The 121896-nt window shown below is 39.9% G+C and overlaps 1 protein-coding gene across 2 annotated transcripts; it reads right to left on the bottom strand.

Annotated features, from left to right (window-relative positions):
* Window positions 1–287: 287 nt before the first annotated feature.
* SYTL5 (synaptotagmin like 5) lies at window positions 288–95024 on the bottom strand. Of its 2 annotated transcripts, XM_061178709.1 has the most exons (17): window positions 94906–95024; window positions 67024–67233; window positions 48502–48617; window positions 46968–47076; window positions 43905–44039; window positions 32523–32664; window positions 26475–26604; window positions 24702–24808; window positions 21958–22050; window positions 21281–21346; window positions 17394–17572; window positions 15211–15310; window positions 13548–13709; window positions 5801–5909; window positions 4351–4486; window positions 1373–1581; window positions 288–444 (listed from the first exon to the last, which is right to left on the bottom strand). In XM_061178709.1, the coding sequence occupies exons 1-17, from the start codon at window positions 95022–95024 to the stop codon at window positions 302–304; spliced, it is 2265 nt and encodes a 754-aa protein (XP_061034692.1). In that variant the 3' UTR covers window positions 288–301. The 2 variants fall into 2 exon arrangements, with proteins under 2 accessions (XP_061034692.1, XP_061034693.1); XM_061178710.1 differs by lacking the exon at window positions 21281–21346.
* Window positions 95025–121896: the final 26872 nt, after the last annotated feature.

Raw genomic sequence — 121896 nt, 5'->3', positions numbered from 1 at the left:
ATTTCCCCTACGGTATAAAGCCTATGAATCATTGCACAATTTGCTTGTTGACACGACAGCGTGGTATACTTTCTATCATCCAATCAAAAAAGCCCTGGCCCATGGACATAGAGAGGTACATGCTTTTTCAGACACCTGGCAAGACCCTAGGCGTTCATAACACTGACATCTCTTCCTCTCAGGTCCCAATACCCTCCGGTGAGAAATGGCAGGGAAGCAGACTCCAGGTCCCAAGCCTGCTACTGGTAGGAAATAACCACCAGACCGTCCCAAGAGGCCTCATTTTGGAGAACTGGTACCTTCAGAGCTTACTCTTGCCCATGCTGGCACGCAGCATGAGTACGCCCTCTACCGGAGTCCCAGGATTGTCCGCCATCTTCTGCCAGAGGCGTTGCTCTTCCCCCTGAGAGTCCATCCAACCCACGGTCTGCCCATGGCTCACACCTGAAGAAGGGAAAGGGGAGCATTACACTTTACAAATGGAATGTTTTGATCTTCTGGAAGACACCTATCAACCTCTGAGGGGGATCTGCTGACCAGAGAGCCCTTCAGTGGCTTGTTCTCACCGTATCTAGTGAGTAGAGTTAGCATGGACTTCATCCTTTGTAGCCTGCATTCCTCTCCTCTGCCTAGATGATGGGGAACAAATCAGGATGGCCCTAGGGGCTCATTTCTTCCTCACTTTGGTAGTTTAAGTAGAAAGCTGGCTCATCTAGACTGAGTTAACACAACAGAAGAACAGGCTGAACTGGGAGTTTTTGTTTTAGTGGCAGAGATAGTCTTGGCTCTCCCTAATCTATACACGTGCTCTGCTGCTGTAATTCCCCCCACCCCCCAATTCGCCCTGTTACAGTTGTGTCTTGTGGAATCAGTGGTGTGTTTCCATGACCTGTTTGAACAACATGAGACATTTTTTTTTTAGGGAAAAAATGGATTTCCTTTCGATTCAAGCAGTGTAATGGCTGCAAGCATGGAAAGAACTGAGAAGAGGCTGAAGTCAAGTTGGTCTTGGAAGTCCTTCTCTCCCCGGTCAGAAGCATGTGCTGTCTTGGTGATCCTCTCCCGAGCAAATCCTGAAGTAAGTTCCCAGACTAGTTGAAATTCACTTAGACTAAAGTGTAAATGGTATTTTATGAAAGGACTGAATATAAGCATTATATACCCCAAACTTCTAGCTGAAGGATACAAAGTTACACAGTAGTAATTTTAACAATGAACCAATCCTTGGCTAAAGTAATGGAGCATCTGTGGAAATTTCGAGAGTCGGCTAAGAGGAAACTACATATACACTTAGGACACATCAAACCTGCAGGAACCACTCCCCTGCCCCACGCCAAGTCACAGACTATCTCAGGGTTACCAAGTCCCTCACCGCTTCCAGAATTCAAACGAACTCCTCCCAGAAAGATGTTGCTGGAAAAGGCCTCCTTGTCCCAGACGGTAAGTTCTAGGCAAACATTCTTTAAATCCTGGGGATGCAGGCCAGTGAACATGAAGGTATGATTCCACTGAGGGTTAACACTCTTTTTTATTACCAGAGTTTTGTGCTTGGTGGCTTTGCTATCATCAGGGAGCAGGTAGCTGCAGGAGAAAACACAATCAAGCCATCAGTGAGACAGTAAAGCAGAAAAAGGCACCCTTGCGTAGTCATGTCAATTTCCCATAATTCCTCGTGTGTGTGTGTGTGTGTGTGTGTGTGTGTTTATCTGTGTGTGTCTATTTGATTTTCTTTCCCAGCATCATATATGCTTAAATCTGGGTTTATTTAGTGGAATGGTTTATTATTTCTTTTAAGTGGGGCAATAGTAAAATGCCCACACTCTCCTTTCTTTTTTTAAAAATATTTATTTATTTGGTTGCACTGGGTCTTAGTTGTGGCACGTGGGCTCCTTAGTTGCGGCAGGCGGGCTCCTTAGTTGCGGCATGCATGTGGGATCTAGTTCTCTGACCAGGGATGGAACCCGGGACCCCTGCATTGGGAGCACAGTCTTATCCACTGTGCCACCAGGGAAGTCCCCCGTCCTCTCCTTTCTAATCCTGTATTGGTCCTTCCCTCCTACTGAAATGAAAATACCTCCTGTGGGAGACACTATGTAATAATGTTCTGCCTCCTATCACCTTTGGCCCACCTCTGAGGTGACATGAAGCCACGATGAGCACTTCCTGGCATGTGGACAGCTTCCCACTTCAAGCGTCTGTGTCTCTTTGCTTCTCCAATTAAGGACTTTGGTGCTCTGTGAGCTGATTCAGCTTCTGTGCAGGAAACCCTGGGATTACTGGGAATTTAATGTCCCCAGGAGCAACCCTCAACCAATGAGTTTTAGAAATTGGTGGATGAGTCTCCCAGCTTCCCTGTCCCTTGAAGGGATGATCCTAAGGTACATTCCACAGAGTTCCTTGATGCTTCCTTAGTGGAACTGAGCCCAGTTGCTCACAGTGGTAACCTGCCTAGTAACATATTTTTATCAACTTCCCTCCCTTCCCTGTCTCACTTTCTCTACTCCGTTTTTGATCATAGTACCTGATGAGTCAGGGAGCAGACTTTACGGAAGGAGACTTATGGGTATGAAATTAGTACATCAAACATGAAAAATACCACAAATGACCTTACAATAAAGAAGATACATTATGACACTTGAGAATTCATTTCATGTACCAAACAGAGACTGCTTACCTCCCAATATTCATTCTCTCGCTATTTTTCTCAAAAAAAAACCCCCCAAATCCTCATTTTTTTAAAGTTAGGCACAAGATTGTCCAGAATAAAGACTACATTCCCCAGCCTCCCTTGTAGCTCATATAGCCATGTGACTAAGTTCTGGCCAATGGGATACCTTACCTTTAGTCTTTGTTTATACACGAGAGAAAAAACTTTTGTCTTGTTTAAGCCACTGTTATGTTGGCTCACGGACAGACCTAATACTTACTGATATATTTTATAATATTAAATTTTACACAAAGGTCTATTCTTGCTCTCTCATGCTCTTTTTCAAAAAATCTGAGGTCCCTTTAAAATCAGCTCAATGTTTAAGTGTAACCAGGGAGAGAATTTACTAGAAAGTTACTGGCCTTTAAAAAGGAAAAAAAAAAAAAAAAATATATATATATATATAAAACAAAGATACTGTCCTTTATTATCTCTGCTTCATAAATGTTCAACATGATAAAGTAAAAACTATTCCAGAAGATGTTAAGTCATCCGTGCAAGGCCACAGTGAGTTCATGGGCGAGAAGCCATACCCTTATCCCACCAGTGAGCAGGAAGAGGCCAGAACTAGATGGTAGGGCTGGGGAGGCAAATTTCAACGGCAGGATCCACAGAAAGCATTTCTTCTGTGCTTAAACCTCCTGGGAGAAAGAGTCAAGGACAGATGGACCAGGATTCAGGCACACACACTCACCAGTGGGGAAGCCCCAGACATCTGCTTCTCCTTATTATCGCCCTTACCAAAGTTAGACTGTGTGAGCATAAAGGTTTGACTCATTTCCTTGTAGGGAAAATTACACTTTTCCAAGAAGGACTGAGGAGAGGAATGATACTGTCATCTGACTCAAAGAATTAACCTCACGGCTGGCATCACGGGACTTTGTTTTACCTTATGCATTTTGTGGTGCTCTGTGAGACCAGGGACCATGTCTTATTTTTGGAACTGCAGGACTTAGTGCTTGGAACGTGTGCATGTATGTGTTTGTTGCAATGAATGAAAAATATCCCGCTGGTTCTAGTTCTTCTAATTATAGGAGAAAAATCTCAAATAGAAATCAGGAGGGATTTGTTGTTTGGGTTGCCTTGAATGGGTAAGAATGTCCATTAAAAGGGCTGCATTCCCTCAAGAAACTGCCCCGGGCTCCACGAAGTGGGCACAAATGCCCAAGAGGCAGTCTTGGAGTTTCCCCAAGGCACTCTCCAGTGGATATCTCTAGGGATGATGCTCTGACATCTCCACTTTTTACAAGTTCCCCCAAGAGAGCAAAATACCAAGGATCCAATATTTTTGTTGACGTTGCATATAGTCAGTACCAAATGATAACAAAGCACAAGTATATTACATGTAGAAAATCATACTTTCTCCTGCTGTGAGAAACGAATCTCAAAGGAAAATTTGCCAGTCTTGAGGGCGAGAGTCACGGGACATCCTGAAATATGCTAGAAGCAGGCTGAGAGCTAGAATAAGCAGATCTCTCTTGCATTGTTTTCAATGTAAGCGCCAGCATTGAAGGGGAGTTCTTTCCTAGCACACATTTAGAATAAGAACAACACAGAAGCCTCACAGCCACCACTGTCTCATGGATCACAGACCTTTTCATCTCCCATTAAGTATCATCGAAAATGAGCTCAAACAAAATTACCCCTTCACAAAACTATCAGAAGTGCCTCCTGATTTCACCGCTGTCAAATTCTTTGCCTCTTTGATGAACACTTCTAGGATTCCTCCAGGGATGACAGGAGAATCCTTCTTCTTTCCTCGTTTAAAGGTCTTCTTTCCTGCATCAGCCATCAGAGAAAAAGCGAAAAAGAGAGAAAGAGAGCCAGAGAGAGAGAGAATGAGGGAAGGAGGGAGGAAGAGAGAATGAAAGAGAAAGAGAGAATGAGAATGGGGGGGAGGGGAAGAGAAAGAGAAAAGAAGGGAAGGGAAGAGAGATAGATCATGGGTTCCATTTCAAAATTTACAAATAAAATCCACAAAGATTTATTTCATTTTCAGAGTGAATGAGATCTTTACATTATTATATACTTTTCCATGTAATCACTTAAATGTTTTTTACTCCACTGCATTCCTTCTGGATATATCTTTCATTTTCGTTGAAAAAAAATGAGCAAATAAATTTTAAAAAAATTAAATACTCCCCTATAACATATAAAGGGATAAAACAGAAAAGACCCTGAGAGCTGCCTGGGCCACATCCCTGCTCTCTGTGAGGAACAGCTACAATGAAAGCCACACACATGTGCCAAGACCCCCAAAGAGAAAATTCCTAACTCCCGTCTTGGATATTTTAGTCTCGTACATTGTCAACTCCATGCCGGGCCAGCTCTAAAGGCTATAGCTCAGACACAATTACATTTGGGGGTGAGAGGAAACTCTTCCCACATCACATTTTTATTCTGATGACGTACGCTCAACATGAATAACGACCGCCTCCACCACCACCTTTATTTAACACTGTTCTAAGTGCTTTGTATGAATGAACCTATTTAATTCTTGCAATATCCCTAAGAAGTGAGGCAACTGAGGCTGAGAGATAGTCATTTAGTTGCACAGGGTCACAATGACAAGGGTGATAGGAAAAGAAAGATAAAGGAAGCTGCCTGTAGGAGTTGAAGAAAGAAGAAGGGCAAAAGGGATTTAAAAGTTGACTCCGTCTGGATTTTTCCTTTGTATTCTGTGTTCCAGGTTAATTTCTTTCTCAAGATGCCCTGAGCAGCTGTGAATGTCATAAATCCAGACAGCAGCTTTCTACACCTCCCCTCTCAGCAGGCCATCCCCCATCTCCCCCTACCCCCCACTCTACCCGGCAGGGGGGGAAGATCCTATATGTCCTGGACTTCCAGGAAACAAATCTCAACATTAAGGTTGGTCTCTAAGTATGAACTCTGTCCTTTCCTTGTAAGAATCTGACATCCTTCCCCATACACAGTATATACTTTTCGACTCTCCTTAAACGACAGTGACACCTAACCCTTTCCATTTCATCTGTGTAATGTAAAAGTAACAGAGCCCACCAACCCCTGATCCCTATTTCCACACTTCTAGAAACGGAATGTCCCCGATCAAAGTCATTGATTAGTTTTCTCTACCTTGAAGCTGTCCTAGTGGAAGTGTCAGGTTCTCCTCTGGGGGTATGTAACGTAAAATGACTGTCAGCTCTCCTTTGTACTGAAGGCCAATATCAGCAGCAAATTCCACCTGGCCAAGAGGAGACAGGCGAAAAGAAAAGGTGAGAATGCTTGGTTTGTAATTTTGTAGCCCATATTTGAATGTACAATATTCACTTGGTAGCGTAAATGTGACAATTTATTCCCATTCAACTATGTTGGCACTTATTGGTTCAAGAGATGCCTCAGGCATGAGAAAAGAGAGGCTGGAAAACTCTATGAAGGTATTTGAGTATAACATTTAACGCTAAAGTAAAAGGAATTTGAGAGGAGATATATAACACACATTCGGTGAATCAATGGACACTGAGTGCCTGTGATGCTTTGAGAACTGGACCCATCATCGAACATACCCAAATAATTTGGGGTATGAGGCAGGAATAAAGATGTCACTGAAAACAGCCCCAGAAGATACTTCTGTCTATCTGTCCTTGATGTCTCAAGGCCTTCCTAAGTGTCCAAGAAGGGGCAAGTAGGCAGTAATGTCTGATTCATATTGGGCTGCCAGCCACCAACTATGAAAAGCTATACTGGTAATTCACATCATTAAAACTCAATGCGGAAAAACTGGTTCACTCCAACATTGCTGGTGGGACTGTAAAATGGTTCAGCCACTCTGGAAATCACTTTGGCATTTTCTTAAAAGACTAAACATACAACTACCATACACCCTAGCAATTTGCACTCTTGGGCATTTATCCCAGAGAAGTAAAAGACTGTGCACACTGAAAAAAATCTGTACATACATATCTGTATCATCTTTATTTGTAACAGTACAAAACTGGAAACAACCTAGATGTCTTTCAATAGATAACTGGTTGTTAGGGGTTAGGAATGGGCGTGGCAGGGGGGAGGTGGGTGTGGTTATAAAAGAGCACGAAGGATCCTTGTGGGGATGGACCTATTCTGTATCTTGGCTGTAGTGGTGAATATACAAAGCTACACATGTGACAAAACTGCACAGAAATAAATACGGAACTTTGATTTTTCATAAATAGGGTAAGAAAAGTAGTGTACTTTCCTCAGAATTCAGAAACCCCAAAACCTACAAGAAAGCCCAAGGCTGTTCAAGCCTCAGCGAAAAAGACTGATACCATTACAAAAGGAATCCTTGCTTTACTTTCTTTCCTCTTGGTGGTGGTAAAACTTATTAGTAAAGGCGGGGAAGTCATTTGAAGTATTTTATTCAGCTATCTTGCCAGGGGCACAAATGAGATTAGATGGTGAAACAGACTATCCATCTAAAATTTAATTATTTTACATTGAGTGCCTTGTAAGAGGACTTTTCTAATTGTTTTGATGGTTTCAGTAAATTTTAGTTTATGTGAAAGTCACAAATGGAAAATTATAATGGATATTACGACAGATAAAAGAGATCAACTGCTTTTTTGGTACTATGGCTAATGAGAGGTGAGGTATTTGTCCTCTCTGGATCTGAGTGGGCTCTGTGATTGCTCTGACTAGTAGAATATGGCAGAAGTGATAATGTGCCAGTTTCTGGGTCCTGGCCTTAAAATGAACAGCTTCTACTTCTTCTCTTGGAATGAATATTCTTGGGATTCTCCCTCTGGGAACCCATGATGTGAGGTCCAAGCCACATGGAGAAGCCACACGTCGGTGCTCTAGTTGGCAGGCCTAGCTGAGTTCCTACCTAGCTGGCAGCCAACATCAAGTATGAGACAGCCAACTGGAACAACCAGCCCAGTCAAGCCCTCAGATGACTTCAGCCTCAGTCTATCATCTAGCCTCAACCGTATGAGAGACCTTAAATAAGAACCACCTAGCTGAGCCCAGTCACCGCACGGAATCAAGAACAATAGTAATAAATTGTTGTTTTAAGCCACTAAGATTTAAGGTAGTTTTCTATACAACAACAGTTAACCAGTGCAAGCTCTGTTTGCTTTCAGCTGAGATCTTTGGGTAGGAAAATATATTGGCAGGAAAAATTATATGTGCAGGTGTCCCATACTAATGTGTAGTATATTTGTAGAGATCAAAACATGCATTATTGGGATTTATTAATGTTGCATTACTTTCTAGCTGAAATTCAAATATACTGGTGACTTGGTATAAACACAGTCCTTAAATCTTGTGGGAGTAGAAAATAATAAAGGTCAAGTCTTATAGCATTATAATCACACACAACAGAAATCCAAAGGAGGGAGTCATCTTACAGTCTGCACATAGCTAATATCTTGGGGGTATTTTTGGTACACTTGCAAGGAAATTCCAAGGCAACATCCTGTCCTGGCATTCTACCATTTTACATTATTCAACCAACTCCTACTCAGAAAAAGGTTGCAGAATTCAACTCAATTCAATTTATTCAATTCTACAAACACATACGGAATGGCTTCTTGCAGTAATGATTTTAAGGCATTTTGCTAAGTGCTACGGGGACACGGAGAGAGACCCGACTTTCAATGAATTTTCATTCTATCCAGGAGATACATATATTCAATAGAAGCTCTATTCATCTGCCCAAATGCTCTCCATTCCCAGTGAAGAACAGGATCCTCTACAAAGACCGTGCATGCCTGCTCCCATCAGCTGAAGTTCATGCTCATCAAGTCAGCTGCATTAGTCCCCGAAGCTCTTTATGCCAGGCATATTTGTGGCTGTAATTATATAACTGAATGTCACAAATTGAAGAGTCCGAAAAGACAGCTGCTACTAGAAAAATTAGGTTGACCGACTTATCAGAACTAAAGATTTGAAAATAAATTTGCTATTGGATTATATTTGGGCTCCAAGCTGTAAAAGATTAGGAAAAAGATGATGAATATTTAGAAAGGTTTTGCACTTGGTTGACTTTTGAAAGTACTCTTAAGTTTTTGTTTCCACTTTAGAGAAACTCAAACTAGAAACTGTTGATTAGGATACGTTAGGGTCAGAATTTATGCCAGGAGGATATGACAGAATTTCAATCACTGAAACCATACTCAAACAAAACAAAGTGCCCCTATATTAGAAGACCTGAAAATGAATGCACATGTATTTGTTTTAAGTTAAAATACATGATTAAGAAATGCACTGGGGGAGTGGGTACGTGTTTGACTTCTGTGACTTAGGGCATGAACTGACCTACTATTATTGGTCCTGATTGCTGGGAGAAGAGGGCTTCTACCACACAGCAAGCTCAACGTCAGACAAATGATGACAGTTGCTCCCAATACAAGTACAAAGAAACTACTGCGGGAAGAGAGTAATCCAGAATGGGGTGAAGAGGGGGCCCGTGTCTGGTCCTTAAAGGATGGGAGAGATGATGACATATGAAGGGGGGTGGGGGGGGATGATTAGTCTGGGTTAAGAAAGCAGGATGAGCAGCATACAGTGGGGCTCGTGCAGAATGTGTCTAAGGACGGGTAGGGAGTCAGGTGTGATCAGAGGTGTGTGTGCAGGTAAGAAGCAGCAAGGAAGACGCAAACAAGCTGTCTACTCTGGGGTCCTGAGGAGACCTGAAGACACGAATTCCTGTTATCGTGTTTTATGAGGGTGGGTAGTAGGGTAGTGGGACCACAAAGTGAAGAGAGGTTTACCAAGGTTGTGATATCAGGCAAAGTTTCATGGAGAGTAACTTTTGCTCAGTCCCAAAGGGGAGCTCTGAGGATAAGACAGGTCACACCTCAGAGCTGTCCCGATCAGAGGCAAGGGAGTGAGAGGGTTTACACTCCTTCACCCATCAGTTATTGATCAAGGGCTCTGCCCTCAAGCCCCAGAAGCCTTAAATACCTAGGCTATTCTGGCTTTCCATGCCCATATTCCAAGCCCACTCCAGCAGCCTGAGGGCGCCTCTCCTACAAAGATTGGTAGGTGTTGGCTGGCAGGAGGGACAGCCATGGGGAGCCATGTATGCATGAAAATGGGGATATAGGTAAACCACTGACATCCCCCTCTGCTCCAGAAGGCTTTTTGAAGAGAGAGAGATCCACTTTCCACCAGAGTAGGAAGCAGAGTTTCCACTCAGACACTTACAGGTCTAAGGTGGAATCATATATCATGGACACAAGTCTACCCAAACTGCCACATAAGGAGAGAGCCCTTTAGCTAGGCAATCATTTCACGGGACCTTATATTACATTGACTCTGCCTGAAGGTGGGATGGCGAAGATTTCCTTGGAAAACCACTTAGGCTTGCTGTTGACTTTCAAAGGTCCCTTTTATAATCACACCTTCTGGGAACACATGAAAGGCAATTTATACTGACAAACTCTTCTTGTCTAACTACCTAACGTGCCTTCCGGTAAGATAACGAGTTATAGCTAATAAACAGTCCCACGTCATGCAGTAAAATGGGAGTTATACTGTGAAACTACTTTATAGTAAGTACATCTGGCATCTTGAATTCTTTCTCCGTCTGCATCGGCCTCCACGTGGGTTGTAAGACCTAGCAAAAACAAAGGAAGGTGTCCAGGGACTTTTCACCAACACAGAGTCGATAAGCAATAAGGCACTGTGTCTTTCCAGTCTTCCCACTGCCAAAGGATGTCAGCATTTCTGAATGTTTAAGGACTATTAATTCCGATCCTCTATTACTAAGGAAATTGGTCCCTGTAGCTCACACTTCAGTTCCTCAGCTGGATGATCTATAAGAAGCATCAAGTCTCCAAGGCTGCTCATGCTATAGCTGTAGCTGATGAAGTGACTACTGCATTGAAATGACTGAGAGGCAGACGGAGAACGAAATGACACTTCTCAGAGTCGGCTGGTAATCAACCACAGGGAGCCCAGCTCAGCCCGAAGATGAGCCACTCCCGAAGCAGGAGGCGGCGTACAGAGCACGTTTTGGTATCCTGCCTCCCTGGTTTTGGAAGGCATGGTATCTAAGCAAGTCTGAATAATCTGCAGCCTTTCCTCTGTATGTGTCAGAGGGAGCTTGGTGGAAAAAGACGACATGGATTAGAGACACCAATTTAAGTTGCGTTCCCCAGAAGCCGACCCTGAGGTGAGGATTCTTATGCAAGTGACTTATTGAGAAAGTGCTCCCAGGACAGGCCAGTGAAGGGGTTGGGGAAATAGGTTGGGGAAGAGGAGGAAGCCAGGCAAAGGCACAGCCTGATCCAGCAGGAGAGCTCTGGAGTATAAGTAACGCCTCAGAGCTTTTCCCACTCTCAGTAATGGAACTGAGCTTTCAAACTCCCCCATCTATCAGTTACTGGCTAAGGGTTGCCTTGTGGCAGGGGGTATATAAGCTCCCAGGAATTTCTGGCTCTCTGCCTACGTGGGAAAAATTTACAATAGCCTGAGGACAGACTTCTAAAGAGAGCCTCTGGCAGAGGACCAAAGGAGTTCCACTGACATTAAACACCATCAGGATGTTTCCACCTTGAGCAGCCTCAGAGAGATGCTTCTCCCTTATGATAGAAAGTCAAACCACTCAGTGTCAATGTGAAGGTGATTACCATGGAAAGTTGTGGACCCCTAAGCACAGAGGATGCTTGGGAGAGGCCTGGGAGAGCTCTGATATCATCTCAGTGCAAATTCTCCAACCATTTCCAAGAAACTGACTGGAAACCCTCCAAGCTGGTTTCCAAAGAGCCCAGCTCTTTGGAAAGAGCCCAGCCCCCATATAACATGTGCTTTCATGTTGTATTTCTGACAGACAAATTAACTTCATGGACTAAGATGCATGTTACTTGTCCTTCATCAGTGTCACGCATCATATGATATGTTGGACATTTTCTATGATTCTTTGATACTCACCCATTACACAAAAGGAAGCACGTGATAGGAGACTGTTAAGTCAGATTAATTGCTATCCTTTATGTTGAGGCTTTTCATTCAATTCCAAGAAACTTAGTACTGTAATGACCAAATATTTCTCATATTTAATGTCAGAGAAATGTTATGCTATCATGGACTTGTTAACACTGTACTTCCTATCTCTACCACATTTATGTTAGTCATGGGAATGAGGTTATTTTCTGTTTGAGGATTTCTATTTCATTGTCCATTTTACCCTTAGCCCAATTAAACCTCCTAAAGATTTTCCACGAGTTATTTACACCAAGTTTGAGGTCAACACTTATAAAATCCACTAGAATATTGTATTTAACTTCTGAGTCTCAGTCTCCTTATATAAAATGGGGATAACGATGCTAACCCCACACTGATGGTTGTAACCATGAGATGTGAACGATGCTGCTACTGATGATGATCAACAAGTGTTACTGATGATGGTCAACGTTTGTTTTTTGCTGTCTAGCATCCACTCACCATTTTTTTTTTTCAGTACTACTGTACCAGGATTTCTTTTGGGGCAATACCACCTTCAAGACCAGAGTTATGTTCTGATTGACTTAAGCCAATCAATGTATCTCACCTCCCTAGCCAGAATGATTGGCTCAGGATGGGCAAATAATGTAATGAGGATTAGGAACCAGGGCCAGGGCATTGGTTGGACTATTGGAGGAGGAGGAACTCTCTCCTCTCCTGGACAGTGTGAGGCAAGGATGAGAGGTTTGCAGCTGTTGTGGTGTCCAAGAGAAGGAGACCTGGAGCTAGTGAGGGAGGCCCACACTGCATGAAGTCTGCAAGTGAAGCCAACACAGAGAAGAGAGACCAAGAGACTCCAGGGCCTTGCTAAGATCTGAGTATCTGGATCCAGCCATGCTTGATAATCACTGGCCCATAATTTCCTTTTATTTTTTTGAGTAGGATGAGCTGGGGTTTCTGTTCATTGCAATATAAGGACTCCAATGTAACATAAATACTACCTAGCATTTAGTGAGAAGTTTACAGTGTGCCTGACACAATACTGCAAGCATCACATAGCAGGCTTCTTCAAGCCTCACAGCATCCCTATAACTGATGTCCAATTCTTTTATCACCAGTGAGAATACCAAGGCCTGGGAAGTTAAGTAACTTGCCCAAGGTTACACAGAGTCGTGAAGCCAGGAATGAACCCAGGAGGTCTGATCTGCATCCACTATCTTTACCACCATGTTCTTTTTGCCCTTCTCTCTATAAAGAACAATCTTTGGTTACGTAAATGTGACCTTTTTTCCACCTCACTTTTGACTTCAAAAATTACTGTAAACGTAGAGATACCAATTGCATAGAGTGAATCTCAGGTACTGTTGGTTTAGTTTAGAACATACTATAGTAGCATTTAATTTCTAGAACCAGCTTTGAGATTTCTTTTTCTGACTATAACTCAAGACCTGGGTTCTGAATCTCAAAAGTAGGAATGTAGGAAACCAGATACTTTAGCTACTGGTCACTTCCTCATGTGAGCCAAGGCCAGAGCACTCCTGCTCATGTCTGAATTGTGGAGAATGAAGAAGAGAGAGAATGTTCTGAGACTGATCGTGCGCTATGGAGCTGTTTTCGTCTATGTGAAAATGAACGCTTTCTCTTTCTAATAGGATCATATAATGTATTCTTTTGTTCATCCATGGCAACCTTCGAATGATGACTACATTCTTAGTAGGTCAAATTAATAAGATATATGATTATGTGGCTCGCATTTTACAGACAGTCTGTATCGAAGAAGAAGGATTTCCAAAAGAATGGATTTACATTTATTATATCATTCCAAAATGAGCTGCACTAACCTTTTCAGATTATCACTTGGCAACTGGAAGTCTTCAGATTCTTCAGGCCTGTGACGGCAATTTTGCTCATTACTTGTATAACTGTTTGACTCACATCTGGAAGCATTTCCTACCTTGGGCTGAAGCACAAACCACTCATCACTTGGATTTTCAAAGTTCCATGAGTCAAAAGGAATCTCCACCTCCCCAAGGAAGCTGTTCCGTCCAAATCGATCGTAATGCCAGACTGAGAGCTGCAGAGTTCTCGTTTCCAGCTGGCTGTGGCTGATGGTATACTGCAAGATCAGATTTACAACAACACACTCCATAAGGAGGGCTCTGCCCACTTCTGGGACAGGTTGAAATTTACTACCACCAGCTTTCAGATCAAATACGTTAGTAATATGAACAAAACAAACCCAAGAGAAAAAAATCTTCATTTTTCTTCGTTTCTGCTACAACTGAGGTTCTATTCCATAAAATCATTTTGTGTGAGACTCAGCACTGAACCATATATCAACAGACTATTTGGGGCGGGGTGGGGGGGAGTCGATAAACTTCAGATATTGTATAAAAAGTGTCAGGTGATGAAGCTTGTCCCCTTTTCAGTTTTACCTGCTTTTCATTTGCCTAATTATTTTGTCAACAACTACTTTGTAAGCACAATGTTTAATATATCAATTCTCTAATTTCTCTGTCTTATTTTATTTATAACAAGAAGCCCCAAATCCAGGATAGTACTGACAGTGAGAAACTTGCAAATGCCAAACTTCATAAAGTTCAGCCTAAGTGCAGAACATTATCCAGGGCCACAAGCCCATACACGCTCAAAACCTCCTGATTATCCTAAGCAAATGACCACCTGGGACACGCTTCAGACTGACTGACTCCTGATCTTGGATTTGCGTCTACACCCATCCTTGCTGTTCCTGGCATGATTAACCTTGGCTCCCTGCTTCCTGGATCTGCCATGTCACTCTGTTTCTCTCTTCCGCTTGGGCTCATCTTTGCTATCTTGTCATGGCTGCTGGATTCACCCTCTGCCTATATTCATTCATTTTCACTTTGATCTGTTTTGATATTGGTTCCTGCTTTCACATATGACCCCGCTGACACACGCCCCCAACTCACCAACTCCCTCCTGTGGTGGATTCTGACTCCATCATTCTGGGCACAAGATCCATAAATTACTTTGCGACTGGCAATAACGTCTACATCCCCATCTCCCTGGATCTTTCTTACCAGGCTAGATTGGTCCAGGGTGAGAGAAGAGGTTACATGGAAGCCTATAGGGAAAAGTAATTTCTCTAGAATTGGGGCCTGGGTTATAGCTTATCTAGGCCACTGTCTCTGAGAGTTCTGGAATCCAGCCCTGCATCTCCACTGTTCATTAACCACATGTTTAAATTTAGCCAAATTCCAAAACCCTTACGAGAAACAGCACATCTTCACGCTGTGTTAGCAGAAACTGTGACAAACTTCTTTTAGGGGGAACTAGAAAAAACACAGTTTTCCCAAGAGTGAAACATACTTTTTGACAAGATGTATCAGGTCAGATGTAATTTTCCTGGATCGTCTCTACTTAAGGTGCAATTTCAGGACCAACAGAGAAAAACACAGGGTAAGAGTGGTTTACATTTTTTCTTTTCCAGAAACAGAAAGCCAAGGGTATCACACTAATTGATTCAAATTCTACTTGTCTAAAATACATGTAAGCCTTGACATGCAAATCCTCTGTAGTTTCAATGAGGTTGTAAACTGTATCACTAAAGTTACTATGAGAGAATATTTATTTACCTTTAGTGTTTCATTGAATTCTGGATTGGTGCCTGTTCTGATTTTGGTCTTGCGCTTATTATTTCTAGACTTGTCAGGAAGAAGGTATGACTTGACATAACTGTAGATGGTAAAAAAAAAAAAAAAAAAAAAAAAAAGGAAAATAATTCTTGGGAAACATCTACTTTGCAAGAAATGCTCGGGGACATCAGTGAATAAAAGAGGCAAAGGGAATAGGCTAGTGAGTATAAGAGACAGAACCAAAGGGAATGTTGTCTACATAACAGGACACCTTGAAATATAACTCTGGACCTTCAATAAGAGAGAAGCAGTAAAGTCTAGTGGTAAAGGGTGTGGGCTCTGGAGTCAAGCCAGCTGGGTTTGAATCACTCCAGGCCTCACTGGTTTTGGTGAACTCAAGAGCTTACTTATGGCATTGTGAAGATAAAATTAGCTGAGACATACAAGAAGCTGACATATTATACTACTCAATAAATGTAATCTATTATTATGACCAATGGTCTCACAAAATATGGGGTTATTTTCCTCTCCACTCAGATGTCAGGACTTCTGATGAGTGGAGTCAATGGCCATGGATGGATGAAGAAAAATGGGGAAAAGAGGAAATGAAAAATAACAACCTGAAATCACAATAGCAATTCTACCCAATACCTTGCCTTGAGCTGTCCCAGGAGCCTCTTGGAGCGAAGCATCATGGCAGACTCAGAAATGTACAAGATTGAAATGTGAAAGATGCTACCAGAGTCCTGAAGCACATCTTCAGGATGGGCTTTAGATGATCCCTTTCCATGCTAGTCTAAATGATGATATTGGTCCTGAAGCTCTCTGATATTTAGCTGAGGAGGTAAGTGGACCAATCTGTACTCAGAATCCATCTGTTTGTCTAATTTGGAAACAGCTTTGCTGAGTTGTTTACTGAACCTAGGTCATCTTTTATGTAGAAAAAAGGTAAACAGCAGGTCTGAGACTGCTCTCCTTAGAAATGCCTGCTTATAAGTTCGGCTCTTGGCTGGCATGTGGGAACCTGGATTTCAGGAGGATTCTCATCATTCCCAGAACAGATATAAGTGGCTCACTGTGACTAAAATATTTGTGGAAATAATATGGCTTCTGCTGAACCCCTGCTTTCCTTCTGGGAGACTGGGAATTTGTTATGCGCCCAGTTGAGTCTCTCAATGAGCTTCCCTGGTAGACAACACTTCACATGTGTTGTCACAATTCGTTGCTGGAGGACCTAAGCACCTTATGCACATCCCATGTGACTCCACTGGGAAAGGATACTTGGAAGATTAACCCTGGATTCTTTAGAACTTTGCCACATATGCCTTTTCCCTTTGCTGATTATGACTACGTGTGGAGACCTGTGAGTCCTCCTAGTGAATCATCAAACCTGGCAGTGGTCCTGGGAAGGCATGACATATCTTTGTACCTAGCTTCTTTCCAACGTGCTATAGTCATCCCTGCCCTCCCAGGCTCATCCCTGAAATCCTGAGAGCTTCATAATTGCCCTCTCAAGTTGTTCAATTGGGTGAACAGCTTGGTAATTTTCTCTGGAGGGTTTCCCAGAACAAAAATTAACAGGATGCTCTTATACATCCTGGGGTGTGCCAATGTGTCAGCCTTCTATCTCAAAGAGCTGCCTCTGTGTGAACTACAAATCTGTCAGTCCTGAATCACATTGAGTAATAGCTTTTTAAAAATCTGGGTGTTCTCCGGTAGTCTAGCAGTTAGGACTTGGTGCTTTCACTGCCGTGGCCCGGGTTCAATCCCAGGTCGGGGAACTGAGATCCCACAAGCCGTGCAGTGCAGCCATAAAATAGAATAGAATAGAATAGAATAGAATAGAATAGAATACAATACAATAAAATAAAATAAAGTAAAATAGAATAAAATAAAATAGAATAGAATAAAATAAAATAAAATAGCATAGAATAAAATAAAATAAAATAGAATAGAAATAAAATAAAATAAAATAAAAAAGTAAAGATCAGGTAACCATGAATGCAACCATTATACATGCACATCAAAGAATATTTAGAAGTTTGGCACAGGAAGAAAGTGATGATCAACCTTCTGAATCTAGAGGAATGCTAAGACGCTTCTGAAAAAGAAACACACATGCTGACAAACACACATACATATGCACTGACCGAAATAGTCTAAGGAATACGGTATATGCTTACGCATCTGTCCTCTGTTTCTTTTCATCTCCTATGGCCAGGTTTCTGCAATTCTTGACAAAAATGTAGAGCCCGCCAGTTTTGTAGCAGTAGCTGATGTGGAGAAGGATTTCCCCACTGACCTTCACGTTGCCATAGTCTCCTGTTTCACTGTAAACACTCATCATGCTGTTCAGGCTGGTCTGGAATAAACAAGATGAAAAGAGGCATCTAGTGTTATGCTAGTGATCTCTTCACAGAAGTTACCTCCCTTCATTCAATTACAATTCCCATTGTCTATAACGAGCAGGGAAATTTCGGGTGAAAGGAAGAAAGCAAAAATCACTTGTTTTTCTGGTATTGTATAAAATCCAAGCCTGAGAAAGGACAAGAACTAGGACCATTAGTAAGGAAGTCAGGAAACCTGCTGGGAGGGGAAGCATTGTCTTTTCGGGTTAGTGAATACCCTGTGTTTATTCACTGCTTCTAATGAATACAGGGTCATTGAGGCATTTCCCATCATATCTCTTTTCCTCATCCCTGTAGCATTCTCCTTTTTCACTGGTAGACTCAAGGTCAATCTACTTCAAGGTCTAGAATGCATTGATCAGGACAAAGAAAAACTCATTTCATATTTCTGTGCTAGCATAAGCCACAAGTTCCTCTCTCTGACATCTACCTAGAGTATCCCATCAGTCTCTGGGAAGCCAGAACTCTAACCGAGCAGGACCCTATGGGGCCTTCCCAGGACAGACCCGCCCCCATATCCTCTGCTATAGCTCCTCTCTGAAGCACCCAGATAACAGTATCAGATGCACACTTCCTGAGTTGTTTTACAGATGCTAAAACTCCCACCAAATTGGAAGAAATTAACTACTTGATGACCATGAACACGTAGCCCCCAGACCTTCCGGAGCCTAAAGACTGAACACCATCAACCAGTCAGAAAACTGTGCACAAGCTGATCACATACCCTGCAAGCCCCGCCCCTCACCTGGCCTTTAAAAATGCTTTGCTGAAACCCCTTGGGGAGTTCGGGGGTTTATCGAGCACCAACCACCTGTCCCCTCCTTGTATTGGTGCTTTTACAATCTACACTGTACTTTCCTTCACCACAATCTGCTGTCGGTAGATTGCCTTTACTGTGCCCAGGCGAGCAGACCCAAGTTTGGTTCAGTAACAAAACTGCATCTTTAACAAGGGCATGCCAGGAGAACGTCATATGCCCATAGCTGTCGGGCTCCCCCTGAGCAGCTGTACAGCCACATGGGTAGTAATAAGACCATGGCTCTGTACACATCTATAAAATAGCGACCCACAAAACAGAACACTAAAGAAGAAAATAACACACCAACCAATAAATAAAATTAAACCGTAAAAAGAAACTCTATCCAAATGTACCAGAATGAATGAAGTTTCTGATGACACACTAATAACAAGAGACATATTTTAAATTAAATGTAACAAAATTATCCTGTAGTACCAGCAGCACAAACTCTGTGTCTTAGCAACACGACTGTCACAAAAGGCCGCCTGGAAGGCTTTCAGGAGTGACCCGGGAGTGTCAAAAGTCTGTCTGTGAACCACTGGGAAGGACTATGGGTGAGTGCAAAGACAGGTTAGACTTCCTACTTTTTATACTTTTTTGTTTATACATAAAACAAAAGTCATTACCTTCCTCCAATTGCTCAGAGTAGAGACTGATCAAAAAACAGGAAGTGGGTGATGTGGCTAGTATCTATTCCAAGCTTAAGTCAAGGGCAACAGCGAACCAAGGATTCCATAATTATGTGGAAATTAAAACTTAAAGAAAGCCAGTGAGTGACCTAATTCATCTTTTTTATTCATAAAACAAAACATCAAAATTTTCATGATAGCAAGTGTCTTTGAGCAGTGCTTTGCAAACTTCAGTTGCATATAGGTCGGGACTTCCTTGGTGGTCCAGTGGGTAAGACTCCACGCTCCCAATGCAGGGGGCCCGGGTTCGATCCCTGGTCGGGGAACTAGATCCCGCATGCATGCTGCAACTAAGAGTCCGCATGCTGCAGCTAAAGATCCCACTTGCCGCAACTAAGACCCGGTGCAGCCAAAATGAATAAATATATATATTTTTAATTGCATATAGGTCACCTGGGGATCTCGTTAAAATGACGATTCTGATCTATTCAGTCCCAGGGGGTGGTCTGAGATTCTGCTTTTCTAACAAACTCCTAGGTCCACAGTTCCCAAACTGTGTGTTTCGGCATCCCAAAGCAGCAGAGCCAACTCACAGGGGCAAAGCAGGATATTTTAAAATTTCAAGGGAAACACAGCGACAACTACCAGACACCAGGCAAACTACGAACAGTGGTTCACAGTATTAACATTAAATTCCACCTTATTCTTTTCAATGAAGTCCTATCTACGTGAAGCTGAGTTTTGGGCAGTTGCTATGACAAAAAGCAAGTATTGCACAAAAATCAACAGGGAACAGGAAATGAAAATGATGCTGCCCAATCAGATTCCAAGATCTGACAAGTCATGTAGTGCCCATCAGGCACACACATCCCATCAGGGCCTATTTAAGACCGGAATAAAAATATTATTTTTCTTTCAAGTTATGTATATTATTTTTTCAAATGGCTACTAAGTTGTTAGGATCCCAGTGCTTATTAAATTTGTTTTTCAAGCTAACTACGTAATAAATGGGCTAGTCAGGTATTACTTTTGGCCTAGGAGTGCTATGAAATTATCACTGAGACACTAGGGGCTCTGTGAGCTGACAGCGTTTTCCAGTCTCTCCCGGGTGATGCAATACTGCTGGTCCATGGACCATGCATTGAGTTTCAAGGGCTTCAAGAATAAGCCTCAACCCCCTCATGTTACAGATGAGTAAAGTCTGGCTCACAGAAATTGTTGGCAGTGCCAAGACACTGTGACATAAAATTCATATTTTATGGCAAGACAAGAAAAATTTAAACATAAAAAATCTTCTCTGCCCTTTGGCCTCCTCTCTCCCCACACTGTGCATTGTGTATCTGCATTATGCATCGACCAGACCTCCCCCATCGGCAGGAACACCTGCTCAACCATAGAAAGCAACATTCTCCTAGCATCAATAAGAAACTCAGTAAAAGATAACATTCCTTCTTGCTCTTGTAAGGGGACATGATGACACTTAGATCTGAACTGTATAAACTGTCAATAATACATCATTTAATGTACAGCCCTCTGTCTCAAAAAACTTATATAACTGTGCCTTGAGTTCTAATGGGCGGAACAGTTCTTGGAGCTTTTGGAGATGCTGTTTCTGGGTTATAATCTCCAATTTGGCTCCAGTAAAATTTCCCATTTCTTTCTCAGACCGACTGATTAATTTTTTTGTTGACAACATAAAGCCAAGATTTCCAGATTTTTAGTCTGAGGATCTCCCCACCATACCTCACTGCCTCCTTGTATCACTGACTTGTATCTACACCACATTCCTCTGTAGCCACTTCTTCAAAGAGGGTCCTCTGTAAGCATGAGACCCATATATAGAAAAGACAGTTTAAGAACCCACAAGTGCTGAAGCTTGGGAGAAACTGAAGAAGTTGTAGAAATTTTACTACTAACCAAACTTTATGCTCTTAACCAAGCCAATGCTGTGAGTTAAACAGAGATGTTTATTCTAAAGGTGCCTTGTTCGTGGTAAATCATTTTAGACCATGTATCTTTTCACTGCTCCTCAGATTCTAATGTTTAACAAATGTTCTTTCTTTGGAATACCTGGATTCTGATCATGTTATTTACCTTTTAAAAGAGAACCTCTGGTTAACTGTATACAAGTCAGAAAGAGATAAATGCTGGAAAAATTGCCTACCTAATTAGATTCCGTGTACCATGAATTTTGTGAAGTATGTCTGGAAAAAAGGAAAAGCTTGAACACTCACAGTGTCTGAGTCAGCGTCAGGCACACTTAGGTAGGTCCACTTCCTGTCAGAGCCTGCTTGAGAATTCTTTAAGGAAGTCACCCAAAGGTCAAAAGAAAAAAGGGTATTAGAGCAACAGACAGAAATCAGAGAAGGAAAGACAAGACTTGTAGGCATACAGATGGGTATAAGGACACGGGGGCTCCTAAAGCCCTCTCAAAGAAGGGTTCAAACACCAAAGTAAGAAGGGATTTTATTCCGTAGGCAGTGGGAAGCTATGGACTTGATGTGGGAGTAGGAGAGAAACCTACTTGGGTACATGTTTTAGGAAAGTGACTGGCGGTAGAGTGGAGGATGGCTGGGGAGTTGAGAGAATGGTGGCAGGGAAATTTAACAGCTGAGAACGGAGATAATTCATAGGCTCCCGCTGACGAGAGCCTGAACTAGGGAGTGATGAGATTTTAAAACCTGGGTGAGGAGAGGTTTTTAAAGTAGGAGAGGGAAGGAATCAGGAGCCTTAGGAAAAGCCACCACAAAATTCGAGTGAAAACTACTCTGCGGACAAACGGCAAGCAGGAGACTATAATGACTTTCAAATCACTATCACGCGCTTCTGAAGAACATTATTCTCTCCTTTGGAAATGCACAGAAAATCAACGGAGAAAGAATCTTCCAGTGCATGCTAGAAAATTGCTTACGGTTGACAGGCCGCTTGCTAGACTGTGGGTGTTTGCAGAAAACCGAGAGGACGCTAAGTCATCAATGCCTTCTTCCGTCTCTTCCAAGTAGTCCTAAGGAAGGATGGGAAAAAAAAAATCAGTGGTTTGGTTTATTTCTTTCCTAGAAAGTCTTTTCACTTAAAAAAACCACTTTCTTTCTTAAATACTTGAAAAATCAGATACAAATATCTAGAAATCACCCCATTCCTAGGTTTTTCTCTTTTGCCTGCCATTCTGATGGTACCTGAATTGTACCATCAGAGGATTGGGGTCTCCTTCCTAGTGATGCTTGCTTTATGGAAAGAATACAAAATTTGGAATCACACAGACCTGGGTGTTCAATTCCTACCTCCCTGCTCACTAAAGTGATTCACTTTGAGCAACGTACTTAAAGTTATTTTTTAATTTAAAAAATTGGGGCGCATTTGTGTGTGTGTATATGCTCACACACACCTGTGTGTGTATATATACTGTCAAAATGGGGAAATGTATCTTGAAAATCTCTCCAACAGAATAAACTATTTTAGATGCTAGATTCTTGTCCAAAATCCCAGATTCTACTTTTCTTCCCCCACAGTTTTTTTCCTGGTTATTTAAGTAATACATTTTTATAGAAAAAAGTTTAAGCAATGTAGATAAATTTCAAATAATATAAAAAACTTATATCTCCACTAACATATTAATGATCAAACTTCAAAAATTTTTGATGGTATGAATAGGACACACACACACACACACACACACACACACACACACACACACAAATGGATTGTATCATGCATACTCTTTTTTTTTTTTTTTATCATGGACACCTTTCTTTTTTGCTTCTCCTCTCTTCCCTGGCACTCCTCTCACCCTCACGTGTGAAACTAATATTTTGCATCCTGTTGGAATTACATTCTCTTTTTTAAAATAGTTTTCAGTATCTATTGACATAGTTGTTTATTTTCTCCTTCAATATACTGAAATATTAATTATGTAATAGATATTCTTATATATGTTAGTTCTTCCATTCATACCTAGAATAAAACTTACTTATCCTTACTGCAATATTTTTGATTCACTGCTAGGTTTTACTTAATATTATATTTCAAGTTTTGCATATATATTCATAAATTATTGTAGTTTTCATTTTTTAAACTATTTTTAAAATCAAGTTTGAGTATTCAGGTTATATATCAATACAATGGCTTCATAATATGAATTTGAAGATTTTCAGAGTTTTCTAAGATCAGTAATAGTTTAATAACATTGGAATTAGCTGTTCCTTAAAAGCTGAATACCAAGTAAGCTTTGAAACCATTTGACCTCATTGCTGACCCCCCAACCCTGCCCTGTGGTGGATTTTAAAATACTTTGCAGTTTTTTAATACTATAGTGAATAACACTGAGTTTTAGAACTAAGTTTCCTGGTTTGTGTTGGAAAAATTATATTAATGTCATTTAACATTTGTGTTCTCTCTTTCTTCCAAGGAGTTCAAATTGGATTATAGCTATTATAGAAATTGGAATATCAGAACATTAGAACCTTAACAATAATTTAATTCAACCTTCTCATTTTATAAATGAGTTCACCTTAAACATTAATTTTCACATAAGTTGGTCTCAATGGAGAAGGTAGTTTATGGGGGTAACTGGAGATGCAAAAATGTTCATATAAAATATATAGTCAGATAAGTCTAGTAACATTTGATTTAGGAAATGTTGTGGTTCGTTATTTCTTGGGGTTTAGATTTAGTGATGTGCTTTTAACCAGGAAATGAAATCCCCAACAGGTGTTTTCTTAGAGATAATCTTCACTCATTAACCTGATCACCTGTTACCTTTTTTCTTTTCAATTTATTTGAACTAAAAACAAAAAACAAAAACAGGTCACCCCTTTCTCCCGCCACCCCCCCCCCCCGCCTCTAGCAATCACCAGTATATTCTCTGTATCTAAGAGCTTGCTTCTTATTTATTTATTTGACGCTCCATATAAGTGAGGTCACATGGTATTCGTCTTTCTGACTTATTTCACTTAGCGTAACGCCCTAGAGGTTCATCCATGTTGTTGAGAATGGCAGGATTTTATTCTTTTTTGTGGCTGAATAGTATTCCACTGTATACATATACCACAACTTCTTTACTCATTCATCTATTTATTGATGGACACTTAGGTTGTTTCCATGTTTTGCCTATTGTAAATAATACTGCAGTGAACATGGGGGTGCAGATATCTTTACAAATTAGTGTTTTCATTTTCTTCAGATAAATACTCAGAGGTAGAATTTCTGGAGCATATGGTAGTTCAAAATTTTTTAAATGTTTTGAGGAACCTCCATACTGATTTCCATAGTGGCTGCACCAATTTACATTCCCACCAACAGTGCACAGGGGTTCCCTTTTCTCCACATCCACACTAAGACTTGTTACTGCCAATCTTTTTTTTTTTAATTTTATTTATTTTTTTATACAGCAGGTTAATAGTTATCTATTTTACACATATTAGTGTATATATGTCAATCCCAATCTCCCAATTCATCCCACCACCACCAGCACCCCCCTGTTACCTTTTCTAAATCACTTTGGTTGTTTTTATATGTTAGTTGTGAAGACTAATAGGAAGAAATTATTGTATATCCTCACTTCACTCTCAACTCATCCTCACCTCTAAGTGGACAGGTTTGGAACAAGATTGTGCCCTTTCTTCATGATCATTAGACTCTCTTCCACATCCAACTTACCAAGTCTTTGTCTAAAGCCCCAGGGACAGACTTGCTTCTTATGCTTACAGTATCCTCTAAGTCTTCTGTAAATGACCCACTCAAATCTAACTCAGATCGACTCCGGTCTGGAGGAAGGAAAAGGAAAGATGTGAATCATCTTGTTCTGTTAGAAGGGTTCACTTTTCATTGCAAATGTTTCATCATTATTCCAATTCTTTCTCGGCATAGGGCATAGATAGTGTCATGAAAGCAACAGAGGCAGTAACTTCATGCTGTTTATGCTAACATACTTCCATTTTTTAACAGTATTTTGAAATTTCCTTGGACTGACTTACCAACACTGATGTGTTCATTTCTCCTTTGAGCATAGGAGGGCAAATGCTCTACTATAAAATACTAACGTTTTAAGCTGTTTAAGGCTTCTGCTTTGCTCATACACTTTGGAAAACTCTCACAGAATGGGCCCTTAAGCTTAGAAAAAAAATAAAACATTAACCATTCTTTATTTAAATATTTAGAGAATCTACTGTGTTTTCATATTTGACATAAAATGCAATGAAATGATACAGCAAGTTCCTTTCACACAAAAAGGGAGTGGCTGTAGGGAAACTGAGAGGAAGTTCTATTTCTTTAGGCACCAGAACATTCTTTCATGAGCAGAATTTCTTGCTTTTAAAAACATAAAGAACAATGCAAAACTCAGTAATGCTGTGGATAGCTTACCAAGACACAGTTTATTTCCATAAAACAGTTCTACGTCAAAGCCCTGCTGAGATAGAATAGTGGCTTATAAATGAGAAAGATTGAAGACAGCAAGAGAGCAATTAAGTTTGAAATGATAAATGACACAGAACTGCTTAGCATAGCACCTGACACAGAGTATGTACTCAAAACACAGGAGCTATTGAGTAGAAGTAGTAGAAATGCACTCTATGAGGTTGGCTTCTAGGCTAGTTTAGAATTTTTCATTTAACGGGTGAACCGATTTTCTAGTCCTGAACAAAATGCAACAATAAACATGCACATTTAGACAACCCTTCAGAGCTACCTAGCTGGGAGAGGCTCTCCAACTCAGCACAGAGAATCCAGCCTTAGGCTTTAGGCAAATATCATCAAGTAAGTGGCAATTTCTTCCTGTTGAGGATTTTGTCATGATTTCAAATCTACACGTGGGACAGAAACTTCCTATTTATGACATGTTTCTCTAAAGAGTTTCCTTATTCACAGGTAATAAAATCGCAACATAAATAATCTCTGCTTCACAGGGTTGTTGCGATACTGAAGTGAAATGATACTTTTGAAGGTATCATACAAATGAAAAGGGTTATTAATAATCCCTTAACGTTGCTTGCAAAGAACTCTTTATTTAAACCATGGAATAATGATTGATCTGTCAAGATACAGGGCACTTCTGATGACCATATCAATGGAACTACCATTTTCTTGAACTCTGGGCATGTGTCTTTATCTTTTGTATCAAATGAGCCAATTGTATTTCCTGCACTCCTCTACTGACATTTGGTATAGCTCGGAGACTTGGCAGTGATGACTGTATACTGTATACTCTTGCCAAATCCAAGATTCATGGATTTTGCATGGAATGCAAGAGGCTCGAGGCATCACCTGGGTCCACTTTTCAGCAGTTCTTATGGAGTGGGCCTCCCTCCGTGGGTCAAAGAATGGATGATTATTTTCTAAGGCATGAAACATCCATTTAATGCCACACAACGGAGTCAACTCCACCCGATTTAGTCATGTTTACAACAGAGTAGTCATGTGGCAAATACCCACCTGAGGAGAGGGAGGCCCTGGACACTGCTATGGAAGGTGTGCCGGAAGTTCTTCGGTGACGACTCTTCGTGAGATCCTCAGAGGTGCTTTCAATGGCAGCCAAATCCATGGAATTTTCAAAACCATGTTCCTTCTCACAAAGTAGAAATGAAAAAAAAACCCCGTTATATTGACTGTAATTGACTTCCAAATCCTTCCATATAAATATATGCCAGTATAACCACATTTATGTCTATTACTCTTTAGGAGCCAGCTGATATCTGGAGTCCACATAACTCTAAAACTTACTATCAATAATTACTCTCTAAAATATATACTAAGAGGTTTGCTAATTAGCACAAAAGGTGTTTGAAATAATTATTCATTCACAAAATTAGTGAGTGTTCTAACATATGGTTAGCAGGAAAGATGGTATTAACACAAGTACCTCCAAACGTAAATGAACTATGTGTAAGAATCTGGCAAGCTTCATACCCTCAGAGTAGTGTTCAGGGTTAGAACTCTGTTTGGTCCCACATTTGTCCTCACTGTCAACATGCTCTCTCCTCAACCACCCCTTACTTCCAGCACCCCTCACTTAACAGAAGACCATGCCACCTATCCCATCTAGTAGGCTGGATGATCAGAACATGGTTGCTTACGTCATTATTGGAATGAAATTTCATGCAAGGCACTTATTAAAGTTCATAAAGGGATAAAGAATGGGGACTTCCCCAGCTTACAGGAATAGGTGATTTATTTATTTTTTTTGGAACCTGCTTGCTAATACACGCTTGCGCATGTGACAGAATTCAGACACTTACTTTCATTATAAAGGAAAATTCTGTCACAACTTTGCCTGTGCCCATAGGGGCTTGACAACTGCATCATTCCAAATTTGCTTGAGTTTTGAAAAACTAAATTTGGGCTTCTGAGAACTGGGCTGAGGTTAAGTTTCCATGCAAATGACACCACGGTGTGATCATGATCGAACCTAAAAGAGACTCTTTCATTCCCCCTTCCATAAACAATCAAAAAGTGCCTTCAAAAGTCCTACAGAAAGGCATTCCCTTCTTGTTGCCCTATCTTTACCCCATACCTTAGACACTGAGGAGATGTTAATGAACTCATTCGAGAAAGATGGAACTCTCACTTGCTTAGCATGCAAATCAATGCAGCTTCAATACAGACTGGTTTTGATCTTTGAGTATTCTCCAACACATACTACCTGTAGCAGGAGGAATCTGGCTCCTAACTTTTCTAATTGCTATAGACCACTAAGGTTTATCAAAAGACTGTGATGGAGGTCAAAAGGATAGGTCCGTTTTCAACACCTCTTCAAAACGTTGGTCACACATGGATTCTTCCAATGAAGCGAGACCAACTTGCAATTACGTTGACATTAAATTTTCAAACTGGCACCCTGGAGTATCATTAATATTGAGCACTAATGGGCCAATTAATATTGTATAGTCATGAACATGTAACACATACCCTGAAGATTCAGGATGTGAAGCCTAAAATTAATAAGTTACATCACAGCAGAGGACAGGTTAGAGACTTTCATGTTCTAAGAGTTTTCCATTTTAAAAACGTACTTCTCACACGCTAAGGCAGACAAGAACATTGAAACAAAGAGATGCTGAGAAATGGGAGAAATTGAGAAGCTGTGACCTTGATCGTCATCTAATTCTACATAGGTCTTCCCTTCATCATGAAAGAGCAAACCTGTTTCATAAAGTACTGTGCTGTATTAAGTTTATTCAACAGAAAATATTTCTCTTTGTGTCTCTTTTTCTCTTAGATCTAAGACTACCTAGATCAGCTAGAATGCAAGAGTGAGATCAATATAGACACTGCCTATATATATGTATGTATACACAGTTGTAGGGAATTTCTGTTAGGGAAATCTAGGTGTTGTTTAATAAAGTATTCATGTATTTGCAGCAACATGGATGCAACTAGAGATTATCATACTAAGTGAAGTAAGTCAGAAAGATAAATACCATATGATATCACTTATATATGGAATCTAAAATATGACACAAATGAACCTACCTATGAAACAGAAACAGACATAGAGAACAGACTTGTGGTTGCCAAGGGGGAGGGGGTTGGGGAGGGATGGACTAGGAGTTTGGGGTTAGCAGATGTAAGCTCTTACACATAGAATGGATAAACAACAAGGTCCTACTGTACAGCACAGAGAACTATAGTCAGTATCCTACAACAAAGCATAATGGCTATTCAGGGTCTTTTGTGTTTCCATACAAACTGTGAATTTTTTTGTTCTAGTTCTGTGAAAAATGCCATTGGTAGTTTGATAGGGATTGCACTGAATCTGTAGATTGCTTTGGGTAGTATAGTCATTTTCACAATGTTGAATCTTCCAATCCAAGAACATGGTATATCCGTTTTTCTTTCTCAAGATAGCCAAAGCAACCTTGAGAAAGAAAAACGGAGCTGGAGGAATCAGGATCCCTGACTTCAGACTATACTACAAAGCTACAGTAATCAAGACAGTATGGTACTGGCACAAAAACAGAAATATAGATCAATGGAACAGGATAGAAAGCCCAGAGATAAACCCACACACATATGGTCACCTTATTTTTGATAAAGGAGGCAAGAATATACAATGGAGAAAAGACAGTCTCTTCAATAAGTGGTGCTGGGAAAACTGGACAGCTACATGTAAAAGAATGAAATTAGAACACTCCCTAACACCATACACAAAAATAAACTCAAAATGGATTAAAGACCTAAGTGTAAGACTGGATACTATAAAACTCTTAGAGGAAAACATAGGCAGAACACTCTATGACATACATCACAGCAAGATCTTTTAAGACCCACCTCCTAGAGAAATGGAAATAAAAACAAAAATAAACAAATGGGACCTAATGAAACTTCAAAGCTTTTGCACAGCAAAGGAAACTATAAACAAGATGAAAAGACAACCCTCAGAATGGGAGAAAATATTTGCAAACGAATCAATGGACAAAGGATTAATCTCCAAAATATATAAACAGCTCATGCAGCTCAGTATTAAAGAAACAAAGAACCCAATCCAAAAATGGGCAGAAGACCTAAATAGACATTTCTCCAAAGAAGACATACAGATGGCCAGGAAGCACATGAAAAGCTGCTCAACATCACTAATTATTAGAGAAATGCAAATCAAAACTACAATGAAGTATTACCTCACACCTCAGAATGGCCATCATCAAAAAAAAAATCTACAAACAATAAATGCTGGAGAGGGTGTGGAGAAAAGGGAACCCTCTTGCACTGTTGGTGGGAATGTAAATTGATACAGCCACTGTGGAGAACAATATGGAGGTTCCTTAAAAAACTAAAAATAGAACTACCATACGACCCAGCAATCCCACTACTGGGCATATACCCTGAGAAAACCATAACTCCAAAAGAGTCATGTACCACAATGTTCATTGCAGCTCTATTTACAAAATAGCCAGGACATGGAAGCAACCTAAGTGTCCATCGACAGAAGAATGGGCAAAGAAGATGTGGCACATATATACAATGGAAGATTACTCAGCCATAAAAAGAAACACAATTGAGTTATTTGTAGTGAGGTGGATGGACCTAGAGTCTGTCATAGAGAGTGAAGTAAGTCAGAAAGAGAAAAACAAAACCATATTCTAACACATATATATGGAATCTGAAAAAAAAAATGGTCATGAAGAACCTAGGGGTAAGACAGGAGTAAAGACACAGACCTACTAGAGAATGGACTTGAGGACACGGGGAGGGGGAAGGGTAAGCTGGGAGAAAGTGAGAGAGTGGCATGGACATATATACACTACCAAACGTAAAATAGATAGCTAGTGGGAAGCAGCCGCATAGCACAGGGAGATCAGCTCGGTGCTTTGTGACCACCTAGAGGGGTGGGATAGGGAGGATGGGAGGGAGACGCAAGAGGGAGGAGATATGGGGATATATGTATATGTATAGCTGATTCACTTTGTTATACAGCAGAAACTAACACACCACTGTAAAGCAATTATACTCCAATAAAGATGTTAAAAAAAAACCCTATAATGGGAAAGAATTAAAAAAAAGAATATATATATATATATATATATATATATATATATATATATATATACGTGTGTATAACTAAATCACTTTGCTGTCCAACAGAAATTAACACAACATTGTAAATCAACTATACTTCAATAAAATAAAAAAATAAAGAAGTATTCATGTAAAGGCTGTTAGTTTTGAGGGTACTAGCACATGACAAGGGTGATTCCCTCCCACCCCCACCCCACCAATGATGGTACTTAGGAAGGTAAGCCTTGTTTTGAGAACAAACTTGACTAACTTACTAGTTACTGGACTGATAGTCTGCTGCTACCCATTGGTACAGCTGTACCAGCTGTTCAAATTTCTTAAATACTTCTGTATCAGCTACTCCCAGTCCATCTCCCCTTCCCTGTGCTCCCCTCCTCCACAACCCTAGTTCTCCCCACAATCCAGGTTACTGTACGGCATGGATGGGCCCCCAGGATGCTGCCCAACCTTGTGCCAGGGTCTGTTCTGATGGCTCAGTGCCCATGCCATACCAGTTGCTAAATATTTTGAATACCATTCCTTGTTAGGTTGCCAAAGCAGTGAGTGCAATCACCAACTATGCACGCACTTTTCTGGCTATTGAACAGTACTGCTTGCTGAGCTTAGTATAAATATTGATAAAATTTTAAATATGCCTTTTATCAGCAAATTTAATTTAGACTATAAGTATTTAAATACACTTATTAATTATTATTCAATCTGTCTGAGTGCCTTTTGGCTCTTCCCTAAAAATATCTATAGAATCTGGATGCTCACAACCTCCACGTCTATCTCCCTGTTCCAAAGCTCAGTTTCTTGCCTGCAGTAATGCGACGGCCTCCTTCTTAACTGGCCTTCTGGCTTCCACTCTTATTCCCCTACAGCTGCTTCTCAGAAAAGCCCCCAGTTCCTGTATAAACAGAAGCCAGATGATCTCACTAGTCTGCTGAAAACCCTTCAACTGCCCTCATCTTATCCAGAGTAAATGCCGAAGTGCATACAGTGGTCTACAAGACCCTATCTGGCCCTACTACCCCTTTGAACTCATTTCCTAGTACTCCTCCCTTCGTTCACTCACAACAGCCACGCTGGCCTCCTTGTTCGTCCTTGAACACACCAGGTATGCTCTCACCTCAGGATCTTTGCACTGGCTGCTCCTCCAGGGGCATTAAAGATCTTTTAGACACTGGTGAAATAAGGGCACTGACTATGCAAGATGGAGGTCAGCCATAAAGTGACTGGAACAACCTTCCTGTAATGTACTTGCTGAATATCAGTGCTGTCCCAGCATGGATGAAAACCTTGCCCCAGACTCCTGCATGGCGAATTCTTCCACTTCCTTCAAGTCTTTGCTTGACCAGGGCTTGGCATGTAGTAGGCCCTCATTAAATACTGGCTGAATCAAAGAATTGTAGTTTGTATATAAAGATTTCTTAAACATAGATGTCAGCTATATATATGGAGTTTCCTGCTTAATCAAAAAATCTAGTAGATGTTCATTCATTCAAAAGAACAGCTTATACACACACACACACATACACGCACACACACTATGTGATTTAAGTCTCCATTACGTGTTTATTTTAATGGATGTATAGAAAAGAAAACGATAAAAATATTTCAAGGGTCTAGGTTTCCTAATTTAAATTGGTTTCGAAAATTTTTAGAACAGTCAAGATCTTGACAAGCAACATGGAAGATCAAAATCAGAGACTGCTGAACATTATTTAAATTTTATTGAAACCATATAGCCGTTGATACCCCCATCAAACAAATTCCACCTTTGAACCTGCTCTTTCCCTTTCCTTCTCACTTGAGGCCTCCTGCCAGGAGCTAAGGATGCAGGAGGTTCAGTCCTGATAAAGAAGCATCTATGTTAACCAAGATAAACAACATGGTCTCAGGTACAGAGAGCTGAAGCCCAGCCATGCCAGGGTGGTGAGGCTTAGTCCCAGAAGGGGGAGTGTTCCTTCACATCCGTGTACTTACTCGATTGCTGACTGAGGTCACGCTGCGTGTGCTTGGGGCCGGTGACCTCTGAGTGACTGGGGTCACACCATTGCTCTGGATGCTCCTTGGAGTCCCAGGACCAGCTTCCTGCTCGTTGAAATCTGATGAACCAGTGCTTCCCCTAAATGAGAAAGAATATTCTGACTTTAAAATGGAAGCAGAGCAGCGACGAAAGACACAGTCAGGGAAAAGCTTCCAAGAAAACAATGGCAACACGTGAACCCCATGAGGTACACCTTCAGGGGCTCATGGGGTTCAACGTCATTTGTCTGACTCCAGGGTCTTCGTAATTGAACTTACCTCTCCACCTTTTCTTCCCACACTCCCAGCCAGCCCAGGTTCCCTACAATTTTTTCAGCTTACCATGCTTGTGCACATGCTTCCACTTCTAAGGCTTTTGCTCACGTTCTCCCCACATGATACGCCCTATTTGCCATTCTCTGTTTATCCAAATCTTCCCCATCCTTCAAGGGCCAGATGAAGTCCAGCCTCCCCAGTCATGCCTTCCCTGTCTATCACAGGCCTTGTCAACCTCTGCTCTAGTCAATTTCTGGTGATTTACAGTCTTTGCCAAACTATGTAGAAGTTGCCTACACAATGTCTTGTTTGGCTCTTTAACAGATACGTGGGCGTTGGTACCTCTTTCAACTGTGAGCTCCTTGGGGACAGAGTTGATGACATATTTACCATGATATCTCTAGCACCTTCACAATATCTTGGTGCAAAGGAAGCACTCAGTACCTATGTAATCAAAGATTGGCAATTATATTTTCTCAGTATTGTTTTTAGTGACCGACTCATGGCGCACATTTAATGAATGTAGGATAAAAATAATGACATTTTGTAAATGGGTTTGATTCACTTTCATGTTTGCTAAACCTGATTCAATTCCATTCAATAATGATTAATGAAAAAACAGTTCCTGCCTGGAGGTGATCACAATTTTCTTATTAAATGGAGCTTCACAAGTAAATAAGTTTTGACAAATTAGAGTTTAAGAGAAGTGTTTGTTCTTTTATTCTTTGTTCTCAGTGAGTACAAAATATGCTAAATGGGAAAATATAAGCCCTTGTGAATTTCACCCTTTCAGTTACTATTTTAATAAGTTATAAGTGCACCTATAATAATAAACATCTTCTTGTTAAAGCACAATAGTGATGGTTAATAGTGATTAGAGCTCACAGTTGAGCCAATAAGAGGAGAGACTTATAGGAATAAAGGAAGGGCAGTTTTTAAAAAGAATGATGGTGCATGGGTCACTACTAGAAGATAAATCTGGCAGAAGAAAGAATCAGCAATGACCAGTGGAGCTGTCAACCACAGCCTGTAAGTTTGTTCAAGGCTCTGCACCAGAGAAGCCACCAAAACCAAATATGCCCTAATTGATACGAGCAGCCACCAACACCATCGATAATTATGCAAATAGCAGCTGCATTTACTGAGTGTTTTCTAGGTGGTTGACACTCTCCATTCCGCAACATACATGTTAAAAAAAAAAAAGGTATTAACATTCCTATTTTGAAGATAAAGAAACTGAGTCTTGGAGAGGTTAAGCAATTTTTCCATACATGCATGCGTGTGTGTGTGTGTGCATACACGACAGAGTTAGTATATGACAAAGTCAGGATAAAAACAGAATTGTCTGCTTATCCAAAGCCTGCACTCATGCTCATGCTAGTTTCTCACATTGAATATTCATCATTTCACCACGATCAAATTGTCACAGCCAGGCAGGTTCTACATGGATAGAATGTAGAAGAAGAATGCTATCAAGAAGAAGATAATGAAAGGATCAGAGACCTGAGAGTTAGTTTCTTACAATTCGATTAAGAGAGCTAGGAACATTTTCTGGGTAGTAGTCCTTCGATACTACACAGAAACAGACCCTGCTGCTTCTTTCTAGAAGCAGTACTTTGAATAAATTATAATACTATGGACTCTGCTCAGGAGGGGTCTATGACTGTGTCTTTTGAGTCTAACAACAAGAAAATAAAATTTTGTGATTAAATACATTGATACAATTTGAAATTCTAAGTTCCCTGGTGATTTACCTGAGCCCTCCTCTCTCAGGTGCTACAGTTCTACATTTGACAACAGTTAAATATATTCATACCTTTCCCAAGTGATGCTGCTTTATTCTCAGAAGTCCAACTTAGAAGGGTCTTAGAGACCTACCCAGTGATGCTGTCCTGTGTTCATAGGTTCTCTACTCTTATAACAATACTACCACAAAAATCTCTCTCCCTCCTGTTTTCGGTAAAATCTCCTTAAAAAATAAAGGCTAGGACTGAATCTTGCAGAAAGGAGCCCAGACGTTATGATCCAAGGGGATTTATGTGGGTATTTCTGCTTGTGTCTGTGCTGAAGGTCCTCTCAGACCCAGGTGGTTTTGGAAAAGTCCCCATCATGGATTAGCCTTGCTAGAACCCAAAGTCCTACTTATGTGGAAGCTCTGGCAGAAGTTGATTAATTGTGGTGATGACATTCAAGAGGCTATCCTGTAATAAGGAAAAAAGTCTTGTGATCATAAACCAGCTACTGGAAATTACTGTTGCCAGAAGCATTATCTCAAAAATGGCATATACTTTCACATTTATCCCTGACATTTACTGTGAGCGTCTTAAAAATATTTTCCTCTCAGTTGAATGTTGCAGTTGATTAAACTAGAAAAGACTTAGTCTAATGAGGCGGAATATCATAAATATTTGGGTGCCAACTCTTTTAGACATTATGTAAAATCTGACATAAAATACATGAATCTTCGCCTCTTAAATAGAAAGAGGATAAAAGCTTCCTCAAGCCTAAATCAGAGAAATTTAAAGTTCAATTAAGAAAGAGCTATTTTTGATCCTGGTATCTTGTTACTGATATTTAAATTAGAAGTATTAGAAATCAGTGCTACCAAACCTTGAAGCTGAACTTGGCTTAGGGGGAAACCGACAAGAAAAAGATACACTTATCTCGTTCTAATAGGGCCCGAAGTATGCGGAATATGACACTGTCTGGGGAGCTTGGAAATTCTGAGTTACTTGAAAGACACATTTCCTAGGGTAAGAAAGAGTGTCATTTACTTTAGCTCATGAGATGCTTTTTAAAAGCCTTCTGTTGTGTTATCTGTAACTTCATGCTGGCCCAAAACCTTGAAAACGGCTTCCTAGATAAAGAATCCAAGGATAGGGGACAGAGACCCTAATTTAACGAGTTGCCTTTCTGGTTTACACAGCAGTCTCCCAGGAGTTGGAGCCCGGAAGGAATTTCCCAGGATTCAACCTTCCCAGAGCAGGCTGACGAGGTCGAGCCTGTGCCTGCCTGGGTACATGAGTGCTCCCCTAAAGATCAGCCAAAGGCAGCATTAACCTTAGAGATACTACACTCACTGGGGCAATGAGGCTAGGGCATAACATGACACAGAGGCGACACGACATTCGTTCTGCAGTTTACGCGCCTTCCTAACTTCTTTTAGTTATTTCAGATCTGAAATAAGTATGGAAGAGACAGGCAAGGGAGGTTGTAGTTAGAAAGTGACGCGAGCCTGTTAAATGGGAAAGAGGTGTTAAAAAGGAGAAACAAAAGGGAGAAAAGCTGTACGTGGCTCAACCTTCCAGTTTTTGGTGATCCCCAAACGCAACGTCTTTGTCAACACCGTCTTATGCGAGCTGGGTGGCCCTCACCCTTGGTTGCACATCAGAAACATCGGGGGAGGTTTTAAACATCCCCATGCCCAGGCCACACCCAAGACTAACCACATCAGAGCCTCTGGGCACGGGATCTAGGCAGCCACGTGTTTTACCACCGCTCCCGCATCCCCTACCACCAGCCAAAGCTGATAAACACTGGCCTAAACTGTGGATGGGTTTAAATTCATTGATCTCAGGCATCTCTCCAACTGCCTTGTCGTTTCCTCTCATAGCACGATTTTCTTTATTCAGCACGGTGCTCGCATCAAAAGAGCGGAGCTGTCCTCACAGCTTAGATTGCTTCTGTGTCAGTGAGTGAATGTATGGCACCAGGGGTCCGCAAACTATGGCCCCTGTATCGAATCGGCCCACCACCTGTTCTTGTATAGCCCATGAGCTAAGAGTGGTTTTACGTTTTCAAGTGGTTGGGAAAAAAAAAAAAAAAAAACTCAAAAGAAGAATATTTTGTGATGTGAAAATTATGTGAAACTCACATTTCAGTGCCCATAAAGTTTTCTTGTAATGCAGGCACGCACATTCACCTTTTGTTTTGTGTACAGCTGCTTTCACGTGCCTGCCAACTAAAAATTGGCACTTGCCATCTGCCTCTACAAGGATGAAGTCACTAACCACTGCAGCTGCTGATCTTCAACACCCCCTGAAAGGAATTCAAGGTGGAGATCAGGAATGAGGCCCTCTGTGCTCTGGGAAAAACTGGCAGAATAGGCCTTCAGATAGTTAGATATTTTCAGAAGATTTTATGAGCCCAGTTCTTGCCTCTCTTTGTATCTAGAAAAGCACTGGAATCATTAGTGGTGACGTCTGCTCCTCGTGACTAGCAGCCAGCCTCTGCCAACATGTGTGCTTCACTGCACGTCCCCCTTTCACTAAAATCATATATAACACTGACCATCCGCCTGCCTCTCTGGAGCAGTTCCTCAGAGCTCTCTGAAATGCTGTCTCCAAGACTATAGTCCTCATTTTGCCCCCAGGAAAACTTAACTCACAACTCCCATGTTGTGCATTTTTTTTCAGTCGACACTACAACAGCAAAAAATATTAACTATCTGTACCTTTACAGAAAAGTTTGTTGGCCCCTGTGTGTGTGTGTGCCTGACTACACAGGCACACACACACACAGGTATGTGTGTCTCCATTTAAAAACCAGACTCCTTGGAGAGGTCAACACACCCCAAAGGAATGAATTTCTGGTACTGGGTGTGTGTGTGTTATACTTAGGCACAAATGAACCACCCTAAGAGCTCTTGAACTCTGAATTAGAGAAGCAGATAAATATGGAAGTGTTTGATGGTTTTTAAATGTTTAGGGTTTCCTCAAAGAATCTGTTTCCTTTAAAAAGACTCTCTAAAATGGAGCAGACAGTCATCATGAGGGAAGGACTCTGGGTATGAGGAAAAAGAAAATTAAGAACAGGTAGAACTCTCCGTCTGATAATATTTTGGTCGTTTACAATCACAACAAAATTCTGTTCCCACATCTAGTTTCTAAAGAATGGCTGGAAGCCAGTTGGAGGAGAGGCCAGCAGCCATGAAAAACCTTGGGTAGACTAGAAGTCAGAGCAAGAAAACCACCTGCCCTCCCCCGCTAGACAGCGAGGAAAGCAAGTGCTTAGCAGAACTGAGCTTTCAGTAACTAAATGGAACAAGCACTTACTCTGTACTTAGTAGTTCAGATTTGCTAAACTCTTGTTCTACCTGTAATGCTATGTTGCTCATAAGAAAAAAGTTACCAAGGAATCCAAAGCCATCCATATCCTGGTCCAATGAAGCTCTCCATCTCATCTCTTGTAAACCACATTTCAATTTTACACTCTAAAACCCCTGAACTGTTTGTTTTCTAGCACATGCAAAATTGCTTTATGCCTCTTTCCCTTTGCACTTTCTAGTTCCTCTATCTAGAATGTTCTTCTTACCTCTCTTCACCTGGCCAAGTACTCCTCACTCCCTCAAACTGCTTAGGGACCATCTCCAGGAAGCTTCCCTGAATCCTCTGGAAGGTTAAATGCCTATCTCTGGTTTTTCCATAGCACATAGATATCTTTTTAGCATGATACCATACTGTCTTGAAATTATTTGTTTAGTCATCCCAACCTTCCCTGCCAAACTGGAAGTTCACGAACGGGTAGAAAAGTAGCATTAACTAAGATCTTCCACATTTACCACTTGGCATATAGTACTAGGCTAATAATGTTGGCAGAGCTTTGTGTTGAATTCATTTGTATAAATAAAATGCATAGGTGGGAAACAATTGGAGAAATGACAAGATAACAAGGAGGCGGCTTCCGGCTTACAATCATTTGGCCACAACGATGAGCAAGTCAAGAACCCAAGTTGTAGGGGCTTCCCTGGTGGCGCAGTGGTTGAGAATCTGCCTGCCAATGCAGGGGACACGGGTTCGAGCCCTGGTCTGGGAAGATCCCACATGCCGCGGAGCAATTAAGCCCAGTGCGCCACAACTACTGAGCCTGCGCTCTAGAGCCTGTGCTCCGCAACAAGAGAGGCCGCGATAGTGAGAGGCCCGCGCACCGCGATGAAGGGTGGCCCCCGCTTGCCACAACTAGAGAAAGCCCTCGCACAGAAACGAAGACCCAACACAGCCAAAAATAAATAAATAAATAAATAAAGAAAAAAAAAAAAAAAAAAAAAGAACCCAGTTGTAGTTCAACCTAAGTATAGTGTCAAGGGTCTGGCTGAACTCCCGATCTCCATACTGCCTCACATTATTGACGTTATAATAAGGAACGTCACATGTATATAAAGAAAACATAAATCAGGGGCTGAGCAACTGGTGGTCTGACACTCTGCACCTTTGGAGGAGGTCCGAGAGCAGTTAGGGAGGGATGCTGTAGCAGACATCGGTGCCCCCGCCCCTTTCACCTCAGCACTCACCTCTATCCACAGAACTCACCTCCTCTATCCACAGAATCCTGTTTACTAGGAACACCCAGAACTTTACACCTGAGGATTTTTTTGGATCCCAAGAGCATGGAGCTCCTGTGCACAGAACAAGTCAGAAGTGCCGGAGAGTAAGTGCCCCAAAATTAGCCCTCAACCAATGATGAACAGGGAGCTGGTTTATAACGACCCCAGATTCCTGATCTCTTAACTGGATAACTCTGAGAAGTGTTCTAGCCTGTCTCTTACAGGTGTCCACCGAGATTGAATGCTAGTTGCCACAGTGGTAACTGGCTTAATGACACACTCTTTTTGGCTCCCCTCCCTTGCCTGGCTCACTACCTCCACTCCCCTATCTGTGTGTTCCAAGACCACATCCTAAGTAAATTACTTGCTTTGGAATTCTTACATCAGGGTTTTCTTCTGGAGGAATTCCAATCAAGATAGGTATGTATGGTGGGCAAAGGATGTGTTGAAAAGGGATGGTCTTGAGTTGTAAGTTTCTCGCTGAAGAATTATTTGGCAACTCTAGACCTCATGTAACTCCCACTGATATGGTCACAGTTCAAGTAAACTACAGACTCTCATGATTCCACACTCCCTCACCTCTTCTATCACCTATCCATCACTTCATGGAAGTATTGATAAGATTCAATACTGCGGGCTGCTGTGAATAGTGTGGTTCCTGCTTTTGGATCAGAGCCAGCCAAAGCAGCTTGTGAAGCTTCACAGAGACTGTGACAGTCAGTCCTGGGCTTCCTAGAGAGCAATTAAGAACAACTGGAGAAAACTGGAATGTGCTTGGGCAGGGGGTGGGGGTGGGGATATGAGAAACTGGTTGGTTATCAGAAGGTACAGGTTCCCATGGTTAAATGCTTGCCACATCCCCCAATGTCATGATAGAAATGCTGCTGAGAAGCACAGCAGCATCCTTTATCCATTTGTTACTGAACAGAATAAATTTTCAGTTCCAAGTTCCACTTTTCCTTTCTGTTTTTTAGGGGACACTGCTGATGTCCCACCCAGATCCCCTCAGGTCCATTTTACCAGGCTCCACACATGCATCCCTAGCTTCTGGGTGCTTTTCTGCTAATGGCTTGCACCTATGACCTTCAGAGATTTGCCTTTAGCATTGGAGGCCAAGACATGCCTTGAGGTGTGCCTCCCCTGACCCTCAGTTAAATCTGAATTTCAGATAAACAATCAAGAAGTTTTTCGTATAAAAATATACTACTATTTACGTAGTATATGAAAATAAGATTTCATGAAACATGCTTTTTAAAAAGTTCTTTATCTGAAACTAAAATTTACCTGGGCATCCTGTGTCATTATTTGCTCAATATGGAAACCCTGTCTAAGGGAACCTACAGACAATGACTGATTGGGACAGAAGTGCAATGGCCCAGCTGCTCAAAATGGAAAAACCTGGAGACACTTTATGTTCCAGAATCCCTTGCAGGATCAAGCTGAGTTCTCAAACTCAGACCTCACCTGAGATAGCACATTGCTTATCTTCCTCCTTTTCTTTATTCTGTCTTTCTTATTCCCTTACTGGTTCCTCCTGGAATCATTTCAATTAATAAATTCCTCACTTAGGAATCCTTGCCTGAGGGTTCGTTTCTAGGAGAGTATGATTTAAGATAGATATCTCACAAATCACACCATAACGACAAGTCATCACGGCGTGAAAGGAATTAGGAGTCACTGCCTTGAAGAGCATTCTGTTTATCAATTATAGTTCACATTTACATTCTTTTTAAAAAATCTCATCTGCCTCATGTGTCAAGTCCCTAGCAACCAGTGAAGAGCCATTTGCCATGTTCCTCTGAGAGGCTGCTGAGGCTTGACTAAGCCGTTCACACATTTCCCTGCTTTGAAACTACTGAAAAGAAATAAACTCTAACCAGGCGTCTACTAAAACATCATTTCTACTCTGATATGTTATGAGTTTTAAAAAAGGATGCCCAAGCCCAACTGCTTCAGGAAAAGAGCAACAAACTATGAAAACACATGCACTGAGGAAGAGAAAGGGGAATTAATTGCTAAGCTAGGTCAGGTAATAGACCAAAGAGACCAGAATCTTGCAATTCTCTTTTGGGGAAGTTGCTGTTCCATATTAAAAATGATTCATAGGGGAGGCTGCAATTCTGCTTGCAGAACCTAAGGAGAAAAGAGTCTGCCAGTTTTACCACTTGGCTTTGCAGAATTATTGCAGCTCCAAGCAAACAAAAAGGAGTTAACATCTTTACGTGATGCGAGTGAAGAAAAGATGGGCCACCTCCTGCCCCAACTTTTCTAAGGAATAATTTTGGGACAAGGTAATTCATCTTGCTGTGGCAGTCCATTAATGAACCATCACTGTGATAAATACACGTTCTAGGAAAAGGACACGTTGTTCTACTGATTTCCCAAACATCCTGACTCTCTTCCTTCATGCGAAATCATTGTTCTTGGCATGCTTCAGCCAAAGCACCCTGACTGCTATATTCTATCTATAAACCATCTCGGGTATTTACAATTTAAAATATAAAATCTACTTAGGGACGACCTTCCAGTTTACAACAAGAAAACCCCTGGGTCAATACACCAGTCTTTGGTAAAACATGTCCATATGGCTTTATAGCTTTAACTGCATGGGTCCGTTTATACACGGACTTTTCTCCCACAGTAAATACTATAGTACTACACGATACACAGCTGGGTGAAGCCTTGGATACAGAGGAACCGTGGATAGAGAGGGCTGACTGTCAAGTTATACTCGGATTTTTGACTGGGCAAAGTGCGTGTGTTGGGGGGTGGTCGGCGCCCCTAACCCCTGTGTTATTCCAGGGTCAACTGTATTTATACCCAGCAGTAGTTAAGACACAAGGAATAAACCTAGGCAGATAGATTCTGAAAGAACGGCGTAAGCAATGTGATACTGGAGAGCATGCCCCTTACTGTTGTTGAGTAACTGTAAGACAAATTAATTTAAAATGGAATAATTTAATGTTTGTTGGGCCAGGAGACTTTAAGTGTTTTTAACGGGGGACTCCATCTTTCCTCGTTATATATATATATTTTCCCTTTTAAATGCCAGCCTGAAATATGAGCCAAGAGGGCTTCTCCATTGAGTCCCCATGAGGCTGAACAAAAATAGCAACACTAAGCGAGTTGCTTATCATCTCTAAATAATCTTGATCACTGTCTGAGAGTCAGGAATTCAGCAGTCAAAACCAAAAATGAGCTTTTTTCTTTATATAAAGTTTTTGTGGGACACGACAGGGGGCTACCCCAAGGGAAGTCAAAGGAAATGACTTCGAGGACAAACGCAACCAGGGTTTAAAGTATTTTTTTATCATAAAGGAAATAAATCTACATTCTTAAAAATTTGGAAAAGAGTGAATACAGTGATAATCTTTTGATAGTGGATGAGAAGTGATTTATTTTATGCTTATTTTTTTGGGTGCAGTTTTACATAAAGTGACACTAGTTTGCAGGAATGCTTCAGGGCAGGGGTCCGGTAGCAGTCCGCAGCCTGTTAGGAACAGGGCCGCACAGCAGGAGGTGAGCGGCAGGCGAGCGAGCGAAGCTGCATCTGACGCTCCCCATCGCTCGCATTACTGTTGGAACCATCACACCCCCCTCCACCCCACCCCGTGGAAAAATTGTCTTCCACAAAACCGGTCCCTGGTGCCAAAAAGGCTGGGGACCCCTGCTATAGGGGAAAAGGTATCAGTATGAGAGTACCTGTGCTCTTAATGAAACATGAGCGTAGATCTTTTTTCTCATCGTTGCCTTTGATAATACACTGGTCATGAAAATAAGCCTTGACTTATGCCCCAACAGGATAAAGAACATCAAGCCTGATATGAAATGACTACGCTCTTGGCTATCCTTTCTCTCTTTACTTTTCTTGACAAGGTGATAGCTCTATGCATAGGAGATCTGAGGAGCTGGCCCACTGACAACAAGTTAGAGGTGGTGGAACTAGAAAGAAGTGGAATTTATGGAAATTCTCTGAGGCGATTCAAATGAAATTATTTTTAATTTTTTAAAAGCTGCAGGGGACTTCCCTGGTGGCGCAGTGGTTAAGAATCCACCTGCCAATGCAGAGGACAGGGGTTCGAGCCCTGGTCTGGGAAGATCCCACATGCTGCAGAGCACCTAAGCCCGTGCGCCACAACTACTGAGCCTGCACTCTAGAGCCCGCAAGCCACAACTACTGAGCCCGTGTGCCACAACTACTGAAGCCCACCGCATCTAGAGCCTGTGCTCAGCAACAAGAGAAGCCACTGCACTGAGAAGCCCATGCACCGCAACGAAGAGTAGCCCCTGCTCGCCACAACTAGAGAAAGCCCGCACGCAGCATCAAAGACCCAACACAGCCAAAAATAAATAAATAAATAAATTTATATTTTTTTTAAAAAAAAAAGCTGCAAGGAATGTATATGACACTTAGAGGTTTCTTTTTCAGAAGCTTAAACAGAAAAATATCAAGAAATCAATGAAAATAATTTATTTTCCTGGATCTCTCCATCTGAACTGCAGCCCTGAGTCCCAAAACATCAAGTCTCAGCCGTGCAGGTAACACAGATGATTTCAATAGCTGTAATTCCAGAAGTGTAAGTGCTTTCCATTTCAACTGAAAAATATCCTCCTGGCTTTTCACATTATGTGTTAGATCTCCGAGAGGGAATACTTGACAGGTACCTAGAAGCACTGTTTGGATGGAAATACATCAACCTTATCCTCAGGCTATTCCATTGGCCAATCTGTATGTGTCTTACCTGTCTGAACCAGGGGCTGACTTTAAACTCCGAAAATTTTGGCTGTCTAAGTCCAAGCTGTAGCTCCGCCCGCTTTCAGTTTTTGAAGTTACAATTTCTCCTCTGGTTGCTGATCTGAACTTGCTAAGAAGAAATCTGAAATTATACATATATATATATTATATATATATATATATAATATATATATATATTTAAAAGCAAGACAAGAAAGCATTTAAACATATCATTTCAAGAATACCATTTCTTGTACTTTCAACAGTAAATAATTCTTTTTTCAAGCAGACTTGGGGCTGAGAAATTCTGGGGAGTCCCCAGGGCTTCTGCAGTAGAGTGTCAAAGGTTCTGATAGAGGAGGTTAGGACATTCTCCCAAGGCTGTACCAGTTGCTGGTAAGCCAGGCCTCTGTCCCTTTTAAGAAGAAGACCATTGACTTTGGGGACTCGCCACTGTCACCTGAGAATGGAGAAGCATCGCCTGGGCAGAGCCTGTTTACAGGATGCTGAGAAAAGGGAGCTTGAACTCACCTTGCTCAGAGAGGAGAGCTAGGATGATCCTCTGAGACCAAATGAGGTAGCAACTTATTAGACTGCAGCTCCCTGAGAGCAGCAACTCTGTTCTTCTTGTTCCCTGCTAGGTCCCCTGAATTTAGAGAGATGCCTGGTACGTACTAGAACCCAGCCAATTCTTGTGGAATAAGTGACGGCACCCATGTCCCTGGGGTAATAAGTTTGAACAATGGAATGGCTCATACCAGATGAAATTTGATTGCATTTCCATTTCACTAAATTACTAGGAACTTAAAAAGAGCTTTTCAAAAACCAAGATTCAAGTCACAATCCAGGCTACCAAAGGCCTCAAACATGGACCTTTCCAAATGCACTTGGATTAAAAACCAAAGCTATATTCTTTTTGTGATGGTATCTGGAGAGACCAGTTCATTTACTTTACAGGCTCCAGTTTTCTCAGGGGGAAAAAGTATTCCAGAGGTACTGGGACAATGTTAATAGAATCTGCCAAGTTGTTTCTGTTTCAAAGACCACTAGAAGAATGTCTTGTCAAAGTGTCAGAAGCTTCAATCTAACTGGAAAATTACATTTTTGGTGAGAATAGCAGTTAATATAATGTCAATTTATGCTGCTCTGAGAACCACCTTGTACATGTCCTTACCTCTGCAGTGCTGCTTATGGTGTCTCCTCCACCTGGAACCCCTGTTCCTCCTCTTTTGTTATCCTGGCCCCATCCATCTTTCAAAATCCTCATCAAGTCCCACTTAGAATTTCACGTCTTTCCCGATGGCCCCTGTGCCCTCCCGACATCAATGATCTAAGCCACTTATTTAATATTTAATTATTGGGACTTCCCTGGTGGTCTAGTGGTTAAGAATCTGCCTTCCAATGCAGGGGACGTGGGTTCGATCCCTGGTCAGGGAACTAAGATCCCACATGCTGTGGGGCAACTAAGCCAGCACGCTGCAACTACTGAACATGTGAGCCACAACTAGAGAGCCTGTGTGCCGCAACTACAGAGCCAGACCCAATGCAGCCAATAAATAAGTAAATAAAAAATTTAAAGAATTTAATTATTTATTTCCATATTCTATCTCTTGTAGTTAACTCCTTGTCTTGTTGTTTTAGAAAGGCTTTCAGGCAGCTGATGTTGTCATCTTATGTTTTTCTAAAATCCTTCTGTACAAATTAACTTTTCAGGTGTGGACCTTTGAACCTTTTCCTCCCGACTAGGTGTTATATTCCTTGAAGACAGAAGCATCAGATGCCAGTTTTGAGTTCTAGCAGGGCTCACTGTTGTCTCCTAGCTCCAAGCCCACCATTCTGTAACCCACACAGTGATGCCTGGCCTGGGGTCTGCGCACTACAGCTCCTAGAATGGGCCAGCACTAAAGGTGCCTACAATTAAAGGGGGGTGGTATTCAGTGAGACCAGTTCATTTACTTTACATTCTTGTGTAAGGAGGGGCTTGGTGTCAGAGCGCACCAAGTAACGAGTGACGCACGGGCACAAGGCACTGTGGGAGCCCCGAGGAGCGACAAATGGGTTTAACGTGGTAGGAAGACTCAACACATGGGATGTATGGTCCCTCTAGGCTATCTTTCCCATTCATCTCTGCTAATTAACAAAGACATGGTTAGTCATGAGTCTTTGAGTCAAATGACATTTAGGTTTCCTGCCTACGCACAGTTCAAGATTCTTTAAAAAACAAAACAAAACAGAACAAAATGGACTTTCTGTAGAGACAGATGAAGGCTCAGGCACTGGCAATCCCTCACATTGGCTTCTGCTGAGAACGAAGCCACACTACCCAGAAAGAACCATAAAGCCACTTGGTGTAGATTAGGATTCTCACTCCCTCGGCCACAAAACTGGCCACCAGTTGCCTGAGAAATGGAGACTGCAACAGGCAGGGCTGTGAGGCAACAGTTTGCCTTTGGGTCCTTATGACCTGCACTTTGGGGGCCACTTGACTCTCCCTGATGGAACCTTCTCACTCCGAGTTTACCAGCGCCTCCCTGAATCTTGCTTCCGTGTGTGCCTCCCACTCCTATTCTCAGCACTTGACACATATTTGCTTTCTGAATGAAGTTAGTGAGGTGGCCAATTGATTTCTTCCTTAAGGAGGCCCGCATTTCAAACAGGGGAGATGATGTTTTAAGCCCTATTAATAAATCTCTGATTTGGCTGTTCCAGTTTGCATCAGCACTCAGGTTGGGTGCGGGGGAGGTGTGTTGACCCTACAACAAAGGCAGTTGTCACCTCCTTACAGACAAGACTGGCCCTAGCATGAAGCCTTCTACCCAGAAGTAAAGGACCAGATATGTCAAGTGAAAGAAAAACTCTTACAGGTTCAGGTCAGAAGGGACCTTTATCTAAAACTGAAAGTAATTAAAACTGCATTTCCTGAGGAGAATGATAGGAGAATGTTACCTCGGATGAGTCTCTGACCTTCTCTGGGTCACTTAAGTGACATTAGACTTGAAAAACTAAGGCATCTATTTCACAGGTGACTGGAACAAAGATCAAAGATTCCCTTGAAGAGGCTGGGTCTTACCCCTTTTTCCTGGGCCCATCGTGGCTGGCCTTCCGCCCAGCAGAAAGCGAAGTGTCTGACTTTTCTGCGTTCTGGTGGGTTTGTTCTTGGCTTTGTATTTCTTCAGCTCCTCATTAAAAACAATCAGAAGACAAATTTACATATGAAATGGCCAGAAATGAGAGCAATTTTCTATTCTTCATTCACTTTCCTACATTAGCACAGGACATAGAAGTCTAAAAAATTGGCAATGATGTTCCCATCCATGTTTCCCGGTCACACACTTATTTCTAATCTGTTGAGTGTTCCACAGTTAAATGAGGACTAAGATTGGGACTCATCTGTGGGAGTTTTGCTGAGATCAGCTTTCTAGGGATGACTGCAATGGAGCAACTATACATGATCCCTCTGCAAATATTTTTAGGGAAGGAGCCTGGTTCATGAGAACTCCAAATCCCTAGAGACTGAATTCTAGCATGGGATTCTAGAAACGATACCCTGATTTTTGAGCACACAAGCCAGACTTCCTGGGAGGGCCAACACCTGTGTACACACCTCGCGACTTGAGAGACAGTCTACACTCTGGAAGGTGCTGAGGTTTGAGTGGAGGAAGCAGCCAGAGCTAACTGCTTACTTCTAACTCCACTCTGTCCCTCTGTGGCATCAGACCTGATGTTACCCACCTGGGAAAGCCCTTCCTTGCTACTGTGACACCCAGAAGTGGCACTGGAATCAGGTCCAAGCCTCCCAGCCCTACCCGCCAGACTTAAAAATAAGGGCATTTGTCTCCAGTGTGTGAAAGGGGAGATACCCTAGGAACAGACCAAAAGACACCTGCTCCACCTTTACTACAGCATACCTGAGAAACATGATCCTAAACACAGGTTTGCTCAATATTTAACCAATTAAATTGTAGTCTGAATGCACAGAGTAACGTTCTCAAGGTGGGGTGTTATTTGCATTTGGTGACAGTATAATTCTTCATTGAGTGACACCGTCTTGTGCAATTTCAGGCCATTTAGCATCTCTAAATGCCACTAATTCCCCCATCGTCATTGGGACAACCAAAAATGCCCCCTTGCATATCTCAACACTCCCCTAGCTTGATGGAGGGGGGCACAGTACAAAATATCAGACCTTGGTTGAGAATCACTGGATGAGAAAAAGTAACATTTAAATGAAATCTGAAATACATCCTGTTGAAAAACCAAGGATTGCTTTCACAATGTGAATCATGTAATTCATCTGTTTTATGTTACTTTCTTAAATATTTAGTAAAATATTGGAAGTGCATTCAGGAAAAGACCCATCTGTGATGAAGAAAAATGCCTCCCCTGAAAATCTCAGTGTGCCACATATATGAAAAATCACTGTGGATTTTATTTTCTACCGACTTCCTCTTCCCTTGTATGAATTGCAGATTTAGATTTCATGCCACTGAGTTTTGAAATGACCCAAGGGATTCAGGAAATTCAACTGTTCTCATTTGCTACATAATATAGGGAAGTTATTTAGCCTGCCAAAATGAAGATTAAAACAGTTTTGTTTTAGTTACCTGGACTTCTTCTTAAGATGGACTGTCGGACAACATCAGTGCCCAGAACACTGACGTGCTTGAAACGCTTTGCCTTTTCTTCAAAAAACCATTCACCAGTTACAATCCTTAGCTGTCTACTCAAAAGAAAAGAGGAGAGCATTGAAATTCAATTCTTTAGCCAAATAAACTCTCAAAAATCCTTAATTAAGTAAAAAATAGCCAGTTATTTATAGAGTCCATCTCAAGCTTTGGAGTATTTTATGGTGATTATAATGGCCACTATTAGTTGCATACGTACTATGTACCAGGTACCTGCTAATTGCTCTTCATACTCAATATACTTTTATCCACATAACAACCCTCTGTAAACATTATTATCCCCATTTTATAGATGAGGAAACTGAGACTTAGAGCAATAAAATGATGTGTCTCACACGTAAAGCCAGGATCCCATCCCAAGCAGTCTGGCCTATAACTCAAGTTCTTTTTTGGTTTTTTTTACATTTATTTTATCCAAGTATAGTTGATTTATAATGTTGTGTTAATTTCTGCTATACAGTAAAGTGATTCAGTTATACATATATATATACATTCTTTCTCATATTCTTTTCCATTGTGGCTTATCACAGGGTATTGAATATAGTTCCCTGTGCTACACAGTAGGACCTTGTTGTTTATCCATTCTATTTATAACAGTTTGCATCTGCTACTCCCAAACTCCCAACCCGTCCCTCCCCCCTCCCTTGGCAACCACAAGTCTGTTCTCTATGTCCGTGAGTCTGTTTCTGTTTTGTAAATAAGTTCATTTGTGTCATATTTTAGATTCCACATATAAGTGATATCATATGATATTTGTCTCTTTCTGACTTACTTCACTTAGTATGATAATCTCTAGATCCATCCATGTTGCTGCAAATGGCACTATTTCATTCTTTTTTATGCTATAGCTCAAATTCTTAACCACTGCATCAGTGGGTAAATAATCTTTAATGACAACAGTGGGCAACAAATGAAGGTTTTGAATTATAAAGGGGCCATGATCAGACTCTGTTTTCTTTCTTTCTTTCTTTCTTTCTTTTTAATTTTTTGGCCATGATGCACGGCATGCAGGATCTTAGTTCCCTGACCAGGGATAGAACCTGTGCCCCCTGCAGTGGAAGCACGGAGTCTTAACCACTGGACCACTAAGGATGTCCCAATCAGACTCTGTTTTAGCACGATACCTTGATGTAATATAATGACTGAGCTAGAGTAAAGAGAGAATGGGACAAAGAGACAGGTTGGCCATGGCAACAGTCCAGGAGAGAGATGGCAAAACCCGAGCTAGGGCAATGGCAAGACTAATAGAGAGGAGGAGACAAATTAAAAATGTAGGTGGTAGAAGGACCTGTCTGGGTTTCACAATCAATTGAACGTTGAATGTGGAAAAGAAGGACCTTTGAATAATCACACCCACCTGCAATGGTTACACAAACCCTTTACCCCAGTTACACAGACCTATTTACCATTCTCAGAACATGGCCCATGTTCATTTACTACTTGTCCCAACACCTCTATGGAGGACTGTAATGGAAAATGATGAGGTTGAAAGGTAGGATTGGGTCACATAATGGGAATCTCTGAATGTCAAGCTAAGGAGTTGGAATGCCATTTTGGAGGCACTAGGGAACTCTGGCAGTTTTTCTAAATTTCAGGTTGAATCACAGAATCTCTGGAGCATTGTAAGGGGGAGAAACCAGAAGCAGGAAGGCCAATGAAGAAGTTATTGCAACAGATAGGATAGGAAATGATGAAGATGTGAATCAGGGTATCATGGGGGCAAGAAGTGAAAAGAAAGATAAAGATACTTGGGCCACTATGAAGCAGATAGTTTAGGGGGTCCCTGGAGAAAGAGAACCAGGAATGGCTTTCTTGACATAGAACCCATTTTGGCCTAAGCCATTTTGTGATCTGAGCCTGGCTAAAATACTTGCCCTGGAACAGGTCTCAGTAATTAATGATCTTAAGGGAGGGAATGCAGAAACTAGGGAGGAGCAGTCAAGAAACAATAGTGCAGCCTTGGGGCAGGGTCCTGGTTCCTCAAGGCATATACATAATATCTTTGAGTTCTGCAGGAACTAAGGCCCCCACCCAGGTGGAGGATGGAATGATAATGTTGACCCTCCTGACTTCAATCAACTGAAGCTTGGACTCTGTCAACTTGCTCCAATTCTATGCTGAAGCCCCCTCATGAATATGCATGTACCCTTAGCTTAAAGTTTCCCCAGTTTTGCTGTTGGGGAGACACTGTTTTGAGAACGATCCCTGGTGTTCTCCTTACTTGCTGCAAGTAATAATAAATACTTCCTTCTTCTCCCGATCTTTGGCTTGGCTGTGTCTATTGGCTCAACACCCACCAAGAGGCAAACCCAGTTTTCAGGTAACAACTGAGGATGAAAATCAGCAAGATCGGTGACAAGTCTGACATGGTGGCTGAAGCAAAGCAGCTAGGAGTCAAATAGAGATTTCTAGCCCTAGAGTATTATATCCATGAGATTCAGTACCTGGTTAGACTTAGAAATTAACAATTGGATCTTAAATATAAAAAAAAAATCACTCCAGAAAAATATGTCAATTTGTTCTCCACAGCAATTATCCTGAAATACTACTGAATGTAGGAAACAAAGGTAAGTTATCTATGAAACCCAGTTCTACTACTGGGAAAAAAGTGAAAATGTCATCCTTGGAGCAAATTATTCATTGAATGACCATAGCATGTACATCTCAAATTTCCTCTCAAGTGGCTAGATCATCTATTGAGAAGCAAGGATTATTGGATTAGCTCCAAAACTGTATAAAATACACCCAAACTGAATACTCGAATGGGTTAAATTATTTCTGGATACATCTTAAGTGATCTAGACCTATACATCAGTACTTACGTTGGAAATCTATGTGGTAATTGTTCAATTCTAAATTCTAAAGATGTTGCCTCTAGATTCCTGTCCCTTAATTATTCAATCAAATGCTAATCTAGGTACTGCTGTGATTGAACTTTGCAGAGGGAACTGAAGTTACCTATCAGCTGACCTTAAAATAGGGAGCTTGTCCTGGATTATCTGGGTGGGCCCACTGTAATCACTGAGCCCTTAAAAACAGAGGAAGAAGAAGAGGAAGTTGGATACTGAGATGCTGCAGAATGGGAAGTCAGACAGATTCCAAACGTGAGAAGAGGGCTCTGAGATGCAGAAGTCCATATGCAAGGATCAGAGAGAGAGGCCTCTCGGAGCAAAGGCTGGCTCTTAGCTAACAGCCAGTGGGGAAACAGGAGCCTCGTTCCTACAGCCACAAGGAATCAGAATCTGCCCACCAAAATGAGCTTGGAAGTGGAATCTTCCCAGAGCCTTCTGATAGGAGCTCAGCCAGCGGACACCTTGATTTCAGCCTAGTGAACCGAGAGTAGAGAAACAAGCCAAGCCAAACTAGACTTCTGATCTACAGAACTGTGAGACTGAAACCGAGCAGGACCCTGTGGGGCTCCTGGGCATGGAAGCCTTTCTGTCGTTTCTTATTTGTAGGGAACAGACTCCAGCCTCTGTGACCTTCCCTGAGTTCCAAAGGGCAGATTCGAACAGTTGCTAATCAGAGGAGGGAGGGGATGCAGAGACAAGCAAGGAGCAGCCAAGAAACAACAGTGCAGCCTTGGGGCAGGGTCCTGGTGCCCCCTCAAGGGATACACATAACAGTATCTTTGAGCTCTTTACAGAACTAAAACCCCCAACAAATGGAAGATGTCAGCATTGTTCATTCCAGAGAAGACCACCTGAGGCCAGATTAAAGGAACCAGAGAAGCTCATCAAGAGACTACCTGAGGCCAGATTAAAGGAATGCAGGCCCTGCACACACCCTAATCTTACCAGGAACCCTGCCCTTGAACCACTGCTATAAAACTCCTCACCAAATCCTCTCAGGTTGGGACAACAGTTCTTCAGGGGCATGAGCCTGCTGTGTCCCCCTTTTCCTGGTAAAGCAATAAAGCTATCCTTTTCTACTTCACCCAAAACTCTGTCTCCAAGATTCAATTCGGCACTGGTGCACAGAGGCCGAGTTTTCGGCATCAAGATCATATATTTACATTGTTCTAAGCTGCTAAATTGTGGCAATTTGTGATGGTGGCCACAGAAAACTAATAGAATCATTAAACACAAAAACCCATTTGTTTTAGTATTCAACTCAGGAAATGATTTGCACAGGTTCTAAGAAGATACCTATGAAAAATTCAGAGGAACAATAGGGCAGAGGTAGGCAAACTATGGCTTGTGGGCCAAATTCACTTCACTACCTGTTTTGTGCAGCCTACGAGCTAGAGATGGTTTTTACAATTTAAATGGTTGGGGAAAATCAAAAGCAGAATATTTCATGACATGTGAAAATTAATATGAATTATACTCAAAATTCAGTGTCTATTAATAAAGTTTTATTGGAACACAGCCATGCTCATTTGTTTATGTATTGTCTCTGGCTGCTTTTCTGCTACAACTGCAAACTTGAGTAGTTACAGCAGAGACCACAGTGCCCACAAAGTCTAAAATACTTACTGTCTGGCATTTTATTTTTTAAAAAGTTTGCCAACCTCTGCAATAGAACAAAGAATTGACACAAAAAGAAACAAGAGCAAGGGGAATAATACAGATCAGCGATAGAGAACCACCTAAGAGAGGCATGCCAAAGCCTCAGCTCGTATTTTTTGTTTGTTTTAGTTGGGTTTTTTGTCTTTGTTTTTTGGTATGTTCTTGAGATATAGGGTGAGGTCGATGGCACATCGATGGCCGTCTCATGTGTGACAGGGGAAAGTGGGCCACACCAGGTCTACATGCCCCAGGAAATGGGCCTCCATATCATCTTTACCATATATGCCTAGAGCTGCCAACACCTAACACAAATAAGATCTTCCCAGAATTGTTAGTCATTACCTCTTGCTATCCTTATAAGAACAATAACTATAATCCTTATATTTGCTCGACTCAGATATGGACTTGAGTCATTTGTCATTTCAGAACTCTGCAACATCAGAACAATCTCTTGGGATTATGCCTTTGCCACCTTCTCAAGTCCTGGAGGTAGATGGAAGGCTTAGCTGAAGAACAGGGAACTAATACTGAGTCAGTGTGTACCATGCACCAAGTCGTGCGTTAGCCACTTTATACATGACACCTAGAACCCTCACTATAAGCCATAAAGTAGCTATGTTATTCTCAATTTGCAGATGAGGAAATCAAAGCTCACAGAGGTTAAATAACTTGTCCAAAGTTATACAGTATTATGACAAAAACAGGATTTATACCGAAAGCGCTTTATATTTGGCAAAATTGTCAGTAAAGAACTTGTAGCTGTCAGGTATGACAAGGCTTTGAGTAAGGGTGAAAACGTACAGAAGCCAAGGAATAACATGTAGCATTTCATATGATGGCCTATGGTTGTGTGCGTGTGTGCATGTACATGCGCCTGCAAGTGTGTCTCTGTGGTGGGGGCAGAGTGATAGGAATAAAGGAGGGGTAAAAGAGGAAAGAAAATAAACATGACACCCACTATAAAAGTTATATTCTTCTCTGCCACATCAATCTAATATTTCAGAAATACAAGGCTCAGAATAGACGATGTGTTTCCTATAGGTCATACTCTAAAGATTGAGTTTGACTGAAATTGAGTTATACTCATTATTTGTGATTAATGATTTTGGAGTATTCAGAATTTGCTAGGCCCTAATTTTAACATTAAACTCTTGGGACTTCAAACTTTCGCTTGGAAGCTTATTTAAATGTAAAGTCAAGTTAAGTTGTCCTTAGATTTACAGGGGAAAAATAGGTAATCTTATCCTAAAAAAGAAGAACAGTGACCAAAAGATTCATTTTCTTCCTTTATCTTCTACTAGTGACCGGAGACATCTGAGATAAGACATGCCTATTAGATATGCTGAAATAAGATGAGTTTCCTTCTTATTATTCATAAGGAAACTAGAATTATTTATAAATTTATTCATTACACATCAAATATTTATTGCATTCCTACATGTGTTAAGCCCTGTGCTAAGGCTAAGAGTACAGATGTGAAAAAGACAAACAAGGACCCTGGCCTTATGGAGATGATGGTATATATTTATTCCTTTCTTCCCTTTCAATAGGAAAAGTTAAAAGAAACCCCTAGGCATATTATGGTGAAACTGTAGAACACTACAGATAAAGAGAACATCTTAAAAGTAGCTAGAGAGGGGGAAAAAAACAGATTACATACAGAGGAATGATGATTAGGATGACAGTTGACTTTCAGTAGAAATACTGAAATCCAGAAGCCAGTGAAATGATATCTAAAAAGTTCTGAGAGAAAATAACTATCAATCTAGAATTGTATATCCAGAGAAAACACTATTTACGAATAAGAGTAAAACAAAAAAATTTTCAGTAAAATAAAATGTGAGATAATTTACCATCAACAGAGTTTCACTAAAGGAACTTCTAAAGACTGTACTTCAAGAAGAGTTAAAGTAGATCTGAGATATAAAAAGGGATGGTGAAAAATGAAATTGGTAAAACACATGGATAAATCTAAACAAATGTTGATGTAAAACAAAAATGATAATATCTAAATTGTTGAACTGAAAATAAGGTATGTCTAAAATATAGGACAAAAAGTATATACAAGCCAGGCTGATGATATTTGGAGTTTAAGAATATCAAGTTCCTTTTACTGATTAGAAGAAGGCTATAACTAATGATTTATAAAATTAAATATGAATGTTGTGATTTCCAGGGTAACCACTAAAAATAAAAATTCATATAATATCTACACTAGTAGAGAGGATAAAATGGAATGAGAAAAATATAGTACTTCCATCAATCTATAGATAATATAAATAAAAGCAAATAGTACAGTAATCGCAATACAAACAAATGCAAATATTGCAGTAATTACAATGAATATAAGTAGACTAAACTCTATAGTTTAAGAAAAAATATTGTCAAATTAAACTTTAACAATTATATATCATATATGCATAGCATGTATATGTATATATAGCACATTATATATATAGCATATATGTATAGCAAATATTTAAATACATATAACATATAATTTAAAATAGCAGATACGCTATATAGAGTCTCATCTTAAGCATATGGACACAGATAGGTTGAAAGGCAAATGGTAAAAAAACATACACCATGTAAATATTAACCAAAAGAAACTTGATATCGTTGTATGAATAGCAGACAAAATAGACCTTAAGGCAAAAGCATTTCTAGAGACGAAGGGGGTCATAAAAAAACACCTTCAAATCAGTAAAGACTAACAGCCTAATAGAAAATTTGGCAATATATAAATAGTCATATCACAGAAGAGGAACCCAAAATAGCCAATAAACCTATGAAAAGATGCTCAACCTCATTAGTAATCAGAAAAATTCAAATTAAAATCATAATAAGATATCCATTTATATCTACCAGTTGGACAACAATTAAAATTTTTCATGATGCCAAGTGTTGGTAAGACTGTAAAGGAAACTTTTATACAATGTTCATGGAATTTAAATTGGTACAACGATTATAAAAAACAACTTATCATCTTATAAGGCTGAAAATGCTCATACCATTTGCCCTTCAGTTTCATTCCTAGGTGCACTCCTTACAGGAGTCTTCTCAAACATTTTTGGCAGAGGTCACAGTAAGAAACACAGCTGGCTGCCAGAGGGGAGGGGGGCGAGGGGATGAGTGAAATAGGTGAGGGAGATTTAGAGGGTACAAACTTTCAACTACAAAATAAATGAGTCAAGGGGATGAAATGTACAGCATGGGGAATATAGCCAATAATAATGTAATATCTTCATATGATGACAGATGTAAACTAGACTTATGTTGTGCACCAGGAACTAACATAGTGTTGGAGGTCAATTATACTTCAAAAAAACCCCAAACACATAGAAAAAGAGAACAGATTTGTGGTTATCGGAGGCGGGGGATGGGGGAAAGGGGAATTGGAAAGAAAAAAGTATGTTTTATATCACAATCCAGAAAATAACTACACACACACACACACACACAAGTATATATATACTTACATACATATAATTTTATGTATACTGACATTTTCTATGTCCTTTTTTTCTTAAATGCTGGTCATGACCCACCAATAGGTCATAACTCAGTTTTAAAAACCTTACCCAAGGAAACTCTTGTACATGTTTGTTAGGCCATATGTACAAGAATGTCATAGCAGCATTTTTTTGTAACATTATAAACTAAAACAACAAAAAACTCCATCAACAAGAAAACAGATACATTATAGAATGATACAACAGTGAAGATGAACGGAATGGTATTCACATAAACATGGATAGATTTCACAAAAAAATGTTGAGCTAAAAGAGTCACAAAGAATACACACAGTATGATTTCCATTTCTATAGAATTCAAAAATGAAAAATTAGAAAATATATTACTTAGGGATATATCCAAGTAGATAGTAAAACCATAAAGTAAAGCAAGGGAATAAAAAATGCAAAACAAGAATGCTCTCATTCTTAAACTGGGTGCTGAATACACAGATACTCTTTTTATTATTGTCTAAACAGCACATGTAGAGTGTCCTGATATGTGTGACACTTCCATATTAAAAAAAAAATCCCTCTAGTTTATGTAGGTATTAAGATACTAAACCACACTGAACAGAGCATTCTTTTTTTTGTTTGTTTGTTTTTTGTTTTTGTTTTTGTTTTGTTTTTGTTTTATTTTTAACATCTTTATTGGAGTATAATTGCTTTACAATAGTGTGTTAGTTTCTGCTTTATAACAAAGTGAATCAGTTATACATACACATATGTTCCCATATCTCTTCCCTCTTGCGTCTCCCTCCCTCCCACCCTCCCTATCCCACCCCTCTAGGTGGTCACAAACCACCGAGCTGATCTCCCTGTGCTATGCGGCTGCTTCCCACTAGCTATCTATTTTACGTTTGGTAGTGTATATATGTCCATGCCACTCTGAACAGAGCATTCTAAAAAAAGGGGAGGGCTCTTGTATATGATTAATAAGTGACTGAAAATAGCATGCCAAGGCGCTCAAAACAGCTTCTTACCACCCCCAAAATCTGTGGGTCAGTGTGGGATTACTCTGATGTGAATCTTTCCCTTGTAACTAGATTATAGAAATTTGTTAAACTAGGATTGATTTTGAAATGACTATGTGGCAACTGCCAATACCCATGAGACCAAAAGATCGCCAAGAACAAGTTGGACAAGTTGAGATTTTTGTTCATTGCAATGAAGGAAAACACATGCCATGAAGAACCACAGGAAGTCTCAGTAAGAGGGCGTTTGAAAGGATTTCATATAGAATTTTGGGTTATGTTAGGTAATTATGGGGAGAGTTCAAGGCAACAGGGATTTTCTCTAGATTAGGTGATGTCAGGAAGCGGGGACAACTCTGTGATTGGTATCTTAAGTTTTATCAAGAAGATGGGCCAACTAGAAGAAGGCTAAAGCTGTAATTGGTAAGGAGGTAGCAGGAAATTCACATTAGCCAAGAGAGGGGGATGTCTGATACTTTGTGGCTTGACCAGTCACCTTGTTTTGGTCTATGCTTAGATAAGATTATGAAGTATTCTTATTTTCTCTCACTTCATCCTGGTTGCAGAGTGATCGTGTGGGAGGCTGGTGCTCTGAGGTCATTTATGTCCACCAGGAGAACACCACAGCTTGCCTGTGAGTGCCAGATCAGCTCCTAACAACATCAAGGCCCACATGTAAATGTCAGATCAGTTTCCAGATGTCAGGAGCTGTATTTCTCTTCCTCATAACACAGCACTATATATTCCCTCCTGCACTCTCTGTGTGTATGTTCCAACCACTGGTACTATCGTCTTTTAAGTTACTGACAGAGACTAATATTTCATCTATTTCAGTTATATTTCATCTATTTGCAGTAATCACTACCAATTCATCAAAAACACAACCACCAGGTTCCTCCTTTAAAATTACAAAGACTTTCACAAGGACATACAGCAGCATGAAATGTCACCACATGGCATGAATATAAATAAGATCAGCTCATCAACATCATATTAGAACTATTTCATTTTTGGGCTCTCTGTCATGTCACTTTTATCTTAGGGGTCTTTCTGAGTTCAACTGAGGTGCTAATTAGGAAAAATGATCATTATGACTGTCTTTGTGTTGCATGGCAACTGCCTCAGCTAACATAATCATGTGGAATTTTGTAGGTCTCATTAAGATAGCAACATGAACTAACTGGCTGTGTCGGGGTCCCTTTCATTCTGTTTCTATAGAGTTACTTTTAAAACTAGACCAACAGCAACCAACTTGTTAAAACCAGAAGGGGCTGGAGAAAATGTCATGGGTTGCTCAGCCCATTATAAGAGGGAGCCTCCCTCTATCAGTCCTTGCTGTAATCGTTTTCAGTGCTACAGCAATAAAATCTCTTTACTTTTATCCAATCCAAGGTAAATGACAATAAAGGTTGTGTTTCCAACTGATTAGAGAATGAGTCACTTTCTGACTCATTTCATCTCTTAGAGGTCAGGGTGGGAATTTCAATTTTATGGTCTATTGAACATGGAGACAGCCCACTGGCGCTGCAGCATTCTCTCACAACAAATAAAGGAGGTTCACTGCCAATAAAATATCATTCACACTTCCTTTTTGAAAACCACTCCATGAATAGCAAACAAGATACTTCCAACACTGACAGATACTCTCTGAGATCAGATAGACTCATAGCTGGAATATTGAAGAAATAATGGTCTCTGTTTTCAGCTTTAAAAATGAGGAGGGATTTTGTTTATATCAAGTTAAACACTCATCATGTAAATTTCCAGCTGTCACAGATGCTACAACTATAAATTGTTGTCGTCAAAGAGGTGTAAGAACCAGACAATGAGAGCTCTGTTTCTTCCTCTACTTTGAGACAATAATGGAATGAAGTCATCTTCCTCCTTAGACTATGAAACCACTGAGGGTAGTCCATGTTTTATTCATCTTTGTATCCTTATCCCCTAGTATACCAACAGGTTATCAATAAATGTTGTAGGAAGGATGGATGGATGGGTCAAAGGATAGATCAATTGGATAAGTGGATAGTTGGGTTTATTAAGTTATTGTTATACCAATAAAAGAAGTACAAGTGATTCAGAAGTTCTGTATTGATGCATTAACATCTCCTAAGGAGGACACAGAACCTTCAATTTGTTATTATTTATTCTTACACCCTTCTGACAACAACTTGTCTTATATCTTTCAGTGACAGCTGGAAATTTACTCTGTTCAGAGGGCAAATGTATTTGGCACGTCTCTCGTGTGTGTGTGTGTGTGTGTGTGTGTATTTTAATTCCATGCTCCTGACAGAAGAAAACCACATTTGTTCCATAACTTGCTTAAGCCTGACATGCTTTAAGTGGGACCCTGTCATTTATTCATTCATTCATTTATCCATTCATTTGCTTATTAATCCATCCATCTAATCATTTAACAAATATTCATTGAGTACCTGCTATAGGGATTCTTTTAGGCACTAGAACTACTTCATTGAACATTATAGATAAAAAACCCTGCCCTCATGGTTATGAAGCTTATATTCTAGTGGAGGAAGAAAGATAATAAACAAGATAAGTAAAGTATATAGCATATAAATATTAAGGGGAAAAAACACAGGAAGGGGTTATGTTAGTTTGGGTAGGTTAACTTCCATAACGAACAACTTGCAAATTCCATTGACTTAACACATTAAAAGTTTCTCTCTATATACATAACCTAATGGTGATCTGATGAGATTTAGGGGAAATTTTGTGTGAATTAGACCCGCAGTTACCATCCATACTGACTAGCAGATGAGTTGATGGCAAAACTTTCAATTAGCAATGCATGAATACACAAGCCCCTTGGGTCTTGCATTGAAAAGAATGTTTCAGTAATGACAACTGGCATTTAGAAATTAAAGACAAAATTACTCTCCCCATACAGAAGCTTGAGGCAACTCCTGATTGATTGAAAGGCCCATGAGCCACAGTCCCTAGTTACTGTTGTCTGAGCAAATGAGGGTCCAGGGTGTAGGGAAGAGGTAAACAGTAATGGAATAAAAAATGGAAATGATTAAATACTAGGGATCAAATAAAATAGTACTGTATAAGAATTGAAGAAATAGTTATTGAGAAATTCCTTAAGTCCTCAGACCCTGCAATGGGAAGGTCAGTCATTTGTTAAAATCCCATTTCCTTTCTTCACTGCCCTGAAATGGCAAACCTCACCTTGGCAGAGTCTGGTGGGAAAAGAGCTGGGTGGGAAAACAAACAGACAAACTTTGATACTTATTCAATCCAACTCTACTAACACACATGCTAACCTCTTAGTGTTCTTATTTCCACTATTTATAATATATAAAATCAATCGCCTCTCTTATCTAATAGGTATATTTTGAGACCTTGTAGGACTCTTCCCTAGGAATAAATGTGATCCAAAAACAGATCCGCTCTCTCAGGGACTAAGGCTCCAAGATGGATAAATACAAAGAAAATCACACCTAGGTATGGTATAGGAACTGTTAAAAATCCAATGGAAAAGGGGAAAATATTAAAAGTAATTGAAGAAAAATATCATTACCTTCAAAGGAGCAACAGTATACTGACATCTGATTTTTTAACAGAAACACTGGAAACCAGAAGCCAACGGAATAATATCTTCAAATTACTGAAACTTAACAACTTCTAACCAAGAATTGAATAAGCTGGCAAAAACATGTTTGGAACTGAGTGAAATAAAGCCACGCTAAGAAAAACAAAACTTGAGAGTATTTATCACTAGGAGAACTTACACTAAAGGAAATGCTAAAGGTTACCCTTTAGGCAGAAGGAAAATTATTCCAGATAGAAACACAGAGATGTAGTAATAAAGAATATAGAGCAACAAGAAGGGTAACTATGTAGTAAATTTAAGTGAATATTGACTACAAAATAATAATATCTTGTGGGATTAAGTATGTTATAGACTGAATGTATCCCCCCCACAATTCATATGTTGAAACATAACTCCCAATGTGATGGTATTTGGACGTGGAGCCTTTGGGAGGTGATTGCTCCCCTTATAAATGAGACCCCAGAGAGCTCCCTTGCCCTTTCTGCCATGTGAGGACACAGTGAGACTATAGCTATGAATCAGAAAGCAGACCCTCACCAGACAACAAATCTTCAAGAACCCTGATCTGAGACTTCCCAGTCTCCAGGACTACGAAAAATAAATGGCTGCTGTTTAAAAGCCACCCAGTCTATGGTGTTCTGTTACAGCTGCCTGAATGGACTAGGACAAGCTATATATATATCTATAAGTATAAATACATATGTGTGTATATGTGTGTGCATAGATATAGATAGACATACAGATATTTAAAATATACAATAGCACTAGGAGGGGAGTAAAGGGAATTAAAGAGTCTTAAGGTCCTGGTATTGTCTTGGAAGTACCAAAAGTACTAATTAATACTAGATTTTAACAAGTCAAGAATGTATGTTGTAATCTCTAGAGTAATCTTTAGATGAATGATAAAAAATGTATAGATATTAGAAGAGATAACTAGAAAAATACTTAGACAACCTAAATGAAGGCAAATAAGTAGAGATAAAAGAACAGAATAGATGGGACAAAGAGAGAATGAGTAAATGGGAGGCAGATTTTAAGTAAAATATGTGAGTTATTTCATTACTACACATGGAACATACATACTAATTAAATGACAACAATTGTCAGACTAGATTTAAAACATGTGCATGCAATTATATGCTGCTTACAAGAGACACACCTTAAACATAAGGAAACAGAGAGGTTGAAAGTAAAGAATAAAGAGGGTTTACCAAACATACACTAACCAAAGAAAGCTTTTGCAGCCATACTAATTGCAAAGTAAACTTCAAGGAAAAAAATCATAACTAGAGATAAGGAAAGATTTTTCATAATTATAAAGGTTTCTGTACATGTGTAAAATCTCATTATTCTAAATATTTAAGCACTCAAGACTCTAACTTCAACATATATAAAGCAAATATTATCAAACTAAAAGGAAAAATAGAAAATCCACAATGATTATTGAGAGAGGTTAGTATATATTTCTCTCAATATCAGACAGAATATGTAGATGAAAAAATCAGTAGGGATATGGAAGATCTGGACAACACAATTAACAAACATCATTAAAAGACATAACTAGGATACTCAAATCAATCCTGCAGAATTCATTTTCTTTCAAGGAAATAGGAAATATTTAACAAAACTGACCATATTCTGGGCCAAATTTCAAATACTGAAACCACACAGAGTGTGTTCTCTGACCACAGTAGAATTAAGCTAGAATTCAGTATCAAAAAGGGATACAGAAAATCTCTAGGAAATTATAAATTAAGCAAGACAATCATAAATAATTCATAGTTAAAGAAAAAGATGATGATGGAAATTAGCAAATAGAAAGAATGAAATGAATATCATAAAAATAACTGATATATGTGGGATGCAGCTAAAGCAGTGAAAACAGGGAAATTCATATCATTAAATGTATATGCCATAAAAGAACAAAGGCTGGAAAATCAAGTATCTAAATATCTGAATCAAAAAACTGTTAATCAAAAATAAATTAAATTCAAAGAAAGTAAAAGAAAAGAAAGAGCAAGGAAGAAACCAATAAAATTGAAAATATACAATATGGCAAGAAAAAAGATATAAGTATTAGAAAAGATAGTACAATTGTGCAGAAATAAAATCTGAAAGGCACCACAGAAACTGTTATAATTAAGAAGTGAATTTAACAAGATTTCTGGATACAGATTAGACTACCCAAATCAATTTGTATTTCTACATATCAACAACAATTAGAAAATAAAAATTTTAAAAGCATACTATTTACAATAACATAAAAATCAAATACTTGGAATAAATATAATAATGTATAACACCAGGAAAACTATAAAATATTATTGAGAGAAATTAAAGGCAAATAAATGAAGGGGGACATACTGTTTGTTGATTGAGAGACTAAATACTGAAAGATATCAATTCTCTCCAAAAGTATCTACTGATGTAATGCAGTCCTTATAAAAATGCCAGTAGGACTTGTTTTCTGGAAAGCTGATTCTAAAACATATTTGAAAATACCAGAGGCCAATAATACCCAGGGCGTTTTGAACAAAAACAAAAAAGTAGGAAGTCTACTGGATATAAAATTTTATTATAAAGCTACAATAATGAAAATAATGTGTCATCGGCACAATGTTAGGCATAATAGAGTGTTCAGAAATGATACTTGATTTGTGAAGGTTAACACTGTAGAGCAGTGAAAAAATAATCTTCAGTGAATGGTGCTGGGTCAAGTAGATACCCATATTAAAATATGAAAATGAATCGCTAACTAACAGCATATACAAAAATCAGTTCCAAGTAGATTGTAAGTGTAAAGATAAAAGCTAAAACAATAACAATTACAGAAGATCACATGGGAGAATATTTTCATCATTTGGGAGTTAGAAAAAGTTTTGTTTTGTTTTTTTTTTTAACAGAACACAGAAAAAAAATCCCACTAATCTCATATAGGAAAAGGTGAACAAATTGAGTTACGAAAACTTAGAGATTTCTGTTAATCAATGGCACCAGTAAGAGAACAAAAAGGCAAATCAGAAGTTGGGGAAAAAAATATCTCCAACACAAGGAACCAACACTGTTTGTATGCAGGATATATAAAGAACTCCTTCACACTAGTCAATAAAAAACTGACAATCTAATAGAAAAAAAGAGACCTGAACTAGTACTTCACAAAAAAGGATGTTCAAATGGTCAATAAACATATGAAAATATCTTCATTCTCAATAGTAATAAAGAAAAATGCAAAGTAATCTACTACACACCCAACAAAATTATGAAAATAGAAAAACAAAAAACAGGGTTGGTAAAAATATAATCAACTTCCAGGCACTGCTAGTGAGAGGATAACCTGGCACAACCTGTAAGTTATAAAACAGTGAAAATAAGTAGACAACTGCCAAATGCAACAAAAATGGATGTCTCACAAACATACTGCTGACCAAAAGTACTTAGAAACAAACAAACACACCCTGTATGAGTCAATTTATATAAAATATAAAAAAGTCAAAGTTAATCTATGGTGTTAGCAGGATAGTATTTATACCTGGGGAATAAGAAGGGACTAGTGATTGGGAGGAGGAGGAAGAAAGGCTTCTGGGCTGTTAGTAATGTTCTATTTCTTCACCTGAATGATAGTTACACAGAAATTGTGATAATTTGCAAAGCTGTACACCACTGCTTCTCAACCCCAAGTGACTTTTGCTCTTCAGGGGACATTTGGCAATGTCTGGAGGAACTTTTCATTGTTACCACTGGAAAAGGGCGGAGTGCTACTGGCGTCTAGCGGGTAGAGGCCAGGGATGCTGCTACACATCTTAGAGTACACAGGACAGCCCCTCCCTCCTCCACAAAGAATCATATTGCCCAAAATATCAGTGATGTTGAAACTGAGAAATCCTGTTGTACACTTGTCCTTTGTGCCCTTTTGTGTTAGTTAACTCTAGTTTTTAAAAAAAGCCATGTGCATGTTTTTTATTCATAAACAGAAAGGATGCTAGCCTCTTTCCAAGTTTTCCTCTTTCTATTCATTTGCTTCTTGTTAATTTGATTTGTTGTCCTCTAGTGGTCGCTAAGGGCAGAGAGGGACAAATGCTCCTGCAAAATTGTATACAAGCAAAACTATAATTGAGGAAATGCTGTCCATTAATTATTTCCTCTATAACTCATTATTTGACTATACTGGAAGAACCTTTATATCCAACTCTGACATGCCAAGTAAAGGGAAGCAGAATTGGAGAAAGCATTATCCCACACAGAAACAAATTTTCTAGGAAGAGTCCAGGGTCTAAAAGAGCAACTTTTGCATTACTTACATGAGTCACAGATGTATCATGTCTCTTTTAAGTAGAAAGCAAAGTGCATTATTGATACTTTCCTGTATATGTATATGGAGAAATATCCAAAGTAAATACTTTGATTTCATGGGAAAAACAGGAAGGTACCCAGGATTACTTTTGCATCTTGATTTGCAGATGACTAAACTCAGTTTAGAAAAAGAATACCAATATCAACAAAAGCTACGTTGCAACACATATGTCAATGATTCCATCAGTGCTCATTCCCCCAGATCTGGTAAATGATGTTTGCCAGTGACTAAGAGGTCAGTATGAAGAGGAATTTATGTGAGACAAAGAACTGAAGATGGTTGCTTAGGTAAATCAAAGTAATGTATCCAAAGAAAGTAATGAGATAACTTAAATGGTTCATTTCTTTAGAGCTGTTTATCTCAATGTAGTGTGGAAACATAGTATGAACTGCTCAATTGATGATCAATTTTATGAAAAAGTACAGGAGAAATAACATTGGTTAAATAATGCAATCAGTGAACACAGGAGACCGCAAAAGAACACAGTCGTCCTCGTTCAGAGAAATTGGAAATGAAGGTCACTCACTCTTACTACTAAACTATTCACTTTTCCTCCTAAGATAGCCTCTTAACTCCTATAAGAGAATGAGTTAGTGAGGATAAAAGATAAACCAAACCCAACCAAACCAGGTAAACCTGATGTGATGTCAGCATCCCTGACCTCAACCACAGGAAAGAGAGGTCAACATGGAGTTGCCTTGAGATGAGATTATTAGGTACCATCCAGAGCAGAAGAGATGAAGGGACCTTGGGAGGGAGAAAACATACCAGTTGATCCAGGGTCAGATTTCTTAAAAGGATGGAGTTTGGCATGCCCAAGGAGTAGTAGAGACCTTATCGTGCTTGGACTCCAGTTTAACTGAACTTAGAAAACAATGACTCTTGATTTGCACCCTGGCTGGCAGAGTGAAACCCACAGCCATGACACTCCCGCAGGCTAAACATGGAGGCGAATGATAAAGCTGTCTCCCTTCACCCTTTCTCAAGAACTAGGTTGGGAGGAAATTCAGGGGCTACTTCAGCTGATGTGAAGAGCAGGCTGGATATTTCATACTCATCTTGCCAGTCACCCCAAACGTCTAAGAATGTCTCAACAGCAATTGTCTGTGCCTTCTGAGAAGCCATGTGGAGCCAAGTGTGGCTCTAAGAAAGCCAGAGGGTGGTTTTCAGATGCAGCAAGAGACCATGTTCTGTGAGGCTTCCAGTTGTACTGTGTTTTATAGTTTTAAAAAATATACATATTGTTCCGTTTTTGTCTGTTTGTCCCTCTCTCTCTCTCTCTCTCTCCCCCCCTCTCCCACACACACACACACACACACACACACACACACACACACACACACACACACACCCCCCACACCCTTCCAAGGCAGTGCTGAGCCTGTGGCTGGGCTACACTTTTAATTCTACTCTCTATCCCTACCTTTTAAATACTCTTCTTCCTTCTTGCTTTCCCCACTCCAAACCCATCAGTCATCAAAACTGACTTTCCACACAAAGGCAAGAAACTCACGCGACTTTGGCACAGACGGTGCACCGCCAGCTGCCATCAAGGCCTGAGACCCGGCACTGGCCGCATACTCTGAGTGAGCAGGCCTGGCACGGGTCTCCGCGGTCGAATATCAAGCCCAGGTTTCGCTGACAGTGAGCACAGACCCTGCTGGTCTCTTGCTGAGTCTTCCCACTTCTACGTTTTGCTTCCAAGAGTTCATTTTTCAGCTTCCTGGAAGAAGAGAAAAAAAAAATCACTTAAAAAAAAACCCAAAAACAAACCAGAGGAGCAGAGCTATCTTCATTTAAGGGATGTTTTCATTTGGAAGAATATTTGAAAGAATCAAGGAGTTAGAGTCAAATGACTCAAAAAACACAATTTCTCCCTCCAGAATCAATAATCCTTTGATCTCAGTAGTAGAAAAACATAATGTTTCTGTTTTACTTTTGACATCTTCCACTAGCACTACTATTTTGCTATTAGTATTTATTTACATTCTACTCTATCTTCTCCAGGGTATCCTTGATACCATAACATGGGAACACAACCCCAGTCTACAGGCATGAACAATACCATGTTCTCTCCTTGCCTAGATATATTACATGAGGCAAGAGTGTGAAATCAAGCTTGGCAACATGGGTACTTTCCTTAAGTGAGCCAATGAAGAGTTTGCTACAAAGACATTGTCCATCATTTCAGGTCAAAATGCTTCTGCTTAGCATATGAGGGTTTCCAACAATCTCCACTGACCTGGGGGCTCTGCTATCAGATATATCTCTCTTTGAATACAGGTTCCATCAGGAATTAGTTGTTCAACCTTAAACAATGATTTACCCACTCAACTTCAGTCTCTTCAGTTCTAAACTGGGAGTATTAACATTCTACTGGGACTGTTTTTAAGATTAAATGAGAAGATGCTGGACTAGGAGGATGTGGAATTTGCATCTCCGCACAACTAGGGCACCTCGCAGGCACCAGTGGGGGACCACGGACACCTAAGGGGATGGGAGTACAAAAGATCACAAGAGACTACTACAAGCAGCTATATGCCAATAAAATGGACAACCTGGAAGAAATGGACAAATTCTTGGAAAAGTACAACCTTCCAAGATTGAACCAGGAAGAATTAGAAAATATAAACAGACCAACCACAGGTAGTGAAATTGAAACTGTAATTAAAAATCTTCCAACAAACAAAAGTCCAGGACCAGATGGCTTCACAGGCGAATTCTATCAAACATTTAGAGAAAAGGTAACACCTATCCTTCTCAAACTCTTCCAAAAAATTGCAGAGGGAAGAACACTCCCAAACTCATTCTATGAGGACACCATCACCTGGATACCAAAACCAGACAAAGGTATTACAAAAAAAGAAAATTATAGACCAATATCATTGAAGAACATAAACACAAAAATCCTCAACAAAGTACTAGCAAACAGAATCCAACAACACATTAAAAGGATCATATACCATGATCAAGTGGGATTTATCCCAGGGATGCAAGGATTCTTCATTATATGCAGAACAATCAATGTGATACACCATATTAACAAATTAAAGAATAAAAACCATATGATCATCTCAATAGATGCAGAAAAAGCTTTTGACAAAATTCAACACACATTTATAATAAAAACTCTCCAGAAAGGAGGTATAGAGGGAACCTACCTCAACATAATAAAAGCCATATATGACAAATCCACAGCAAACATCATTCTCAATGGTAAAAAACTGAAAGCATTTCCTCTAAGATCATGAACAAGACAAGGATGTCCACTCTCATCAGTATTATTCAACATAGTATTGGAAGTCCTAGCCACAGCAGTCAGAGAAGAAAAAGAAATAAAAGGAAAACAAATTGGAAAAGAAGAAGTAAAACTGTCACTGTTTGCCGATGACATGATACTATACACAGAAAATCCTAAAGATGCCACCAGAAAACTACTAGAACTAATCAATGAATTTGGTAACGGTGCAGGATACAAAATTAATACACAGAAATCTCTTGCACTCCAATACACTAACAATGAAAGATCAGAATGAGAAATCAAGGAAACAATCCCATTTACCATCGCAACAAAAAGATTAAAATACCTAGGAATAAACCTACCTAAGGAGGCAAAAGACCTGTACTCAGAAAACTGTAAAACACCAATGAAAGAAATCAAAGATAACATAAACAGATGGAGAGATATACAGTGCTCCTGGATTAGAGAATCAATATTGTGAAAATGACTATACTACCCAAAGCAATCTACAGGTTCAATGCAATCCATATCAAATTACCAATGGCATTTTTCACAGAACAAGAACAAGAAATTTTACAATTTGTATGGAAACACAAAAGACCCTGAATAGCCAAAGCAATCTTGAGAAAGAAAAACGGAGCTGGAGGAATCAGGCTCCATGACTTCAGACTATACCACAAAGCTACAGTAATCAAGACAGTATGGTACTGGAACAAAAACAGAAATATAGATCAATGGAACAGGATAGAAAGCCCAGAGATAAACCCACGCACATATGGTCACCTTATCTATGATAAAGGAGGCAAGAATATACAATGGAGAAAAGACAGCCTCTTCAGTAAGTGGTGCTGGGTAAAATGGATAGATACATGTAAAAGAATGAAATTAGAATACTCCATAACACCATACACAAAAATAAACTCAAAATGGATTAAAGACCTAAGTGTAAGGCCAGACACTATCAAACTCTTAGAGGAAAACATAGGCAGAACACTCTATGACATAAATCACAGCAAGATCCTTTTTGACCCACCTCCTAGAGTAAGGGAAATAAAAACAAAAATAAACAAATAGGACCTAATGAAACTTAAAAGCTTTTGCACAGCAAAGGAAACCATAAACAAGATGAAAAGACAACCCTCAGAATGGGAAAAAATATTTGCAAACGAAGCAACTGACAAAGGATTAATCTCCAAAATATACAAGCAGCTCATGAGGCTCAATATCACAAAAACAAACAACCCAATCCAAAAATGGGAAGAAGACCTAAATGGACATTTCTCCAAAGAAGACATACAGATGGCCAACAAATACATGAAAAGATGCTCAACACCACTAATCATTAGAGAAATGCAAATCAAAACTACAATGAGGTATCACCTCACACCAGTCAGAATGGCCATCACCAAAAAATCTAGAAACAATAAATGCTGGAGAGGGTGTGGAGAAAAGGAAACCCTCCTGCACTGTCGGTGGGAGTGTAAATTGATACAGCCACTATGGAGAACAGTATGGAGGTTCCGTAAGAAACTAACAATAGAACTAACTAACTAACTAACAAAGAACAATAGAACTACCATATGACCCAGCAATCCCACTACTGGGCATATACCCTGAGAAAACCATAATTCAAAAAGAGACATGTACAATGTTCATTGCAGCACTATTTACAATAGCCAGAACATGGAAGGAACCTAAATGTCCATCAACAGATGAATGGATAAAGAAGATGTGGCACATATATACAATGGAATATTACTCAGCCATAAAAAGGAACAAAATTGACTTATTTGTAGTGAGGTAGATGGACCTAGAATCTGTCATACAGACTGAAGTAAGTCAGAAGGAGAAAAACAAATACCGTATGCTAAAATGTATAAAAAGCGGTACTGATGAACCTAGTGGCAGGGCAGGAACAAAGACGCAGACGTAGAGAACGGACTTGAGGGCAAGGGGAAGCTGGGATGAAGTGAGAGAGTAGCACTGGCATATATACACTACCAAATGTATAATGCATGGCTAGTGGGAAGCAGCTGCATAGCACAAGGAGATCAACTCGATGCTCTGTGATGACCTAGAGGGATGGGATATGGAGGGCAGGAGGGAGGCTCAAGAGGGAGAGGATATGGGGATATATGTATACGTATAGCTGATTCACTTTGTTATACAGCAGAAACTAACAGAACATTGTAAAGCAATTATACTCCAATAAAGATGTGGGAAAAAAAGATTAAATGAGGTAATACACGTAAAGATACCAGCATGATTCCTGGCACACAGGTACTAAATAAATGCTGCTTCCATGTCCCTTCTTTTGCTACCTGAAGTGTGATCTATTTATATACGCTTTAGAAAATAGCTATTCAATGTGTGGTCCTTGTTTAAGGAGCATCAGCATCATCTCAGAGCCTGTTAGGAAGGCAGAAACTCAGGCTCCACCGTGCGCCGACTGGATCAGATTCTGCATTTTCACAAAATCTCCAGGTGATTAGAGTCTGAGGAGCACAGCTTTGGAACATTTATCCTCAAATTTGACTAAACACTGGAATCACCTGGGAAGATTTTTTTAAAAATACTGATTCCCAGAATGAAATTGAGTTATTTGTAGCGAGGTAGATGGACCTAGAGTCTGTCATACAGAGTGAAGTAAGTCAGAAAGAGAAAAACAAATATCATATGCTAACGCATATATATGGAATCTAGAAAACTGGTACTGATGAACCTGCTGGCAGGGCAGGAATAAAGACGCAGATGTAGGGAAGAGAACGGACTTGAGGACACAGCAGGGGAAGTGAGGCTGGGACGAAGAGAGAGAGTAGCATGGACATATATACACTACCAAATGTAAAATAGATAGCTAGTGGGAAGCAACCGCATAGCACAGGGAGATCAGCTCCGTGCTTTGTGACCACCTAGAGGGGTGGGATAGGGAGGGTGGGAGAGAGACGCAAGAGGGAGGGGATATGGAGACATATGTATACATATAGCTGATGCACTTTGTTATACAGCAGAAACTAACACAACAATATAAAGCAAATATACTCCAATAAAGATGTCTTTTAAAAAAAGTACTGATTCCCAACTCTCATCCCCACAGATTCTGATATAATTGGTTTGAGATGTGGCCCATGCAATGATTTTTTTAAAGCTTCCCTATGTATTCTAATATACTGCCAGATTTGGAAAACACTCCTCCAGAAGATAGGTTCACTCCCACTTAAATGCTTCACAGACATGCCATTCCTTTGTCATCCAGATCCATTCCCTCCTTCAATACATTTCCAGAAAAAAACAAAAACAAACAAACAAAAATACCCCCAGATATCCCAGGATCATCGCACACATCTCATACCACCTCCTTCTACACTTGTGGTTCTCTGCTTTGTTATACCCAACTAGATTAGCATCTCCCCAAAGGCAGGAACGATGGCTTTAGTTTCTTATATATACTGCTCAGGACTCAATTCTGTGCTATATCATAAGATACTTAAATGTTTAAAACTATTACCTCTTTTGGGCCTTCAAAATAGTTTATGAGATATTATGAGCCTCATGTTAAAGACAGTAAGCAGAAGAGATAAAATCAGAAACCAAGTCTTTTAATTCCTAGCCTAATGAGAGATTCATAAATGGGGAATTTTAAAAGCGAGGAGTAAGGTTTCCAAAAACCTATGGTTCTTTGTCTCATTCATTCATCCAGTGAGCATTTACTGAGTGCTTATTGTGTGCTAGGCATTCTGGACTTCAGATACGAAAATGAGTCAAAACAGGACACCTACTAAGGACTCCCCAGTATCCTTGATGTCAGTCAAGAAGAGGACAAATGATGCAAGATGATTCATCTGCTGCAACAGGCAGCCATACAGGGCACTCTTAAATCCTCACTCTAGGATAAACAACAAGGTCCTACTGTATAGCACAGGGAACTATATTCCACATCCTGTGATAAACCATAATGGAAAAGACTATAAAAAAGAATATATATATATATGTATAACTTAATCACTTTGCTGCACAGCAGAAACTAACACAACACTGTAAATCAGCTGTACTTCAATTTAAGAAAAAACTAAAAATATAGTGGCCATATGATCCAGCATTCCCATTCCTGGGCATATATCTGGAAAAGATGAAAACTCTAATTTGAAAAGATACATGCACCCCAATGTCCATAGCAGCACTATTTACAATAGGCAAGACATGGAAGCAACCTAAATATCCCTTGACAGACTAATGGATAAAGAAGATGCGATACACACACACATACACACACACACACACACACACACACACACACACACACACACACAATGGAATACTACTCAGCCATAAAAAAGAGTAATGTCATTGGCAGCAACATGGATGGACCTAGAGATTATCATATTGAGTGAAGTAAGTCAGAAAGACAAATACCATATGATATCACTTATACATGGAATCTAAAATATGACACAAATGAACTTAGTTATGAAACAGAAACAGACTCACAAACATAGAAAACAAACTTATGGTCACCAGAAGGAAAAGAGCGTGGGGGAGGGATAAATTAGGAGTTCGATGTTAGCAGATAGAAACTATTGTACTATATATAAAATAGATAAATAATAAGGTCCTACTGTACAGCACAGGGAACTATATTCAATATCCTGTAATAAACCACAATAGAAAAGAACAAAAGAGTCCTCACTCTCTTGTCCAACTGAACACAAATGACCAGAACCCACAACACATGCTTTTCTAATCCCTTATTTAGAGCTTACAAAGCATCTTTATGTCCTTTTTTCATGAGCAACTGGCTCCTGAAATTGAGTGTAAGGAAAGCTCCACACAATTTATTTTTGAAAACTTGTAAAGGCTACAAGTTTTAAAATAACAGGATGAGTTCTCATTTGAAGATTGCAATTGTATTATTTGGAAGAGCATAACAGACCTTTGAACACCTCAGGACACAGGAGAAATAAAACACTGCCTAGTCAAAATCTGTAACAATTCATGCAACAATGATAAAGAAACACCGTGATCAAAATGAGTAAAACAAAGAACAATCCTAGACTGAGTCCTATCCCAGTAGGCTGGTGGGCCAAAGAATAAGAAACTGAGAACAGGGGGTATTGCAGGATACTCCAAGAGACTAATTCTCTTCCGGAAATAAATTCTATGATCAGGTGCCTGAAGTTTAACCACTTAGCAGCTCCTTAACTACTGTGGGCGAGACCACTTGGAGAAATTATGGCCATAAAGTCAAACATTTATATTGCATCTTTCTTTGTGTTCTATTCACAGGACTTTATTTAGCAATTGGGTTTCACTGAGCTCCCAGTTCTAGAGTCTGAAAAGACTTGGGACTCTGTATAAATCAGGCCACAGGGAAGCAAGAACTTCAAGGTCCAAACACCCCAGTTGGGAATTCCTAAGGCAATTGGTGTTAATTGTCCCACATATCCTGAGAGCTATCTCTGAGACTATGGAAAAAGCTGGGGAGAATTCCATAGGCCGGCATCAAATATTAAGCACATCGACTGAAGAAAACGCATAACCTAAAAGTTGAGAATTGTTTTATCTGGCAGACTTTCTGAGGATTTAAGCCCAGGATGCAGCCTCTCAGATAGCTCTGAGGGGCTGCTCAGAAGAGGGAAGGGAGGACTCAGGAAATATAGAAGTTTTGCAAAAAACAAAAAAACAAACACACAAACAAAAAACAGGTAGTCGGAACATCAAAAGATTACCGTTAAGTAAAGAAAACCAACCAAACATCTCAAGTTACTGAATTTAGCAGTTTTCTATGTATGGGAAGATGCAAGAGTCTGGGCTCGTTGAAATCATTCCTTTGATGTGCACCTTAGCTATCTAGGGCCAGTATCCAGTTCTTTCCCATCCTGAGTCCCCTCAGGGTGCACCATTGGGGTGGCTGTAGTGACTTGATGGCTGCAACATCCTTCGTTTGTTGATATGGCAGGCACAATTTTTCATTCACAAGCAGATTACTGGTTTTACAAATCTCTGAGAAACTGACCTAATTCAATCATATCTAGGATAATTTCACCTTAAATGGACACAACGATTTTCAGACGCTCGAGAAGAAGATAAAGGATAATGGGAGGGTAACTGCAGCCAGGAAAAGAAAGTGTGCAATTGGAGAATAAGTACCAAGGAGAAAGGGAAGTACAGGGAGCTAGGAGAGAGGAACAGGATGGAAGATGTCTCTTTCCTCTGCTTTACTAGCCCCCACTCACAAAGCAAGGTGGACCTCATTCGGTTCCTGCATTGCTGGTCCAGTCTCAGGAAGGTATCTGAGAAAGGTGAGTTTCTGGGCTCTAAGTATTAGAGGAAACACTGACTGAAACTGCCCACCCTGGCCAGGCACCACAGTAACCATCTGCATGAGTTATTTTACAACAGGAGATCCTGGTAAGGAACACAGAACTAACAAGCCACCACCAACCGGAAGAATTCGGGAAAGGTCAAAAGGAGATGAAAGGAGACGCCAGTCCATATGTCCTACCAACCTCCCAGAATCCTCCTCGCTGGAATTCATCTTGGCTGAGGGATGTGTGCGCCACCAGCAAGGACCCTGAGTCAGCATGATTGGCCAAAGACAACCCGGAAACTAACCCCATCACTGTAAAACCCGAGACTGCGAGCCATATGGCAGAGCAGTTCTCCTGGGTTCCCTTACCCTCCTGCTCTCAGTCAAGGCGCCCCTTCCCAATAAAGTCTCTTGCTTTGTCAGCACGTGTGTCTCCTCGGACAATTCTTTTCCGAGTGTTAGACAAGAGCCTACTCTCGGGCCCTGGAAGGGGTCCCCCTTCCTGCAACATAAGCACAGTATCTGTTCATCTCTCTCATCCGCATAAGCTAGAAATGCTTCTGGTTCCAAGTAACAGGCTTAAAAAATTGATTTCATTTCTTCCCCCGACATACAAGAAATCCAGAATTAGGCAGTTGCCTGTATTAGCTCAGCTGCAAAATCAGGTCATTAAGGATTCATTTCATCCTGATGGTCCCCTATCTTCAAGGTATGGCTCATCGTTCTTATGTAAAATGGCCAGGCATCTTCAGCAGAGCATCCAAGTTTAAGGCAGGAAGAATAGGGAGGGGGTGTCAGTTACACCTGTATCTTAACAGAAAAGCAAAAATTGATTCGGAATTCCTTCCATCAAGAAGGACTTCCCTAATGAAGTCCTCCTTAGGTTCTCTTGACCAGACACTGTCACAGCATCACCATTAGCTGCAAGGGAGGCTGGGAAAGTGGAACAACTTGGGACTGCAGATCCCTGCCCTCTTGACATTGGATGTGGTAACATGACTCACACTGGTCCATGAAATGTGATATGTGACTCCAGGTAAAAGCTTTAAGAGCAAGTGCATGGTTTATCACAAACCCTCTTCTTTGCATGAAGAATGGCAATGTCCCAAATAGTGTGTGCCCTGTAAGTTTGAGTCCTGGTCTGAGGATGCCGTGAAATAGAGTCCCTAGCCATCTTGTTATGGACATGTAGCATGAGAGACAAATAAAGCTTCATTGTTATAAGGCACTAAGAATTTGGGGCTGTTCTTACAGCATCGTTTAGCGTGCCCTGACTGATAAACGTATAGCCTAGTTCTTCATCTAGCTGGCTTCCATATGTTCTTTTATTTCAGCTTTACTGCTGTTCCCCCAGAGTGGCTTTCTCTGATTACCAAATCTGCCACAGATTCCCATCTTATTCTAACTCAGAGAACTGTGTTCTTTTTCTTCACAGCACTTACCATAATTTTTAATTGTACATTTATTTGGCTGTTTTTACTGGTTTAATGTCTGGCCAACTCCTCTGTAATCTCCACGAGGGCAAGACTGTATCTGTTTTGTTCAGTTTTGCATTTATAGCACATAAGCAGTGCTGGGAACATAATAGCTATCATTTAATTGAGTGAATAAAAGAGAGCAAAAGCAAAAGCTGGTGAGTGACAGAGAAGGAGAAAGGAGGAGGGAAGAAGGGAGAAAGAAAGGGAGTGGGTGGGGGGAGGAAAACTCAGCCATACTAGGTATCACTGGGCATTCCAGTTAATCTCTCTGGGTCTCAGTACTTCAACTTCAAAATGAAGATGGTAATTCCTTTCCTATCTTCCTCCGAGGGTGTTTGTGAGAGCCAGAGGCAATTAAGCATGCTAGTGTGCTTCATGGATTATAGAGCCCTTTACAATATGAAGCCATTATTATTAAAAAAGAGAATGAGAAGAGAAAAATGTACAATGTTAGATCTGCTAAGAATAAAGTCAAATTAAAATTGGCTAAAACTGAGATCAAACACACTTCGAAAAAGTAATACGAGCCTGAGAAAACTACAGAATGTTCTTAATTACTTGGTAAGGATTTCCAGAACTTTTCCCATCTTCCTTAACCTCATTCCTACACTTTTGTTGAGAAAGCGAAACTATTTTGATTCTTGAAAACGTTCAAAGTCTAACCATTTCCTCTCTTTGTTCTTACCTGAAAAGAAACAAAGAATACTGGAGATGGATGAAAACGTGTAGTAGAGGTAAATATGGCCCCAAATCAACTGTTAAAAAGTAATGAAGGGGCTTCCCTGGTGGCGCAGTGGTTGAGAATCTGCCTGCCAATGCAGGGGACACGGGTTCGAGCCCTGGTCTGGGAAGATCCCACATGCTGCGGGGCAACTGGGCCCATGAGCCACAACTGCTGAGCCTGCGCGTCTGGAGCCTGTGCTCCGCAACAAGAGAGGCCGCGATAGTGAGAGGCCTGCGCACCGCGATGAAGAGTGGCCCCCGCTCAGCCGCAACTAGAGAAAGCCCTCGCACAGAAACGAAGACCCAACACAGCCAAAAAAAAAAAAAAAAAAAAGTAATGAAGAATACAAAGAGAAAGAATATTATGAAAAAGATATTACTCAGTCATAAAAAAGAATGAAATAATGCCATTTGCAGCAATATGGATGGACCTAGAGATGATCATACTAAGTGAAGTAAGTCAGACAGAGAAAGACAAATACCATATGATATCACTTATATGTGGAATCTTAAAAAATGATACCAATAAACTTATTTACAAAACAGAAATAAACTGACCGACATAGAAAACAAACTTATGGCTACCAAAGGGGAAAGGGGGGTAGGGATAAATTAGGAGTTTGGGATTAACAGATACACACTATTATATATAAAATACACAACAAGGATGTACTGTATAGCACAGGAAACTATATTCATATCTTGTAATAACCTATACTGGAAAAGAATCTGAAAAAGAATAGATACACATATACATGTATAACTGAAGCACTCTGCTGTTAATAAATGGAATATTGCCTGCCGTATCAGTAAACAAAGGATGTCACAGTCATCAGCTATTGCAGCCATCAGCCAACGGTGAGCTGTACACTGTACACCCGAAACTAACACATTATAAATCAACTATACTTCAATTTAAAAAAGAATACAAAGAAAAAGAAAAAGGAAAAAAGTTGTTGAAGACATTTAATTCCAGCTAACACCAATTCTTTATTTGAGATAAACTCAGGATGCCCTTGTATTTTAAAATATCAGTTTATTCTTTATGTTTCCTTGTTGCTACACAGATACATGTGTATTAACATGCGAACTGATGACCTATATGGAGTTGAAATCCTAAAGATTGAAGAGATGAACAATCTCAACTGTAGTTGAATGACAGAATATTTTCATTTCTATATTCCAGTGATATACTGAATTCATTTTTTTTCTATCCCATCATCAAAAATGTTCAATGCATTACAAAGACTGCTTGCATTATCACTGCACAGACACATTCCTTTCAAATCAGGAATTGCTTTCATTAAAATTCCTGTCACTTGTGTGGGGCGTTATTTTTCTTTTGTTACCCTGTCTAGACCCAATTATCCTGAACACTATTTTGCATCAAATAAGCTAGGAATTTTAGAAGAGAAGAAATTAGCTGCCTGGAAGAGGAAGCCACAGAAGCTTCACAAAGCTTCTTTGATTCCTTGACGTCTTTACACAATCCTCAATCTCATCTAGCAGAGCACATCAAGGCTCAAGAGAAATAATGAGCAAGCGAGGACTATACAGCGGTCCAGAGCATAAGGCTCTGAAGTCAGACTCCCTGGGTTCAAATCCTGGCCTTGCCCCTTATTTCCTTGGAGACTTTAAGAAAATTACTTAGCCTCTCTGTCTCAAGACTTAAAGAGACTTAACCTGTCTGTGTCTCGAAATATTCCCTGTGTAAAAAAAAAAAAAAAAATTATAGTAGTTACAACCTCATAGGGTTCTTGTGACCATTAAGTAAGATGATGCTGCCGTGAGCATATGTAAAGTGTGAAGCACAGCTTGGCACACAGTAGTTGTGGAATAGGCCATTCTAGTATGCGTCTCCAAATCTGTGTTCTCCATTTCTCTATTAGTGGAATGTTTAGCTAGGCTCATGGCCACTCAGAGTCAAGACTATATTTCCCAGCATGACCTGCAGTTAGTTTTGCCATGAGACTAAATGTTGGCCAATGTGATGTGATCAGAAACGATACAGGCAACCTCTAGGTCATGCCCCTAATGGAAAAGCGTTATCCCTGTCCCTTGAACCCTTCTTCCTTCCCAGAGGCTGGGATGAGAACATAGGGGTGAGCCATCTTGGATGAAGAGCCAAACTCTCAAGATGGTAGAACTACAAAAGACAAGGCACCCAGACCCATGCTATAATGGAGCCACCACTGACGACATCACAAAGCTGCCAAACAACCCAGACTTTTCCATTAGAGAGCAATGTATTATATTTCCATCTTGTTTAAGCCTTAATTAAAATGTGTCTCTGTCACCCACAGCCAAACTTATTTCCCAAACAAATACAGTAAGAACTCTGTAAATATTAGCTCTTTTTATTATTGTCCACTTGCAGAGATGTTGCTATCAGGTTTTGCTTCAGCCTCTGCTGCGGTGCCTGCCAGCTAAATCCTTGTCTAAAGCTAGAGTTTCATATTCCTTTAAGAGAGCAAAACCATGGTGACTAACGAAAAATATTGCCCGAACCAGAAACCATGAGACAAAAAGCACTTGAAATAATATATGCGGGCAGAATAATGTCACAGCAGCCTGATGCCAATGGCTGCATGCCTCCTATCACTCCTGTCTTTTGTTCACATCCAGAGGCAATGCCATCAACACTGGGGCTATTTCATATTTGCCTAAGGAAAATCCAGATGTGACCAGACCTCCTTTCTGTACTCTGAATATACAAATGTGACTTTTTCATTTTGATTGTAGATTCTGTGTGTAGAACCTATTATTAAAAGCTAACCATCATAACACTTAGCCACAATAATGACGGGCACTCTGTTTTAAGTGTCATACTCTTAAACGTTGACAGTAACCCATGAGAAAGACATAATGATTCTGATTTTATAGATAAGAAAGTGGAATCTCAGAAAGGAAACTTCACAGGGCTATTAAGTGGTGCAGTCAAGATTCAGATCCAGAGTTTTATTTTCCCAGATCTGTTCTTTTCCCTATACCAGGCTCCCCTCATTGCCTCTCAATGTATTAAAATATTGTTGCTCAGAAAGAACACTGTATTTATATTAAGGACCGCTATTGCTTTCCTAGTTGTGCAAAGCCAGGATGAACACACTCAAAGTTCAGCCTCAGTAAACATGAAGGGTTTCTTCTGCCTGCCCTGCTTCTCCCACCAAATGGCACCTGCCCAAGTCGCCTCTTATCACAAAGTCTTTCATGACAAATAATCCCCAACAGAACTGTTCCTCAACAAACACCACTATAAACTTTATAAAGCTTTTGATTAGTTTTCAAGTCAAAGGCTATTAAAAACAATCAAGACCATCCAAGAATTGGGGAAAAGTTTCACTCAGATAGAAAGCTACTTCACAGAACGTAAATAAGGAACAGAATTGAAAGAACGCTTGACTACATAAAGAAATCTTCGGACTTCCCTGGTGGTTCAGTGGTAAAGAATCCGCCTTACAATGTAGGGGATGCAGGTTCGATCCCTGGTTGGGAAACTAAGATCCCACATGCCTCGGGGCAACTAAGCCCGCACGCCACAACTACTAAGCTCGCGTGCCTCAACTAGAGAGCCTGCGTGCTGCAAACTACAGAGCCCACGCGCCCTGGAGCCTGTGCGCCACAACTAGAGAACAGAAAACCTGCACGCCACAACTAGAGTAGCCTGCGTGCCGCAACAAAGAGCCCACATGCTGCAACGAAAGATCCCACATGCCTCAATGAAGATCCTGCATGCCACAACTAAGACCCGACATAGCCAAATAATAAAAATTAAATAAATAAATAATAAATAAATAAATCTTTTAAAAAAATAAAGAAAGAAAGAAAACTTGCGATTTGTGTTGATTTAATGTGTTTAGAAATTGTCTCGGGAATTCCCTGGTGGTCCAGTGGTTAAGACTCTGCGCTTTCACTGCCCTCGGCCCGGGTTCAATCCCTAGCCAAGCAACTAAGTTCCCGCAAGCTGCACAGTGTGGCCAAAAAAAGAAAAAAGAAAAGAAATTGTCTCAAGGAAAGGGGGCACTGTGAAATATTCATGTCTGCAGATGATACCAAGCACTTTCTGGTAGTAAAACACTTGGCTCATAGGAACATACCGGGAGATCTCACAAAGCCATGTGAACAGACAGGCAACTGTTTATTATCTATAGTCTTAAAATCATAGCAGAAATTGATCTCATATGTAACTATCAAACCAAGTCTTCCACCTGGGAACACCTTGAAATAAATATCATCTCAGTTTCCTGGCCTGACAAGGAACAAGGACGTATTCTACTAATCTGAAACCCAAAGGATACCTTTCTTGAGTATCAAAAACAGTAGAAAGATGCTCATCATCGCTAATTATTAGAGAAATGCAAATCCAAACTGCAATGAGGTACTAACTCGCACCAGTCAGAAGGACCATCATTAAAAAGTCTACAAATAATAAATGCTGGAGAGGGTATGGAGAAAGGGGACCCTCTTACACTGTTGGTGGGAATGTAAGTTGGTGCAGCCACTATGGAAAACTGTATGGAGGTTCCTCAAGAAACTAAAAATAGAGTTGCCATATGATGGAGCAATCCCACTCCTAGGCATATATCCAGACAAAACTATAATTCAAAAAGATACATGCATCCCGATGTTCATAGCAGCACTATTTACAATAGCCAAGACATGGAAACAACCTAAATGTCCATCGACAGATGAATGGATAAAGAAGATGTGGTACATATATACAATGGAATATTACTCAGCCATTAAAAAGAACAAAAGAATGCCATTTGCAGCAACATGGATGGACCTAGAGACTATCATACTGAGCAAAGTAAGCCAGAAAGAGAAAGACAAATATCATTCGACATCACTTATATGTGGAATCTAAAATATGACACAAATGAACATATCTATGAAACAAAAACAGACTCACAAATGTAGAGAGCAGACTTGTGGTTGCCAAGGGGGAGGAGGATGGGAGAGGGAAGGATGGGGAGTTTGGGATTAGCAGATGCAAACTATTATATATAGATGGATAAATAACAAGGTCCTACTGTATAGCATAGGGAACCATATACAATATCCTGTGATAAACCATAATGGAAAATATGAAAAAGAATATATATACATGTAGAATTGAGTCACTTTGCTGCACAGTGGAAATTAAACACAACACTGTAAATCAACTATACTCCAATAAAATTTTTTTAAAAACCAGGAGAAAGTCCTGTTATCCACATGGTAAATTACTCAGAGAGAGAGGACGTGGAGATAGAATCAGTACAATAAGAAGTAGGAAACCTGCATTTGTTTTAAAAAACAAAAAAAAAGGATAAAATACTGGGCTTTTAAAGATTATTCCTATGACAATGAAAGGATAGAATTGACTTGATGGGAGGGAATTGGGCATTCATACACAAAAAAGATAATTTAAAGAGAACATGTTGCCCTTGAAAAATTCTTTAAAACTACTTCTGCTGCTGAATACAGGTACATACTAGTTTTAATTTTTATAAAGAGATAGCTGAAGTTTACTTCTAAACTGTCTCTAAATTGAATTTGTGTAAACTAAATAATTTTTTTTAAATTTATTTTTATTTATTTATTTTTGGCTGCATTGGGTCCTCGTTGCTGTGCGCGGGCTCTTCTCTAGTTGTGGGGAGCGGGGGTTGCTCAGCAGTTGTGGCGCAGGGGCCCAGCCGCCCCGCAGCACGTGGGATCCTCCCGGGCCAGGGCTCGAACCCGCGTCCCCCGCACTGGCAGGCAGATTCTCAACCACTGTGCCACCAGGGAAGTCCCACTAAATAATTTTAAATGCAGCAAAAAAGGAGTTACATGCACAGCAAAGGCAGTTATCAGTACTTAATTTTTCCCATTTACCTCTTTAGGTGATTCTTATGGGGACTTATATTTCCATAGATAAAGATTATTTCAAAAAACACTTTCAGCAGTTTTCCTAGTTATCAGTATATGGTACAAGAAATGTCAAATCACCATTTCTTTGAAATTCACTGAGGATGAATATAAATGTTGTTTTATGTGCTATGATTTTTTTCTTAGATGCTTCATTGAAAATCACCACTGACATTTAATTGCTTTCAGAGTCCATAAAAAGGAAGATGAGATTTGTGCTGAGGAATAAACGAATCTGATCCATAAGATGCATGATCTTAATTGCTGCACCCATTTTCTCAAATTGCTGGTTGTCTCCCAACATTCCTTTTACCCTTTTAGAGCCATAAAACTTCCAAAAGTGAGTTGTTCACATGGCCACGCAGAGTAAAAACTACATTTCCCAGTTAAATATGCAAGCTCCCTTGCAGCTAAGTATGGCCATGTGACTATACTCTGGCCAACAGGATGTAAGCAAGGTCATCTGTGAAACTTCTCAGAAATGTCCTTAAGGAAAGGGAAACTGTCTTTTTTTCTGCTCTTGTCCCTTCTCCCTGCTGACTGGAATTAGGGCAGTATGATGGGAGCTGGAGCAGCCATCTTGGACCATGAGGTGTGACTCAGACTCTTCCCTTGACCAAACTTTAGACAGGCTCCTCTGAGGTCTCTTTTTGACTAGACCTCGTCCTTGGGCCCTGTCTTCAACCTGCAGAGCCCAGATTCAGTAAGAGTCCTGCTAAATCAGTTTAGCGAGAATCCCGTGCCCCCCGCCCCCTTGATATCTGACATCACTCTGGCCTGCCTTCAGCAAGAATTCTGTTAAGTCAATTTAGTAAGAATCCCCTTACCATCAATGTCTCCTCTTAAGTAATTTTCCATTAATTGACCCCCTCACTCTACTTACTGGCTATATGTCCCCAACTGCTTTTGCTCTATTTGGAGTTGAACCTGATCTCCCTCTCCTACTACCATAGTCTTTGTTTTTACTTTTATTTTTTCATGATAGTCTTCAAATCTATGGCAATAGTCCTGAATAGAGTCTTCCTTACCATTTTAATAAGTGTCAGAATAATTTTTTACTTTAACAGGTGTTAGCCCATGTTGAAGAGGGCAGAACAGCCAATTAGAAGGACCCTGGGCCTCTGATGAGCATGAAGCCACCATTACCAGCCCTGGGTTGCTTTCCTCATGACTTCATCAAGGTAAAAAAAGAAAAAAACCTTCTCTCTTACTTAAGCCACTGTTATTTTGATTTTCTGACGCTCAGAGCTGAACTTACCCTAATTTCCATACCAATAAATAGCATGTATACTGTTACAGAAGTAGAGAAGAATGCAAATCCTGCCTTTAAAATACAAATTGTAGAGAGTCTGGCAAAGATGTAGGTTATTTGTATTTTAAATCAAATTGACATATTCTTTGTGTAAGTTATTGTGAAAGTGGAGACTTTGCACAATCCAATAAAATATAACTTTGCTTCTGTTAAATTAGAAATTAATTCATCTCCATCTCCTATGCCTTGCACATAATAAGTACTCAATGAATTTTTGCTGAATCTTGGAAATTATTTCCCAAATATACGACAAAAATAATTCATACAAATAAATGTTAAAACAACACTAACATCCAATAATAATAGACAATGCGAATAAAAAATCCACTTAAGAGGGAATACAAATGGCTAACAATCACATAAATGCAAATTAACATAGGACACTACTTTATCAAATTAGTAAAGATTTATAACAATAATTCTGATGTTGGCAGTGATATTATGTGATAGTCTAGTGAAGAGGAAATGGACACATTTCTGGAAAACAATTTTTCAATTTAAAGGAAATATAAATCCAAATATGAATCATAATATAATAAAAAATTAAGACAGAAGATTTAAGAATAAGGATGTTCATGTAAATTAGAATAGTTAAAATATTGCACATCCATGTTATGAAATCTTATCCAACTAATAAAAATGATGCTTCAAAAGAATTTTGAATGACATCAAAAATGTTCATTAAATAACGTTAAGCAAAGATAGAGGATACAAAGTTACATATATAATGTGGTTCCAATTATGTGAAAATTACATGTATACAAAGAAAAGCAACAGAAAGCAAATTCAACAAAAGTGGAAAATATCTCTGGGAAGAGGGATCTCATGTGAGTTTATAAAGTTCATATTATATGTATTTTCTAATTTTCTATAATAAACATAACTACTTCCATAATGAAAAATGTATCAGAAGATATTAAATATTTCTTTAATTGTGAATTAAGAATTTACAATACAAAAATATTGTAGATATTGATGCCCTTTATAGATCCTAGTGCATTATTGAGTTTAAAAACTTAAAAACTCTCTTGCTGTTAGAAGTTTTATCAATTTTAGATATTTGCATGAAATGCTTACCAGTTATGCTTAATTACTCTGCAATGAAATAATGATTAGAAAAATTATTAAATGCATGTCAGCCTAATCTTATTACATAGTTAAATCAATTAAACCCTAACTCCTACTACTATAGGAACCTTCAGATAAACTGTTGATATAAAATGGTCATATTCCTGAATCTAAAATGTTAGAGGTAACTATCTATCTATTTATTTATTTATGGCTGCGTTGGGTCTTCGTTGCTGCGCGCGGGCTTTCTCTAGTTGCGGCGAGCGGGGGCTACTCTTCGTTGCTGTGCGCGGGCTTCTCACTGCGGTGTCTTCTCTTGCTGCAGAGCACGGGCTCAAGGCACTCGGGCTTCAGTAGCTGTGGCTCGAAGGCTCTAGAGCGCAGGCTCAGTAGTTGTGGCGCACGGGCTTAGTTGCTCCGCGGCCTGTCGGATCTTCCCGGACCAGGGCTCGAACCCGTGTCTCCTGCATTGGCAGGCGGATTCTTAACCACTGCACCACTAGGGAAGCCCGAGGTAACATTTTTGTTAGTGAAGATTTCACTTATATTTCCTTAGAAATAAAATGCCCATTTCCCCAGGGATACAGTTGGTATTAGCTTAGTTAGATCTTCCCTTATGAACTGACCTAACTTTGGGAGATGAGTCTTCATTCACTCTCTCAGCCCTGACATCCTACCCTACAGACATTCAGCCATGCTGTAGATTACATGGGCTTTACAGTTGTGTTTCTTCAATTTACAGTAAAAGGGAATGGTAGTTTCCTGAATGTGAGTGCAAATGAATCCCTGCTGCCTAGGGGTGATGTCCTCTACACCAATTCTGGCTAGAGACGGTACACAAGGAAAGAAAAGGATAATGAACGGGGAATTCGGAGAATCAAAGAGATATATACAGCTGATTCTTGAACAACACGGGTTTGAACTGCATGGGTCCACTTATATGTGGATTTTTTTCAATAGTAAATACTACAATATTACGTGATCTGCAGTTAGTTGAATCCTTGGATACAGAACCATGGATACAGAGGGCCAACTGTAAGTTATACTCTGATTTTTGACTGCACAAAGGGTGAGTGCCCCTAACCCGTGCATTGTTCAAGGGTCAACTGTGTGTGTGTATACACACACACACACACACACACACACACATTACATATATACACACACAAACTCTACATAGGTAACAATTTTGCTCATGACTATGATGACCATATTATTTTGAACAAAAAAAAAAACAGTCTGGCAAGTATAAGTTTAATTATTTAGACAATCTAGGGTTTAAAATGTCACCAAATATCAGGTATTTGTGACCCTGTGCCTATGATAAGACTTAACAATAAGAATTACTTGAAGGAAAATCCTGAAATCAAATTTTAAGTTAGTTTCCCTATATGTGTGTATATATTGAAATTAGTAAGGTCTTTAGTGGGAAAACCCCTAAGGTTTTAAATTTGTTTAAGGCAGAGCCAGATTTTTTTTTCCAGATCTCTGTGACTCATTAAGAGTTTGGGTTCCATTTGAGAACAACGATGTTCATGCTGGGAGATTCTGTTAATCCATTAAGAAGCTTTGTGGCAATTCTATTAGGATTAAAACAAGATGTTTACCAAACTAGAAATCCACTCCAATAGTTCTCCTGGTGTTTTATGGGGACAGTCTGTCTATGCTCTTGAGAAGGTCAAACCAATTCTGTTCTTGGTGGCAGTGATAAGATTTGAAAAAACAGCCCCACAGATCAAACATTTGTAGGGTATTAAGATATTGTTTTTGGCACTTGTTGGTCGCCCTTACTTCCCGGGTGAATGGATAATTCTTGAAATCGCTTCAAATCCATTTGAACCAAATATTTAGCTTATCTGCAGGATTCCAAACAGCCAATTTAAATGCACTTTCCCCTTTTGTTTCTCCCTCCTTCTCTTTCTTCCCCCATCCTGCTGTGAAATGATGGAATCAAATCCAAAGACAAAGCCATAAGGTGGATGGCAGTTCCCAGGCTGATCTCTGTGGTCTCTTGATGATACTAACCTCTGGTTTGCTTGGTGGCCCGTCTCAGCTGGGCTAGCTGTGTGGAACAAATCATTATACGCTTGCACTTTGGTTCTCAGTCAGCATAAAGGGTAGAACAACATAAGGAACTCTTGTCAGTTTTTATTGTGTGAGAGAAACGCTTCAATAAAAGTCATAGTAACTTTGGATAATGTTATACAGCTTATAGGTCAGAGCTTTCAGTAAATACCAGGCTAAAGAAATGTTTTCTGTTTTGTTCCATTTCTCTGACAGCTATTAGTAAAGCTGTGGGCTTTCAACAGGGTCGGAATAGGTGCAGTTACCGCATAAGCATCCCAGCACAGAGGAAAAGGAAGCAATATGGAATGAGAGAATCTCGGCTCTGATCTTTATCAGTTGGGCAAATTATTTAATCTAAGGTTCAGCTGCCACAGCTATACTACATTATAATAGTACATACACCTCAGGGATGACATGAGGATTAAATGAGTATCCATTTGTGAATTGAGTAATCCATTCTCCTGCGTGAGGGAGGCACTGGAGAGTTTGACACCTCTTTTATTCTAGCCCCCCTGAGAGGTCAGATATATCACTCAGAAGTTAAAAGTGACCTAAGAGTGGAGTGTGAGCTCTGGGGCCAGACTGTGGGGAATGCAAATCACAGTTCTGCTACTTACTTACTAGCTGTGCGATCTCGGATGAGTTATTTAACTTTGCACTTCAGTTCCCCCACCTATAAATAGGGAAATTAATACTTCTTACCTCATTGGGAAAATGGAGTTGTAATCTGTCCCTTGCAATTGTGCAGAACCTCCTGCTATTTCTTGCTATTTTCTATACCTCCAGATTCATTTTGTTGTTCTTCTACAGAGGCAATGAAACACACTGAAGCTGTCCAGCACATGAGCCACTACACATTGGGTGAGGCATCAAAATCTCCTAGAGATGGAAGGACCCTGTGAAATCATCTTACCTCCCAGACAGACGCCCATGTTCTACCTCTGATAGCTGACGGCTTCTAGTCAAACTCCATCTTCTCTCTTAGGCTATAAATGTCCTGCTTCTCCCCAAGATGGCTTATCAAGCTTTCAGGTGTATGCAGCTATTCCCAAGGCTAGAACTTACCAAGGTGCTGTTTTCAACACCAAAGGTCAGCAAACTACAGCCCTTGGGCCAAATCCAGCCCACTGCCTGTTTTTATAAATAAAGCTTTATTGGAACACAGCCACATCCATTGGTTTACATATTGTCTATTGCTTCTTTCACCTTGCAATGGCCGAGTGAAATAGTCACAACAGAGAGCATATGCCCTGTAGAGCATGAAACATTCTCTATCTGGCCCTTTACAGAAAGTTTGCTGACCCTTGGTTTAGACCATAGATAAAGCCTGATCCATGACTGCAAACTGTTTTATGTTTATGGACCCAACAAGCATTAAGACTGTGTCTCTGCTCACCTCCATTATTCTAACAATGAATACAGAGTGCTTGGCTCATAGAACATGCTCAACAAATGTTGATTACTCCTGAGTTCTGGGGATTGTAGGATGCTTTTGGCTGCACGTAACAGAAAATCTGATCCAAACTGCTATAAATAACACTGAAATATATTATATTGCTTAAAGAATAAGGCCAGAAGTGTGGCAGGTTCTAGTATATCAGGATGCTGACAACAATTCTCTGCCAATCTTTTGGCTCCGCTTCATCATTGTGCTGGCTTTTATACTCAGCAGCAACCAGGATGACATGGGTCACTGAACCCATCCAGTGAGAAAGAGAACCTTCCATAAATTCAGGCTATATATGTCTGAGTGGGTCATCTTTGGTCTCATGTCCACCACCAGACCAATAATAATTGGCAGAGGAATCCCAGTCAAGGGATGACTGTCCTAAAAAATCCACTGCTGGAGCTGAGCAAAACTGAGTTTTGGGGTAGGGATGAAGAAAAGAGAAATGTACGCAGTAAGACAACCAATAGAGTTCACCACTGAGACAAGTCCAAGAATAGGTGCCAAACAGAACATAAGGCCAGATATGTTTTCCTGCATTGTGGCTAAATGGAAATGACAGCCTCTAGGTGACAATATAGCCCACAAATGAACTGCTGAAATGAAGCTGTAACAGGGAAGAACAAAATCTGACTCTGCTGGATCTGTTTTCTTCTACTTTAACCTTTGCTCTCTGTTGCTTTTTGTTACTATAATCACCAAAAGGATGTTGCCTATAGCTATTAGCATACATAATGGCCTCCCTTGGGGAACCCTGCCCCTCTGCCTGAATGTTAAACTGAAGTGCCTTTGTTCAGCTCACAGGGAAACATTCTGACCCTGCCCACCTGTGAATGGCTGCAAGAAAGAAGAAATAAACACATCCCCCAGGGGCTTCCCTGGTGGCGCAGTGGTTGAGAATCTGCCTGCTAATGCAGGGGACACGGGTTCGAGCCCTGGTCTGGGAAGATCCCACATGCCACGGAGCAACTAGGCCCGTGAGCCACAACTACTGAGCCTGCGCGTCTGGAGCCTGTGCTCCGCAACGAGAGGCCGCGATAGTGTGAGGCCCGCGCATCGCGATGAACCCCCGCTTGCCACAACTAGAGAAAGCCCTCGCACAGAAACGAAGATCCAACAAACACAGCCAAAAATAAATAAATAAATAAATAAATAAATAAATAAATCGAACACACGCAAAAAAAACACATCCCCTCCCTGAGGCTGGCCAAATCAGGAGATGTTTTGCAAGACTTATGGCCTTTTTACATTACTTCCTCACCTCCTCCCCCTCTCTGTTCTATAAAAGAAACTGGCATCCAGACCCGGATAAGATGATACTCTGGGACATTAGTCCACCATCTTCTCGGATGCCCAGCTTTCCGAATAAAGTCGTCTTCCTTGCCTCAACACCTCGTCTCCCGATTTATTGGCCTGTTGTGTGGCGAGCAGAGTGAGCTTGGACTCGGTAACACAGTCACTTATAAGTTGACAATTTCTTATATATAGGCCAATACCACAAAGTAGACATTGAACAGTATTTGTTTTTAGGTGTGAAAGATCAAGTAGGGTAAGAATTTTTTAATGAGGTTTTTTCTGGAGTAGATACTATGCAGCATGTATTCATATTTGTTAGGCTGAATTCTTCCAAAGTTAGAAAAACCTAAGGAGCAAAATGATCAATAAAGATTTTTATTTTGTGGTTCCAAGTGGTCAGTATTTTTTTCCATTTGCAATTACTGTTGATAGCTCAATTTTCTTTGCATCAGTTCTTCCCTCTTTCTTCATTGCATTAAAGCCATCAATACATCTAAGTGATTTGTTCTTCATGGAGAATATTTTAAAAACTTACTTTCTAATAGTTGAAACCTGTGTCTAGACATCTCCTACTTCTTCTTCCTTCTTAGTCAGAAGGAGAAGAATAAATATATTTGAGCCTCTTGGATCAACCTAGAATGCTCTGGTAGTTGGCAAATGTCTCTTCCCACCCTACAATTCATGCCTGGAGGTAATTATCAGACTTTTCATGTGCCTTTGGGTGCAGAGCACCTTTAGAAGCACCTAGAAGTCAGTCCCACTGAAACCGAGCAGGACCCTGTGGGGCTCCTGGGCACGGAAAGCCTTTCAAACAGTTGCTAATCAGGGAAGGGAGGGGGATGCAGAGACAAGGGAGGAGCAGCCAAGAAACAGTAGTGCAGCCTTGGGGCAGGGTCCTGGTGCCCCAACAAGGGATACACATAACAATATCTTTGAGCTCTTCTGCAGAACTAAAAACCCCACCAAATGGAAGATGTTAACTACTTGATGAAGCACTCTTCATTCCAGAGAAGGTCACAGTTCACCCATCATCACCTGACTACAGATGATCTCTGGATTGAAGGAATGCAGGCCCTGCACGCACCCTGCTCCTTATCAGCAACCCCACCCCCTGATTATAAAACGCCTCAAAAACCCCCTACCCTCACCCCCTGCATTGGGACACACAGTTTTGAGGGCATTAGCCCGTTGTGGCCCCCTTTGCAATAAAGCTATTCTTTTCTACCTCACCCAAAACTCTGTCTCCGCAATTTAATTAGGTGTCGGAGTACAGAGGCCAGATTCGGCTTCACCACCTTAATTAATGCCACACACTTCAGTGGCTATATGGACTGTGGAGCACAGTTGGGCGACGGGCCTAAAATGTTGATTCAATACCATTTTTACACTCTTTCATTGTTCTATTTTTCCTTATCTCTAAGGACAACCTACTCAAGCAAATAAATATACAAACAAACAAGAAATCCACTGCTTCCCAAACTCCAGTGTACTAACTTTCCAGATCAGTTTCTTCTTAGTAATCATCATAATTCTTAAAAGTTTTCTTTGGCTTCCACTTCCTTCTGAAACTTACTAGCGGAATCTGAAGGCAAATTTGTGGGTCATGGTAAACAGCTGAAACACAGTTGATCTATACTTGCCAATGTCAAAATCCTTTTCCCATTTCAAGGCTAAGCTCAAATGTTAGCTCTTCTGTGAAACCATTCCTTCAATTTCTATCTTATCCATAATAACTAACTTATTCCTCCAGACTCCCACAAAATATCAATCTACACCTCTGTAGCATAGTGAAAACAATGGTTGTAATAGCTAGCACGAATGTTTACAGTTGCAGTAAAATCTGCTACACCATAAATTCTTTGTGTTGATGATTTTGGAGGATATCAAGGAAAATAGCCTAAGTTCACTGACTGGTCTGACAAATCTCCTGGTTGGGCTTTTGAGAAGCTAACTCAGAGATGTAGATACCTGTGCAAGTGATTTATGAAGTGCTCTCAGGAGGAATCTGTAAGGGAGTAGGGGAGGCAGGAAAGGGAAGAGAAGGGGGACTAAGGAAGACTGTGATTTTTACCTGAAGGCCAGTCTCAGCATGATCCCATGGGGAGCTCTGAAGCAGAAGTTGCACTGTCGAGTCTGTCTTGCCTTGAGGCAAGGGTTTCTGTACCCATCAGCCACTGGCCCGGTGCGGCCCAGTAGGGACAGAAACTCAAGTTTATCTGGCATTTGTGGCTCTCTACGCCTATGGGCAACTCCAGCCACCCAAAGGTAGTCCTCTAAAGAAGGTAGTAGGTGCCAGTCTTTAGAAGTAAAGCACGTGGAAACTGGGAGATGAGAGCACAGATCCAACAAAGGGGCTCAAAAGGATCGGAGTGGAGCACTGATGGTATTCACAACAACTCATAAATCAAGGGCAACACAAACCAACAATAAGCCTAATGATGTTAGCCAGCGATTATTAAGTGCTTACTGTAGGCCAGCCTTGTTCTAAGCTCTTGGTAATATTAGCTTATTTAATCCTTACAACAGCCTAATGAGGTAGCTAATGTTATTATTTCTGTTTTGTCAAATGAGGAACCTAGATCTATGGAGGCAACTAGTCTAAAGTGACACAAAGACATCATGGTGTAACTAAGATTTGAATCAACAAACATAGATGGGTGATTCAACAGCAATGCACTCTAAACCCATGCCACCCACGTTGGCGTGGCTTCTCAATACAGGAAGCTGTGAAGAGTGGCAGAGCCTTGAGTCATTTGGCCTGGGCTCCTGTCTTGGTAGCTCAGAACAAAACGAGACAACGCATCTAACACAGTGCAGAAAAAAACTGCACGAACTAAATATTAGCCAGTGCTGTTATTAAAGAAGGGAACAAGACATTGCCGCTTTCAAAAAAAATCTATTTTCTATAAAAGTATCTCTTAGATCTGTAAAAAGCCTTTCTTCTGCTATCCTCTAAATGTTTAAAGAGCCAGGAAATCAACAGCTTTATTCTTGATAGCTCTGTTGTATATGACACAATTGTTACCGAGAATAAGGAAAGAAGGCAAGGGAAGATAGAGAAAAAGGAAGAAGGAGTGTAATAGATTATTACTAACAGTTATTGAGAATGACAGGAACAAATATTCTGAACAAAGTCCTGTTCATTGTACTTCAGTCTTTCCTGGGATCTGGTTACTAAATTGTTTTTTCCTAAACAGGGTGATTTTGAATTCCCCCGAGAATGTTATCAATAATTGCTTTGTACCTTGCCCCCCATAAACAATATAACTTTTTGCAGTGCATTCGAAAATTTAGTCACTTTTCATGACTGGACTACCAATGCCAAAAATATTACTGATTTCTTGAAAATCATTAACTGCATTTCATTGCCACCTGAATTCTAAGCACAGAGAAAGTGCAATAATTTTAATCAAAGCCTTTGTTTAAGATTGGCGGAATACCTTGAAATGATGGAAATAAAAATTCTGAGCTCTTCACTATGAAATAAGAATCAATCAAGAATATTTCAATATCTTTCCAATTCTAAGGATCCTAGTTCCTTTAGGCACATTGAATATTTTTGCAACATGTGAAGATAATCTTATGATGAGTTTTCTCCTCAAGTAAAATAAACATAAGCTTCTGATTGCAGTTTTGGTAGACACGTGATGTACAAAAGCTACATGTTGCACAGTAGTAGGCAGTGACTGAGGAGGGAACTCTGTTTATCTTTGCTCCTCTGCTCAGAGGTGAGATGTAATAACCAAATATATTTAACAAGAAGGACAGGACAGGCAGCAACCAAACAGAATGAATGTGGCAACCAATCAGAATGATGCTCCGATCATTCGGAACAGATGATGTAACCATTCAGAATGGATACTGGCTGAAAGACAGATGAGGTCACACCTGGGGATTCAGCTAAATATTAACCCTGCCTACAACTGATGTGAAACTCAACTCTGCCCACATTACTCAACTTTCCTCACACAGAAACTTATTTCAAGAAATTCAGATGATTTCTGGGATACAATGGGAACTTTTCACTTTCCAGATCCCCTTCCTCTCCCAGCTCTGGTCAAGGCAAATTCCCACTAAGAATGACCTAAGAAAGGCATTATAAATAAATAATAGTTAACATTTATTGTGCACTTAAGTACCAGGCACTACACATTATCTTCCTTAATCTTTGCAACAACCCTATGAGTGCTACTATTATCCCTGTTTTATTGATGAGGAAACCAAGGCATGGAGAAGTTGAGTCACTGGTTCAAGGTCACACAACTAGTACATCCCAGAGCTGGTACTCAAACCTGGGCAGTCCTTCCACTTACCTATGAGTTATGATGTCACTGGCAAATTGACATTCTCATCAACATGATATTTACAGCTCAATCCCATCCTTCCTTCTAGATAAATGATAAAGTGCCAAAGATGTTTTCTAATATTTGTGCTACTGCTTGCAATCTATGAAGTCACTGACTAACACTTGTCACCAATGTGGTTGCAGTTGCCCCATTTCTGATCTAAATTGCTTCAAACAAACAGAAAGCAGTCAAGGAAGGCAGACAAGATAAAAGAACATTACCTTATTCTCTTGTCCTCTACTTTTTTCAAATATTCATCTCTCTTTAGGACTCCCAGGATCATCTCCTTCTCATGATCTAATAAAAATGACAGGTTGATGAACTCCGAGTTCTTAGACATGGTATCTCAGCAGTAGCTCTGAGTAGCAGTGGTTGAATCTTCCAGGTGAATTGATATCCACAATTCTTAAGGTCTCCCTGAACAACCCAGAGTCACTCAGTTGCTTGATGTAGAGAGGCTTTTACAAGGTCTCTGAAGAACTGCTGATGGTAGGTAGGGATTCTTCCAGGCAACACAGAAAACAAGCTCCACTGGGATTACATTTCAAGAAAGTCATTATTCTTTTAACTGAAAAGATCTCCAAAGCCTTCGTGGTGGTGTACAGTCCGGTGGCAGCTGAGTTTCCCTAATGATGTTCAACGTTAACCCAGAAAGTTACAGAGCAGAAAACAGATCCGCTGGGACAGAATCCAGAAAACACTGCAAAGGTAGAAAAAACAAAGGAGAGGAAAATTAGGCCATTTTCCTCAGAGCACTTGTAAGAGTGTCTAATTTTTGAAACAGTGATGTACCTAACTCAAAAAACACTTTTTAATCAGTAAACATGCATTTATGAAATACTTATTGTATTTATTACCATCAAAGAGTACTTATATTTAGTTGATTCCAGGTTCTCTATGTCAATTCTGCTTCTTCCATTATAACGAGCTTCCTCTACCAGCCAGATCCCGTTACCACCCTTGATCCATGGGTCACCGCTCTGGGACTCTAAGAGCACAGTCTGGACTGCCCACAACAGGATAGGTCCCTTAAGTGGCTCCATTGTGCCCTCCCTCCCTCCCTCCCTCCCTCCCTCCCCAAAACTAGGACCACCACATAAAAAAGCATTGCCGGCAAAACAAATATGAACCTAAATCTCTCTCACAAACATGTTGAAAGAAAAAACTTAAGTTGCAGAAGAATTCATGCAGGATAATAGCATATGCATGAAGGAAATAATTTTCAAAGACATTACATCTAATTTAGGACCACATACATTTGGAGTATAAATATAAGGAAATTCATGGGGAATTCTGAGAGATGCAATCAGAGAGGAGAACACAGGAACTTCAACTACTGGGTGATGTTTTATTCTCAATATAGGTTTATATCTTACTACGTACATGGTTGTTTATGATTTATTCCAGCTCTGTATTACATACCGCAAAATAGATGTTTTAAAACTATCCCTTTGTCAACATAAGCTCACCAGGCCCTCTCCATCATATTAACTCTTGGGCACATTCTTTCATTGGCTTGCTACCTGGATTCTCTCTGCGCATCCCCTTAAGAACGACGGCTCTTAATGTGACCTACTGGGTATTGTGATTTGGCATCATCCCACGACACTGTCCCTCAGCTTCCCTTCAGGTCTCTGAACTACAATCCATATGCAGGTTACACTTGGTTTGGTTAGTTCTAGCCAGGTTTCTAAGCGTAACTAGGTATTTACTCAAAGGTTGCTTTCGGACCTCCCAGTTTCCATAAGGTCAGGTTGACTCAAATTCTCAGATCTGAAAGGATAGGCTCTAGTCCAGGGCCTCTTTAACTTTCCAAAGTCCCCAAGTGTTTGTTCTCTACATTGTATAACAAAACCAGAACTTTGCTGAAATGACTCAGAACTGAACTGCTTCCTACAGACCAAGAGCTATCCCTCTTGGAGGAAACTGGCTAGGTCTCAGAGAGTGTAGACTCTCTAAATATACTCCAGGCCTTTCCTCCATCTCCAAAGTTCTAGAGGCTACGGGGCCCAGAGGACCCCAAGATTGACATGAAGAGGAAACAACAAGGTTAAGAGTAAAAGGGGCTCTCCAGAAAGGTTTGGGGGTTTTGTTTTGTTTTTCCTTTTTTTTTTAATTGAAGTATAGTTGATTTACAATGTCGTGTTAGGTTCAGGTGTGCAGCACAGTGATGTAGAGTGTGTGTGTGTGTGTGTGTGTGTGTGTGTGTGTATATATATTCTTTTTCAGATTCTTTTCACATATAGGTTATTACAAAACATTGAGTATAGTTCCCTGTGCTATACAGTAGGTCCTTGTTGGTTATCTATTTTATATATAGTAGTGAGTATATGTTAATCCTATCCTCCTAATTAATCCCTCCTCCTGACCCTTCCCCTTTGGTAACTGAACTTATTTAACAGAAATAGACCCACAGACATAGAAAGGTTTGGTTTTTACATCACTGTCAATTGTGGTCTCTCTCAGATAAAGAGCACAGCTGTTTTTCTAACCCTTGTGTGTCTCATTTGGTTTCAGGCAGAAATAGAAAAAGCACTTGGTAACTCAGTTAATGAATATCTTATCATCACAGCCAGGTTCACTGAAGACATATTTTGTATTTGAAATGTCAGATTTAGAATGTCCTATGTGAATATTCTATAGAATTGTATTTAGAATTTATTTAAAGGGTTGGGAGCTATAAAAATGCTTGACTTGAAGCTTATGGTTTTCCTCGCCTTGGGCTTAAGTTTGTACAAGTCTGCCCTCTAAAAATCCAAGAGTCTACTCATGAGGAGAATAAACGGAGGGGAGTAGTAACACCATGGGGGCAGCACAGGAAGGTGACAGAGAAGATGGGAAATGAAGCATGGATATAAGAAAAATGAAATTAGTCAGTGAGAGCTTAATTAACAAAATTAGCCCTAAATGGATTTTTACCCATCTATACCTGGATTGCTAGAGATGATTTATGAATGAGTGACCAAGGAGATCAGAAGTAGCCAAAATTTTATCAAGAAAATCAGGATGTTTCCTCCAGAAGCCAGGACCGGAATGTGAGTATAATTTACTAACATGGAATGGAAATGATGGTCATCCAGCCCTTCTGGAGAAATACAGGGTGGAGCAGAGGAGACAATAAGGTCGGGCAGAGAGAGATGAATTTTCATGTCATGAATCACTCAAAGCAGACAACTGTTTCCTCTTGCTTGACTTTTACTTCCTTCTGGACACTTCTGGTTTAAGTTGGCTTCCCCTAGAGCTCTCCCTTCAGAGAGTGGATGCCCTGGTCCTGCCAATGGAACCCTCTGTGTCTGGTTTGAACCCATGTCTGATCCGTTCTCTGTATGCTGACCAAATCACAATTCTGAGCCTTTGGAGGACCAGCATCTGGGTTGTGATGAGTTTACTTAAGTATGCACCTTTTTTTTTTTTTTCCGGCCGTGCCGCACGGCATGTGGGATCTTAGTTCCCCGACCAGGTATTGAACCCGTGCCCCCTGCATTGGAAGCTTGGAGTCTTAACCACTGGACCGCCAGGGAAGTCCCAGTGTGTACCATTTTTGGGTGCCTGTTTTCAGCTAGTTCATAGCCCCTCCTGTTGAATCCCTTACCCACTATGTACACACTTTAATCAAGGGAAAAAATGAGTAAAAATAATCACGAGTGCATTTTATCTAGAGGTGATTCTCATTCTATTAGTTAAATGTACCCAACACTAGTCAGGAGAGATGAGTTCATTTTTATTTTATTCTTCAAAACCTTCACTTAAACAGATCTCTCTCCTTTAACGTTTCAGATACAGATTTTTCCCTCTCTGGCCAGTAGCCTTGCCGAACTGAGCTAAAATATTTAAAAAGATGACAAGATGGTTTGCATGTCATTCTGCTGCCTTTCAGCACAGATAGCTCAGGACAGGTCATTAAGTCTGCTCGGTGCCACACAAGATGCGATAATCAAAAATTCTCACAGCATCACACAAAGACGTAAGTTTCTTAAAAAGCATCTGTTTTGAGTAACACACACCTGAAATTAATAGAGGGCTGGTATTTTTAGTCAAAGGAAAGGGTATATCTGAATGTATCTCATTATGGGGTACTTGAAATGCAGCTTTAAAAATAGTAAGTTTTACAAATATAAAATGGGAGTACTTGATATTCTGGATTGGCCAACACATTTCCAAGTCAATGATATAAAAAAAAAAGAAGATGATGGAGGAACTGTTGTAGATTAAGAGACCAAAGAGCCATATAACCAAATAACTAAATACAATACATAAACCTTGATTATTTAGATTAGATCCTTTAGAACAAGAGTTATAAAAAAACATTCTTAGGACAATGAGGAAATTTGAATATGGACCGGATATTAGATATTATGAAATTACTAGCTCTTTTAAGTATGACAATGATATTGTGGTTATTAATAAGAATATTGTTTAAAATGTTTTTACTCTTAGAAGATGCATAATGAAGTATTTAGTTGATAAGTGTGATACTTGTAACTTATTTTCAAATAATTTCAAAAAAGTATTAACTATAGAGATAAAGCAAATATGGCAAAATGTTAACAACTGCAGAACCCAGTCGGCAAGTCCATGAGTGTTCACTGTACTTCTTTCAATATTTCTGTTTGTATGAACATTTTCATTAAGAAATCGAAAGGAAACACATGGGGAAAGTGATAATGGTAAATGAAAGCCTTCAAAATTATATTTATGATGACAACTACACTGTGCGCTATAGACATTATGTGTCCCCTCAAAATTAATATGTTGAAACCTAATCCCCTATGTGATGGTATTTGGAGGTGGAGCCTTTGGGAGGTGATTAGGTCATGAGAGTGGAGCCCTCGTGAATGACAAGAGCTCCCTCCGCCCTTCTGCCCTGTAAGGACACAGGAAGAAGTCAGCATCTAAAAGCCAGGAAGTGGGCCCTCACAAAACACCAAATAAGCCAGCACCTTCATCTTGGACTTCCCAGCCTCCAGAACTGTGAGAAATTAGTGTTTGTTGTTTAAGCCACCCAATCTACGGTATTTTTGTTGTAGCAGCTCAAACAGACTGAGATACTGTATATCATTTTCTACAGAAAAATGCATTAGAAATTAGCATATAAAGCAATTATACTCCAATAAAGATATTCAAAAAAGAGAATAACTATAAATTATTTTTTAAATGACTGAATAACATTTCCTAATCTCAGGTGGGTAATTTATATCTCAAGACCTCTAGGAAGGATGACGTGTCACAAATGATCCTCTATACATTTTATCGTCTTCACAAAACAACCATAAGATACACAGTGATAACTGCTAAGGAAGCTATAACCCAGTCTTATCCCAAGATTTATCTTTGCAAAGAATGTTTTTAGCTATGCTTCTTCCATCATTTAAGAAGGTTATGAGACAGATAAAAAAAATTCATTGCACTGTTACTTAGTTATAAATTCAGCTAGTCACAAAAAAAACCCCACAATAACATGCTCATTTTAAAAAATGTAATGCCAGAGGGACTATAATAGTTATGAAACAGAGACAAGGATAACTTAGCTCTTTTGCAGGCAACTATTTCTAATGCAATATGAAGGACATTAACTCCAAGACTTTTACCACTGGAGGTGATTTGGCAACATGTATCATGTTTAAAAATGTGCAGGAACTTGACCCACCAATTCCAAGTATAAAATGTACCCTTAGGAACTAGTAAGACACTTGCGAGATTTGCCATAGCACTGCTTGATGGCTGAAAATTGGAAACAATGTCAGATAACAGGAAATGGGCACACCGATATAACTTAATATATTTATTAAGGTGGAAATATGCGTACTATGTGTCAAATAAAAAAATCAGGTTATTGAACAACATGTATCATACAATCCTTCTTTAAAAAAATAAAACATGCTTACATACCAACTGAAAAAAAAATAAAAATAGAATGTTTCTGGAAGTGCTCTTAGGATGAAATTAATACAAATAAAATTAACTTCCTGCTTGCCTGTCACTGTGTGACAACACAACAGTGAGATGGATTTTCAGCACACTTACAGGGATGTTTAGGATGCTTAGAAAAACCAGCTAAATAACACATGCAAAATTCACTTGGGAGTGCCTTTCAAATAGATGAGCAGGCAAGACTACACATGACTGTCAAGAGGTGAGGACTGCCAGAGGGATAAAGATGCTGTGAGGAGAGAAATGAATAGTTCCTTTGCTATGAATCCCAAGCTGAAAGACTCAAAGGCAGATGCTACAGAATTGCAGGCATTTCTTTTCTTTTTTTTTAATAAATTTATGTATTTTATTTATTCATTTTTGGCTGCATTGGGTCTTCGTTGCTGTGTGTGGGCTTTCTCTAGTTGCAGCAAGCGGGGGCTACTCTTCATTGCGGTGCACAGGCTTCTCATTGCGGTGGCTTCTCTTGTTGTGGAGCACGGGCTCTAGGCCCGCGGGCTCAGTAGTTGTTGCTCGCAGGCTCTAGAGCGCAGGCTCAGTAGTTGTGGTGCACGGGCTTAGCTGCTCCACAGCATGTGGGATCTTCCTGGACCAGGGCTCGAACCCATGTCCCCTGCATTGGCAGGCAGATTCTTTTTTTTTTTTTAATTTATTTTTTATTTATTTACTTTTGGCTACCTTGGGTCTTCGTTGCTGCGCATGGGTTTTCTCTAGTTGTGGCGAGCGGGGGCTACTCTTCGTTGCGGTGTGCGGGCTCCTCATTGCGGTGGCTTCTCTTGTTGCAGAGCACGGGCTCTAGGTGTGCGGGCTTCAGTAGTTGTGGCACTTGGGCTCAGTAGTTGTGGCTCACGGGCTCTAGAGCACAGGCTCAGTAGTTGGGGCGCACGGGCTTAGTTGCTCCGCGGCCTGTGGGATCTTCCCGGACCAGGGCTCGAACCCGTGTGCCCTGCATTGGCAAGGGGATTCTTAACCACTGCGCCATGAGGGAAGCCCAGGCATTTATTTTCAATAGAGCAGTTTCTTCTCACGTGGACAAGTCTATATGGCACAGTCCATGGGAGCGCAGTAGTTGAATTTTTTTTCAAAATGGTATTGATTCTCCAAACAATAATAGGAAGGTCAACTAACAATACCATCAGCTTTACAGTGATGCTCCAAGAACAGCATCCTCAAAATGTCCCACAACAGCTAATACTGAGATAAGTCAACTAATCCTTATGACCCTCTCGCAAAATAAAGTCTAATACCCCCATTTTATAGAAGAGAAAACTGCGACAGAGAGAAATTAATTAACATGCCCAAAGTCACACAGTCAGTAAGTAACTCAGAACAGTCCAGTTTCAAGGACCCTGCTTCCAACCATGACAGTGACTGCCTCTCAGGGCCTCCATGGAACAACAGAACCCCACAACTTCTCAGAATCTTTAACGCTCTGATGTTCATTGTGAATTTTCACAGAACCCTCAGTCTGGAAAAAGATATTTAACATTATTGGTTCTTAATCTTGGCATCATGTATTTTGATATTTTTAAAGAGAAGACTGTCTATCTTAAAAAAAAACTGGTTAGGAAAAAACCTAAATAAATTCAAGAGAGAAAGATTTGAAAGAAAAATTAGAAGACACACTTAGATCATAATATCTGGTAGTTCCCCTGCATGCTTTTTAACTATCAAGACCTATACAATTCTGTATTGCCAAAAAAGTTTCACAGAACAGACCATATATAAATTGTAAATATCTGTACAAAGGAAGCCAGTATAAATAAAGTGAAAAGAAACAAGAGACAAGCTGGGAGAATAAGATTTGTTCCATATAAACCAGAAAAAGGATTAATATCTAGAAAATATAAAGAGCTCCTACAAATTACAAGAAAATAAACCAGTAAAATAAGGGGCAAAAATACAAACATGTAACCCACAGTATTAGCAATTCACAAGCAATTCACATAAACATGAAAAGATGCTTATTTAGCTCACTAGTCATTCAATGCAAATTACAAGGAGAACACTTTTTAGTTTTCCTATTAGATTATGAAAATGTAAAAAACAAAAAACAATTATCATCCAGTGTTTGGTGAGGGTGCGTGGAAATGGGCATACTCATGCCCCATTGGTGGAACTGGAGATAGGTTCAACCCTTAGCTGAGAGAGAATTCTCCATGGGCTCTTCCATATTTACATGTCTTGTGAGTAGAGGCACTAAATGGTCTTTTGTTCTGGACAATCCTTCCAGAAATGTTTGCAGAGTGACCAGTAAAAGACCTAGTATGTCTCTCTCTGGAGCAAAGGGAAGATTTGCTTACAACTTGTTTAGTAAAGCAAAACTCTCCCTCAAGGGCAGACGGCAGATTTGCCTGTGGTCCACTGTAAAAAATTTGGATACATGTTCAGGGTTCCTCAGCTGTTACGCAAATCCACTGCATGCACAATTTTCACCTGGGCACTTGCGGGCAAGGGGAACCAACACAAACGTGAAGCTCATGGGAGTTGCTGTGAGGAATAAAATACATTGTATATGACCCAGGAATGTGTGTCTTCAATCACCAAACATAAAACAGTGACAGGCCTACTTCTTAGCTTGAAAGTAGGGTAAAATCTCACAGCCTTTATGGTTCCTGTCAACCTTTTTAGAGGATGAATTGAATTTTTCAAAATTGGTCAAAGGGTACAAGATTTCAGTTATGCTAGATGATTAACTCCTAGGGATCTACAGGACAGCCCAGTGCCCAGAGCTAACAATACTGTGCTGTTTACTTAAAACTTTGCTACGTGTTAGCATATATACACAATACATACATACATACATACATACATAAATTGGATGAGGGAAAACTTTTGGAGGTGATGGATATGTTTACGGCATTGTGGTGATGGTTTCATAGGTGTATACTTACCTCCAAACATTAAGTTGTATACATTAAATACGTACAGCTTTTTTATGTCAATCGTACCTCAATAAAGTTTTTTAAATTAAGTTTTGATTGTTTTTGACCACTTTTAAGAATCTATCTTACAGAAAAATTAATACCTGTGTGTACATATGAGGATAATGTAGAGATATTCATTACAGCATAACCATCAAGAGTGAAAATTCTGAAATAGCCTGAAGTTATAGTAATATCATGGTACCATATTGAAGTGAGGTATTTAAAAATATGTACTGACATGTAAATAACTAAGCTACATTGTTAGTTGAAAACAGAAAGATATTTATGCTTTTAAATGCATATGGATGTAATGTTAATACGGTCAGTATACACACATATAATACATGTAAATGTATAGGTAAAGGCACAGGATGATACATACTGATCTGTTAATCATGTTGCCTATAAAGATGGTAGCTGGATTGTCAAGGGTTGGAGAAGAGATAAAAGGGGGCTTATTTACATATTGTTTTTTATTTTATACATGTTCATATAATCATATATTATTTATGTCTTTAAAATTTTTTAAGAAGCGATAAGGTGTGGTTAGAAGCAAAAGAGAAAGAAGCCAAAAATAATTTTTTCAATGTGATCTTAGAAGAATACAGGTGACACTGCCAGCAACAGGGAAGTTGGGGAGATGTGCTGGTTTGGGTGGGTGATAATCGATTTTGGTTTTAGACATGTTGTGAAATAGGTGATACCACCCTGACTCTTCAGCATCACAGTTTCCTGCCTCCATTCTTGCTCTCCTACATCAGATTCTTCCAAAACACAAATGAGACCACTGTCACTCCTATGCTTAAATCCTTCAGTGTCTTTCCTTTGCCCTTAAAAGTTCAAACTTGCTTAATATGGTTTAAAAAAAAAACCCTTCAGGATCCGGCTCTTGCCTATCCCTCTCTCTCATATCTATCCTTTAACCACACTCAACACTTCATTCCTCTAAAGAAGCCATGGTCTTCTTCACCTCCAGATCTTCCAATTTGCAAGACTCTCTGCCTGGAACACTTTCCCCCTCCCCTCATCTTCTAACTGCTAAGTATCCACAGGTATCTGCTTAAATGCCTCTTAGTCTAGCTCAGGTATCTGTGAGAGGCTGAATAATGGCCCCCAAGATGATCATGTCCTCGTCACTAGAACCTTTGCATATGTGACTAGGTCAAGGATCTTGCGATGGGGAAATTATCTTAGATCATCCAGATGGGCCTAATGTAATCACAAGGGCCCTTACAAGATGGAGGTAGTACAGTTAAAGTTAGAAAAGGAAGTGTGATGAAATAAGCAGAGGTCGGAGTGATGGTCTTCAAAGATGGAGAAAGGGGCCCTGAGCCAAGGAATGCAGGCAGCTCCTAGAAGCTGGAAAAGGCAAGGAAATGGATTCGCCCCTGGAGCCTCCAGAGGAAATACAGTCCTGCCAACCCCATGATTTTAGCTTCATAAGACTCATTTCAGACTTCTAATGAATGAGATGAAAAAAATCAGACATTTGAGAAGGAACACCTAAAATAAAAATCTCAGCGTGAGGTGATGCTCTATGCCAAAATGGAGTGTAAAAAAGAAACTAAACTCTGGGCAGATGCTGGAGATGAAGAAGTTGGACAATATTCCAGCTCTGTGGCAGCCACTGCACTGCTAGTGGATTTAGAGTGGAATGTACTACTGACATCACTGTACGTGACATTATGGTGGCCTCCTTACCATGGATGCCTTCTTGTTAACCTGTGGTAGTCTCTCTTTAATCAGACACAGAGTTAACCTTCTTCTAATAATTCTATGTTACAGAATTTCATTAAACATTGCCACCCTTAGAGCAGATGTATGGAAAATAAACAGAAAAAAATCTGTTTCAGTCCATTAAAAAAAAATTACCAGGGAGAATATGAGGACAAGAGAAGGTTCCATCATACAAAATGTAGGAAGAAGACCAATGATCGGCATTTCCTTGGAAACCTTCAATGAAAGTGGAGCTTATTAGCTCCAAATACAACATGTACAATCATTCCTTCATGTTTGCTAGCTGATGCTCAGTAACAAACCACGCCCAAAACTTCGCAGCTTAAAACAAAAACTTATCTTTTTACAGTTTTGTGGATTGACTGGGCTTAACTGGGAAGCACACGTTTGGAATCTCTTACGAGACTGCAGTCAAAGGGCAGGTGGGGCTGAAAGTCACCGGAAGGCCGGACTAGGTGGGATGTTAAGGATGACTTACTCACATAACTGGCAGTTGATGTCAGCTACTGGCTGGGAGCACAGCTGGGGCTGTTGACCACAACACCTATACGTAGCGTCTCCGTCACGGTGGTCGCTGGGTAGTCAAGACTTTGTACATGGCAGCTGTCTTCCCCCAGAGCAAATGTTCTGCCCAAGCAGAAACTGCAAGATATCTTAGGACTTACCATTACTTCTGCCATGTTTTCTTTGTCAAGTCAATCACAAAAGCCATCTCAGATTGAAGGGGGTGAATCAGATTCCAAAGGAATGGGAGTAGCAAAGAATTTGTGGCCCTTTTAGTTTCCCATGTCTTACTTCCTCATATACAGGATATGGAAGTTTGTGGTTACCAGGAATTTGAAGACCAAGGATCACGCATGCTTCCAGTTCTTGATGGGAATGGAAAAACTGCATGTGCACCATGACTCCCTATTTTTTGTTAATGGCTCAGTACAAGTGTAGGCACTTTTAGCTATACAAAGAGAAGTAAGCAGGGTTTGAAATGCTCAGCTGTTCAGACATAAGAACACAAGAGTCATTATTATTTTACACACACAGATGCATAAATCAGTGAAATGGTAGCACAGTCAGCAGAAGTGTAAATTATTTGAAACTCTTCTATAAACAAACAGTATCAAGGGTACTGGTGGGTATTGGGAGAAAACTGGTTCCAATGGGTTCCAGGGACTCATGAAAGGGTAATAGAACAAGAGAAGAGAATGTTCTCAATGCAGGGCCTGGCGAGTAAAACTAAAGGCTCCTCAAAGTATTTCTGCAAGACTTGTGGATGCCCCATTACTTGCAGTAGAGACTCAAACTTTTTTGAGGGACAGTTGATACCTTAGGCAATCAACAATGACTATAGGAAAAAAATATATATGTTCTATGTAGAAAAAATACATATATTCTAATGGACAAAGTGGGGGGGGGTAATTTCAGGGATTCATCAACTGTAGTCACCAGAAGATTTTATAGTCCATGGGGTAAGCAATGCTAATACAAAGCCCTCAGAATCAAAGGCTGGCTCTGTGTAGCCTCTCAGAGTTGGTGTTGTAGAAAACATGGGGCTTTGGAAACTAATGGGATTCATTCTACTCGCTGAGAGGATAACATAGACAAGCTACTCTAAGTTTTTGTATCTCAGTTTATTCATCTGTAAAATGGGAATATTAACATGCACTTCCTTGGTTTGTTATGAATCTTAAAATGAATTAATGTATACAAAGTGCCTAGCACAGTATCTGGCACCTAACAGATGCTCAAAACATTTTAGACCTCTCCATCCTTTCTGTTCTTACACTGAAATAGCAGTGTCATTAAAAAAGATCAGTAAAAACATACCTCCATTCCCTTCAATTCACAAAATTCCCAAAGGTCTCTCTCTCTAGCTTCCTAGACTTTCTATTAAGAATTTACAAACTTCTTAGCAATTGCTTAGAAATGCCACTATTTTTATTAAAATAATAAGATTTTTAATAATGCTAAGGTTCTTTGACATATGATAACTTGCCGGAAGGTTCATAACATGAAGGTAAGTGGAAAAACTCATGACATAAAGCTACTTATACGGTATGATTCCAAATGTGCTAAAGGAAATACATACACAACTAAATATTATAGAAAACAGAATGAGAGGAAATAAGTCAAAATATTAAGTTTATCTCTGGTTAGTTATATTATAGCTGTATTTTAGTTTCTGCTTTATAATTGTCTTCATTTCCATGTTTCTACAATAAATACGTATTACTTATAAAATCAGTTTAAAAAAACAGCAAATGTCATTGCTGTCAAAACTATATTCTAGCCATATTAGCTCAACTTCATATGCCATGATACACAATGCATATATCCACTGATCATGCTTGACTGCTGAACAGGGAAAAAAATCAGTAGTAGAGTCATCCGGCTTTGTGGTTAATAAATGTATTTTAAAAATAACTCTTAATTCACGAAGGCATTTTCAGTCTGGAAAAAAACAAAACCAAAGAACAGATACAAAGGGTTACAAAGCATAGAAATGTTCGTGCAATAAACTGCTGGAGCTAGGGAATACATAGATGAAGAAAGCATGGGCTCTGTTCCCAAAGAGCTTGTCTATTTTGTAGTGGAGACAGACAAAAACATTAAAAAACCAAAACAAAAAAACACAGTCATAAATGCCAACTTGGCTTTGAGAACGCAAAGAAAAAGGACAATTGGGAAAAGGAAAGTGGTCATTGTAGAATGTGAAGAGAGTAAATATGAAAAGTCACAAGTACACATGACTAGCCCAGGGAACAGTGAATAATCCCAGGGCTGGGGTCTGAGTTCACGGTGGAGAGGTGAGAGGAAGGAGTGCCAGCCAGGGAGGAATGTGGTGTCCAAATAAAGCACCTGGACTTTATCCAGTGTTTTCCAAACTGTGTCTGTGGGAATGGTTTCTTAGGAATCACAGCAAGGTAGGTTACACGGCCAAGCCTGTGACGCCGATCCCTGCTTCAAACAGAGCAGCCCTGCTTTTATCTGTTCTATCAGTTGGATTTCCTGGCAGGATTTTATTTGAAGAAAGACTTCCATGACCTTAAAAAGTCTGAAAACTGCTCGCATGCCATCAAACTGTTGAATGCTTTTAAGCCAAGGAATAGCACAGTCAGATTTCTACTATAGATGTGTGTTTTGAAAGACATCAGTACTGAGTGATTGTCTGAGAGAGTAGAGGTTATGGGCACAGTGAGGAGACTTGGGCAGGAGGGCCAGGGAGAGATTGGGAACTAAAGCTGTGTCAGTGGGAAAGGAACGAAGGGTCATTTTTCAGATATTTGGGAATGATCTAATAAGGTCCAGTTACCAACTGGATGTGGCTGATGAGGAAGAGGGAAGAGACTGACTCTGAGGTTTCCGGCATGGAGAATTGCAAAGAATCTTACATTTTAGTGTACATAAGAACCACCTATGGTGTTTGTTCAAAAATAGATTCCTGAGGTTCCATCTCCAGAGATCCTGATTCAAGAGGACTGGGGTAAAGCCTAGGAACGCTGATGGTAATACTATTCACAGAGACGGAGGATACAGGATAAAAAAGGCTGAGAGAAAAAAAATTAATTAAAATTTGAAGATGTTGGGGTCCAGGAGCTTAGGAGGCAAATATCAAAACCAAAGACCTGTCCAGAAGGGCATTGGAATACGGAACTAGAGTTTATCAGAGAAGTCTACACTAGAGGGGTTTAATTGAGAATCACTGGTACCTACATTATGGCTGAAATCATGCAAGTGAGAATACACAGGAAGAGAAGAGGGCCAGGGATAAGATCATGAGGAACAATAATTTTTAAAGAAGAGGCAAAGAAACAAATGAGCTGATGAAAGAGACTAGGGGGAGGGGATAATCAACAGAGCGAAAGACGCAGTTGGTCTAATGAATTGGGAGTCAAGTCTATCACTCAGAGTCAGTGGAGGCCACCATTATGTTCAGATTTCAATTAACCTCTCAAGTAAACTGTTACAAACACCTCCGGCTGCATGACTTCCAGAGTTTCTGGGTACCACACTAAACCCAGAAACTCTGGAAAATGCACCCTATCCATAAATTCAGCCCAATCCAGTGTTATATCACATCTTCCTTGGCCCTCTCCTAGTTTCTAGTAATATGAATTAGTAAACCTTGCAATTATTTGGGGGGATAATCTAATTCCTTCAAGGTCATACTTTGTACTTGTCCCCCCCAGAGCATATTAAAATCTGACCACAGTTATGGGCCTTGTGGTAACAAGGATTATTTGCAGTGAGTGTTGATTATTGGACAAGCTCTTGCATCCAAAAAAAGGTAGATAGATAGCCTGAAAATCAGCCATCTGTTAGGAGATCTAAAGTTGTCACTGACCAAGACCAAAGGGAACAGTAGTTCACGATGGACATATGGGAGGAAGCCCTACAATAGGTTATGGTGTAGGAAACCATTTGAAGCCAGGAGAATTTTGAAGAGTCATCTATGTTCTAGTATGAGTGTGGCGCAGGTCTTTTTCACGGGAGCCAAAGTGAGCTAGTGTTGGAAAATAAGCAGGAATGTCATATATACAGAATGCATGGTCGAATAGCTCTTGCAAGTTCAGAGCTCTGAGCAAACCCCTTCGGTGCCAAGCAGCTTTAAAGTTGGTGCAAGAAGAAGCAATATTCTACCCATAAGTTCAGCTAACTGTCATCCAAACCCAATTAACCAAACTCTCTATATGGATGGCAAATTACTCCTAGGGCATCCTGCTTCTAAAATCTTATTCACATGACCTAGCTGAGAAGACACTAGGTCCTTTGTGGAAACTCACCCATGCTACTCAGGCAAGTAGCTTGCAACCCAGGAAGATCTATTTTTAAACTAAACCTGAAGCTGATTCTCACCGGCCCAGATGGCTCCCCTGGGCGGGGGGAGGGGGGATTATCCATATATACAGCCAGCTTGTTGCCCCTCACTTTTCGGATTCCTATCAGTCTGATTGCCAATGCCAAGTCTGACAAGTGCAGCAAGGAACTGTGGAGAGTAAGATGAACAAGATTTATGCACCTCAGATGTGGCCTTACACCATGCTCCACACTAGGGGTTGGGAAACTTTTTCTATTGAGGGCAAGCCAGTAAATATATTAGGCTTTTTGTTACAAGAGGCAAAATCATGGCTATATTGTAGTTACTTATATAACAAGAAAGAAAACAAATGTCCACAAATATTTTACTGACAAAATTCAAAATATAATAATAATGACTGAATACAGTTGTTTTGAGGGTTTTTTGATAACACATATCTACTAATGAGAAGAATGGGATTTTAGGACAGATAACATTTCACTTAACTGGGATCCAATGTTAGTATTCCTATAACCAAAGTGAAAAAAGTAGGCCTGGGGCTTCTCTGGTGGCGCAGTGGTTGAGAGTCTGCCTGCCAATGCAGGGGACACGGGTTTGAGCCCTGGTCTGGGAAGATCCCACATGCCGCGGAGCAACTGGGCCCGTGAGCCACAATTACTGAGCCTGCGCGTCTGGAGCCTGTGCTCCGCAACAAGAGAGGCCGCGACAGTGAGAGGCCCGCGCACCGCGATGAAGAGTGGCCCCCGCTTGCCGCAACTAGAGAAAGCCTTCACACAGAAACGAAGACCCAACACAGCCAAAAATAAATAAATAAATAAATAATTTTTTAAAAATTAAAAAAAAAAAAGTAGGCCTGACCTCACCCCAGACCTACTAAATTTGAATTTTTTTTTTTTTTTTTGGCTGCGTTGGGTCTTCGTTGCTGCACGCAGGCTTTCTCTAGTTGCAGTGAGCAGGGGCTACTCTTTGTTGCGGTGCCCGGGCTTCTCATTGCGGTGGCTTCTCTTGTTGCGGAGCATGGGCTCTAGGTGCACAGGCTTCAGTAGTTGTGGTGCACGGGCTCAGTAGTTGTGGCTCACGGGCTCTAGAGCGCAGGCTCAGTAGTTGTGGCGCACGGGCTTAGTTGCTCCACAGCATGTGGGATCTTCCTGGACCAGGGATCAAACCCGTGTCCCCTGCATTGGCAGGCGGATTCTCAACCACTGCACCACCAGGGAAGTCCCTGAATGTGAATTTTAACAAGAGCCCCCAGTGGTTTGTGTGTACCCTAAAGTTTGAGAACACACTGGTCTAGTTTCTTAATACTACCTGAGCTGCATTTCTATCCCTTTAAAGAAGAAAATGAAAGCTGTGGATCCTAGAAAACATTCTCAAACCATCTGAAGTCCATTCAAGAACTCTTACAGGGTCTCTGGCCCTGAAGTGAAGATCCCAGGGACTCTATTGCCAGATCCACCCCAGGATGAAAATGTTCTGCAATTAGATTGTGGTGATGGCGTTTAACCTGTGAATATACTATAAAACATTGAATTTTATACTCCAAATGGGTGGATTGTATGGTATGTGAATTATATCTCGATAAGGCTATTTTTCTTTAAATCAAATTAAAGAATTTTGGGGTTTAGGAGCGAGGCATTGCATTTTTAAAACTTCCCATAGTTTTCCAATAGACAGCTCAAGTAGAGAATTGCAACGACTCCAGGTTTTGGAGTTAGAAAGCTCTGAGTTCAAACACAAGCTTTGCTACTTATTGTGTTACAGAAGCTAAGCTACTTAACCTCTCTGAACCTCAGTTTCTTCTTTTGTAAAGTAGAGATAATAACAATACCCATCTCATGGGGTTTCTGGGGGGATAAAAAGTAACTGCTAATGCAAAATGTCTAGCACAGTCTGTGTCACACACTCTTGTTCCATGTGACACGATGGAATGCCTCAGACATCAAATACAAAGCCAAAAAGAAATCATTACATACTTCACATTATCCAAGTCATAATTAACCATACCTGTTCTATTATCCATGTTGTATTATATTTTATATTGGATTGAATATTTCCTGCTCCATTATTATACCTGCCTTAACTCCTTTTCCTTATGGCTCACGGTAATAATGACTGTAGACACTCACGCAGCACTCATATCCAAGTACCAGGCCCTGTTCTAAGGTTGCTTTATAAATATTAACTCACTCAATCCTTACATCAACCCTCTGAGTTAGTTTTACTATTCCCATATTATTACAGATAGAGAAAATAAGGCAGAGGAGATTAAATAACTTGCTCAGTGCCACAAAGCTCAAAAGTGGTGGAGCCAAGATTCAAACTAACGCAGTCTTCCTCTAGTGACCATGTTTGTGATCATCATACTGTACCGTAGAATGAAATATATACATTTATACACATACACACATATATATACATATACAACAATATACTATATAACACACAGATGTATGTATACACATATGTTCTTTTTCTTCATATATATATATATATATATATATATATATATACACACAAAATTTATATATATATAAATTTTGTCTTGGTCAATGTTATACCAATGCCCAGCACTCCTGCTTTTGGAGGGTACACATTTGTGCACCAAAGGACCATACAAAGATGGACATACAGGCACACCTGCAGAATGAAAGATGGACTGCAGTAAACACAGATCCTTTTGTTCTTTTTTCCCAAGAAAGGAGGTCTCTATGACAATGCTACTCTAAATGTGGTTCACAGACCGGTGCTGGTCATAAACTGTTAGTTATTGGTCTGCAGCAAGATGTGTGCAAAATTGAGAGCGTTTAAGAACTTTCATAGGAATTTGACATTGACACGACAAAGGAGTGTGTCATCAGTGGACTCATCTCGCTGTACAGTGAATTTTACAAAAGTATTAGTTTGAGGTGGCTTGGAAAATTAAAAACAAAGAAACTGGTTCTTTAGCACAGATAGTTTGGGAAACAACACTGGGAGGTGATCCGCAATATGTTTTCTTTCTCTTCTGATGTTCCTCAAACTACGTGTTCTCTCTGCCAAGAACAAAGCTTGGAGGCCTGAACGTTGAGTTTTAATATAGGAGTGTAGAGAGGAATATAAGAGATGACACTGGGGCAGCTTCTCCTGGCTAAGAAAGGACATGAAAGCTCCAGCAATGGTCAAGGTGTGCAGAGAGTAGAGGAAAATGAGGTGAGGAAGGGCCTGATGCTACTTGGGCTCCTGCAAGGATGGTCTGAGCAGCTCAGCTGGGAGAGGGGAGCTAGCAATGGCTGAGGGAACTGGAAGTGCTGAGGGGCCAGCAGACCTAAGAGCCTTGAGTAATGATGAGCACAGCCTCCCCCCCGTCCCCACCTTGACAGAAGGTCACAGAGATGATGACAACCCCTGAGACACTAGCGCACAGGGCCAAATCAGTGACAGTTTTATAAATACCAGCACAGATTGTGTGAGCCTGTGAACCAGGGAGAAAGGTAAAAATTGGGGCAGCAGGAAAAAAATATCCCAGGGAAATGCCTTTAGAAGTTACCTGACTCGACCAAGGTAACTCTGGCACAGAATAGGGACTCTGGTTCAAACCCAGGCTCTGAAATTTGTTAGACACCGGATCTTGGAGACATGATTGAACCAAGACATGATCTTGGTTACATGGAAAGCGTCTGAATAGTCCTTAGGTCATAGGAAATCCTCAGGAAGGATGAAGAGTTACTATTATTATTGGTGGCAGTACTGGACCCACATTTTATGTTTGCTGACCCAGGTTCAATAGTTTTCACACTATAATCAATCACATACTACCACTGGATTTTATCTTCATTGTTCAGGAACCTATTCTGTAGATCTGAGTGGTGCTAATATTTAGTTATATCCTACTGTGCTTAAGTATAAAGCCAAACATATAACTATTACTCATAAGAACAATGAGACAAACAGGAATTCACTTGAAAGAAAATCAATAGCTGTTTCGTTTGTTGTGTATAACCGATTTAGAAATAACCTTCCTGGGTTTAGAGCTCAAACTCAGTAATAACCAACCAAATTAGATGACAGCTGTGAATGGTTTGAACTAGGTCAAATTCTTCTTTCTGGAACATGGAGAACATCCCAGTCTTTTTTTTTTCCATGTTACTGACAACTTCCTTGTAATTAAGTTACTTTTCCTGAGCTGGTCTCTCAATTAGAGGACAGTGATTCTTTGTCACAAAATATGTTTTAATACATTTCTAGTTCCAGCCAAAATTTATAACTTAAAAATTATACATTTATTTATAGGCACAGACATCTTTGAATACACCATTATTTGTTGAAAGTTGGGGGAAAATGCCTATTTTGTATCAGGCCCTTACTACTACTTTGAATATTCATCCTTGATATCGTATCACTTGATTTAGTTTTTATTAATTAATTTTTTATTGAGGTATAGTTGATTTACAATGCTGTGTTAGTTTCAGGTGTATAACAAAGTGATTCCATTATACATATATATTCCTTTTCAGATTCTTTTCTCATATAGGTTATTACAAAATATTGAATATAGCTCCCTTTGCTGTACAGTAGGTCCTTGTTGTTTATCTATTTTATATATAGTAGTGTGTATCTGTGACTCCCAAATTCCTAATTTATCTCTCCCCACCTCGCAACCCTTCCCCTTTGGTAACCATAAGTTTGTTTTCTATGTCTGTGAGTCTGTTTCTGTTTTGTAAATAAGTTCATTTGAATACATCCTTGAATACACCGTTATCTGTTGAAAGTTGGGGAAAAAAATGTCTATTTTGTATTAGGCCCTTACTGCTTAGAAAATTCATCCTTGATATCATATCACTTGATTTAAATGAAATTAACTTCAAATTTTTAAATCATATGCTAATGTTAATATAATTTCTCACTAGGAGACTAACATCTATTGCTCTCTATACACAGATCTTGGGAGGATATATCAATGGATTTGTCTATATTCTGACACTTGAATTAAATAAATATATTTCATATGATCTCTCTTGGTCTGTGTTTACCAAGTGGGCTGTTGCTGAACTTTGGCTTTTATAATCCAGATAAAAGTATGTTTAGATTTAAAGTCTATTTTTGAACCCTGGAACATCATTATTTGATGGCTAGATTCCAAATATGATTTCTCTACCCATACACACCCCTCCTCCCACCCCATCTCAACTATATTTTCTGGTAAAATCTACCACTTCCATTCTTAGAATACACTGTCAATGTTAAATAATTGTTTACATTGTTTGGTTTTAAGGATTTTGCTTCCTTTAAAATGAAATATATCTTCAAGTTGTTTTTTTTAATCATTATCTTAATTTCCCTCCAAGTCCTGATTCTTGGAAATATTTTCTGACTGCACAACACCAAAAACAAAAATGCCACCAAAGTCTATTTACATGAACCAGAAATCCTTAAATGAATTGGACGTGTTCATAATGTAGGGACAGAGTGTTTCCTGGCATTCGGTTAGAAAGATTAAATCAAATTAGCCTGGATAAGTCAGCTGTTACAAGGACTGGAAATTGCTAAATTAAACTTTAACAAGAGTTACAAATGGTACTGTGCCTACTTGGAAATGAATAAGGTTATTAAGGCGTTCAGGGAAGGTAAGTCGGATTTTAATATTTTTATTCAGTGAAGAAGAAAATGAAGTAAAAGCCTATTAAATTATTTTTGTAGCTGATAATGCTTAGAGAAAATTGTTTTTTTAAAAAAACTAAGGTGAGAGAACATTTAAATGAACAAGAAGTAGTTGAAAAAGGAAACAGTGGCAACTCTAAAAATTGAGCCTAAACTTTTGTTAGCAAAAACAAAGATGGGAGCTAACATGCAAGAGAGCATCCCCATGGCAGAAGCAACAATGAAGTACAGTGCAAAGTAGCTGCCAACTTACAATTATTTGACAACTGTGATGCTCACGTACAGAATCATGGGTGAGAAAAATCAGACTCTTCTGGAACAGATAGGGGAATACCTAGTATAAATATTATTTTTATATATTATGAAAAACTATCAACCATTTAATACCAATCGTCAAGGAAAATTGGAACTGCAACATTTAACATCTGCCCAGGACACCACAGCCTGCCCTCTTGAGCCAGACACTAGAGCACAGAGGTGCTGAGATAATAGGGCACAATGGCTGAGAATATGGGCTCTGATTCTGGGCTGCCTGGGTCTGAAGCTGGGCTCAGTTACTCATTAATTATGCATAACCTCTATGATCCTCAGTTTCTTCTTCTGTAAATGGGGTGAGGATGATGATATCTATCCCATGGGGTTCTTGTGACGATTAAATGAGTTAAACAATCTAAAGCACTTAGAACCACCCCTGGAATATTCTAAGTATTATCTGTCCTTTCTTAACATGAAAAAAAAAATCCTCATTCAAAGTGAATACTGTGTGTTAGTAAAAATACATACTCTGGCCAATGATCCTATAAATTGAGAGGAACAGAATTTCTAAGGTCCCTTGCACTCTGAAATGCTATAAGCCTATGCTTGTTAAAGAAAGAGATTTCTAGGGACTTCCCTGGCGGCCCAGTGGTTACGACCCTGCGCTTCCACTGCAGGGGGCGCGGGTTCAATCCTTGGTCAGGGAACTAAGATCCCGCATGCCATGTGGTGTGGCCAAAAAAAAAAAAAAAGAAAGAGAGAGAGATTTCTAGAATACAGAGGATAAGTCTGCTTTCTTAACATTTGGATACTGATATTTTGATTACATGACATATCAACATATTTCATGACTCTATAAGGGCAAACTACTTACCATTCTTTTCTCTTTAACAACAAAAATGTGCCTGAAACACCATTATCCCCATCCTTGAGCCCCGAATGGCTGCTCAGAATGTTCACATCTCCTTATGTGCATCTGCTCAGTTCTGCCTCAGATGGCAGGGCCATTTGTGATGTGAATCATGAGGGATTCAGCCAGGTATAGGTGTCCGCTCCACGGCTCTGCGTTTGCATCCTTGACACACCTGATCCTCACCTGGTGACTCGGTTCTAATAACTTGCTCCCACCTTCTATCCACATGCTGCCCCACTGGCCGCCAGCACCACCTCCCACACTTACAGAACAATTACTAAAGGCCAGGCACTGTTTTTTTTAAGTATTTTACATCTATTAACCCTTTTAATCCTACAACACCCCTATGAGTACAAACTATTATTACTCCCGTTTTACAGCTGAAGAAACTCAGGAAAAGAGAAGCTAGATTTTCTGAATTTCACACAGCTGGTCAGTAGCAGAGCTGGGATTCAAATTTAACCCTACACTATACTGCCTCGGTAGTTAAGACCCAAGACCTTGGTCCCTGCTCCTGAGTTATTCTTTTTAATGTATTTTTGGCTGTGTTGGGTCTTTGTTGCTGCGCATGGGCTTCCTCTCTAGTTGCAGTGAGCGGGGACTACTCTTCATTGCGGTGCGCGGGCTTCTCATTGCGGTGGCTTCTCTTGTTGCAGAGCACGGGCTCTAGGCGTGCGGGCTTCAGTAGTTGTGGCACACGGGCTCAGTAGTTGTGGCTTGCGGGCTCTAGAGCGCAGGCTCAGTAGTTGGGGTGCACGACCTTAGCTGCTCTGCAGCATGTGGGATCTTCCCGGACCAGGGCTTGAACCTGTGTCCCCTGCATTGGCAGGTGGATTCTTAACCACTGCGCCACCAGGGAAGTCCCCCTGAGTTATTCTTATATTAACAAATCTTACTTTAATATTTATATAATGCTTCATAGTTTTAAATGACTTCACCTCCATGAACTTATCTCTTCATGTGACCACTATGTGAGATAGGATAAGTATGAGGAAACAAAGGCTCACAGAGAGATAAAGTGTAAAGGAGGTAGTGGCTGGTAGAATCAGAATTTAAACTTGGGTCTTTGGCTACCAAAGCCTGTGTTCTTCCCATCACTCCCATGATTTTGTTCTGAAGGTTTAGAAAAAGAAGATACCCATAAGATAGGGACTTTCTGGGTATGAATTTTCTGATGGAGCTGGGGTCTAACCAAGACCTTGAATTCTAGATAACTCTCAAGGAGGAGAGGATGAGAAAATACAGAATAAAAGAAAAAAATAACAGAAAAGGGAGATGATAGATTTTCATGAAAGAAATAAAAGGCCTTGGTAATGGCTTAGGTATTGAGAGCAAATGAAAAGTTAGACACAAACTGATTCCTAGGTTTCAAATGTGAGAAACCAGGAGATCATCAATGCCATTAGCAGAAACATGGATGAAAGAGGAAGTGGTTTCACATAAAAGACAATGAGTTTGGCCACAACCATGAAGAAAATTGGGTGACAGTTGGACTTGGAAGTACAAGTGGGAAAATATACAGCAGATAGAAAAACCTAGAAATGGGTATCTTGGAGGCATCCACTGGGAAGTGATATTTAAAACTATGAGTCGATGAAAAGTCACAGGCAAAGGAAAGAAGTAATACATTATGGTGCAAACGCTAAACTTTGGGGGAAACCATCTCTTAGGGAAGAGAAGAGGAAGTAAGACAAAAGAGAAAGTGGTAGAAAAGTAGCTGAACAGATTGTATAGAGTCACAGATAACAAGGATGGAGAACATTCAAGAAGTAGGAAGTGATCATGAATGTCACATAAAGCAAAGGAGTCAAACAGAACGAGGATTTGAATAAGTATACTTCACAGCACTTATCACAATTGTAATAAATTATTTGGGTAAATTGACATCTTTCCTAACTAGACTGGAGGTACTTAAAGGCAGACCTAAGTGTTTCCTACTGTAACTTCAGTGCCTAGCAGTGCCATGCACAGTTGTCACTAAATAAACAGTTACTGAATGGGTGAATCAATAGATGAATGAATGAATGCAACTAGATTTCCTAAAAGCACCACAAATGACCCTTGGAAGTACAGTATCAATAAAGCGATGGAGGTAGATGTCATGTCATAGGGCAATTTAAAGAAAGTGTGATTTTAAAACAGAGAAAATAGGTAGTAAAACAGTAGGGGCAGATTTCAGTAACCATTTCTTAGAGATGTGTTTTTGCTGAAAAGAGAGACAAACCAGATCAGGTGGATTTCCTATCCTGGTACACTATATATTTACCAGATTTTGTGCCTCTAAAAGCTCTGCCTGACTTCCAGATGATCTTCAAGAACTTACGGCAGCCACTACAGTTGCCAACTCTACAAGTGATGAAAGCAAGGGGACCTACCTGCTTTACTAGCACTATCGTGAGTAGAATCAGATGTCCATGGGTTAGGCATGATGGAAGATGGGAGAAAGCAGGGTAAAGAAACAGAGGTCAAAGGAAGTGATGGTGCTACCCACAGAAAGATGTTGCCAGGAATGGACCCAGGTTCAAGAGAAGTTAAAGTCCTGTGAATGTGTGTGTGGGCAAATGTGTGAGAGTGAGAGCATACACAAGCAACAGATGGGATGTACAAAAACGTTGCTACAAGTAAATTCTAAATAGAAAGGATTAAAGCTAAGTGTTTACATATGCTGGCAAGATAGTCATAACATATGCCATTGTATAATAAAGCTTAGGTAAAACAAACTGCTCATTTCACAAATTAAAGCTGCATTTCCTTTTCCTTTTCTTAACATACTAAATGATTATAAGAAAATCATTTCAACAAAAATACTAGATGTGCCTCCAGGACACAAAGAAGTAGAAATAACTATTTTATTAATATTATTTTATTCCCTAAACCTATTTTTTTTCCCCTAAACCTATTAGAAGACTTTATCAAACCTGAATAAGTTGAATGACAACACAGCTAATTCCCAAAGGCTGGCACAGCATTTCAGAAATCCTAAGTACATAGAATAAATATGATTTGACAACAAAAAGACATCTTCTCACCTTTTCCCTTATCTGTTTCCCTGATATAAGTTGTCCATATGTAAATACATATGTATATGTGTGTATGTGTATTTATATACTCAGGGATGTAGGGATCTATTTAAGAATTTCACTAGTGTCCAATTGAATGTCTTCATGCACTTAAGCCATGGGGTTTAAATTATAACAGTCTTGTGTTTAAGCTGTTGTCTAAACAACATATAAACAGTTTATTATAAAGTGAAAAAATTAAACACTCAATTCCTATGCTTAAAAGACATTTTAAGGAGGCCAAGATTTAAGCAGTATTTTAAATATATTATCATATATAAGTAATATTTTCTACTCATGACTTTGAATGCTTTAAATAGATACCTCCTTTGTTCTCCAAATGGTATGATATGCAAAATGTATTTTTCACTTAAATGAGGAAGACAGCATTGCTAATTAAAACAATCTATATTAAAGAGAAATCTTTTAAAACCTGACTCATCTCTCCAGTGTACTATATTCATATTCACAGTCAGTATCTCATCTTCCTGTTCTGTTAAAAACATCATATTCATGTTGAAATTATTCCAGGACTTTCCAACTTTAGCAATCCTTCTACTAAAATATATATCCATACTAGATATTTAACCATATCAAGAATAGGACTGAGTGCAAAAAACAATTCAACAGTGCTAAAGAAAACCTGACTTTTCTAACAAATGAAAGAAATTCAGAGCAAAATGACTGCTATTTTACACATAGAGGTGTGACATGTTTTTGGCAAAGTGACACAGTACTTCTGCTATGAACTTGATTTCTTTATGTCATTAGGATACATAATTGCTCCTATGTTCAGTGGGATCTAGTGCCATATTTCAATTTGCAGATTAAACTAAGTGCTAATAACAAGAAGATACCTATATTTCCCTCCTCAATCCATCAAACTTATATAGCAGCCCAATGGCCAAAACGTTCCTTCTGTATATATTCCTTTCTTTCTCCTTTTAATCAAATGGTGAAAGGAGTCTTTCATTTCCTGACAAGCAAACCCCACCCCACAAACATACAAAAATACAAAAATCAAAAAAGCAGATGTCACACTGAAGACCCCTAGACACATTATTCTTACCCCAATCCGATGGCTAGAACATTTTTGTAGGCTCACTTTTCTTTCAGACACACAAACTGTAGAATGCTGGACTACCTGATGCTCCTGGAGTGCTAGGAGCAGAAACCTGAAAAACCAGCCTCTTGTGTTCCCACAAACTATTTACACAGTGAACACACCCAGTAGCACACAGTAATGTTTACTTGTGCTGGATAGCTATTCTGAAGAAGCAGGTGGTATCTCTACTTTCAAAAAGGAATGCCCTTGTTGATCAACAGGGGAAAGGTAATAGCTGTTTTATCCTCTAAAGCACATTTAGGAAGATTTTTGATATGAGTTACTTTTTAAATCAATGTTTTAAAGATGACTCATTCTTTTAATATTCTATTCCCCCAAAACTCTTATTATTAAAGGATCTGGGAAAAAATATATATCTAATGGTAACAAGCAACACATACATGCCAGGTACTATTCCGAGTGCTTTACATATATCATTTCTCACAATTTCCAAAACTTATTAGGTATGAACTATTATTATCCCCATAATACAGATGAGGAAACTAAGAACTTTGCCCACGGTTACCCAATTAGTAAATGGTACAGCCACAAGTTAAACCCAGGCACTTCAGCACCACAGTTCATGTGTCTAACCATGACACCGCACTGTGTACTTATGACTTTTAGAAGATAATTATAACAGGATGTGGCTGCTCAGCTAAACATTAGATAATGAGTGAAGTTTTCTTAGTACTTATACTACATCATAAGTTGAAGTAAGTGAAAATTTTGGAAGATTATTTCCCCAAGACGAGTATTCATTTATATTATCATAGCAGGCCTCTTTATACCTGCAGTGGCCCTTTGGGGTCCTGGGGAATTAAAAACAACAAAA

Source organism: Eubalaena glacialis, chromosome X (assembly GCF_028564815.1).
Source record: "Eubalaena glacialis isolate mEubGla1 chromosome X, mEubGla1.1.hap2.+ XY, whole genome shotgun sequence".
Classification (NCBI taxonomy): Eukaryota; Metazoa; Chordata; class Mammalia; order Artiodactyla; family Balaenidae; genus Eubalaena; species Eubalaena glacialis.
The sequence above is the reverse complement of the archived record's forward strand: the minus strand, read 5'-3'. Positions and strand labels throughout refer to the sequence as shown.

Coding starts and splice junctions, on each gene's coding strand:
- SYTL5 (XM_061178709.1), bottom strand. CDS start 95,024: ATGTCTAAGAACTCGGAGTTCATCAACCTGTCATTTTTATTAGATCAT. Junction 67,234..94,905: donor GTAGAGGACAAGAGAATAAG/GTAATGTTCTTT, acceptor CTCTTCTTCCAG/GAAGCTGAAAAATGAACTCT. Junction 21,347..21,957: donor TAGCAAGCGGCCTGTCAACC/GTAAGCAATTTT, acceptor ACTTCCTTAAAG/AATTCTCAAGCAGGCTCTGA.